This window comes from Homo sapiens, chromosome 3 (assembly GCF_000001405.40).
Source record: "Homo sapiens chromosome 3, GRCh38.p14 Primary Assembly".
NCBI lineage: Eukaryota > Metazoa > Chordata > Mammalia > Primates > Hominidae > Homo > Homo sapiens.
In genome coordinates, this window is record NC_000003.12 from 117,704,854 (window position 1) to 117,839,434 (window position 134,581).

Here is a 134,581-nt window from a genome sequence, read left to right on the forward strand (position 1 = left end):
TCAGTTTACAGTTATCAAAATGCCAATAAGATCAAGACTATACAAAACGAACAATAGCATTCACATGAGAAATTGATAATGTCACAATTCTGGAAGCAAGCCTAAGTCCCTGCGCTTCAGATAATAATGGGAAAAGCCACACATGTGATGTGCATTCATGCAATTGAGTCCCAGAGGAGTCACAGCTAAACTAATCTTAAGGTCTGTAGTCCCTTTCCAGGTACTCTCCAAAATGATCTCAAATATTTTCCCTCTTTCCTGCTGACAAAATCTAAACGATCTAAAAGCATCTCCAATGAGTACAAGAGGAAAGAACAGAACTGTTAGCAAATGTGCATTTGAGCTTCACACTCCCAGGGTTTTCGAAGTAATAAAAACCAATTAGATAACACTCAGCAGCTATAGCGAGAGAAAGCAGTGCAATCTTACCACTACTAATAGGGTTTTTAATAATAGATAGGTTTCTCTCAGCAGAGCTGGAGTTGGAAGTAGCAGAAGTATCAATTGCACAGCATTCTGCTGACCAATACTCAATGCAAAAATTAATGCAGTGGCTTTGTCAGTTTAAACTGGTCAGTTAGAGGCAGGGACCATTGGAACCCTGCAGAGGTAAGAAATGCAAGAAACAGGAAATCAAGTGTTCTGTTTAGATGTTATAGGTTAGGTTACAATCTACTTCAGGAGGAACTCAAGGAGGTCCGGATCTAAAGAATTTAAAGGTACAACTTTAGGTTAAATTCTTCAAGTCAAGGAATGCTGGAAACTTTGATGCTATGAAGTTTTTGACTTTCTAAGTAGAGCAACTTCTATCTGCAGGTGGAGTGCTAATGTACACATCTTCTTTCATATTAGATGGTAACCAAATAACTATAAGCTGTCTTTGTTTTTGTTTTTTTTTTACCATATTCACTATTCAGAAAAATTATTTGCCTAATGCTTCTTTGCTTAAAACACAAAGTATGCACAAAGTATTTGTTCTGTTGTCATAGAAACCATCATTAAAATAATTCACCAATGCTACTTAATTCATCATTCCATCGTCCCTTCAAAACTGTCAAAAGAGGACTCTATAAAAAGAGGGAAATGGTATCTTAGAGGAGGTAAGGAATTAGGGAGGGGCTCAGAATAGGTTCTTTTGAGAGGTTCCTGCACACCAACGGGCAATAGCTCCATCGCTTCTAGCTCATATGCTTTTCTTTCTTTTCATCCACACCATTCTTTTAAGTATAATCATTTAGGTTTTTAGGCATTTCCTCAGGGTGTGTGGTTATAGTGCAAATTTTGTATGATCAGATCAGGCTTGTGAATAATACATTTGTCTGTGAATAAACTCCCCAGGGCATGTCCTCCTGGCTGAGTCTCTGTAATGAAGCATTTGACTGTAATTCACTTAAGAATGTGAGAGATGTAAACATATGTGGGTGGAGAGAGTGTAGAAAAGACTTGAAAGCACTGTGCAACTATTTTCTCCTCGGGATTCAGTGTTGCATTCAAATGCTGCTTAGAGAAAGCAGCTGTTGGTTGTTATGAGGTTACTCATAATAGCCTTTCAGAGCAAAGGGGAAAGTGAATTGACACTGACCAAAAATACTGGGTTGGGTAAAATAACCACATGGAAAAGTGATGGGTTGCAGTCCAGAGAGCTCACTTCTAGTTCTGCCCCTGACAAATTCATGACCCAAGATAGCACATTTCACGCCTCTGAACAGTCCCATCTGCAACGTGAAGCATCAGAATTATTCTCAAAGGTCCTTCATAACTTTAACATTTTTTGACTACACATCTTTTATGCCATTTATACTAAAGGTTTCTGCAACTTCTTGAGATATGTTAGACTGTTCACAAGGTTTCAGGGTTTTTCCCAGTTCGGTCAAAAACATGGAGGAGTCTGAACATTTCTGACGTTGGTTTTGCATTAAAACTGGCAGAGGGTGGGGGAAGTTAAGGGGAGTTAAGAGTCTCACTAGCCTAGTGTTTCCTAAAGGTGCTAGATTATACACAGTAATAGAAGCATTTACTTAAAATATAAATCCTGAAGACTTTCCACTGGAAGCATATTACTCAGTAGGACCCTGGGGATTGGTATGTCAACAAGAACTCCACATGAATTTTGTGCTCATGTCAAAATTCTCATGTGGGATTCTGGCCTTGACTTGAATTCAGAGAAAGTGCTGATTATTTGATGTCTGTCACTTTCATTAAATAGAAATGAGGTGGTTCTTAAACGTGATGTAAGGTCAGATGTATGTGGTGGATATAGCTTTTTTGTTTTTTTTCCTTCTGGGTCCCCACCCTGACCCAAGCTATGAAACTTATGTTTTTCAAGTTCTTATGGAGAAGTCTGACCCCTGCAGACCTCATAGAGGGTAAAGCCAGATCCACTTGTGAAGCCAATAAACTTACTTCTTAGGAAGCCCAAACAAAACGTGGAAATTCAAGACCAAAAGAGAAGCTGCAGCTCTGAAAGGAAGTTGAGTTCCAAGAAAACTTTAGGGAGCTGGATAACTGCCTTCGGAGGGATGTATTTAACATCCTTTCCTCACATCTGCTACTTTTTATGTTTGTCCCAGTGAGTACTCTCTTCTACTAGTCAAGATATTAATAATTTTTTGTCACTGAATTCATGCAGGTATCATTTTGTGCCCAACCACTATCATGATACAGTACCCCAAGATTCATGTGTAAAGATGATTTAAATATTTTATCCTTTATTACTTGTTGCTCCAAATTTTTTTTTTCAATCTAAAGGAGTAATTGATACAAATCCAGTTAATTGGGTGGATGGTGAACTAGATGCATTGACAATACTCCAACCATTTTTATTTTAACTTGTAATCCTTTTAAGTGACTTTCTGATTTAAGTTAATTTCCTAATGGGAATTATTCACACAAACACTTCCCCAAATTACTGAGTTTACTGTCCCTTCTTGAGACAGTAAAAGAAATTCAGTAACCTAAATGTTCATGCCTTCTTACTAGGAAGACTTTGGGAAGAGCAGTTGCTGCTGTCACACTCATTATCCTTTAAGAAATAAATATGGAAAGTGTGTTTACTCTGCTAGGTGTTCAGAACCCTCCCTCAAATGAATAGTTGCCACTTTTGTAATGTACAAGTACTTTTAAAGATGATCTAACAAGCCATGAATATAACTAGGCTTTTCGCCCATCGTTTTCTTTCAGAAATCCGCTGTGTGGGCCATTGCAAACCAAAAGGTTGTTTGTGATTGGTAGACTACAGATGAAAATATAAAGTTATAAAAAATCAACTTGAACTTAATTTTAATATAGTTACAGATGAGAATTTGGTATGAAAGCTTATATATATAAATTAATGAAAATTTTACAGAGCATGTTATTTTCTGTTGTGCTATCTGAATACTATTTGAAAAACTATTAAAAATAAAACAATAATTTCCAAGTTTCATATTAAATTTAAAGTGTTAAAAATATCTAAGTTGAAATATCAGCTGTGAGGTATCACAGATTGGTGCAATGTTACAGTTTGGGAAAGACCAGTAAAGGACTAAGCTGTTATTGTTTGCAGGTGTTCCTCCTACCCTTATTCCCTACTTTATGATGATGAGAAATATAAACCAGTGGAAGGTTGAACATTTCCTTATTTTAATGGGAATTAAACTTTACTTCCCGCTGAGGACTACAAACAATGTTAAAAGAATTGAGGCAAAGTTTTGTTTGTTTTAAGTAGGAAATCATTGTGCCTGTTTTCACTGTGAACAAGTTTACCAGCCATGTTATTTTCAAGTTGTATCTATGCACCATTGCAGGACGTACCTCTTTCCAAACAACAGCAGCCCGAAATCGGGAGAGTTAGACAGACTCTCCCAAATTTGTAAAACTCTGGACAAGGAATGATTATGTTTCACCCAGCTAGTAGGTAAGACATTTGATGACACACATTCTCTAAATATCAGTTGAGTCACCCCTTTCCTGTTTGTGTGCTATTAAGACTTTGAGGTAAGCCCTGTAGAGTCTAGGGGTTGGGGAGGGAAGAGAGAGGAAATGGATTTTGGTATCAGACATATCTGATGTAAATCTTTGGCTTGCTAATTAAAAGACTGAATGAACTAAGGCAAGTTATTTGAATTTTTTGATTCTCAATTTCCTTGTTGTTATAATTTCAAAAAGTAATATTAGAATAATACCTACCCTGAGTCCTTGGATCCAGTAAACCCTCAAAAAAATATAGTAGTAGCTACCACCATGACAACTACTGTACTCCTACCACAATTTTATTTCAATATGAATTATTATTATCACTATATGCAACCTTACCTTTCTTCATAATATTTTTCCCATATGATTTATAACCCAGGCAGAAACTATCTTCCCACACATGCATAATCACATTGTCACTTGTCCCTGCACGTACCAGCAAATGCTTAGCAATTGTGAAAGGGCAATTTCTCTATCACTCAATAATTCTTTGCCTGTTAGAATGGACATAGTTGAAGAGCAATCTGTACTATGGTATTGTATACAGCAGCTGGTTTTTTTTTCAGGCATTTACCGAAAAGCTTTAGAAGTAATTCCTTAAGCTAACAAGATCCTGAACATGGAGCTGTTATGAAAAGCTCAGTGGCTCTCACCTCACCAAGGCTGGAGGAGAGAGGTGTGTGTCAGGACTTGGAATGAGGCAAGACATAATGGAGGAAATCCTTTGGGGTCAGTCACTTTTCCCCAGCACCTCATTAAGTCTGTATCAGAGGAAAAAAAGGTTCAAAGACACTTTTAGAATACTAGCCTTTTTATCTGAAAATAGGCCTCATGTAGGGAAGGAAAAAACAGCTTAAGCTAAGCAAGATAAGTAAGTCTTAGAGATCTATAGTGTCTATAGGTAACAATACTGCATTGTAAACTAAAAAATTTGCTGAAAGGGTGGGTCTTATGATAAGTGCTCTTATAATCTTATTGATTACATTAATAATCAATAAAGTGAGGTGGGAGAAAACTTTTGGAGAGAATGGATATATTTATAGCATGGATTGTGGTGATGGTTTCATAGTGTGTACCTATCACCACATTCATTAAGTTGTATACATGAAATATGTTCAGATTATCATGTGTCAATCGTAACTCAATAAAGTAGTTTAAAAAGAGATGAGTTTAAACTTAAGTTCCTTGTGTGAAATCAGGTAAATTAAAACACAAATATAAAGAAAACATAAAAAAAGTATTAGTTCAACAAGCTTGATGCTTCTCACACTCCGCTTTTCCTGTCTACTTTCATTTCCTTAATCTTCTTCCTTTAAGAATTAACCAAACTGTATGTTCCAGTGTGGAAACTCTGGAACTTGTGTGTGGTAGGAACAGATTTGAAACACAGTCCCCGTCCGCAAGCTCCGTCCTCCCTTTCTCCACTCCTAGACTGTTTTCTGGGTCCCTTTCCCTTTCCTACTCTTGGTTTGCTTCTCAGGCCTCTCTTTTCTCTTTCACAGCCTGGTTTACGACATTTTATGCTGCTATAACAGAATACCACAGACTGGGTAGTTTATAATGAATGACATCTATTTGGTTCACATTTCTAGAAGCTGAGAAGTCCAGGATCAAGGGGCCACTTCTAGTGATGGCCTTCTTGCTGCATCATCCCATAGTGGAAAAGCAAAAAGAGGGTGAGAAAGAGCAAGCAGTAGAACTCACAGCCTCAAGCCCTTTTATAATAGGCATTAATCCATTCATGGGGGTGGAGTACTCATAATCTAAAAACCTCTCATTAGGTCCCACCCCCAACACTGTTGCATTGGAGATTAAGTTACCAATAAACACTTTTGGGGAGACATATTCAAACCATAGCACAGCCCATGCTGACAGCCTCATAAAAATAAATTCAACAGCAGATGTGCCATAGGCTCTTACAAAATGCTGGTCACAATAAACTGGCTGTGGCACAAAAAAAAAAGAGAGAGAGAAAGAGAGAGAGTGAGAGAAAGAGAGAGAGAGAAGAGCAGTTTAGATTATATTGATGAACCTTGGTTATAGTGATATAGATGGCAAACCCTACCTACCTACAGATCTAGGGATAAACGAGTGTGCAGTGCAAAATTGTAGTAACCACAGAGGCCATTTCTTGCAAATTATTTGAGCACACGATGGGAAATGTTCAGGAAGGCTAGGGATGCAATGAGATGGTGCAATGAGAAACTTTAAATTTCAGAATGAACAATGGTATCTACTTTTTTGTTTTTATTATTTTATCTTATTTTATTTTTAGTCTTGAGACTGAGTCCCGCTCTATTGCCCAGGCTGGAGTGCAGTGGCGCGATCTCAGCTCACTGTAACCTCCGCCTACCAGGTTCAAGCAATTGTCGTGCCTCAGCCTCCCGAGCAGCTGGGATTACAGGCATGCACCACCACACCCGACTAATTTTTGTATTTTTAGTAGAGACAGGGTTTCACTATGTTGGCCAGGCTGGTCTTGAACTCCTGACCTTAAGTAATCCGCCCACCTCAGCCTCCCAAAGTGCTGGGATTACAGGCGTGACCCACAGCGCCTGGCTGGTATCTACTTTTTAACTATGGAAAAGGGCACATTTTTCCCCCCTTCAGAATTGTCTGAGTCATTCCTGAGAAAGGTTGAGAGAAATCTGAGTAGGATGGCAGCCTAAATGTCACAAGCCTGGCCCTTTATACCCAAAGATCTTATTTAATTCCTCAAGAGCTGAGTCTACTTTAATGCAGAGAAACAGGAAGTGTATGGGTTAAGAACAGATACTGTGAGATCGAATGCTGAGTCCAATTCAAGTTCCATCTTGGGCAAGTTATACTTAATCACTCTATGCCTCAGTATCTCATCAGTAAGAATAGTACCTACTTCATAAGTTTGTTCTAATACATAAGTCAGTTAATATACAGAATTCTCCCCTCAGCACCTGAGATATAGAAAATGCTTAAATACATATCTGTATTGTATAAGCTATTATTAGATGCACACAATTTATTTGAATTTTTATAAATGGAACAGATAATTTCTTTTACATTCTCTAACTGCTCATTTTCCCAAGGTAGGGGGTGGGATTCCTGTCTTCCTATCGCTAGAAGGTCCTTTTAAAGAAGTGTCTGTTTTTGGGCCCAAGCACCTACCTCTTTCTGACTTTTAAGTAATAAGCAAACTGTTGTGTACACTGAGGAATCTCTAGCAGCCCATAAGTACTTAGAATTTCATAGTTTAAGAAAAGTAGGAGGATGACATCTGTCAGTGATGGAGACATGGGCCAAGGCAGGTAATCATAGAATTTGGATGACTTCATTGTATCAGCAAACCTTAGGGTGGCATTTTTCTCTCAACCAGTAAACATACTACCTGATACATGACCATATGAAAAGATAAAAGTATGTTCATAAATACTGCATCGAATTTTAAAGCTTAATTTAAGAACTCTTTTCTTTTTAACTTTCTGCAATGCTAAACTAGTTCTTCCAATATAAGTAGAGACATTAGCCTGAGCCGAAGCCCAGAGATAGCAATGTCTCTACTTGAAATAGCCTCCTCTTTTTCTGCACCTAGACCTTCAAATGCATGTAGAACGTAACCAGTGATAATTATAGCCACGTGACCGCCAAAGCTCTCACACTGACATGACAGCGTTGTGTTTAATTCTTAGAACAATTTTATGAGGTAAGTACTGCTGTTATCACTGCCATACACACGAAAGAGGGGTGTTGTTATCACCTCTCTACTCATTTATTGTCTTTCTGTTTTTCTTGTGGACAACTTTATTAATAATTTCTTTCCACATGAAATAAATTAACGCATGTTTTATTATGTTCTGTGATTGATCTATCTTCCCATTTTACCTTCTGAGAAACAAAATTAAGTACTTACCATTGCTAGGTAGATATTAAAGGCAGTATAATTTCTTTTTAAAGACTTAAAATTATCATTAATTCAGGATATAAAAACTAAACACTGTTCTCACTTCCAAAAGATGATGGATGTCCATTGGGGAATACAACAAATATTTTTCTATGTAGCATTTGAGAAGGGGTAAGAAAAAAATTTGGAAGGATAGGCCTCAGCCAAATGGAAGATAATTGACATTTTCTTTTAGGAGTTGTTAATTAAAACAACATTAAGTATTCTCCCACAATCTTTTGTCAGTCAATAGGATAGGCCACTAGAACTGCCACTGAGGGGCCCATCAAAACCTATAACATTCTCCCAGAGTAGCTAATTACAGCCATTTTAAAAGGTTTCCAATGCACTCACCAACATTTTTTTTTTAAGAATTCACTTCTATAAAACATTAAAATGTTAACAACCTGCCATAGAGAAGATGCTATGTAGAAGCATTCAATCAACATCCTGGAGCAATGTCCAGTCATCGTTATGTTATATAGGTCAAATCCTGTTTTTAAAAGGCATATAATGAGATCCAATTATATGTAAGAATATAATATATGACAAAGAAAGCATCATAAAACAGTAAGTACAGAAAATGTAATTAGATAAATGATGCTGAGGAAATTGTTTAGTATTTTGCTTAAAAAAGAAGATACCTACTTCATACCATTTGTCCGAATAAATTCTTTTTTAGGTAAAGAGGGATCAGAATATGCAATTTTTATCACATCTTTGGAAGAACTTTACAGTTGCTAAAATGTCCAAAGAAAGAAAGAAGTCAGGTTATTTTTCTACATAAAATTAAACTCCTAAGAAAAATTAAAGTATAACATGGAAAAAATATAACAGACACAATTAAATGATTAAGATCTATATTATATAAAGGTCTCACCAATTTAAATAAGAAAATAAAATCAAGATATCAATAGCTAAAGGAAAAAAGGTTAATAAGAAAGAATAAATTATATAAGAAGAATTACAATTAAGTTACTGAAAATGGTAAACCAGATACCTCAAACAGAAGTCTATATTAAACTGACGTATAAGCTTATACTAATGAAAGAATGAAGAAGAAATAATTCAATAATTGAAAGGCAATGTTAAATCTGGCATACTTGTGAACTGCTACTGACAATCTGGTGCCATCCCTTGGGAAAATATTTTTCTCTATAATTCAGGTAGCATAATAGTCTTCAAACCCTTTGGCCATACCCAGAAATTCGTTCTACAGGAAGTATATTAAAATACATATATACATAAATAGAAGTATATTTACAAAAATTTATGTAATGTTATTTATAAAATGAAGAACAGGAAGAAATGTACATATCTAACATGTACACTGTTAACATGGGGGATTGATTTAGCAAATTATAAGCACATACATAATTGAAAGAGCATTCAAGGAGAATAAGCCATTATATGAAGAAGTGCTTATGGTTTAATGGTAATAATAAATATGGAGTGGAAAAATAACGATGATCAGTCCTGGAAAAGATACAGAAAACGAGAACTCTATTTTTTTAGAAGATATAATTCTGGTTTTCTCCATTTTAAAGTCTACGTTGTTGCAACAGTTTTATAGCAACCCCTGGGACACAGATCCAATACGGGACCATTGCCTGTTAGGAACCAAGATGCACAGCAGGAGGTGAGTGGAGCAGCAGGTGAGCAAGCATTACTGCCTGAACTCCACCTCCTCTAAGATCAGCCATGGCATTAGATTCTCATAGGAGTGCAAACCCTACTGTGAACTGCATATGAGAGGGATCTAGGCTGCATGCTCCTTATGAAAATCTATGTAATGCTTAACAATCTGATGTGGAACAGTTTTATCCCGAAACCATTCCCCCTCCCATCCATGGAAAAATTGTCTTCTACAAAACTGGTCCCTGGTGCTAAAAAGGTTGGGGACTGTTGGTATAGATGGAGTTTTCCTTGGAGGAGATTTTACTATAAATAAAATCTTGCTAAATGCATTGTTCCCAGTGTGTTGGTATCCCTGATGACAAAAGAGGGTGGAATTCTAGGCTCTTTCCATCCAAAATTGGTAGTATGGTAGGTGAGATGTTTGATGTGGGATATTGTTTACGAAACAATACATTATTCTCTACTGGACCAATCATAGCTCCATATCTTCTGACTACATTTTACTTTGTAAGGAATGAAATACATAAAAAATTCTCTGCAAAAAGCACACAATCAAGTAATTTCATCAGTCAAAGAAAGGAAAGGCAATTGTATTGATCAAACCAAATTTATCATTGAAAGTTTGTTACAACGCTAAGCTATCCACACATAGTTATGAACAGGGACTGAGAGATGAACACAATACATAGTATTTTTTTTTTTTTTTTTTTTTGAGACGGAGTCTCGCTCTGTCGCCAGGCTGGAGTGCAGTGGTGCCATCTCACTGCAACCTCCACCTCCCAGGTTCAAGTGATTGTCCTGTCTCACCCTCCTGAGTAGCTGGGGCTACACGCGCACGCCACCACGCCCAGCTAATTTTTGTATTTTTAGTACAGACAAGGTTTCACCATGTTGGCCAGGATGGTCTCGATCTCTTGACCTTGTGATCTGCCCACCTCGGCCTCCCAAAGTGTTGGGATTACAGACGTGACCCACTGCGCCCAGCTCATGTTATCTTTAAATAGGAAACACACCATTTATTGTTTGAGTTAGATTTTTATCCATAGAACTTGGAAGACATTTGTCATATCTTATTTCTGGAATAGAATCAATGAATTATTATAATAGTCAACATTTATTATTTAGTGTGTGCCAGTCACTGTAACACTTTATATTTACTTTGTTATTAGTGACAGCTATCTGATTATACAGATAAGTATACTGAGGCACACAGAAACTAAATACACCTTAGCTACACTGCTTATAAGAGGCAGAACTGAGAATCCATTTAGTCTTTTATCGAGCAGCTAATAATCTATAAAGTACCATGCTCTTCTTCCTCTCCAACAGTGTTTTATTTAAAATCATATAGTGCAGCTTATCTAGTATCCATAACATCTAGGATTTTATTATGCTGACTTTTAAAATAGTTAATTTCGCCTTTATGGACACTTCTGTGGTACTTTACTGAACAATATCTTACCTCGCCTACTTACTACACAATATTAACATAGTGAGACCATCCAACCCAAGCCTTCATTGTGCATGAATCCCAACCACATCAACTTTCAACTGCTTCTTGACCTGATAGTGTAAATAGCATGGTGGAAGGTATATAACCTCTGGAGCCACAGAGCCTGAGGCTAAAAACTCTCTCCATTATTGACTGCATGTGTACTCTTGGCAAGAGGATCTTTCTAAAACTCAGTTTCCTTATTTGTAAGATGGGAATAATAACATCACAAAGTTGTAGACTTGTAGTGAAGATTAGATAAGATAATAAATATAAAGTATCTAGCCTACTGTCTGACATGCAATAGCACTCAATATTTGACTAAAATTTCTGAACTTAATCATTTGTTGAACACATATGTATTGCCCCTAACTTGTTATAAGCCACAGTTGTGGGAGGAGATGGAGATATAGCTGTGAAAATGATAAGTGAATCCTCTGCCCTGATGGAGCTTAGATTCTCTTTAGGATAACATGGTAGAAAATAGAAATTATTCTTGGGAATAAATCAGGAAGCACATATTCAATTCGCAAGTTTACTTGTTTCAGTAGACAACTGCTCTGATGTATGAGATAGCACTAATATTCAATAACAACCATTAGATAATGAGGTGAACCATTTATTGAGACTGGAAGTGTGAACACAGGCATAATCTAATGATATGTTAATTGTTGTTGGACATTTGCTGGTTCATAGAAATTCACCTTGTCACCCATACAAATGTCATTTGTTATAGCCTGCAAATTTCCATTTAGGCAGGGATTACTTCTAAACCAGTGTACAACTCCTTGTAAGTAATTAATAAATATTCATGATGCTGATATTGCTGTTAATGATGACAGATCTTGTAGACTAGAATGAGTATTTTAAAGATGAGTATGTTAATCTTATAAGACAGGGACATTCTAATATCTTCTAATATTGATTCCAATATCCCAGGAGGCTTATAATTCTTTAACATATACATATATATTTACTTGTACCTTTGAGAAATAGGGAGTGATGTCCCTGTAAGTATATGCATCAGTTTGTATTTTAAATATTTATCTACCGACCATATATAATTTTAATGCCTAACATAATTTATGTATAAGCACTTGGAATTACTGTTCTTCTGGACATGGGGAGATTCAATTTTTATTTTTGATTCTGCAAAAAGACTTTTTTTAGTTTGAATCTTCATACTTACTCACATGGTTTCACTCACACACACACTTAACACCAATATTTATCGAATGCCTACTATGTTCCAGGCACCATCCTGGGCCCTGAGCACACAGTAGCAAAGAAAACAAATATTCCTTCTTTCATACATTTTCATTCCCCTGGGGAAGACAGACAACGAATTTGTATAAAATGCATAAATAACTGAAAATTTTGAGATTCTGTGAAAAATGATCAAGATATTGTGATAAAATTTGGTCAGGAAAAGCCATTTTGAGGATTTAAAACAATTATTAACAAGATCTGAGAAAGGAGAATAAGGCTCATGTGATAAAATATGGGGAAAGAAACATTTTAAACAGAAGGAAGAGCATTTGCAAACCCCAATGGAAAAAAAGAGGCTGATATGTGCTTGCAGTTTAATGAACAAGGGAGAAAGTGATTTAATGAAAGAATAAGTGAAAGAATGAATTTGACAATGCTTTTTCGATTAGCATTGCCTGAGTTAGTAGCTCTTCACAAGTGTGGAATCCACTAGACAGAGCCCATATCCTCTCGAAGATGAGAAAGTCTAGGAGACTCAAGCCAGGTTGAGAGACTCAAGCCACTGTGAGACTTCTCACATTCCTTAAGCTTTCTTTCACAACTTCTGCATCCCTGCTGCATCCTTTTTCTCTCTGTATATGGATGTTCTTCTTCTATGACAAACTGATTGACCCATTTGATATGGTTTTGCCATGTCCCCATCCAAATCTCACTTGAATTGTAGCTCCCAGAATTCCCATGTGTTGTGGGAGGGACCTGGTGGGAGACAGCTGAATCACGGGGGCGGTTCCCCATACTGTTCTCATGGTAACGAATAAGTTTCATAAGATCTGATGGTTTTATAAATGGGAATTCCCTTGCAAAAGCCCTCTTGCCTGCCGCCATGTAAGACATGCCTTTGCTTCTCCTTTGTCTTCTGCCATGATTGTGAGGCCTCCTCAGCCATGGAACTGTAAGTCAATTAAACCTCTTTCTTTTATAAATTACCCAGTCTTGTGTATGTCTTAATTAGAAGCATGAGAACAGACTAATACACCATTCCTTTCCCATTGGACTCACAACACATTTTCATGGGGATATCTTCTATTATAAATCGAACATCACCTTAGCATTATGGTGTTATTATTTTATTCCTTTCAGCACATATGCACTTTACACAGTGTCTGAATTTAGCTACATATCATTTTGAAAGTGCTCATGAGATTTTTGTGTGCTGAACTTTGTAATGTTTGATAAATTATGAGGTTTTGGAGGCAGGATTTTGACCATCGTTACCCAGTTCAATGGTCAGCACAGAGGGAGAAATGCCAATTCTTGGCGTCCCTAGGATTTACTACATAGATGGACAAATTGATAAAGAGATAAAACTAGAGTTATTAAATATATATACATATATTCACCTTACATGTATAGTGTGTTCATATATAGTATATATTTACTAAATACATATATCTATATGTACAGGTAGTATGAGTATATTTACTCATATGTATCTATTTTTAATCTATCCATCCATCCATTCGTCTGTCCATCCTTTCATCCATTTTTTAGATAGATATAGTAAAATGGTGGAGGGGATACCAACAACAATCAGCACTTAATTTGGGAGGATTCCTTATCAGAAATCTTATGAAAGTGAATGTAAAAATGGGCTTTGGAAATGCTAACTTTTCTGCTGATTATTTGCAAGCTTGAATTCCTATTGATAATGGGAGTGAAAACATAGGGCGACTTGAAGAAAGGGCTTGAGGGCAGTGTGAATAACAAGCAAACATCGGTGAGTGCATGGGAAGAAAACAACTCTGGAAGAGGTGGTCTGCTACGGAGACTTTTCTCACCTTTTGCTGGGGAATGGAGAGAAGAGCGGAAATGCCAACACTATTGAAATGTGAGAGAAGGCAGGTAAAAATGCTGCTGGGACCTCTGCTACCCTCCCTAAAATCAGGACTGCAATGCTTATGGGCATCCAGGAGGCAGTTTTTGTGCCTGGCAGGCCCTGTTGGGACTGAGCTAAAAGGAGAAGAAAACATTTTCTACAAGGCAAGTGCGATCGGCTTCTTCCCAAACAAGTCACTGAATAATTTAGAAAGAGTTAGACTGAAGAGTTGCAGGCTGTTGTTATACCAATTCTATTAGTTTCATGCAATTCCTTGGACTTGTTTAAACACAGGAAATATGTTAAGAACCTCAAGAAACACAAATCAGTCCTATTTTCACACTGTGTGTTCTGATGCTTGTTAAGATATACTTATCAACTTAGTGCTAGGTAAATATTAAATAACAGTTATCAATACACATAAGCAAAACCAAACATGTGTCATTTAGAAACAAGATACAGAGATTTAACAAAATGCATTTAACAAATTTTAGAGTATGTGTGTTCCATTTTGTTAACAACAAAACAACTCACTAATTTTTAATAGACATTTTGATGGGTAAAAGGCTTTTTGAGACCCCTGCTGACAGCAGAGGAGAACTGCATCCAGATGTTCATTACTTACTAGAAACTGAATACCTAATTCTCCTCATTAACTGAGACATCATAAATATGTGTCATTTTTGAGATGTGGAAGATACATTCCTATAAGATAAACATATAAATGTAAATTATTGAAAGAAGGCTATTTACATAGGGGTTTTTTTTGCTTAAGGTTTATAGGTCTCTTAAAATTGCTACATGTGTTACATAATTTCAAATTCATATTTTGGTTTATTTTTTAAAAGCATGAAAACTATAGAACTCTTCAGAAACGTATCTATTGTGAGAAAAAGAATACTTAGAATTTTCAAAGATGCGGTATTCTAATAAAAAATAACAATGCTAATTTTATCTGAAAAATACATGTACCTCAATAATTTTATCAAGGGCATGTTTTGTGCTAGATACTACTCTTTATGTTAGGAATATAAGCAATTGTATAAGATACTTACAGATTGCAGTAAGTGGTAAAAAATATAACATGAAGAGGGAATAGTGATGAGAAGGTAACTATATAGGGGAGTGGTCAGGGAGTGCTTCACTGAAGATGTAAAATATGAACTGAAACCTATATCCTGATTTAAAATAGCTTTGCAGATGTTTTAGGTAAATAGCAGCAAGCGAACAATACCAAAGGTAAGAGCAGAAGGTAATCATGTAAACATAAAGGTTGGATATAATAGAAATCAAGCGTGGCTCAGCTTCCACTAGGTATACAAATTGGGTCTTTGTGTTCTCCTCTCTTAAAGGCAGCTAGATGTGTAAAAAAAACTCAGGGTCTTTGAAATCAGACAAACAAAACTTGAGAACAGTCCTTAGGCTACCCTTAATAAACCTGTGACAAGTTTCTGAACCTCTCTTAGATAGCTGTCTCATCGGTAAATTATTGAAGACTGTACCTACTCAAAAGGTTTTTTTGATAATACAAAAAACATACACTGATATGCTATGTGAAATGCCTAAGTATAGTAGGTGCTCAGTAATTTTTCATTATTCTTTCCTTTGATTCAAGGGTTCCCTGGGACTCACCTCACTAGTAAGTCTCAGCTCGGCTGTGAGAGTCAATGAGATGTAGTGGAGTAATGATGTCCAGAGGGCAGGCAGGCAGTTAGGTGTGAAGTTGAGTTAGCGAATACCCAAGAACAAAGATGCCACTTTAGTCCTCTTTGTAAACCCCAGGTCTAACATAGGGCCTGACATAGAGTAAGGATAAATAAAAATGAGACTCAGAAATAACTAGCTCTGGTTAATCCACAAAAGATATTATATGGCCCTAAATTCAAGTGAAAAAATGACCAAGACTTAATGATTTCAATGGTTCCCAAACACGAATGATCTGTGAGACTATGACTTCATTGCTTTGAGCTGTGGAAACAATGATATGGGTAAGTCATGTACCAGCACAAATCCTTAAGAAATGACTTTTGCTAAGAGGTAGTTTATAATTGATCACAGAAAGCTATGCCTATTTGAGCATACCTACAGGTAATTAGCTAAACGTTTCCCAAATGCTGCCGTGTGATGATAAAGGAAAACAACCTTGAAATATTTTTGTGATGGCAATTGCTTTCTGATGTAAGGGAACTTCCTTTATGTTGAGATGGTGTTGTTCCTATATTTTGAAAATAAAACTGCCCTTTCATTCAAGAAATTTAGTGATAGTAAATGGGATATTTTATTAAATTTATTTGGAAAAATAAGAAACTGGCAACTCATGGGGAGAACATCAATTTTATTTAATGTGATATCCATCCCCAGAGAGGTGTGGAAAATTCTGGTATAGCTAATTAAAGCAAGAGTAGATTCAAAGAGGGAGAGGTTTGATGTGAGCTTCACAAGGGAAGGAGGAAGTAGAAATTACTTTTTGCACTCAAGCATACAGGGAAGGAGAGGCATAAAAGACAGCAGCGGGGGCACTGATGCAGAAGTTACATTATGGATTCAGGTCCAATGCAAAACTGACCAAGTAAAGACTTATATATAGTAAAGCCCCCTCTCTTGTGGGGGAGTTGGGAGACTGCAAGCTTTTTAGTAACCATGGATTAATGTCAGTCAGGAAAACTGAGACTGAGGATGAGGGAGATGGGTAGAAAGAAAGACCTGTTATTTAAAATGTCTGCATTATTGTTGATTCTCTGACTCAATTTCTCAAAATCTAACTGGGATAAGAATAAAGCCTAAACATAAAAGAGTAGAGAAAGGTGCAAGGAGAATCAGGTGAGCACCCTAAAAATGTCTTAGTACAGGACTTATCAGGGTTCCTGGCTCTATAGAGATTCATGTTCAACCTCAATTAGCCATTCTGCTTTCCCCAAATTCCAGAACTATCTCCTTCTTAAGACAACTTGACTAGAAAATGAAAGCTCTTTAAACCTTTGCTTCCTTCCTTCACTTTTTCAATTGTCTGCTCTATATATCTTCAATCTAGACTTTCTGAGACAAAAATTATCGTCCCTCATCAGATAAACTACTCAGTGTCCTGTCTGTGCTTCTGTAATCAGATTGCATTATGATAATTTTTACTCACGGATATGTGGCTAAATATTCACACACCATTTTGGAGTGCAGTATATGCTGAGTGCTTAGGTGCTTACCCTTTTTATCCACAAGACCACCATTATCTTGAAGGTCCTGGTGACAATTTATCTCTCTAGCATAGTGGCAGGGCTGGATATGAATCCCAGTACCACCACTAACTAGATGTGTGAATGTGGGTAAGTGATTTAACATATTGATGCCTCTGTTTCTTTACGTATAGGGAATAATAATATTGACTTGCTCCAGAGTTTTTTGTGAGATTAAATATTTAGAAGAGCAGCTGATAGTTAGTAATGACCAGTAAATGTTCGCTATTGTTGTTGGTGGAGGTGTTATTAAAAGTGTAAACTCTGAAAGAGTATTTCCTGGGCTCAATTCCCAGCCCCATCATTTCTTAGCTGAGTTATTTTAAGCAAATTACTTGACCTCTCTGCATCTCAGTTGCCTCAATTGCAGAGATGGGGATGATCAAACTTACTTCAATGGGTTTAGGAAAGACTAGGAAGATTAATATATTTAAAGCCCTTAGAACAACATTGGCCACGTATAAAGTGCTCAGCTTCCTATTATGAATCAAAACTATTTTTGCTTAAATCTTTTTACTCTCTGAGTTATGAATTTAGGTTAGTTCTACATCCAAGATAAATCTCAATTAATTCTTCTTTTTTCTTTTCCCATTTCCTCCTGTCTCCCTCTCTTCTTTCCTTCTACTCTTTTCTTCACTTTTCTCTCTCTCTTCTTCTCAGTTTTTATTTTTGTAATTTGAAATCAATGTGCAAGCCAGAGCTTCTTTAGGAAAGACCATTCCTGAGAGAACAACAGGTAATCACTTTAAGAAAAAAAAAAAAACTATTTTAAAAGAAGTACAGTCCTGTGATACTTTTCTGAAAAAAGGAACATCTGCAGCTATTTGTCCTGGCATAACTTTGCTCAATCAAAATTGAATCAGAACGTTGCTAGGGGAAGTGAAACAGCATGTCTGCCCTCTCCCCTCCATGAACTGCTAAGATTGTGTCTTTTTGCAGAAGTAGGTATGTTGGGTTATCTAGTCAAGTTCTCAAGTAAACTCCTAGTAGTTACGTAGGCGATATATTGAGAATTAATAACATTAGTTCAATCATTTGATGAATGTGAAAGGCAGAGAGAAATATATTTAGTGTTTAAGAATAGCATTCTATTTTATTTTATTTATTTATTTATTTTGTTTTTGAGACAAAGTCTTGCTCTTGTTGCCCAGGCTGGAGTGCAATTTCATGATCTCGGCTCACTGCAGTCTCCATCTCCCAACTTCAATTGATTCTCCTGCCTCAGCCTCCCAAGTAGCTGGGATTACAGGCATGCACCACCACGCCTGGCTAATTTTGTATTTTTAGTAGATATAGGGTTTTACCATGTTGGTCAGGCTGGTCTCGGATTCCTGACCTCATGTGATCCACCCACCTTAGTCTCCCAAAGTGCTGGGATTCCAGGCGTGAGCAATCGTGCCCAGCCAAGAATAGAATTCCAAAGCTACAACTGAGAGTCTCACAGAGGAGAGAAAAGATCAAGGCTGGCAAATACCAGAAGCGAGAATAGAGGTCTAAAGAGGAAAGTGTTTTCTAATAAATTCATCCAAAGACAGAATGAAGACTATCTTGGATTTGAGGGAAGTGTTCAGACATAGGCTAGCTCATTACTAGAGAAGGATGACACATAAAACTGCATAGCACTGAAGTTTAGGTTCAGATGACCTGAGATCCTCACAAGTCTAAGACTCTTGGTGGTCTAATATGCATTTGAGAAAATAAATCATTCAGAATAAAACTTAAAACTCAAATAGCCACATAATTTGAAGCAATTCTGAATTGTGGATGCTTTATTTCCCTTCAGCAATCTAAGACATTTCTTTAATTTTTTTCTACTTTCCTTTACACATATGGCCCAGCCTGTATATGCAAAAGTAATTTACAATTCTAGCCTTCCTAATTTGAAATTCTACAAGTCCAAGAGAGTAACCAGATTATGAAAACACTTGATGAATCGCGCAAACCAGCAGTTAAATACTATAGTTTAAAAACTTTAGTCAAAAATATTTCTTTTCCTTCAGGAAGAAATATGAATGTTAAACATGTGGTGCCGTGTGGAAGCAAAGCTCCATAATTAATCTATAGAGCCATCACCACTGTCAAAAGCAGAAAGGCCCCAGAGGAAATAATTTTTGTATAGAATGATGGCAGCATTAGTGACAGCAGTAATGATAAGACACTGAAAAGTATGTGAAAATTTCCTTTACAATCCTGTGTGAGGTTTAATTATAAAAACTAGTATCTTGGACACTTAACTATTTTTTTTCAGAGGGAATCAGAGCTATTTCCATGAATTAATGTCTTAATCCCCACAACAATGAGGTCGTGGTCATCTAGTTGGTAAGTTGGAGGAAGAGGTTATGGATGGAGGCTCTCTAATTGCAGTACACGTGTGTATCAACCCAGACTACTACCTCCTAGAGCCTAACTTGAGGTATGATTGAAAGAACATCCTCTTCTGGGGAACAGCCACAATACCTACCATATGTTCCTGGAATAATTACTTTCTTTCTGCATAAATGTGAGTTGCCCTGGTAAGACAATGCTTGAAATGCTAAGTTCAATTCTAAGTCCCATCATGAAGGATATGGACCAACTGGAGTACATTCTATACATTTTATCAGTGAAGATTAAAGAAAACATACAATTTCTCCAAAATGTCTTAGGTACTAACCACATAAATACTAGAGAAAAATGAATTTTGTGTATACGTGTTTGTGTGTAAAGAGTTCTGCAAAAATCAATTAAAATGTTTAGGTTAATGTATTATTTTTATGGAAGAAATTTCCACGTATAGTCACTTTATCATTATTCTGCTTCATAAGAACACAGAACCATTGGAGAATTTCCTTCTCTTCCTCTAATCCTTGACAGTATTACACATCAAACTTCTTCAGATTTGGTCAGTGTATTTCCTCCTGTGATTATACATGGTTTCTATGGACTTCCTTTCAGTCTCTAGTATGAGGGGAAATGATAAAACCCATAAAAATAACCACTACGCAGTTTTAAAAGCACTCTCACATTACATTATTGGTTGGAGGTTTTTGTTTTTTAGTCTTAAAGTTATGAAAACACATACACCCATCTACCTTACTATCTGTTTTATTCTACCCTTGCTCTCATCTTGACCTAAGCCAACAAACTTGAAACAAATAAATCTGGTTTGGAAAAGAGAATGTAATGGGTACCATATATGTTCCTAGCTTATCCTATATTTTCCCGAAAACAATCAACATAGATAGCCCGAGGCAGACCATTTCATCGTACATGCAACTTCTGAAAGTAGACAATTATTACCAGAGAACTTATGCCTTACTCATTAAGAGAGAAAGTGTGACAGAAATCACATTGGCACTAGGAGAAATTGACTACTCGGCAAAAATATCTCCTGCCTTATTATGGTCTTCTCTTCTTGTTCTTCCAGTAGAATGACTCCTGCCTGCTACATTTCCCCAGATACCCAGGACCTTCATGCTGTCACTCTCCATGACCTGACCAACATCTATTTTGAGAAATTATTTTATATACTCATTCAAACAGGTGTGTAAAGAATCAACACAGGTTTTAAGAAGCATCAAAGCTTTGTACTCAAATGAAACAGTTCAGAGGAGCATAAACATTAACTTAATAATGCTACTTGTGGGAAGCATATCTTATAAATCCATAGCTAGTGTCTTTGAGAATATAAGCAAAATAAAGGAGATGGTGAGGATTTAGAAATTCTTTTGGGTGATGATGAAAATGGGAATATTTTTGAAGTAGTGTCTGCCACTCAGATGTTTTGAACTGCTATAGAGGATAGATTATGTGAAGTGAAAACAGGAGATGGACCCAAATTACAGACACGTTTTAGTATAGACCTGCATGACACTGATATGTAGGAAAAAAATAAACAGGGCTATAGACCTGCCCAATGGAGGCTTGCTCAGCATCACTGAGTGGTCAGCAACCATAAGAAATTCAGTATCTTTTATCATCACTGCCCTAGGCACATGGACGTAGGCTCTGTCACAGAGCTATTCTGTAAAGGGACACCACACCGAGCTGGGACACCACATAGAGAACACATTCCTGAAATAGACAAGTCCCCACAACTCATATACCACTGAAATAGTCACACCATGCACTAAGGATATCCTATTTACTGTTGTTTAGTGGTTATCATGGGATGGTAGATAAGGGCGTAGACTTGGAGTCACATACATCTGGCTTCAAATCAGACTCTGCCACTCTCTAGCTGCATCACACAGTCTTGTAGAGTCACTTATCTGAGCGCTATTTCTTCAACTATAAAATAAAAAAGAAAAGATACAGTCCTTGAGGGGTTATTATGGGAGTACAATTAGATAACGTATGTACATCCCCTGGGATGTAATCCTTAGTAAGAGATTAAAAATTACAGTGATAATAATGATATTTATGATTTAAAAAGATACTACCAAAGTAGGTATGCTTAACTCAAAGGTAAAGAAATTTTAGATCTCTCAGTCTAAGGCCAATATTCATAGTGGTTTACAGCAACAAGCTTGAAGATCAAATATTTTGGAAAAATTACTCAAATATTTTACAACAAAGTTTCCTATCTAAAAAGCGATCAATAACCATGCCTGTCTCAAACTTTTATTGTGCAGTTTAAATAAACACATGTAACCATGTAGAATGGTGCCTGGCACAGAGGAAGCAGTACATAAATGTTAGCTATTATTCTTACTGCTCTTCTTGCCCACAGTGGAGGTGAGAGCATGGCAGAAATATGAAGACTCATCCTGGTAAAAAAATGTCACAGTTCTCTAAAAAAATGGTGAGAAGTGAGTGCTGGAAGGGAAGGCTTCATTACTTTCATGCTTGAAATACTCTTTCTTTGGTCACTCACTGGTTCACTTGCCCAGTTAGCAATACAGGAGCCCAGCTGAGATCCCAGCAGTCACACTCCAAAAGTTGCTTCATTAGGACCTAGCCAGTTTGGCAACACTTAATCACAACTGGATCTTTTCTACTGAGAATCTATAACTAATGTCTAATAATAAAACCATCTGTTACTTTTTATAATACGGTTGTAAACAACATCAAGAGTTTGGCAATTAAAATTCTCTGTTAGGTAGTCGTTCACATTTACATGGAAATCATAAAGACACAACAAAATCAATGCCTAAAAGAAGCTATGACATTGATATTTCCAGGCTCAGAACATCATTACCATCACCATTACTACCACCACCACCACCACAACCACCTTAACTTCTTCCTCTTTTTTTCTTCTCCTCCTTCATCAGCTACCATTTATTGATAATCTATGATGTATCAGGAATTTTACAAATAATATTTCATGAAATTTTATTCTCAGCATATTCATTATAACTTCAGAAAATAATTACCATTATATCCAGTTTACCTATTAAAAAATAACTGAGACCCAGCAAGATTAAGTGCCTGACTCCACATCATAAGATGGTAAAAGGTAGAACCTAGGTTTAGGCTCTGACTTTATGACTCTAAAGCTAGTGCTCTTTTTATATCGTGCTATACAAATATTATGATAAAATCCATGATGCTATAGTGGAGCTGACATGAATTCGAAATCTCATGGTTGCTTTCTTTACATCAGTACTATCGTGTGTGTGTGTGTGTGTGTGTGTGTGTGTGTGTTTAAAAGCAGACATACTTGGGCCATTTTCACTTCTGAATTTAGAAACTACATTATACACAGCAATACAGTCATCCTACATTTACCATATAGAGCAAGACCCATTTTGACACACAATAGTAAATTATTGAGTGAGGCACTCAACAATTAAACACAATGAAATGTTTATAATAATGTATCACAGAGGGCCAATTCCAACAGTGATCTTCAGGTAAAACTGTTCAACCTTTTGCTCTAAGACCATTCCATTGTGTGTTGTAATTAATAATTCCACACATGGATATTGATGACAGAATTCAAATAAGAAATCAGCAGCACCTCAGAAACTTCTGTCCCCATCAGGTGAGCAGAGGGGCTGGCTCGATGAGCTCCATCAGCTAGGATAATTATTATGAATAAGGAGGTGTGTCACTTATCTGTGAAGGACAGGGGTACCTGTACCAAAAATTACACACAAGTGGCACACAACTCAGTTCACTGGAACATCTGAAATGCTCAGAGTAAATGCAAATGGCAAAATAAAACATGGCTGATGCATTCTCTGCAGAAAAAAAAAACTGATTTTGGAAAGCAGGATAAGGAATTGAATAATTGCTAAATATGAAAAGTCAAAGAGTGGCCAAACTCAGCCAGAGGCCAAGAGGAGTCACTGCCAATTTTCTAGGAGAAGTCACTGTTCTAATACTTACTTGAGAGTTCTCAAGTATTCTTTTCCCTCTTTTCACTATTTTTTCTCCCATTTTGCCAACTAAATTCTACTAAACACTGCACTGCTAAGAACTCACTTTCTACAACTTTAAAATGCTGACATCAGAGTAGAATTGGATGACGCAACAGGAAAGAAGCCATGTATTTTAATATCCTACACTCTAGAGCACACCAAAAACCATGCCAATTCATACCTTTGAGTCGATCTTTTAAGGGGAAAAGGAACAAAAGAGAAGCGCTATGTGTGTACAGAGAGGTGTGCTTCAAACAATCAGAGATGCGTATCTTAAGATTCCCCTCCAAATGTATTTAATGTAAATTAAATAAGGAAAAACACATTAAAGAAGATTGTTCTTTAATGGAAATTTATCATGGATTTTGCTGTAAAGAGAATAATATTCTTTTAGTTTTTTCTTATTAAAATCAAGACTTAAATAGGCCCACTTACCTTAAAGATATAACTAAACATCACATAGAGATACAAATGTAAACATTTAAATATTTCTTAATCCTAGGTTACTTATTGGTTATTTAGAAATTCTGGATAAAGACTCACAAGTCAAGCGGGGGTGATGGAAGATATTGAAATGTCTCCCCGTGGCATATTCAGTGAAGAAAGTCACTACATGTTGACAGATTCCAGTAACCATTGCTGTGCTGTAAAAATTGGTTTCACTTACCTAGAAAAGGAAAACAAGAATAGGAAAAATTAATAGAATTCTTTGAATTTCAAAAGTTGTGTTTGTTCCTTGCGTCCCTTTTCCTCCCTTTCACACTCTCTTCACTGTTCAGGAAATAGCCTGGTCAGTATCTCAGTATTGGGGACAAAGATCACACATATGTAGTGGAAAAGACGAGTGCCCTACCCTTGGCAATGGAGAATAGCAAGGTCCACCCCTCCTCATACCTTGCTCTGCAGGTGTCTCAGGTGGGAGAAGCAAGACAAAGTCTTAACTTTTCTTCTGAAGGTAAAGGTAGGGGTTAGAGCTGTTTGGGTCAGAGTCATGCCTACTCCTTGGGAAAGTCCTCCCAATCTTGCTTTTCCTACCTCAGCATCTTTGTATATGATCCCGTGATCCCTTTTCCCTCAACAACCCCCACCCCACCCACCCTGCCATTCAGTCCTATTGTTAGCATTCTGTTTGGAAGTAACCTTCTTAAAAAAGAGCTTACACACTTTTGAAGCCCATGTCAGGGGCTTCCTCTGTGTGCCTAGCTCTCTGTATTTATTGCTAAAGCAGTAGTTATGACACTGCCCTCTAGTTAAGTGCTCACTTGCCCTCCATCCCTGCTTAGAATATGAGCTCCCCGGGGGGCAGGCTGTATTTTACTTTATTTTCTTTCCACAGCTTCCAGAGTATAATATGGGACATAGCAAATTTCAACAAAGATTGTTTAATGAACAAATGAACTTATTAGTAAGTAAAGGGAGTCCAGGTCAGAGCAAAAGGAAAGATAGAGGAAGCTGACTGCATAGGATGAATCTAGGATCTAGGCTTTAAGAAAGAAACCTAAAGATGTTATCCTGTTTCCTACTTGTTCATCTTCTCAGTTTAGGAAAACAATTACAAATCAACATAGAGGATCTGGAGTACAACATTAAGTTTTTCAGGGACAAAACATGGTACTCGGTGCTAGGTCCACTTGAAGATCCAGGGGAAGGAAAAAACTTCTGCATGGCTTCACTCAAAAATGTCCAGGTCATGTGTCTGTCAATTACTAATTATGTGATTTGCATAAATTGCTCATTATCTAAGCCCTGTTTATTAGATGCAACTAGAAATTATCATCTTTGGCCTGTCTACATCACTGTGCTTTAACTTTGTATTTAGAAATAACTATAGTCGCACAGGAAATTATAAAATTAGGACATAGAGACCCGTGAATCCTTTCCCCAACTTTCCCCAATGATAGTATACATAATGGTAGTACAGTGTCAAAACCAGAAAACATTAGAATTTGTTGAGAGAACCAAACGAGGTGATGGAAATAAATATGGAATTCATCGTATTTTTATTAGGTTAATTATTCTTTATTTGATAATTCATTATTAAAAGCTTACTATATGCTAGGTATTGTGCCGGACACTTGGGTTATATTTGTGATCAAAATAAGCCTGTCCCTGGCCTTCATGAAGCTTATGCATAGTAGTAAAAAATAGAAAGATGAAACAATTACAATGTTGGTCAGTAAGTTCAATTCGTACATGGGTAAAAACAGAATACCTAACTGAATCTAGAAGGGAGGATGATCTAGTGAGATAGGGCTTCCAAAGATGAATTTTTAAGTCTAGACTCAAATCTGAATGATAAGTTGGAATTGTCCACGTAGAGAACTAAGAAAATATATTCAGGTAGAAGGAAGCACACACTTGAAGTCAAAGAGAAGGAAAAAAATAATCCAGCCTATTTTAGTTTGAACAATAACAACGTATCATATTTGTTTTGCAAAAATGGTTGAGTAGTGGCAGTTTAATATGATTCAATCTAATAATTCTTCATGGCTATGTAAGGGTTGTCATGAAGAAGTAAGCTTAAAAAAAATGAGAAAGACTTGGATAAAATAGAGTCTAGCTGGCCAGGTTAAGGAGTTTATAATTTATTCTAAGGGCAAAGGGGGCCAGGGATGAGTTTTAAACAGGGGGGTATTATAATCAAATTGGCTTTTTGGAAGATTATTCTGGCTGCCTGTAGAGAAATGAATATGATGGGCAAATGTGGAGGTGGAGGAGGGGAGACCAACTGGAAATTGTAGCATTAAGCCAGAAAGATATTACAGCAAGTTAGCTGAGACTGTGGACTAAGGGATAGATGGAAGTAGGCAGATTGCTTCAGGGATAAAACTTACTTAATTTGGAGACAGGCTGTATGTATATATAAAAAGAAACACAATAATAAAGGAGATACCAAGGTTTCTAGCTTAAGCAATACACACATGTACACACATAAATGTACATAGTGGTATAAATCATGAAATGAAACTACAAGCAGAGGAAAAGCTATAGGTGAGTTATGATAGTGAAAACATTTTGTAAACTGTAAAGTGCTATGAAAATGTAAGTTAGAGGTATTTTCCTACATGTGGAGTAGGTGTAATGCATGCATATAAAATTCTCAGAAGGATTAGAAAAATAAGTGGCCTGCTTTTTGAGAGCAATGTTAGTGCATGGCTTCTACACAGTGTATCATAATTGGTTTGTGGTGCCATTTAGTAATGCCAAGACAATTCGTTAAGAGAATCAAGAACAAGCAGGTGTTTCCATTAGAGCTTGCTCTAATAAACACATGCACACACACGTTCACACATAATATCTGACCGAGGGCAGAGTTAAACTTCCTGAGGCACCCAAAGAACCCATTCCAGAAAACCATAATAGACACAGCACTTTTAACTCAAGAATGGAAACTAATCCTAAATGGAAAAGAAAACTCACTGGGGAGGTAGGTAATTAAATAGACCATGATGCTTATTATTTCTCACCACAGTCATTTAAATAAATATCAATCAACAGACCCTATACTCTGCTATTGTTTCATGACATAAATGAAATAACTTAAGTCATTAGTCTCAAGGTGCCAAAGATCAATTAGATTATTGCTTTTCATTAAGATGGTTTGTTATTGTGTACTATTGAAGGGCACTCAGTTGATTACAAGTTACTTGAGACTTGGTGACACGTCTTGCTTATCTTTGAGTTCCCCAGAGAGTATAGCATGAGGCCTTGCACTTAACAGGCACTCAATAATATTGTTGAAGTTTAGAAACTTTATTAAAAATGAAACGCGCTGAGTTGTACTCAATGTGGTTTATTTTCACTCTAACAGTATTGGTGATGATTACTTTTAAAAGTGCTATTGTTGGTAAGGTACTTTGTCAACTTTTCGGGAAATGTCATTTACTTTAAGTTGGCAAAATGTAATTTATCAAAGGGAGGTAAGGGGAGAAAGGAAAAGCTTTGAGTAAATTCCAAGAAATGCATTTCTTGGAAGTAAGAGGCTTATTAGTGTTACTAATTCATAAAACATGCCTAACACAAAATCTTGACAACATTCATACAATTGAGTTGTTTTTGGAAGTTTCTTTTAAGAATCTATTGCCAATTCCCTCTTTTAACTCATAGCAAACTGCTAATAAGACTTTTTTAGGGGGGAATGTGTAGAGGAATTCATAGCCATCAATAACACATTATTATTATTATTATTAATTTTTTTTAGACACGGTCTCAAAAAACTGATGCCTAGGCTGGAGTGCAGTGGTGCAATCACAGCTCACTGCAGTGTCAACTTCCTGGGCTCAGGTGATTTTCCCATCTCAGCCTCCTAAGTAGCAGGGACTACAGGCACTCACCACCATACCAGGCTAATTTTTTGTACTTTTTGTAGAAATGGTGTTTTGCCATGTTACCTGAGCTGGTCTTGAACTCCTGGGCTCAAGCGATCCACCCACCTCAGCCTCCTAATGTGTTGAGATTACAGGCATGAGCCACCGCACCTGGCCTATTATTATTAATTTTAATTAATTTTTATTTGTGGAGAACCACTTTACTCCTCACTTGATGTGACAGGTGGTGCCCATGCTGCCTCCACCTTAGCCCAGGATGATTTTAAAGAACCATGAGATGAAAGCCTTGCCCTCTCTCTGGCTTGTGGCATTTCAAATGATTTCATGTTAGTAGAGATTGAGAAGTTGACATGACTGTTAGTCTTGTTCCAAGCTCCACCTCACAGCTCACTGGTTGGGTGGCATTACCAGCCTGAGGGCTGAAGAAGCAAGGCAGAGCAGCTTCTGCATCATCTCTGCAGCTTATGAAGATGTTTTGCCAACACAGTGGTACTGAAAAGACAACAGCAGCAGACACACCCAGACAGTTGGTGCTTGGTCTGGATTTCATATTGCTTTGTAAAATGTGTTTTATATATTGGTGACATCCTACAATTCCCCTGATCTTTGAGAAAATTAGTCTGTTATCATGAATTGATGTAGTTAGAAATTCAGCACTAAAATTCCTTGTGCTTTTTAGGGGAAAACACCTGTGGTGCTCACCAATATTTATCCCATCAGGAAGTTAGGAGGCCCTGACCCGGAAAAGACCTTTCGAATGTAGATTGGAGACTGCTTCTTAGCTAGGGTTATTAAAAGTCCACACACATATTTATTAAAATCCACATACTCATTAAAATAAATAAATAAAATTTAAAAGTCCACATACTCTCTGGATAAAGTCTTGGAAACACACAATTGGACTAGGGGAGATGGTCTCCGATAATGGTTAATCTCTCCTATATCTCCTGAGCATGGACCTGTTCCCACTACTTAACTTTGTATAAAGGTTGTTATGGTGATAGAAAGGGAAGAACTGTGAGAGATTGCCAAGATGTTGCCATGTGAAAGAAGGCCAAACTTAGAGAAACTTTTGCAAAAATCGCTTGAAGCTGGGATTGATCATTACTGTGCTGCTTACTCCCAAGATGTTGACAGGCATTAAAAGGACAGCACTCCTCCAATTTTATAAGCAAGTCTTGCAATTTTGTGAGACAGTTGTCTCATTTTATTAATCTGGTGGCTTGAGGGAGGCTACAGCTCTTAGGAATGGGGGAAGTGTCCAGTTCTAGGAACAACTGATGCCTACCTGCATTATTCAAAATGGCCCTATATAGGAGCTTCCATGATTCAGTAAACTAAAACGATACACTCTTGTCTTATGCATTTAATGGGGCACCTTTAATATTTTTCACTTGGAGTAACCAAATAAGAGAGTAAGATTTCAAGGTTGAAGGGTGAAGCTATGGGATGGTGGGAAGACAGTCATAGTACAATATTCTACGTTATTTGACAAGGTTCTCCGGTATAAAGAGAAAAGAATCTTTTGCTTAAATTTAGTCTACTGCCTATACTACGTGGTCTCGTAACCTCAAGGGAGAAGCCAGTTTTACTAGGGAAGAGAAGGAAATGGGAAGTATCCTCACTCAGTTTTTAGTATTTTCAACTATGCAGCATCCCACCTGAAATCTCATTGAGTGTTAGCACTAATTGGTTGTAGCATCAGAAAAGTCGGCTGATTCAAGGAAGTGGCATTTGGAGGTCATGTGAATGATTATGTGCTGCTGATTAGTCATCTGAAGAGGTTAAGTGAGAAATATTACCCTTTCTCTTGTTTAGAATAGTACATTACAGATTCTGTCTGAGCAAAGAGGAGCAGCAAGCTGGTAAACCTGAAATACTCATCCAAAGAAACCAACGTCGTCAACAATTCTGTGAAAAATGTGGTTATGGTAGGGCTTCCAACTTATTTCTGGAACTATTAATATATCTATTCATGATGAGAAATCATTTTTGTTAAAACTGAGTACAATCAAGCAACACCACATATATCTCTGGAATGAATGTATACAGCTCAGAAATATTCACTAGGATAATGTTTTACCTAAGTGAAATAAACTTGCCAGCACACACACACACACACACACACACACACACACACACCCCTGGCCCTCACAGTGAGAAGAGGCTTTGGTTTCTTGCTCAAACTTTTGCGAAGAATGGAAGTTCTGTGGAGTAGTACAAACTCAAGCAAAAGAAGTCCTAAAGATGGCTCCCTTCCATCAACTTGCTCCAGCTTTAGGCTTCTAAAAGGGTCCAAAGAACAGCTCCAATAGGAACAATTCATTATTCTAAACTTGTTTCCTTTCAGTAAAAATGGGAATGGAGATTATGCAACATGCTTGTTTATTGACATCTTCAGACCATACTGACATCTGCTTATACCATATTGAGTGCTATCCAGTAAAATTCCCCTATATTTCCTGTTCCACTTCCTAGGTTCATCCAATCTGCCTTCTGGAAATAGCGATCAGCAAAAGTTGTATTTCATAATTGTATTATTGGCTGAATTATTAATTGAAATGAAAACAACATTTTAATGGGCTTAAAAGTCGTTTGGAAATGAGATAAAATGTTCTAAGCAGTGCCTGCCTAGACGCAGACCTAAAGGAAAGCACTCTGACAGTTTGATTATTATGCACATTAGCACAATCGAGTTGGCTCCCAGTTCCTAGAATAACATTCTCCTCTATGCATAAATGTCTCTCCTCATTGTTTGCTTTTCATTGCATTTATGTGTGATGCCTCAAGGATAATTCTTTCCTTCTGAGTAATCTCACATATTATGTTACTGCAATACTATCTCTATCGTTGCTGTCATAAATGACTTGCTTCTTTTGCACCAGTTGAGGAGAGAAACCCAAAATCACAACTCAACCCTCCAAACTGGATCTTTATAGAGACCAACCAGATCTATATGACCTAATGCCTGTTACCTCTCTGACCTCATTTCCTACTACCTCCTCCCCATTTTGCCCATTCTAGTCCAGTCACACTGGCATCCTTCCTCTATGCCAAACTCCTTGACCACACACCAATACAGGACTTTTGCATTAGCTATTACCTCTGATTAGACAAGTCTTCTCTACTCCCTTTCCTCTTTCAAGTCTCTGCTGAAATGTCAACTTCTCAAAGAGGCTTATCCTGACACTATTAAATACTGAAACATGACCCCTGTGACTCATTTGAACTCCTGTTCCCTTAAATGGCTCTACTTTTACTTTTATCCCTAGCACTTTTCAGTTACTAACCTAGCAGATAATTTACCTTTGTATTTTGTTATTTCTGCCTCCTGTCTAGAATTTACACACACACACACACACACACACACACACACACACACACAGTATACATATATAAGTATATAAAGTACATGTATATATAAATGATATATAAAAGGTACATAATACATATGTATGGCATACATATATGGTATATATTTGTATACATATGTGTGTGTATGTACATGTGTGTCCATAAACATTTGCTAAAGGGTTAATGAAACAGTGGGCTCCTTGGTGCATCCGTTGATTCGCTTCTTTTCAAAACTTGTATCTCTTCCAAGGAATAGATCATTACTTGCCCTTTCCCTCTTTTAGAATTTGTTTATCACTGCTGGCACCAAACACTTGTCTTATTTTGCTGATCCTGATTTTTCTCCTTTCTTATGGTGTGGTTAGCCCTGCTTTCTTTCTTTATTATTAATCAAGTCTTCAAATCTCACTGTCAGTAACTATAGCAAGAAGGATATATCACTGGCAGAAAACAAGATTAAGTCTTGAATGGGTAGAATTGAAGGAAATCCAGGTACTATCTTTTCTGATCTCATTACCCATCAACGAATCAATGGAAATCTCTTCGCACAGACCTAGAATTCTAACTCACAAGTCACCCAAGCTGGGAAGATCTTCAGATTTATTCTCTCTTTTGCATGCAGGCCATGTAATTTAGTAATAGCTACTCAACTACCATTGACCTGCTAATTAATCCATGGATTTTTGTTGTTGTTGTTGTGCCTTTAATCATTTCCCCTGATAACAGAGTCAGTTTCGAAATACTCATTTTCTGTTCAGACTCACCAACTAAATGCTACTAGAGTTCCGTAATAATAAAACAACGAAATATATTGACTCCCTGCCAACTTGTTCTCTTTCTCTTCCTTTCCTATGTGTCAGCTGGTGTTACTATGCAGATGGAATACTGAGAGGGGAAAGGAACCACTAGTAAATGAGTAGTTTGCATCACAGGTGAGGGTGAGAAATGATTCATTATTTGGGTCAAGAAACAAGTCAGTCCTGTTCTCTCAGAATTGAAGGTTTAACTGTCCTCCCAATTTTCCATCATTAATTTTGAATTAACCTGACAATAACTGGTTGAGACCTTATGCTTAGAGGCCCCTTTCCTGAGAACATGTGGTTGATTCTCCTTTTCCATTGCCAAGTAACAAGTGATACACATTTTATGATGGGGCCATATAGTACCTACTAAAAATGTTGGTAACATAGTTACCCTACATAGAGTCCATCCTTTGATTTAAAAGATGTCCAATTTCATATATTGCTGAATAGTAACTGAAGTGCTGGCTTCTGTTTCCTGCTGTAAACAGTGTATCTACAGTGTGCCTTTGAAAGTGTCAGTTCACCTTTCTGAACCTCAGTAGGCAGAATGGAAAGAACTGCCCATTTATCTGCCTTCCAGGATGTTGACGAGTTTATGTTTTGTCACGTGCAAGGGGAAATTCACACCAACTGTTATGATTTCCTCTGAAATCACATAGAACTTAATTTATTTCTTATTCAATGACCGAGAGAAAAGAAACTGGGAGGTTAAATGATATAGTTACTCGACCTCTAGTTACTGCAATCAAAATGAGTAGCTCTAACTTTATCAAGCCAGGATTATACATCATTAGCAAACAGACTAGAGAAAATTGTGCTTACTGTTTAGTTTTCCTTCATATGAATTACTTTTGTACCAATTCAGGTTTCCCATCAACATAGTGAGGGCATCAGAAAGCGTAGCCAAGAGTTTGAATCTTGCTTGCATTGAAGCACTACAAGGAAGGAAAGGTCTACTATTTGGCTTTCACCACGAGAACAGAAGGGTCTTTATTAAGATAAAGTTGAGAGGGATTCAATACTATGACCACAACCAGTGTGACTGATTTTCTTACGGGCAAAACATTCAATGAGTCCCCTCCTTTCCAAGTCAGTCACTTTATGAAGTACATATATTTATTTCAAATAATACATTCCATGGTCAAATACATTTTTAGGACACCCTGCTAAGAATTGCCTTTTTGTCCATTTATAGTGTTTTTGACTTTGATACTGATCACTTCCAAATGTTTACTTTATTCTCTAAAACAAAGTTTTACCATCCCTGAACATATTTAAAATAAACATGGCTAGAGAAGATTCTGAAAAGAGAGTTCTAGAAATATTTTGAATATGATAGCACAGTTGGAATACGAGCATATTGACTTAGGTAAGCTAATGTTTTTCATATACATTTTTTTTTTCCACGAGGCAGTGAATTGTAAGGTTGAATAACAATGGATTTGGAGCCAGACTCTTGGTTTAAATCCTTGTGTAGGAATTTACTAGCCATGCTGAAAAGTTATTTAACCCCTCTGGGGTTCAAAATTCTTATGTTAAACTGTAATAAGTATAAAATTCAACTTATAAGGTTATTGGAAAACAGAAAATAATTTTATCTATGTAAAATAATTGCATAGAGTATGGCATGAGGGTAAAACAAAACAACAAGAGTGTGATCTATTTTTGGTACTGTTATTACTAAAGTTATTATTTAAAAGACACAGAAAATGGCTTGCAAAGGGTCAATCCTCAAAAGAGGTGAAGGGATCTATAACAAGGAGCTATTTCTTATGTCTCTAAAAAAATTTTTACTCTTCGCCACAGCCAATCTGCCTGTACTTAAACAGCCAAGAACCTCAAGAAAATCACCCGATGGAGACTCAGATGATAATACTGTGCAAGGGATTTAGTGGGGGAAAAAAACCTGTCTCTTCAGAAATAGCTATGACACTAAACACTGCTTCAGAGATACTTGATCTTTATTCTCCCTAGAAGCTTAAGATAAGTGACAGACAGGGCTCTGAACCTGCAGCTGGGCTTTAACATTGTCAGGATATGGTGATTTTGTGTTAATATGAGTATCTTTCAACAACTCAAGTGGAATAAATTTTTATTTATCCTACCTTCTGACTGCCAGTAGTTGGTGAACACAGAAAGAAGACCCTATGCAAAAATATCCCACTTCATGTTCTAGAGAACAAGCCCAAGGAAAGCAAATATATTATCAGATCATTATTACCAGACCTCACGCTAGTAAAACAGTGGCTATCATTTATTTTTTCAACTAAATATATGCCAGTCATCATCTATGATCTCCCTAATGTCATAATAATGGAAGGATTGTAGTAATTTAGAAAGGTGTGCAGGACAGAGCATGTCTTACACTGCTTTATATAAATGCACTATCCTTATATTTCTCATTTTGACATTGACTTGTGAAAAAGATTATCACCATTGTATTTGGGAACAACTCACTTACATGCTTCTTGTATATAATCCTAGGAGTGAGGCTGGATTAGCTTTGCCTGGGTACGTCAGCTTCCTTACTTATAAAAAGGACACGATTAGCTTCTTATCACATCCAGCGGCTCCCTCATCCTCCTTAAATGTTCTGCCACATATTTTGACCATCTTCCTCCTTCGGTTTATGCATTACTGCATTAACTTTGTTCTCTCGGTTCATGAATTACTATTTCTATCTTAATCTCAGTAATTACAGTTTTTCTTGCTTCAACGTGACCTTCCTCTGGGGTAAAACCACTGACTGCTCTGCACCCATTTATTGTTCTCTATGACAGGGCTCATATTTTTTTTCTTTGATCATATTTTCTTCTTAAGCAAATTACCTCCAAATCTTTCTCTCCAGCACTGGCTTTCCACAAGTCCTCCAAAACCTACTGGATAGCTCTTCCTTGATATCTTCACCTCAATTGTATTTATATCCATAACCACTTCAACTTGTTTCCCAAGATCAGCCCATTCCAGCAAATGAAGAAGCTTTTCCAAGTCCACTGGACTTGAAATTTAAGAAAAAAAACCTGTGATGCTTTTATCCACCTCAACCCAATATTTAAGTTATCTATTTTTTATTGATATATAATAGTTGTATATATTTTGGGGGTACATATTTTATTTTGATACATGTATATGACATACAATGATCAAATTAGGGTAATTGGATATCATTTCTTTCTCTTTCTTTTTAATGTCCTATGCCTTTTGCCACTTTCTTTATTTAATTATCTTTACTTGCGTTAATTTTATAGCTGCCTCTTCTATGTATCACTTCCACATTACCTACCTTAAATAGCACTGACATACTTCAAACATTTTTATTTTATTAAGTCACTCTCCTGAACAAGCATTTATAGCATTTTATTCTCGTCTTTCAGACTCAAGTCCAAAACTCTCATTCTTGCACTTTAGGGCCTTATTGAAATCCTGCAGTCACATTTCCCAAGGGTCCCTGAGAAGACCAACTTATCTCTGGTTAGTCTGCTCATTTTCCAAGCACATTCCTGCCCAAGCACCTTCACTCTGCCCTTTCTCCAACCTGGAATGCCTCATTCTTTTTCTATAGCAAACTAATATTCATCATGAATTTTCTATACCTCTATCAATTAAGGCTGCCTTCTCTTTTTCAAGAATTTCACAATTTTTTTACTAGTATTTAGGACCTAATAACTTCACATTAGCTATTAATTTTGTAGATATTATTCCTACAGCAATTCTTCATTCAAGAATGGAGCTAAGCCTTCATCTTATTATCATCTAAAGTGTCTAACTTTGAGCTGGATTTCTAGATGACACATCCGCCAGTTTACTTACAGATTAACATGCACTAAAATATTTTTATTTAAATATTTTTATTTTTAGTGATCCTTTCCATTTAAATGCATCTCTTACAGAGGGATGAGAGATAGTAGAGCAGGCCAGATAGTAAGTGAAAACATGACTGATGTGTGTCTCTGCTCAGGTCTCAATTGTTAATGGGTTGTTCTTTATTAATATGGAAGGACATAAGGAAACTATTTCAAATCATTAGGTATCAACTTACATGCTATTAAGTTGTGAAGTAATTGTGTACAGAAACATTTTAGAACATGTATATTTAGTACCTAACATAGAGACTGTTCAGATTGGGTTCAATATATTCAAGTCTTCATTGTTAGACAAATTACATCCCAGGTTCTAAAGAGACTTGTTCACATAATCTAATATTTGTGTCAGTATATTTGGAAAGGTAATGGAGAACAGAACAGTTGGTTAACAAAATATGAGAGCCAGGAAAACATCCCAGATGTCAAAAAGATAAAGTGGTAAATTTCCTAAATTTCAGGCCAAGAAGATAGGTAATTTATAGAAAAAAATCTAGAAAAAATATTAAATAGAAGATTTTTAGACATTTGCTTATTAATCTAGTTGACAAATATTCATTAATGTGTCCCTATGTTGCTGGATACGTGGTGGTGACTATGATACAAGATGTCCACTCCAATGGACCTCACACTACAGTGGGGTAACAGACAATTTAGAGAGGAATAAACTCTATTCAGGAAAAAAGACAATAAACACCAGGTGTCAATAGGTAAGTCAATAAAAGAATATCAAACCTCAGAAATCAGGCTCTCAAGTAGTAAAAGAGAACACTGCTACTACCAGTCCCCTGTGCCAGTGATTTTGCAGATAATTTAACTTTGCATCTTATGATGTCTTGAAAATTAAGATGGTAAAATGCAAACTTGGTTCTAATTACACTTGAAAAAAGGTTCTTCTCCATTCAACATCCAATGACTTGTAAATTTGCAGGTGATACAAAGCTGAAAACAATATCTAATATAGCGTAAGATAGGAATTTGACTCAAAATAATTTATACAGGTTGGAATACTGGGCTGAAACCAACAAGATGAAATGTAAAATGAGGCTAATATAAAATTGTATAATTGAAGGAAGACAAAGTTTTTAAAAAACTGGATGGAGAAAGCAATAATTACAAAGAAAAATAACATGATACATTAGACTTCATCAAAATTAGAAAGTATATTTACCAACACATCATTAAGAAAATGAATAAGCAAGCCATAGACTGGGAGAAAATACTCACATAGCATATAACTGACAAAGGACTGGTAACAAGGATACATAAAGCACATCTATTACTCAGTAAAAACATTGAGACTTATCTGAAAATATGTAGGAAAATGTATCAGAAATTGATGCGTGAATAAAAATATGGCTAGATAAAGAGACGATAAAGTAATTTAACATTTTGCAAAATGCTAATTATAGAATTAAGGTGATGAGCATATGGTGTTCACTGTACAGTTTTTTAAAGCTTTTTAGTATGTTGGAAATTTTCATAAAAATGTTGAGAAAAAGAATCATAACTGTATGAGTTGTTCTAGGAATTCTATTTAGCTTATCTAATACAAACTTTAAGTGTAGAAAAAAGCAGTTTACAAAACTGTATAATTCTGTGTGTGTGTGTGTGTGTGTGTGTGCATGTGTGTGTGTGTGTGTGTCCTGCAGATATAATGGAATGATGTGCACAAAACTTTTGGAGTGGGCAGAGAGAGAGGGAGAGAGGAAGTAATTTTTTTTCATATTTGTACTTTCTGGTTGTGCTACAATGAACGTGCATTGTTTGTGTATTTTCAAAATAGTATTCATTTTTGTAATAAAAATGTCCTATATTTGATCTTTTTAAAAAGAGACTAAATATACAGAATCTATCTGTTTATTCATTAGAGTAATGCTAGGAACAATACACAAGTACAAAAAGAAGGAAGAATTGCTTGGCCTTGGTGACTGGCTATAGGAGACTAAATAGATGAACAAATCATAAATAAAAAAGAGAATTGCAATGTCAAGGTTGGGAAAGCAAAATATCTAGGGGACACTGCCTATGTTACCACTTACGCCTCTCTCATCACAATCCAGAATACTTTTTATTTTTTTAAATACGACAACCTCTTCCACGTTTTAAGTATTCACACATACTTTCCTCCTGCCTAATATATGTTTTCTCCTCTCTCTCACCAAATTTTAGTCATCTTTTGTGTCCAGAGTTGGTTCCTTCTGGTGGGTTCGTGGTCTCGCTAACTTCAAGAATGGAGCCACGGACCTTCGCGGTAAGTGTTACAGTTAAAGATGGCACGGACCCAAAGAGTGAGCAGCAGCAAGATTTATTGTGAAGAGTGAAAGAACAAAGCTTCCATAGCGTGGAAGGGGACCCGAGTGGGTTGCTGCTGCTGGCTAGGGTGGCCAACTTTTATTCCCTTATTTGTCACCTCCCATGTTCCGTTTTTGTCCTATCAGAGTGTCCTTTTTTCAATCCTCCCTGCAACTGGCTACTTTTAGGATCCTGCTGATTGGTCCATTTTACAGAGTGCTGGGTGCATTTTACAATCCCCTTGCTAGCCACAGAGTGCTAATTGGAGCGTTTTACAATCCTACCTACAGAGTGCTAGTTGGTGTGTTTTACAATCCTCTTGTAAGACAGAAAAGTTCTCCAAGTCTCCACTCCACCCAGGAGGTCCAGCTGGCTTCACCTCTCACTTTCAGATCTCATTTCCCCACAGAAGAATTCCATAACTTCCCAAACTAAATTACAGATCCCTGTCACACCTTCTCATAGCACATTACGTTTTAGTAGCATTTATGGTAACTAGTAACTGCACATTTATTTTATGATAATTTGTTTATCATCAATACTCTCTGCTAGAATGGGTACTTGCTGGTCATTGTACCATGAGTGAACAGAATAGTGTCTGGCACATTACAGGGATTCAATAAATACTATTGAATAAGTAAAGTTACTGCACTAGTTTCAGATCTGTTACATTTACAGCAACAGAAGAATGCCAAGATGGTAATGTTTAGCAAGACTCTGCACACCTGTACCTGCAGACAGTAAGAACAAACGGAATTAGAAGTACAGTTTTGAAATGAAATAGTAAGAAGGTATTTGGTGACATAAGAATGAATGAGTCCTGCAAAGGAAGATACAAAGAAAGAAAAGGGCAGATAACTGAGTATCAAGCCTATCAAGTTAATTTTTAAATCATTTCCCTTTACCTTCTTTTATCTTATTTTGTTTGAGTCTTTCTATCCTGTTCTTGTACTGGAAACAAGATGTCAGCTTAACTAGCTCTAAATTAACTGCAGCCTTAAGCATGTGAAGTGATGATAGTCTCCAGGACAAGCTTGCTGTTTCAAATCTTGGCAGTCTAGACTTGGCTTCTAGCTTCTCTACTTTTCTGCATGGCTGGGAAAGATAGACTGCAAATTTAGGAGCAGATTCTTCTATAGCACTGTTCCAATATCAAAGAAATGCCAGGAACTCACAGGGTTTCCTTCTTTCACAGCCAATAGATTAATTATTCTGTTTACGATTTATTCAGTAAGTATTTATTAAATGCCTACTATGGACCTAATACTAGGCTATATAATAAATGTTTCTGCTCTAATGGAGCTCATGATCGGGTAAGGCAAGAGACAACACATATATAACAAACAAACATTCAATGACCAATTTGAAGATGCCGTAAAGGGAAGCAGACGGGGATTGGACAGTGCAACAAAGAAAACAAGATATGGGGTAGTCATGTTGGCTCCTATGAGAAGATAACACTTAAGCCAAAACCTTAAAAGATAGCAGAGTCAGCCTGTGAAGAGAGATGAAAAGAATTTCAGGTAGAGGCAGCAGCAAAGATCTTTGAGGACCTATAGGCCTCCCAGTAAACCTGGAGCAGAATGAATAAGAGGAAGAGCTAGATTTGCCAGGGAGGAAGGGTCCCATCATGCAGAGCTTCATGGCTGTGGGGAGGACTTTGGATGTTAGAAGGTTTATTAAAAAAACCACTGATATTTAAGCACAGGTGTAGCATGATTCCAGGGAGCAACCTCAAATAACGCTAATACTAGACTTCCAAATTGACAGTCCCTACATTTTTTTTGCTGGTTGGTTCATTTTCATTTTGTTTTGTTTTGTTTTTATTAATTAGGCACTCTGAGTCTGCTGCAGGCTTGTGCCTCACATGTACACAAAGCCACGGTCTTAATTACAAGTTAGATAACAAATCAAACAAATCTTTAAAGGGAAAAAAAGGTTAACAAAATTTGAACCATGTAGTCATGATAAAATAAAAAATAACATGTCAGCACTTAGCAGTTGTTTTGAAGAGACATTTTAAAGAAAATATAAACTGTGACTTATGGCCACTGATGGCAGAAAGGCTACAGACTTTGTATGTGCAGGGTGGGAGAGACATAAGATATTACCTTGGTTTTGACATATTACCAACAGAAAATGCTATTAAATACCAGAATGGGTTTCCTAGAGCTTCTTCCTGAGGGTTTTAGAAATTCAATACTCATTTGTCTGAAATAATTGTGGCGTTTCCATGTCTAAAGTAAAAGAGATGGACTGGATTTTTTTCAAGATTTTCCTGAGATGAAAAAGCCGTGAGTCCCCAAGAGTCTCTCATAAATAACAAACTGTACAGTAAAGAGAGATCAGAATTTGGCAATTAGTAGGTGTTCAATAGATGTTAACTGGTTTCTTAGTCATGAGTAAAATGATGAATATAGTATTTCTGGGGAGAGAAATATTGTCTGCTAATATCTGATAATGGTGAGAATCAGATATTTAACAATTACCATCATACATAAGAAACATTCCAGGTAATACTGTGAAACATTCTCAGCAGCCGTGAGTCAGTCAAATGGAAGTTAATGTGTTTTGAAGAACACATCACAGGTGAGAGATGTGGGCATCAGAGTCAGACGAAGCAGCAGTTAGCAGGAGGCGGCCAGTATGAGAGAAGGCCAGCCACAATATGGAAGCAATTGATTGCTAAGGGTAAGTCCCGCCAAGTCAATGGTGAAAGCCATGAAAAAGCCAGTGGAAGTCGAAGATGGAGGCCACGGTGGCAGAAGCCCCCTTGGAAGGAATGTGCCACTAACACAGACAATAAATTGCCAGTCAAATGGGGGATGGCTCAATGGAAAACATCTAAATCAGGGCAGGCCAGCCCACTGGCAGCAAGGCAAGCCAGTCAATGGGGTAGTCACAGTGGATCCAAAGGCAGAATCAGTACATCCAGGGGAACATGAGATGGGCAATATCTGCGGCATGGGTTTAACTGAAGCTCACCAACTGGCAAGGGCAATGCATTTGGGTAGAACAGGAGAGCAGAGGACAGAAGCCAAGAGATGTGATTTGAGCTGTGCCAAGTGAGCAGAATGGTCTCTGAGGAAATATCAGCTTCCTACCAACTAGGAGGCTTCTGGCAGTGTGAGAGCTGCACGCAAACTGCCAAGTGTGGCAGGGCAAGGATCATGGCAGCAGGCATGTAGGATGCACAGAGGGAACAGCTAAGCTACTACATTGAGTGCCAACGTACTCCACTGGCATCCTGCAGCCCAATATCCAAGCACAGCCTGAAAAACTGGAAGAGCACTGAATGAGGAGGCAGAAGTTGAGGTTTAAACTCTAGTTCTGCACTAACTATACCACCTTATATTAAAACTCTGCCTTGCTGTTGATAGTTCGTTCTTTCTCATCACCCAGAAACTGCAAGTCTCCCTCTCCAAACCAAATTCCTGAGACTGGAGCCCTGACCTGAGACTGGAGGTGATCCAAATGCTGATAGTCATCCTTATTGCCACTATCCCACTCTGCATTTCCTGGTTGGATAAACATCTAAGAAAATGCTGGTTTTGTCTTCATCCATGCATACTTCTCCATCTGCTTTCCAGTCTATGCTCTCACATACTGTGTCTGAAAGCCTGAACTAGGCCAGGCGCATTGGCTCATGCCTGTAGTCCTAGCATTTTGGGAAGCTGAGGCAGGTGGATCACCTGAGGTCAGGAGTTCCAGATCAGCCTGGCCAACATGGTGAAACCCCATCTCTACTAAAAATACAAAAAAATTAGCCATGTGTGGTGGTTCACACCAGTAATCCCAGCTACAAGGGAAGCTGAGGCAGGAGAATTACTTGAACCCAGGAGGTGGAGGTTGCAGTGAGCCAAGATCGCACCACTGTACTCCAGCCTGGGTGACAGAAGAGACTCCGCCTCAAAAAAGTAAAATAAAATGAAATGAAAGCCTGGACTACTCTCCATCACCTGCAGCCAGAATATCCTTTGCCAGAACTTGTATGACTTCCATGAGCACAAGCAGCTCTGGGTTGTGGTTATTCCAATTTGGTCCATTTATTGAATGAAAGCTATCTGTGCCATAGGCACAAGATACAGTTCCTTTCAAATTCTCCACTCAAACTTCTTTACCAGGAAACCTAAAACTAAAACTAAGCATAAGCAAAACAGTAGTTGCAAAAGTAAAATTGTTTCCCATTATCTGGGCATATTATAGTTTCAAATGTCCATTTGCCCTTTTGAGGCCAAATGCTATCAGGACAGAGGTCACCTTTTCCTTTAAATTCGTGATAATGTAAGAAATACTCATGATAAGATGATTATCCTTAGAATACTCACAGCAAAGCTGAAACTACTCTTGATGAATACAGTTATACGTGATAACCTAAGGAAGAACTCTCTAGAGTAACAACAATCTCACTCCTACAGCCACTAGAGGAAGTATCTCCTATAATTCTCCCAAGGCAACCTCTTCTCGTCTCCCCTCTGCCTTTCTTTCCTCTTTTCCTCTTTTTTTCTCATCCTCTTTTTCTCTCTCTTTCCTGTACAAAATACTCTGTTCATATGATGCATAAATTGTGTTTCATTCAAGATTGTAGCTGGAGAAGAAATTATTTTTGTATTCAGTGCCTGTCTATGTCCCCTCTGCTTCATCTGTCAATATTGCCAGAACATTAGAGCTAGAGGCTGTATAGGTCTTTGGCAGAGCAATTCTCTGAGGAACCTAGGGAAACTCTAGAATAAAAATGCAATACAATGTGGCCAAATTTACAAATGGATACCCATGTGGGAACATTGTTTATGAAATCTTAACATTCAATTGATCCAAACCAGTGAAGGCTGTCCTAACGCCGTGCAAAATTAGTGGATCAGTGTATTATAATCTCGTTTATGTCCCTTGATTAGATAGATAAGCTACCATGAATCAGACCAACCACTATTTAAACATTATCTGGTAGGGCAACAGTCATATGGACAAATTTCAGATATCAAGAACAGAAAGGGAAGTGCCACAGTGAAAACAGAAATGGACTGTGAGGAGTTGAGAAGCTTGCAATCTAGAACACCAAAGACATTTGATCACACTTTTCATCTTTTATCCTCCACACTACTTAGCTCTTATGAGCTATCAAAACCATTATTTAAGAGACAGAGCTTCAGGATAGCATTCTTAGCATTCTTAAGTTCTGTGCTGACATCTCTGAGGACTTAGGTAACACGAATTACTGTTGGGTTTGCTTCATGATGGTACTAACAACAAACTACAAACCATGAGGCAGGATACTGAGTTTCTAAAAGATTTATTTAAAGATTCATTTGAATACTTTCCATTACTAATATTATTGTATTAGTCTGTTCTCATGCTGCCAATAAAGACATACCTGAGACTGAGTAATTTATAAAGGAAAGATGTTTAATGGATTCACAGTTCCACATGGCTAGGGAAGCCTCACAATCATGGAAGAAAGCAAAGGAGAAGCAAAGGCAAGTTTTACATGGCAGCAGGTAAGAGAGCTTGTGAAGGGGGAACTCCCATTTATAAAACCATCAGATCTCATGAGACTTATTCACTACCACGAGAACAGTATGGGGGAACTTCCCCCATGATTCAGTTATCTCCACCTGGCCCTGCCCTTGACATGTGGGGATTATTACAGTTCAAGGTGAGATTTGGGTGGGGACACAGCCAAATCATAGCAATCATGCATACTAAAATACTATTATTCTCTATCCCATCCTTGTGATTTCCCAAAACTGTGTCACAACTAATCTCTTATTCTAGGACCAGGCAGGGCCCTGCTTTTGTTCCGACTTTATTTCTAATACCAACTCATCCCAGCTCTATCTTAGAAAGTGTCTGACTGTTTACCCAGCACCCGAGCAAATAATAATGACAATAATTGCTTGACTATTGGGCTGTCCAGCACAAAATTTGAGGTGACAGTATCAGGAAGCCCCAGGACTTGTCTTTTCTTTTGTACTGACTTGCAAGAGTCAAAATTGCACAGTGTAGCTTTGGCTACTGAGAATATTGGGGAGTGGACGGATGTTGATGTGGTTGAATGAACATGAGTGAAGAAGTAAAAGGACTCTGAAAGTAATTAATTGAAGGAAATAATATGGGCACCTGCTATGAAAAAGTGAAATATATATGATGTATTTACATACACGCATTTTATTTTAAGACAGTATCCTGCTTAAACTCTTTCATGACTTTCATCTCTAAAACATTAAGTCAATATTCTTTAAAAAATTTTTTTCTGATTAGGCTTTCCATGATCTGGATCCAGCTATCTACCCAGAGTTAAGAGTGTTCTCATACCTCCCTCATGCTTGAGCCCTACACATGTCTGCTCTGGCCATATTCATCTTCATATTGTTCCTCAAATATGCCATGATTTCTTCTCTCTGGGCATTTCTCTCTGGAATATCTGCCCAAAGCTTCTCCTTCTATTGACTACCTCCTGCTCATACTTTTAAGTTCTACTTAAAGGCCATTTCCCTGATCTCCCTGTATACTGCAATATTTTCTATCTGCTCACTACCCCCTTAGTGCTTCTCCATCATAGCACTAATAGCAGTTGCCAGATCAATGCCTATCCCCTTCTGGGGAATAAAGGAAAGATGATGTCTGTTCTATCGACCTCTGTGCCAGCCTGCTATTTTGAAATATTCTTATTAGAGAATACAGGCAGTCCTCCCATCCATGCTTTGAATGACTCAAAGAAAATTCCCATTGTCTGTGGTCAGTAAAAACAATCTAGTTTAGAAAAGTAGGATTTGGGCCACCATGACTGTTGGAGCAGCCAGCAAGTTTGTGTCTACAGAGCTTGATATAGACAGACCTGTTTCTGTCCATTCCTCTTGGGATTTGAGTAAAGGTTCTATATTGCTTGGACTTTTGAAACTAAAGAAACTCTATAGTCAGAAAGTTGAGAAACCAGTGCAGAAATAATCAGATTATTATTTAATCTTATCTTGAATAGAGAATAAAGGGCACTTTGTTAAAAATACACTTGTGATTGAATTCTGCCTCTCATTTCTGAATGTTTGTTCACTGTGATTAAAAATAACTAATTAATGAATTAGAGTGAGGAAAGAGAAAAGGGTATTCCCCATTCTAACTAATTTCTTAAAACAGCCTAGTATCTAACATAGTGTTTGGCACATAACAGGCTCAGTAAATATTGATTGATTGAATGAATGTTGAAATGTCATTGGAGAGTATGTCATACAGAATCAAAATTATCAAAAAAGTTAATATACATTTTTTTCTTCTATTATCCTTTTTACCCAGTTGGTACTGTCACATTATCAGAAAGGATAGAGATTATTCTGGTAATGCTTTTCTTCTTTAAATTTTTTTTAAGGCTGTATTATTTTCCACCACAAAGTCAACTGTGGCCATTCATGGTATACAAAACATATGTCTTTTGATTCATTTTTATTGCAAAATTCCAAAGATCATTTGATATAATAGGAGCTGATATGTGAGACTGATATGATTCCAAATGCTCTTATTGGCTCTGGAAAGTAGAAAAGAGAAACTAAAACGGAAGTGGCAATCATAGAATAGGCCTTAGCCCTAAAATATCTGAAAGTCCCTGCAGCAAAGGACATCTAAACAATACAGCATAATATAATGGAACACACACACACAGGATTAGGAAGGATTAGGGGAGACTCTGACACTGATTCTCAGAGTGCTTCTTTGGCTTAACTTAATCACCTGCAGAATTAAATCTATACAAATGCAGGTTGGTCTATTTGCAGGGAATGTTTCTTGTCTGTGGAACCTATTGCTATGGGGTCATAACCCTACTCAGAAACGCTTCTGAAACATTTCACCTCAGGACACACTAATCCCTGACATGTCCCACCCTCAGGGATATAGCAATCCTCACCCTGACACTATCCACAAAGAATCACTTTGCATTCTAATATCTATCTCATAACTCATTTGAAGACACCAAAGAGCTACAGGCCCTAAGTCTTCAGTTTGAGAGTGGAATACATTAGAGTGAAGTCTCTCTCCCACCGCCATAACCAGTCTCTTTGTTTTACATTCAGTCCATACAACGTTACCTTCAGTACAGCAGATTTACAGACATAGAAACCTAGGTTTAGCATATCACCATGCTTGGGATCCTTTCTTGTGAGTGTTGCTGCTCTGTGACATGGGATGTTCCACTCTTCAAGATCCTCTTCTTACCTGTGACAACTAGCATTATTTATAAAAGACCATTATGGTATGAAAGAATGAGCATATATTCAATAAGTTGATAGGCATTGCCACCTTCTGCTTCTAGGATCCAGAGAAGATTGCAAACAAATCAGTATCTTTGCCCCCACAACCCAAAACAGATTTCCTACAGCTTCTTGAGGGAGTGAAAGCTGCTTAGAGCAGCGTGTAAATTCATGGCAAGAAGCAATAAAGGTGAGTTTTATACATTCCCATTATTGCTTCTACGTCTTTGCAATAATGTTTATTGACATGTTTGAACGGAGCACAAGCTGCAGTTCGGTTCAACTGCCTGTGAAAATGGGACATTTGTCAAGAAACAAACCTCGCAGTTTTTAGTGGCTCTGACAGTGGGTATTAGAAAGGATATTGATGGGGAAAAAAGAGAGAATAGGCAGGCCTATGGGGAGAGTGTTAAGGAATATACTCAGCACAGATGCCTGCAGTGGAGGAAAAGGGGATAGCTGAGGACGTAAAATTGAACACTGACCACATTGAGTGACTGCCAGTTGCCTTGAAGCATGTGTGTTTCTGTGGGAAACATCAACAAAAGCTCCATTTGTCTCATGAGGAAGGCCTCTACAGTGATGCTTTCATGTGGGATTTGATTCCCACTTTGCTTCTTTCCCCCGCAACAGTCTATCTCCAATGATAACCCAGTTCTTAGAGTGTGTGTATCACTCTGTTCTTTAGGGTTCTCACAAACTAAAAACTGAGCACAACACCTACTTAGCATATAACCTGCTTTTAGTTATTAAATAAGTCACGCAGTCTTTCCTTGGGAACATACTTATTGGGAGTGTGAGGTATTGTGTTAGATGCTAGGGTTGTGCATAGACCTTTCCCATAAGGAATCTGCACTTTAGTACCAGCATATGCTGCATTCATTAATAAAACAGAGTAGCACACATGTACTGAGGAACAAGAATTTCTACAGTGCTGGAGTTATTTTTTTTCCCCTCACTGGTAACCTAAATGACCAGTAAAATGTTGGGGCCTAAGTAGGCCTTTAATAGGTACACACTGATAGCCCAAATGCAAATGTATTTCAAGTGCTCAAGGAGATAAAACGAAAGTTACTAACAGCCCTTTTCTTCTCCTTGTTCAGATCAGCACTTCCAAATCTCAGCCATTCGAGGAATAGCATCAGGGCCCTCTCTGCAGCCAAACTGCCAAAATTCTAAGACAGCTCTCTAAGCACATTGAGCCTGACCCTGGTGAATCAAATCAGCACCCTCTTTCTCCCAAAGCTCAGCAACACGTAAGACTGTTTTAACCAACAAGTTTAATTCAGGGGAGAGTTTTACTTTCTTAATATACAATATAAAAAAGAAAGGAGATAACAAGACGAATGGTAATTAGTTATCGACAATGGAAGACATTATGCCTATGATGGCATACTACAGGGACAAGATTGTTTTGTCCTAGAAATGTCATTCCTATCTATCAAAAAAGTCCAAGAGACGAGTTGTATCACAACAAATTGAAGCTGAGAGGAAACTCAACTCCAAGTTGGCATTAGTTTCTGCCATCCATGAGTTAACAAAATTCCAAAGTTATAATTTCACTTAAATTCTATAACATACTATTCCAGCTAAATTTTTATCTCTTCTCTTTCTCCAGCCTTTCTAAATGTGTAGCTTAGCATTTCATTTCAGACTTGAAAAAGCCTTGAGATTCTTTCCTATCTTTTCCTTCCCAGAGCAGACAAACTCTCAGTGTACAAGGGGGTGTAGGCTTAACAGAGTTGTTCATCATTATGTGGGCAGAAAGGCACTTATAAAGCATACTGTTTGATGATGACATCCAAGATCAAGTTTCACCAGTTTGTCATGGTCTGCAAAATGCTGCAGTGCTAATGAAATTCTAACCTGGTTTAGATTACTGCAACAGCACTACCTCTTGTTTCTCTTTACTTAGTACCCATCCCCTCCTTATAATGTACATTATAACTTCTATCTTGAGGCCATTTACATTTTGACTGTGGCTCAGAAAATAGAAATGAAATTTTTATTAATATATAGATGTCTCAACTAATGCTTACTTTGGAAGGCAGGTATATTGAGGTGTTGTGCATGTGTGTACGTATATGTGTGTCGGTGAGAATGAGAGAGTGAAAGCAAAAGGCAGCAAGTGAGTATGCATGTGTGTGAGTCTGTGAGGAAGAGAAAGAGAAAAACGAAAGAAAAAACAAAAGAGGAGTGGGTGGGGGAAAGAGGAATGGAGGGAATGGAGAGAGAGAAGGAGAATGAACATGTTGATCAGAAATTACCTGGCTCAGAAAAAGTAATTTACTGATAAATGATTATCCATTTAGAGGTAACCAGTGTCAGCAAAAGCGGCCTTAAATTAATCTATTTGCCAATCCTTTCAGATCTCTTCCACAGGATAGTAGAAGGCAAGTCGGCTCAGCCATGTCACAGAGTCTCTCATAAACGGTAATAAATTGCCGTAGATTTCATTTCACATTTCAGCAATTCTGGCCCTAATGTGATGAGCAGAAAAGGGTGGGGGTTGAGTGCCAACGTTGAAAAGGAACATTGAGATAGAAAACTACCTGTCCTCACCCTGCAGGGATGCCTTTCAGTCAGAACTCAAAAATTCAGGCAGCAAAGATTCATACAGGCAAAATTCATCAGTGATGACTACACTAGACTAGGAATCAGAAGTTATGGTTTTACCAGTTACTGGAAGAGATCCCTTGGGCAAGTCACCTAACTGAGGAAATAGTTACCTAGAAAGTTGTTGAAAACAATGGAATGAGATTTTATGTACGAATGCACACTGCAAAAAGTAAAGAATGTTATATAAATACAGATCTGTAAGTCAATAACTTGCCCATCATGTGCCAGTGGCTAAACAAATGCAACCGCTCTCAAAGTCCTTATGATGTAATGGGCATGTGAGAGAACTATAAACATTCTTTTAGGAAACATTTTGGTCACAGCTAGACTTGAAGCAAGTGTAAAGTGCTTCAGAAATGCAGAGAATATAGTTTTTGAGGCAAGGCAACATTATTATTGTGGCTCACTGACACATCATTAACATGTCAATCTCCTTCAGGAATTTGTTAAATCATTTGCACCTCAACATTGAAAACTTGTTTGCCTCTTGGCTTCCTTAATGAAAATAATGCAGTACCTGCAATTAATAATAAAAATAAATACTATAGTAAATTTAATGTCTGAGGCTATATATATTTCAAAATGTTATTACTCTAATAACTTGGTGTATGCATGTAATTGTAATTATTCTTTGGCACTTCCATGAACTCTCCTTTAGGGAACTGCTTTTAAAATATAGACTAATATTGCTCATTGGTTAAGTAGATCAAAGAGAGATGAAAAAGCATTAACTAACTCCCTTGATTTTTATATATATATATATATATATATATATATATATATATATATATACAATAAATATCCACATTATAATATTGCATATATTTATATTACTATTCTTTATTAGTAAATTTGCTTAAGCTTGAAAATACCTTAATATTTTTCATTCTTCTTGTATTGCATGATCTTACTGATTTGATTCCTCAAGAAGCAACACATGTTATTATTTCCATTTTATAAGATCAGGAAACCAAAGTTTGGGAGTACTCAACCTGGACACAGTTCCAAAGTCCAAGCCCTAGGACTCACGTTGCTTAATCCATTGATATCAATGTCTGTGGCTGGTATTTGCCCTTAGTATCATGGCTGAAGTAAAGCTATAATTTTAAAGCTCCTAGAACGGTATCTAAAATGCCTTTGATAGTTACTATGAGTGACTGAAGTTAAAAGATTTGGGTCTTGCAATAACTTTATTTAATGAAGGAATTACTGCTTTATACAATTATTATCACTAGAAAAGTCTGAAAAATTTTCAATAGACTGGAAAAAATATCTAAAGAATACCAAATTAATATATAATTAAAATTTAATTGTATATAAATTGATAAAATTAATTATATCTAAAATATAATTAAACTTTAAACACAACTATAAAATAATCTGGATTTAGGATATATATGTATTGTTTTGCTGGGGGTGGTACAAAATATAAAATAAAAATAAAATATTATAAAGAGGTTACTTATGAAGTGCCAAAATACAATGATATTTTCAATCATTCACCTGGTTTAAAATACATTTGAAATTTCATCTGGATATTTTGAATTTTGTATACATAGATAGAAAGATAGATAGACAGATAGATAGATATCCAATGTCTACCACATACAGCCTTTAGCACCTACATACACAGAAAACACAGGAAACAACTCTCATCCATATGCTTTACTATTTAACATATAATCAGACAAAAACTACACTTATATTGGGGCAAGCTGAGCAAAAAGACCACCTGGTGAAAAGTTAAGAGGGGGAATGTCCTCTGGGAGTCTAAAGAGCACAATACATTCTGCGCATCCACAGCCCTTTGTCATCTGCCTATTCTACATCTTAAGCAGTCTGGAGGCTTGACTGTAAGTATCTAATTTTGGTTATCATTCGCCACTTACATGGGATCTTCCATTACAGAACAACAAAGGACTTTTGACGTATTGACTGAAACTTAAACTTCTTATATGGTATATATCGTACTAAGAACAAATGTGACTTTGCTATACCATGGTTGACTCTTGGTAGTCTTCAAAATACATTTTAAATATATAGCATTTACATCACTTAAGGTCTGGTCCCATCCTTCCTCTTCAGCTCAAATTCTGCCACTCACCAATAAACTTGATGATTCCTGGAGCATGTACTCATACCTGCAATGCCTGACCACTCATGGCACTAGATAAAGCCTTAAATTGTAGAAAAAGCCTAAACAGAAAAAGCTTGGTACATTTTCAGACTGTTCACTTTTATCTAGTTACTAAGTTGACCAAAAAAAAAGTGATCTAAAAGTAATTGTCTTTTTCTTCTGTCTTTGCATACATATAGTTGGGACTCAAAAAAATGGAACTGAATGTGTTGCTTAAAATGATTTTGGGGATGATCAATTATACGCCCCCCACAACACACACACACCAAAAGAACCCAGATATTTTTGCAAGGCTGTATAAATGTATCTTTAAGTTAAGCCTCAAGCTATCCTGGAGGAAGTATGAGAAATGCTGGAAAGGGCTGAAAGAAGTGAGATCTCCTACACTTACTTTTCTAAGATAACCACGACACATCAGTATCTAACAGTCACTGACAAAGATGCATTGCTCCTTCTGGAAATATCACCTGGCGGTTAAAGAAAAAGCCAGGCACTTCATTCTACTCCATCATTTGGTTTACAGTATTTGGATTTGTAGCCACAGCTTTATCCTTTGCCAAAGATTCCATACTGCATGCTGTCATTCACACTGCCAGACTGCAACGTCTGCCAGGATTTATGGCTACCACGCTGCTCCCTCACTGCTAAGAGCAGATGGCTAGGCTGAGGGACAGCAGACTGCCTAAGGGCAGAGACAAGGGTGTGGGGAAGAAAGAATGTGGTAGCCACAGGGACACTCTTCATTCTCTAATAAGCCTGGGAAAGTTGACTTCCATGAGTGTCTCTCTTTTCCTTAAAGGATTGTATCTGGTAAACTAAGATCAATAGTAAGCATCAGGAAGTTTGGGAAACTCTTAACATCGACTGCAAAATGTTTGGTAGTATTTATAGATTTGTCTTCTCTGAGGAGAGCCAGCTTCATAGATATTATAAGTTAGTCTTGACCTTCTTCCCCCTACCTTAAAGTATGGCATGCCTCCCTATATTGCTATACGATATGGACAAGTCTGTTGAAACATTCTAAATTGTTAGGATAGATTCTGCTTAGGATAGACTTAAAAAAAAAACAACGGTTTTTGATTCATGAACAAGTGACAGTAAAATATGAATCAAAGACCTCATAACAAGACATTCTAAAACAGATTTAATATAAATTGTATTAATAAAACTTATTGGCGATATCCGGAGACTGGATGCTTCAGGTGGTGTCATCTTTGTACAACAAAAGGTGGTGAGGGATCTTCATAGCAGTGGGGAAAAAAAGAAGAAAAGCAACTAACATCTATTCCACCACTTCATCATCCATCACTGAGTGGAAAGCATACTGAGGGAAGAGGGACGAAATAAATAGGAGATTTCAAAGAGAAGGTGTGAGTCAGGTTCAACCAAATTAAAGGCCTAGTGTATTCTTACTCACATGCTACCTCTTCTGGCTAGCTTTTCCTGACTTCAACATCCATAGATAAGTGGCACATCTCACTTGCTACTGCCATGACACTCAAATCCCACTCTAGCACTGCACTTATCAGGCACTGTGTGTCTCTTTACATGCCTATCCCTCTCTCTAGATTGTGTGCTCCCCAAAGATATGTATTTTGTCTTAATCATTTTTTAGTCCATGGTGCTTAATGTATAACGGATTTAATATATGCCATTAAACTAATGTGCAAAATAGGACATTTCTGACAGTTTCACTGATATTTAATGATGGGGCAGAACTAGCAGTATGACCTTGAATGGTATACAATACACAACCACAATTGTATACACATCCACATAAAACTTACTTTTAGATTCAGTCCACACAGTCTATTATAACTATACTGCCATTTTGGTTAAGTAAGGAAAAAGTAAAAAGATGGTCAATTTATGTTAGTGGCTTAGAGTTCCCTCCCCCCCTCCCTCCCTCCCTCTCTTCCTTCCTTCCTTCCTTCCTTGCCTTCCTTCCTTCTTTCCTTCCTTCCTTCTTTCCTTCCTTCCTTTTCCTTCCTTCCTTCCTTTCCTTCCTTCCTTCTTTCCTTCCTTCCTTCTTTCCTTCCTTCCTTTTCCTTCCTTCCTCTTTCTCTCTTTCTCTTTTATTTTCTCTAATCCATCAAAATTCTATATATTTTAAACTTCAAAATTCAAAGAATGACTTGAATTCCTAAAAGTCCAGCCCCATAGTTTTTTCATATGAGGAAATTAAAGTTCAGAGAAAGGAAGTGAGTTGGCCAATGAATGTCACCCAACCAATTTGTAGCAGGACCCGAAGGCAGAGACTCAGGTCTTCTGATCTTAATCTTTCCACAGTATTAAGCTGCTACAATGTTTAATGTACATCCCAACATGCAATAAAGTAAACATCAATGGCATGATGACACGAATATTGTCAAGCCTTTTAAAATATTCTAAACTGTGTCAGTTAATTGTACAAATCTCTCTGGTTCTGCATCTTCCCATAGGAGTTTAGAGGTTTTAACATTTCCAGGAATAGAATAAATCCAGGATAATAAAGACGTGGCAGAAAAACAAACTCTGTACATAGGAGGTTAGGAAATCAGATTGAACACAGTAAAGAGTAAGCTGAAGACAATGTATAATTGATAAATCAGTATGACAAGGCTGGCGTTCCTCCCCATCTGTGTCCGTTGGCGGGGCTCCCCACACTTGCCTCTCTGAATTGTCTGAGAAGGTTTACAGTGTGCTTGAAATGCCCCATTACTCTTTGTACCTGTAAATGCAAAGCTACTATATGGTGCATCCTATGGGTGGGAATTCTACCACCCATATTAGCAACTGGAAAGAATAGAGGCATTGTTCAGTCATTTCAGTCTCAGTCACTCCAACAATTCTATACTAGTGTTTTAAACAAGGGGTGGTACCACTTGCTGGGAGTGTTTGGAAATGTGTGGGGACTTTTTAATTATCACAGTAACTGAGGGCTTCTACTGGCACTTAATGACTAGAAATGCCAGATGCCCTGCAATGCAGGGGGCTGTCCTGAAAAACAAAGAATTGGCCTACCATAAATGCCACAAGCAGCCCCCACCTTGAGAATCACTGAGAGTATTCTGGGCTTCTGTGCCCTCTAGTCGCTCAATCAAGGAAAATCAAGAAGCTGGTGTCAAGCTTCAAGTATGGGAAAGCTCCCGAGCTTGCCTTTTGCTTGAATGGAGATGAAAGGTCTCTTGAATGAGAGATTCAAAATAAAAAAAAAAATAGGTAAAGATTCCTTTCTGGTTTGCCTGAGGGTACTATGAGTGTTTGGGTAAAGATGGTCTTGACAACTTCACTCCTGAAGAGTCAAAAGACTATTTAAGCATAAAAGTTTTCCAATGATTAACCTGGAAATTCTAATGAGTCAATATCTTTGAAGGTAGGGAAATCAGGCTGCCATCTCTGAAGCACAGTGGGACAGTGTAAACCTGGACCTTCCTAGATATACAATGTAAGACAGCTCCCAGTTACCATGGACCACCCATGTGAAAATGAAAACACCAGCATATCTGAACATAGAACACAGCCCCTCACCAACTTCACCCAGGATATACTCCTGAAACATAAGCCACCTTTGTGACCTTCACAGCTTTGCCAGGGAGGTGTGCAGGGCCACTCTAACCTCAACCTTTTGCTAGTTTCTCTTGAATTTGTGAGGATCATCTTCGGTTCTCAGACTCAGCCCACCAGACTCACTCTTTCAGTCACCAGATTCATGGTTCAAGGAAGAAATCATGATTTTTTTTTTCAATCCGACTTAGAAAACATGTATTAAACAATCACTCTTTCTTGGACTGCTTTGTGGGATACACAATAACACATCATTCATCCACGAAGTATTTATTGAATGTCTGTCCCTTGCTAGGTCCTATGCAATAGTCAGTAGGCAATATAAAAAATGAGTAAAATTAGGAGATAACCGATCCTCAGAAAATTCACACTCTCATAGAGAAACAATGGGTGAGATTCTTAGAGAGGGCTTATAAAGTCTTGGGCCAAGTTTTAAAAATTCCAATAAAGTAGATTTAGAACGGTGGAGAAATGGAAGAAAATATTTCATGAAGAAACAGTGAGTTAAGTGCATACCTTGCATATGCTTTCTTCTTCATTACTCATCATCTACAGTTCCATTCATAATTCTCCTATGTCTGAAAACCTCTACATTTAAAGACCCTACTAGTCTTCTAAGCATCTACTTCATTCTAGACTGTACCATACATTTTAGAATTTAATTAAATGCTGTCTTGAACCACTCTGTAGTTTCGTTATGTAACTATCTCTGTCTCCTGAGACACATGATAGTCACTCTGAGTGTAGAAGCCAGACTGTCTCTATTTTCTGTAGCTCACACAGGAACGTGCAGAGAACTGTGCATGCAGCTGATCAGACACATACTGCCTGATGGCTTGTTGGCTTGAATAGAAAAAAGATGAGAAATTGGAGATGAAGAGGAGGATTTGGGAGTTGTCAACAAAGACTGAGAGTGCAGTTGTATTTGAAAGTCACTGCAGCCGCCATAATGTTTGAGCATCAAGCATAGGACCTTGTACAAAGTAGGCACTAAAGAAATAGTTTTTGAGTTTAATTGATAAGAGACTTAGTATTTCTATGGTGATTTCCGGGAAGCTAGACTGCTTCTGGGAAACGTGTCATTTGCAGGAGGAGAGATCTGTAATTTTCTGTTCAAAGTTTGGCTCCTAATAATGGAGGTCACAGAACCTCCATTATCTTGCCCTAAATTGACCCCTTTTAATGCCATGACAAAGGATTAATCAGGTTTGTCCTTCCTAGAACCACTGTGAATTGCTAAGAGAATGTGCATATTTGTTTCTTTTCTTAGAGTTTTAAAGTAGTCGACATTGTCTGCCTGGTTTGTCCGCCCAGTTCTCTCTGGTTTTATTTCCAGTTGAGGCCAGGATACGGCTCTCTTCATCTATGATTCACAATTTTTGGCTACTGCTCCTTATGATTGCTGCATCCTCATCTCATATCTCATTACCCCCTCTCCCATTAAAACTTGTTTAACCAGGTGTAGTATTTTTTATCTTTCCAATGTAACCACAGTGCCTAGCACAGTCATAGAAACATAGTAGGCACTCAAGAAACATTTAAGTAAATGACATGCTTTTTAATGAAACTGCCTTTTTAAGATTCTCCTGCTTATTCACTCCCAATTTGGCTTATGTGCTTTAGAAATGTGGATTCTTAATCTTCTCTTAGGCTCTTCTACACAGAAGCACCAACCTTAGAATAATTGGTCTTGGACATTTTAACATCCTGCATTTCAAATTCTGTTCACTGTCTGCATAGCTAAACCTACACATGCTCTCGTTGATCCACTATCAGTAAAGTGGGAGTCTCATTACAAATGAGGTTGACTGTTTTTTATATCTGTCATATCTTTAACCAGAATTTAGGAAAGTGGCGAGAGGACCGTATTTACTTGCTTCTATTTAGTGAAGTGTGTGTGTGTGTGTGTGTGTGTGTGTGTGTGTGTGTGTGTGTGTGTGTGTGTGTGTCTTATGGGGGGAGAGGGACACAGAGGATATTTACATTCATGAAGCTCAAGTCTTGCTTCCTGTCTGTCATTTCCAGCCTGGTCAGGGCATCCCAGAGATGAGAGGTAAAGAAGCCAGTACACTCAGGTTAGGATCTTTGAAGGAATGAGAGGAAAACTGCTATTCATGGAGATCAGAGTTCATACTCTTTCTAACCTACCCTTTCTTCTGACCAAGTTCCTGTTGGCAGCCAGTTTAGGAGCAAGGCCTAGAGCATAAGAGAGATAAAGCAGTGATTGTGCCATCTGCAATTCATCCTGAGGAACTGTTATGTGAGCACACATACATTTAAATATTTGAAAAGCATCTTTTAAAATGAGTATCAAAATGACAAATAATGTAAGTCAGAGAAAAATGCCCCAGCGTTTCCCTATCTCCCTTTCCTCATTATGGAGATAAATCCCAGATGAATTTTTAGACAGCAGAGGGAGTGGAAAAAAATACTAGTAATCACAACCACAATGGCAGGAGTAATGTCTGCAGAAAGCTGCCGGCCTGGAAAAGCAGGATCTACAGTCTTGCTTGCCATTTGCAAGTATAAAAGCAGAACCCAGGAGACTTTTCCAGCCCTGGGGAGGAGACTGGTGCTGAGTCAGGGGGTGGCAGGGGTGTGTAGGGGCAGTGAGAGGCTTGTTTATTTCAGGTCTTCTCTACTGATAGCTTGAACTTCAAGGGATTTGGAAGTTTGATTCAGATTAGTGTTCCAAAGCAAGGCTGTTTCTCACAGCCTCATCCAGTCCACTTATGTATGTAAAACTACAAGGAGAATTTCAAGAAAATAGGCTCTCTAGGGAGACTCCCAGCCTCACTGCCAGAAAACGGTGCAGAAGCCGGCCAGCCAGCCAGAAAAAATGCCAGCCCTAATGAATCTTTCCCTGGTTATGACCAGAATCTCAAAGCATCAAGGGCTGTAAAAAAGAGGGGCAAGGGCCAATCAGACACTGGGGAGTTTCTGAGACCAGGCTTACAAGGAGAAAGAGTGGATGGACTTGAGTTCACAGATAATTTGTAAACCTGCCTCTTCCTCAGACATCCAGGGTGCAGAAGTTGTGGATCTGGATATTCCAGAATCTGACTCAGCTGTGTGAGCTGCCTGTTTGCCCTTCTGTTGGGTTTTCTGGTGGCTAGTACCAGGGTAGCCCAGCTCCGGGCAGTGTCCAGACAGTCACCCAGCTGCAACGTTATTTTAAATGCAAGTTTGTGTGCTGCCTGTAAGAAGGGCTGTGAGAAGTGCAGATGAAATGAACACCATCACTTCGAGTACAGCATCTGCATAAATCACTGTCCAGTGCATTCATTCCTAGTGACAGATTAATTCCTTTCTCAGGTTTTGCTTAAGAGTGTACCATGGAATACTAATACTGTTCCCCAGAGACGGGGAGAGAGAGAGACGGAGAGGGAGGGAGGGAGAAGGACTGAGGGAGAGGGAGGGGGAAAGATAGGTAAAGAGAGAGAAGGAGGAGAAAGAGGGGGAGAGAGAGAGAAGCAGAGAAGAGAAAGAGGGGGAGAGAGAGAGAAGCAGAGAGGGGAAGGGGGAGAGAGAGAGAAGAGAGGAGAGAGGGACAGAGACAGAGAGAGAGACTCAGATGTCTCTCTTAGCACAGTGAACACTAGGATGACAGTGTGTTAAACGAGGAGGGGTTTCCAAGTTTCCCAGCAGAAGAAGTTCATTTGAAAATTGTGTTGTAGGGTGTAGATTGTGGGGAAAATCTGAGCCACTCAGGATGTGTTTCTGCACTCTGAAAAGCTATGGGATGTGGTCTGACACTGATAGCTATTCTGGGATCTCACCATTCGTCCATTCTCAGCCTCTCTCTTTAGGCAGGGGAGGACTATCATCCATGGAAAGAAAACAGAGCATATGATTTAATGTCACTCAATTTTAAAGATGTGAAAGAAAATATTCCCCAGAAGTACTCCATTGAAAACAGCTCTGAGAAACATGCCAAGTTCATAGAAATGTAAGACAGGAGAAGGGAGGCAGGAAGGGAGGGGAAGCATTTTACCTCCCAGGACTGGTTCCTCCCTGGGCATGTTTCTGAGCCGGCACCTGAAAAATGACTGTGATGGTATTTGCAGTTTATCAAGTCTTCTGGCAGAAGTGTCAGGCACAGAGAACTCACTTGTCACTCCAACATTTCCTGGCATTTGCTAACCACATCGAGGAACGGAGGGCAAAAGGATTACAGAATTAAGCGGCACTGGTACAGCAGCTGGTGAGGGGCTTAGATTTAGCTGTCACTTTGAAGAAAACTCCATTTCATTTTGTGATTTGGAAGAAGTAAAAGTTAAAATAGAGGGGCTGGGCTGGACCAGTCTTTCTCAGGGTCTACAGGGAAACATCAGAGGTACTCTCAGCGCTTCAAGGGGTTTCGGCTGCCAGTTTGCTATATCAGCTCATTTTTCCTCTGGATACCAAGAGAAACCCACCACATTCCAGTGAGGTCCCATTTCCCAGCTGCCATGAAATTGTGAAATGAGGCATTTGACTCAATCAGAAAGGTTCTCCAGGCCCTTTGCCAAGCCCATGCCTGTGCCTGTGTCTTTCTTTACCTGGAACGCTGCTCCTTGCTCGGTGTGCCTGACCCATCTGTTTCTGCATCTCTGTTAAAATCCAGCTTAAGCATCCCCTTATAACACCCACCTGCTGCCCCGAAGTAGTCTTGAACTCTCCATCAGCTGCGTTCCCAAGGTAGCTACCCAATTGCCATTTTGTCTGAAGTTGCCAGCTGTTTGCTTTTCTGCAGAACTCCAAGTTCCTCAAGAATTGTGTTAAGTATTCAACAAACTTTTCTGAGAATCGCCTGTGTGCTCTGCACTGAGCATAGGTACAAGAATGGATAGACCATAGCCCCAGTGCACAGAAGGGAGCCTACACGTTGCAAATGCGGAATGCATATTTTTAACACAAAAATAAAAGTTTTTTAAGTCCTCTCTCCTCATAACTTGGTTGAAATATTTCCTAGGATGTGTGATTGTTGAAATCTATTTGAATATCAGTAGGGAAGAGAACTTTACCTCTGGGAGTATGTGTATATTAATCTGGCTCTTTGATTGTGGCAAAATAGGCTATGTACGACAAAACTAGATAAAATTTGGATTGTGCATTCTTCCATTCAATGAAGCTTTTAATGGGTGTTAAAAAAAAGACTGTGAGAGAAAAATGAGTAAATTTTTTTTAATTTTAATTTTTAAGTTCCAGAGTACATGTGCAGGATGTGCAGGTTTGTTACATAGGTAAATGTGTGCCATTGTGGTTTGCTGCACCTATCAACCCATCACCTAGGTATTAAGCCCAGAATGCATTAGCTATTTTTCCTAATGCTCTCCCTTCCCACACCCCATACCCCGACAGGCCCCAGTGTGTATTTTTCCCCTCCCTGTGTCCACGTGTTCAAAAATGAGTAAATTTTTAAGGAACACACACAGGGGTCTGAGGGAAGATTGGTGATGATAAATAGCAGACTCCTCCTTATTTTAAAAGGAGGAGTTTCTTTAGCTAATGATGAGTGCAAGATTAACCTTTCATTATCTTCTCTATAGAATTTCTGGAAAGAAAAGTGAATGACCTTATGCAACTGGTTGATAGTGCTTTCAACACAGGACTAATAAGCCTGGTATTAGAAAGTGACTGCATTCAGTGGATCCATTATCCTTCTCTTGCCTACGGACTTGTTATTCATTGCGCTGTCATTCCTGCAACAGCAACATTTTGATTTTGAATTTTTCATTAAAATTTTTTTTCTCATATTCAGCTTTTAGGAAAAAGCAGATAAATCATAATAAAAGAAGCTCATGTCAGGGATTCATTCAGAAGATTAACTTTTTAGTATGGGTTATATTGGTAAATATTCAACTCAATCCTTTGGAATTTTCTTCATGAAAACCCAGAGTAAGAGAATTGCTCAAAATAAAACAAATCAACATCTTCGAGGCTTAAAAAAAATGAATCATTGTACTGTGTACCATGTAGTTAGGCAGGAAAATCAATAAATGCTTCATTGAAAACATTTTTATGCCAATGGTTAGAATTAAAACAAAACTTTATTTAGGCCGGGCATGGTGGCTCACGCCTGTAATCCCAGCACTTTGGGAGGCCGAGGCAGGCGGATCACGAGGTCAGGAGATCGAGACCATCCTGGCTAACATGGTGAAACCCCGTCTCTACTAAAAATACAAAAAATTAGCCAGTTTTTTGTCCTTGCGATAGTTACACCACATGTTCTCACTCATAGGTGGGAATTGAACAATGAGAACACATGGACACAGGAAGGGGAACATCACACACCAGGGACTGTTGTGGGGTGGGGGGAGGGGGGAGGGATAGCATTAGGAGATATACCTAATGCTAAGTGATGAGTTAATGGGTGTAGCACACCAACATGGCACATGTATACATATGTAACAAACCTGCACGTTGTGCACATGTACCTTAAAACTTAAAGTATAATAATAATTAAAAAAAAAAAATTAGCCGGGTGAAGTGGCAGGCGCCTGTAGTCCCAGCTACTGGGGAGGCTGAGGCAGGAGAATGGCGTGAACCCCAGGGGGCAGAGCCTGCAGTGAGCCAAGATTGCACCTCTGCCCTCCAGCCTGGGCGACAGCGAGACTCCATCTCAAAAAACAACAACAACAACAACAAAAAAAAAAACCTTTATTTAGTGTTCAGTTAATTAGCAATCCTGATTCACCATTCACCAGCCCATTTGAAATTTCTTTTTTTTTTTTCTTTTTTTTAACATCCATACACTGATTCAGTCACTCTTTCAACCAACATTCTTTGGCATTCTATGCCAAGAATGGAAAGAACAACCAGTTAGGTCTTGTTACCAGGTCACTCATCAACTAATAAGAAGGCAATAAAACAAATAATATTAACATGATCTGGCTCTATGTCCCACCCAAATCTCATCTAAAATTGTAATCCCCAAGCACTAAGGGAGGGACCTGGTGGGAGGTAATTAGATCATGGGGGTGGCTTCCCCCATGTTGTTCTTATGGTAGTGAATGAGTTCTCAGGGGATCCAATGGTTTATAAGTGTGGCACTTCCCCCACCACACCTCCTGCTTTGCCATGGTAAGATGTGCCTGCTTTCCCTTTGCCTTCCACCATGATTGTAAGTTTCCAGAGGCCTCCGCAGCCATGCAGAACTGTGAGTCAATTAAACCGTTTTTCTTCATAAATTATCCAGTCTCAGATAGTCCTTTATAGCAGTGTGAGAATGGACTAACACAAATATCAAGACAACATCTGTGAGACAAGACAATTTTGTGCAAAGTTGAGTCCTAAGAACTAAATGTTTCTGTCCCCTCCAAATTCATATGTTGAAGGCTAAATCCCCAATGTGATGATATTTGGAGATGGGACTTTGGGAGGTAATTAGGTCGTAAGGTCATGTAATCCCAGATGAATAGCATTAGTGCCCTTATAAGAAGAAGCATGAGAGAGATGCTCATTATTTACTCTCTGCCATGCAAGGATCCAAGGAGAAGATGGCCATCTACAAACCATGAAGCAGCCCTTTATCAGATACTGGATCTGCAAGTACCTTGATCTTGGACTTCCCATCCTCCAGAATTGTGATAAATAAGTGATTCTTGTTAATGCTACTCAGCATATGAAATTCTGATATAGTAGCCCAAAATGACTAAGATGTTCACTGGTAACATAAGACACAGAAAATATGCAGGACAAGAAAACTTCAGAGAACTTTACCAAAGAAGTAGTATTTCCACTTTAAGATGAGAAAGGACTTCTCAATTGAATTAGATAAACAAGGAGTAGGCTTTCTAGTTAAAGGAGTCAGAATATACCAAGGATAGAATCATGTGACTGAGGGTAACTTCTGGGATTGAAAATCATTTTACATATGTGGAGTACAGGGGGCAAAGCAGGTGGAGGTGGGTGTTGAGGTTGCAAAGGTGGTAAAGAACAGATCGTAAAGAGCTTTGTAGATTATGAAAAGGTTTTATAATTGTTATTCTAGGTCCTAACAATGACATTAATCAAGGATTTAATCAGTAGGTAACATTTTCCTATTTCTACCATCAGCTCTTTCTTTTACCTTTTCTTGATTATTCCATTTTTTTAATCCTCCTTCACTGAGTGTCTGTAGAACTGAGCATATAATATACAATGTATCCTTTAATCATAGATTGTTTTTATTGCTTTCTAATTGAGTCAAGTATTCTGATCTTTTTCCTATAATGAGGATAAATACTGCCAGGACAGAAGCTAGGTCTTAAACTTTCTCTGTATCCTCATAGTATTTTACACAGAATAGCCACTTTGAAAATACTTACTGAATAATACTTTAATAATAATAATAATAATCCTTTTTTCTTTCAATATCCTCCGATTGCTGGGATAGATGTTCAGAAGAAAAATAGAACACTTCATACTGCTTCAAGTTTTGAAGTATGTAATTAACTCAAAACATTCACACATTTTCCAAATTATTTATGGTGATACGTTAACCTTCTCTATCTGTCTTCCCAGAGTAAACACTCAAAGTCCTCATCTTTAAATTCTCTTTCTCCTACTGGCCACTTTAGAAGGCTATCTAAGTTGCCTTTTACAAAGAGTAATCTGGATGATGCATTGGCTAAACTGCATTTAAAATTGAAATATAAAAGTCAACAGTAGTTGGTATAATTTAAATATTGAAACATGCATTTTTATTAGCTATAAAAATGTGTCCTAAAATATCTGGGTTAGTTTCTCTGTGCTGTGCTGTGGCACTGAATGCCCCCTGTTCAGTCCACAAGAATACATGGTGGTCTTGAACAGAACAGGCTGAATGTCACCCTGAGCAGACCTGTAAGAAGGGGTTAGTTACAGATGTGTGTCTCTAAAGAAGATTGCCACAAGTCACTGCTTCAGATTATGTTGCAGTGACCCCATCCCCTTCAAAGCCCATTAACTCCCCGGTCAAATGAAGAAACATAGAAAGTTGTATTCTCAGTTCCTTCCTTCAGATACAATTGGGCTTAAAGTGGGTGTTAGATAGATGTTGGAAATGGTGCCTTCATGAAATGAAAATGGGTAAGCTAATTATGCAGTCAGTAATGCTGGGCCAAGTCTCCCAAACGCAAACTTAGGAGCCAAAACATATCTCCATAAACACACGAATTTCAATTAGTGGTTAGAGCCTCCAGTACACCATAATGCCAACGTTGATACACTCTGGAATACAAGGAAGTACCAGGGTGGAAGCTTTTTTGCCTTACAGTCCTCCTTAAGACAATTTATTTTTGTTTACTAGGCTTTATGCTAATTGGTCATTTTTGACAGATCTAAGTTCTGACCATGTGCTGTATCTGCTTCCTCTGCTAGTCCTTGTCAATGCCAAACCACATATCCTTTCTCTCCCTCGAATCTCTATTCTTTCCTTCTAACCATACTTCTCTTCTTCAAACACTCTTTGAAGCTTGCATTACCTGTGCAAATGACCAACCTTACTTCAGTAGTTCCATAGCATGTGAGTACATGGATTTTTCCATTGAGATCCTAAGCTTTTGTGAAACCCTATTTAGCACAGAGCAATAAAGAGTGAAAACACTTTAAATCTGATAAAATTCATGATATGAAACAGAATGACTCAGAGACCTTTGCTTGTTCAGAATTAAACACTAAATCTCTGAAGGAAATCTGCTCCTTTAATATCTAAATCAAGAAGTAAAAAAGGTAGACATATTTTTTGACAGCCTCTGGGGTGGCAGAAATTGGCTACAGTTCTGTGACTAATGAAGACCCCAGGAGAGCAACATAAATTACACAAAATAAAATTACAAATGAAACTTTTCTCATAAAAGTCTTGGTCATTTTTTGAGGTAGATGTATTTTGATTTATACCAATGACTTACTACTCTTGTGTATGTTAAGAGGGACTGGTTTCCTCAATAAGATGAAAAAAGAACTAGGTCCAGAGAGACAGAAATTTTAGCAAATATTTTTTATTCTCCCTCTGGGTCCCAGGCCCTCCCACCCACTCCAACCCACAGAGATGTCTTGTGTAGATACACCCATCATCCCTTAAAAGAGATACAGTAAAGTGGCATCATTAAATTGCCATCAATACCTCTGATATAAGCCTAAAAGCCCCAAGTATTTCCTTTTTATTCAGTTAACAAATATACATCAAGAATTTTCTATTTTCTAGGGAATGGAAATACAGAAATAAGAGAGACAGAATGGCTTTCACTTTAATGACACTTAAAATCTACTAATACTTTTCATTCCCCAACTTATATGAACAAGTCTTCTTACTCCTGACTTAATCTACAAGCAACTGAGAGGAAAAATATGCACTAACCTGGCAAAAGGCTAAAAGACTAAATGCATGGTTTTGAATGCCCATCTCAAGGAAAACACTGCTATCATGCCAACTGTAGCATTTCCCTAACATTTCAAAACATCTTCAAGCATGACTACTGTGGTTGGGATCATCAAAGTATCAAAATTGACAAATAGTCCATTAACAAGGCCTTGAGAAAATTTTTTTTTTCCTTTTCTACACAAAGTCAATGCATATACTATTTTGGGGCTAAGTTAGTTCTCTAAAGTTATATTAACAGCTAGCTTCTGTGCAATCAATGGAAATACATTGGCAGGTATATATTAACTGAGTACAAACTGAAGTGCAAAAACAAAGGTCAAGATGAAGACTGAGGTGAAGGCACTTGAGGAAAGATGGTGTAGCCATGTATTCCAGGAAGTAAAGGGAGGCCTAGTAGGTCCCAGGCACAGCCAAGCCATTTGTCCTTGGCTTGTCTGCATTCTGATGCAAACTGTTGGATGTTCTGTGTGCCAGCTCTTTGGTCATCATACAGCTTTAATTTACAGGATGTAAAACCACAATATTAATTCTCAAATTACAGAATTAACATTAAGAGTCTTCCTGTTTCATAAAATGGGTGATAATGCAATGTGGAAGCTGTTTAGTGGTTCCTACAGATCAGCTTCCCACAAATGCCAGAACTGGTTGCTTTTCGGTCAGAAACAAGTATGCCAAGTCATTTCTATTCAAGGTCATATTGCGGCTTCACTCAGAGGATTACTCTGAACCCAAAAGGTCACAATTTCCCCATTAAGGTGGCAAAAAGTAATTGGATCTACCCACTGCATAGTATTTATATTCTCCTTTCAACTTGCCTCTAAATCACACGAAGGAAGAGGATGTGCATTCCGTTATTCTGAAGTCTCCTTGGTGTCTAGAAAAACTATTGTCCCAACAGCATTTATTCATCTGTATATTTATTCATGTCAAGTATTTATTGAGATCTTTAAAAATACATAGGGCTTAGTAGGTGATGGTATACGCTTTTTGAGAGGCGGGACAATATCTTGCCTAACTTTATATCCTAAGCAGCATCAAGTGCAGAGCTTTTCATGCAATAGGAACTCTTTAAGTACTTCTTAATTTGTATCTAAAATTATGTTCATATACCTACTGAATCCTCAGTGTGGTTCAGGAGCCTGGTTGTTAAGCAAAACAGCCAATATTCCAGTTTTGGGCAAGAAAAATCTATATTCAGAACAAAGAGAGAGAGAGCATGTGGATTGAAGGCTCTCATGAAGGTTGTACCTAAGATGGGTCTTGAGATTCAGAAAGGCAAAGAGAGGAGAAAGAACATTTTCCCTTCCCACACTGTTCCGGGGAAGGCTCGAAGGCTTTACATAATGCATGTTTGGTATCAACATTGAGCCAAAATATGAAGTCCTGAAGAAAATTTTCCTAAGCCTCCGTTTTCTCATTTGTAAAGTGGGAATACTAGTAACTGTTGTGACAGCTGACCATTGCCATGTAAGCAAAAGAAAGTTTTTGGAAATATTTGATCGGGTAATGGCACTGGTTTATATTTCAGTGCATTTATGGCCATTTCCTGGCTATGTATCCTAGGGAAGTTTTTTGTTTTTTTTTTTTTAATGTCTCAGATCCTTAGTTTCCTTTTTGGTTTTTAAGATTAAACTAGGCAATATGCGTAAAGCATTTAGCATCAGAAATACTTATATATAAACACATAGAAAATGATGACGAGTAATTAATTTTATTAACATTATTATATATTTGGGGGAAACTGCAAGTAAAAATAGAACATAGATAAAACTAAAAGATGCAATAGGAACCTCCTAATCATTTTGATAGCTGTGGCATAGCTGTTTTCTCCAAGACAGCATAAGCACTTGTTGAAAATCTACTTATTTTCTAAGGACTTGTCAGAGCTGATTGATTGAATCCTTATAACAAGCTTGCATGCTGGATACTTATTTTTATTCCTATTTTTGGATAAGAAAACTGAGGCTTAAAAAAATTCAGTAACTTACATATCCACACACCAATTACAAGTGTGAGACAAGATTCAAGGCTGATGTGTTTAGCTGTAATATCTATGCTTTTCCTTAAGCAGCTCACAACCCTCCATGTGCTCAAGTTGGTAGAAATCAATCTGCAGTAGATGAGTTATGTTTCAACTAAATAGTCATGGACATTTAGTCTGTGAGAGACTTTGAGGATCCTTTGACTCAGGATTTGATTTTCTTTCTTTTCCCTGTTATTATTATTCTTTCATTATTCTTTCTACATTTTTTCTCTTATTTTCCACTTCTATCCAATGTTTCTTTCCTCATGACTTTTAATAAATAAAAATGAAAACGTATAGATAATGTGGCTTATGAATAAAAAGAAAGGCCCATATTGGAATATTTTTAACATCAAAGGAAGGTATTATAAAACATCAATTTAGAATAACTAGCCTCAACATGATTACAAATGATCATCACTTTCTACTCTTCTATGAAATTAGACCATGACTGCCTCTGTAGGAAAATCATGGCCCAAATCAGTCCATCAACCAGCTATTTAACGCACATGACAACAAACAAATGCTTTGACTATTATAAATAAAATTACCTGAGCTCTCTTGATAATGTAACATTTTAGACAGACTCTCTAATTCTCAGAGATTCTAAAGCACCAAGGAAAGTATAAATCCTGGAATTGAACAATCCTAGGCTGAAGCCCTGGTTCTGTCACTTGCTGTGTGTGTGATTTCCAGCAAGTTATTGAACCTAAGCCTTTATGCCCTCATCTTCACGTGCAGGCTTGTGCCCATAACTGCCATTCATTGTTATATTCAGCAACCCAGTGACTACCTCAAGCCACGTAAATACGGAGACAAAACAACTATACCTGTCCTCAGTGTGGGAAGAAGATAGTGAACAATTTCAAAAATACACATATGCATATAAACAATAAAAGGCAATAAATGACCTAAGTTTGGGGTGGCATAGAATTCGAGAACTTGAACCTTCCAGGTTTAGTATTCACTCAGTAAACTGAGGAACACAGAGATAATTTCACTTAAGATACAATTATATAACCTATGTATGTGTGTTCGTGTGTACATATATGTATGTACACATACAGGTGTATGTGTGTGTGTGTAAAATGAGGAAAGTAATTTGGATTTCAGTAACTCATTTGGCATCCTTAAAACACGAATTTCCTTACCTATAAAATTATGAAATAAAAATATATATGGGTAGTACTTAATGCTGGGTCTGGCATAGTATGCAACCCAATAAATATCAGCTATTATGAATTAGGTGTGACAAAATTATAAGTGTAATCTCCAAGATCACAGGAAGGAGCTCTTATACTCTCGCAGATGCTTAAAAAATCCAGTGTGTCCTCACTTCCAAGCTGTGGAAAAAATGACAAGGTGTTAGCAAGGGTATCAAAATAAGTGTTTGTGAAATCAAGCTGCTCTATGTGATTTATTTGGCTAATACCATACTTCTTGTTTCATATTCTTTGGCTAACTTGAAGATCTTTAGGCAGAATATACAAACTCTAGTTAGACACTGTGTCCATTATCGCCTATAACCTTACACTCTTGTTGCTTAAAACAATTATATTTCCTTTCTTCCTCATGAAGGTTGCATGATTACACATATTATGCCCTCGATATAGGTTGCTAGGTTATCTCCACGGGTCTGAATATGCAGAATTCCTTTCTCAGACCAGAAACTTAGGGTTGTATGAATCCCATTTTATCATATCTGGAAAAGACTACTTCAAATTTGCTTTGATTATTCAGTAGGCTTGCAAACAAACCTGAATTGTTCAACTACGATCCCAGTTCAAAGTGAAATAAATCCTTTAGCATGCCCTCCAAATACATCAGCTCTCTGAAACTCTCTGGACAAAAACGCACCTGTTCCTCTTCAGTAACACTCCCATATAAATTTCAAGAGGATCTTGATTTTGGAAATCAAGCCAGCCTATATGCACCAGGCCATTTTTCCCTCCCTCCTGTCCATTGCCATAAAACTAGGTAGAAGACCTATTCAATGGCATGTCCTCCATGATACTTTGCTTGGATCCATTTAGATTGCTAGTTAAATTAAGCTCCCTACAGATAAGAAAGATATTCCCTTTTTATAAATTTGTCAAGAAAACACTGCCTTATGGGATTTTAATGGGAATGCTGGAAATAACTCTGAGTGAGAAAATGTCATATTAGGAATGATGATATGAGGATATTTTACAGTTTCCTTGGATGACACACTAAAGACAGATCTGCATATGGTTTCCCTGCTGTCAAGAGTGCATGGCTGGGAATGCCCAGGGAAGCAGTCATCAGGTGCCTGTTAGCAGGCTCTGTGCTCCCTCTGGGTTCTGGTCTCAGCTGATAGGAGTCCCTAAGGAACACCATGCTGCACATAGGTTGCAATTCAGCTTTGAAAATTACTTGCTCCTGGAGTATATGAGATATGTGTGTTGATAAAGGCACCAGTAAGTACAGCTGCAAACATAAATAAATGGATTTGATGTTGAATTTCATGTTTGAATAATGTTTAAAATGCCCACAGTGTCGTTTTCTGATGTCTGGATTTCTGATGTCACCAAAACAGACATTAATCTAGGAATGAACATACAGGATCAAAAGATTATAGGTCTGATGACTGAACTAGCTAAAAAACAGAGTATCTTGAACGTACATTCCATTAGATCAGTGGTGAAGAAATGGATTGTTAAGAAAGCCAAAAAGATATAGGTTCAAAAACAAACAGTTCAGTGGTCACATGAAAACAAAACCCATAACATAAAAGTCAGAAAGGAACAAGATTAAATTTGAGTTTGAAATTAGGCTGGAAATATGTAACCAGAAGAACAGCTCTGTGGTATGAAAAAAAAAGTCCTTGGCTATAATCTTATTTATTCTGAAGTTATAAATACATTATTTTCTCTACCTCAGTTTTATCATCTGTGAAATTGGAATAATGGCACCTGGGGGAAAATGCTGAGGATTAGCTACTTAAGTTTTACTGCATTGTTTATTATAATAAGTTCTTCAGAGACTGGAATAAGTGTGTGGTGAATACAGAATAAGGTGAATATATAAATATAAATAAAACTTTTGCATATATAGCATATGTATGCATGGAAAATAAATTACATGAAACAGAGCTATAAAAGATTTTTTTAAGTACAGGAAAAAAAGAATGCTGGCAAGTTTAAAACGGGTCATTCTTAATGGGTAAAAATATTCCACATATCATATTGCCCATCACCAAACATCTGATTTATACCAGCCAGATGCATTTTGAGTAAGACTTTAATGTGTTTTTATATTTTTAAACATCAAGAAGATGATAGTCTGAAAAAGGAAGCATTTGCAGTTGCCTGAGCTTTAGAATTCTTTCCCAAAGAAGCATCTGGGTTTGCCTAGAGTTTGAAAAATATGTTGTCTTCCTTTCAACGGTTATTTTCTAATATGTCTCATGACCGTGTAATGTTATGTTGCCTGGAGTAGATGTCCCTGAGAATCCAAAGAGTCAAACTGCCTATCTTAATTTCTTCCGTGCCAATTCCCATGTATACTTAGTGATATTATACACTGTTAGCTGGGAAATTCGACCCCGTCTGGGAGGAAAATTTGGAGGAAAAGAAATATCAGCCATCTTATAAACCAGAGGGTATGCTCAAATTTTATTAGTGTCCATAAGGCTTATGTAGTGTACTAGTACCTGTCCTGAACACTTTATTTTACACCTGGTACAATACCTGATGGGTCATTAAGCAGTGGGCCAACTTGGTACTCTCAACCATTGGGTCCTTGGGTGTCTAAGATATTGGTTGAAAAGTTTTTATTCAAGGGCCACCAAGAGAATACAAGAATAATGTGTTCCAAATAGCTCCAATCAATTTTATTTTTAAAAGTTCATAGTTGCTTTCTGGATGTTGTAAGTCAAAATAAAAACTGTTGAAATGGGGTATTTTAGGCACATTTGTTTGGAATCATGCTCTGAAAATTTGCAGATGCATGCCTATGAGCAAAACTGTGGGAACCTAGAAGGTTTACTGGGGTAGGAGGGGAAAAAAAACAAGTTCATTCAACTCTGGCAACAGGTTTCTAGAATTATAGAGTTTTAGATCAATGCTTTATCAAATGAACATTTTTATAAATTGACTGGATTAATTTTGTGACTATTATAAAGCCATAGTAAGCCAAATTGCAGAATTAACAATTGATACACATGACTGAAAATATGTTAAAATAATTATTTGGTGAACTTCTATGCACAAGTTGTTACTGTTTTTTTTTTCTTCTAAAATTCCTGAATAGTTTTTTTCTTGTTTTGTCAGAACCAATTGCTATCTATTGAGTCTTGACACTTCTTGAGTCTTTCATTTCAATTTGGACAGTTTAATCCATTCTTTGGAGCTTCTTTTTTCTTCTTTGGAGAAGACAAAATACTTCTGTTTTCTATTCTGGAGCCATTCCCTAAATGATCCAGGATTTTCACTTCGATGGACTTAAGTTAGCTTCTCAAAACATTGGATTACTGCTGTTAAGTGTGAAATTAACTAGTTAATAAAACTAAGTTCAGAAGTTTCAATGGACTGAATCAAGGTTATCCCTATAATGGTGCTACATTAACTCATTTGGTTCTAATACACTTTCTTTAGGGGGAAAGACAGAGAAAAAGCATATTTCATCTACTTATAATGAAGACCATCCATAAGCCTGGTTACTTTTACAGGAGGATGTTTTGTAAGCCTGTGGGGTAACAAAGCAAAACAAAACAAACAAAACATGGATTTCCAGCCCCTGTCAAATGTCAACTCTCATTCACAGAATACTGTGTTAGGTATGGGCTTCGCTCTGCTGTTTACCTGAGCAGCAGGCATTAGTGTGAGTTGTCCCCAGAAGGCATGACACCAAATTGGTTCAGAGAGAGATTTGTAAGGGTTAGTTAAAAAAAAATGGGTTTATAATTATAAAGCCAGGTGCTACTCTTGTTTCTTATTCTTCTTCAACTATTTCTGAAACAATTAATAAGGAAAAAGAGCAACACTGGAAAAACTCATCCAAAATTACCACTAAGGCATACAACCAATAGGTTAATAAATAAGTGTGCAGTAACTATAAATGGGGTGTCTGCTTATGACTCCATGATAAAGAGAAGAAAAAATGACAATGCATACAAATACACTTTATAACATGCATCATGGTTGCAAACATTACAATATGCATTGCCTCTGGTGCTACCATTGGCGAAGAAGAACTAATGACCTTGTCAGTAGAACCACTCAGGCTATAATATAAGACTCACCTTATGCCATCTTGAAAATCTTACAAGGTCCTCGAAAGTCAGGGCCCATGTTCTACCTTGATATTCCCCACAGCACCCAGAAAAAAATATTTTGACTGGAACAAAATCCCCGATAAAATATTTTGGATTAACAACAAAATTATGTGTGGCAATGAATACATACACTAGCCTACTGATTCAAACAAGGGCAAGGTAAGGAAGAAAGGCTAAGATAAAGCCCATACAATGACATTATAGCAAAAAATGTTAAGATCTCTGTTAGGAGAAATAGGACAAGGAAAAGAGATTTCTAGTATGGAGCAGAGAGATTAAAATGCTGAAATTTGACAGAAAGAAAACAGAACAATTTAAATTTGATTTTTCATAGCTTCTCTGTTAAAGGGCATAAATGTTCTTGAGAATGAAAAGAGTAGAATAAACATCTGTCAGAAAGATATGCAGCTCAATATAGGTGAAAAAATTGGGGAAAAACTCGCTTTAAATGCTGTTCAGTCTTCCTGCTGAGACAAATTACAACTTTGGGGTACTGATAAAATTTACTATTAAAGAAAATGAATTACTGAGAATGTTTTTAAAGAAATAATGGAGAAGTATAAGTGGGATGAAGATCAAAGATAAGCAAATACCTGATTTTCAGAAGAGAACATGTTAATTATATGCACTAAATAATTTTGAGGGGGGTGGAGCCAAAATGGCCAAATAGGAACAGCTCCAGTCTACAGCTCCCAGTGTGAGCAACACAGAAGATGGGTGATTTCTGCATTTCCAACTGAGGTACCAGGTGCATCTCACTGGGGAGTGTCGGAGAGTGGGTGCAGGACAGTGGGTGCAGTGCACCAAGCATGAGCCAAAGCACGGCAAGGCATCACCTCACCCGGGAAGCACAAGGGGTCAGGGAATTCCCTTTCCTAGTCAAAGAAAGGGGTGACACATGGCACCTGGAAAATCGGGTCACTCCCACCCTAATACTGTGCTTTTCCAACAGTCTTAGCAAACGGCACACCAGGAGATTATATCCTGCACCTGGCTTGGAGGGTCCTATGCCCACGGAGCCTCAATTATTGCTAGCACAGCAGTCTGAGATCAAACTGCAAGGTGGCAGCAAGGCTGGGGGAGGGCAGCCCACCATTGCCGAGGCTTGAGTAGGTAAACAAAGTGGCCTGGAAGCTCAAACTGGGTGGAGCCCACCACAGCTCAAGGAGGTCTGCCTGCCTCTGTAGACCCCACCTCTGGGGGGCAGGGCATAGCCAAACAAAAGGCAGCAGAAAACTCTGCAGACTTAAATGTCCCAGTCTGACAGCTTTGAAGAGAGTAGTGGTTCTCCCAGCATGCAGCTGGAGATCTGAGAATGGACAGACTGCCTCCTCAAGTGGGTCCCTGACCCCGAGTAGCCTAACTGGGAGGCACCCCCCAGTAGGGGCAGACTCACACCTCACACGGCCGGGTACTCCTCTGAGACAAAACTTCCAGAGGAATGATCAGACAGCAACATTTGCTGTTCACCAATATCTGCTGTTCTGCAGCCTCCACTGTTGATACCCAGGCAAACAGGGTCTGGAGTGGACCTCCAGCAAACTCCAACAGACCTGCAGCCAAGGGTCCTGACTGTTAGAAGGAAAACTAACAAACAGAAAGGACATCCACACCAAAACCCCATCTGTATATCACCATCATCAAAGACCAAAGGTAGATAAAACCACAAAGATGGTGAAAAAACAGAGCAGAAAAACTGGAAATTCTGAAAATCAGAGTGCCTCTCCTCCTGCAAAGGAACACAGCTCCTCACCAGCAACAAAACAAAGCTGGACAGAGAATGACTTTGATGAGTGGAGAGAAGAAGGCTTCAGATGATCAAACTACTCTGAGCTAAAGGAGGAAGTTCGAACCCATGGCAAAGAAGTTAAAAACCTTGAAAAAAAATTAGACAAATGGCTAACTAGAATAACCAATGCAGAGAAGTGCTTAAAGGACCTGATGGAGCTGAAAACCATGGCACGAGAACTACATGACGAATCCACAAGCCTCAGCAGCCGATTCAATCAACTGGAATAAAGGGTATCCGTGATGGAAGATCAAATGAATGAAATGAAGTGAGAAGAGAATTTTAGAGAAAAAAGAATAAAAAGAAATGAACAAAGCCTCCAAGAAATATGGGACTATGTGAAAAGACCAAATCTATGTCTGACTGGTGTACCTGGCAGTGATGGGGAAAATGGAACCAAGTTGGAAAACACTCTGCAGGATATTATACAGGAGAACTTCCCCAATCTAGCAAGGCAGGCCAACATTCACATTCAGGAAATACAGAGAATGCCACAAAGATACTCCTCAAGAAGAGCAACTCCAAGACACATAATTGTCAGATTCACCAAAGTAGAAATGAAGGAAAAAATGTTAAGGGCAGCCAGAGAGAAAGGTCGGGTTACCCTCAAAGAGAAGCCCATCAGATTAACAGCTGATCTCTCAGCAGAAACTCTACAAGCCGGAAAAGAGTGGGGTCCAATATTCAACATTCTTAAAGAAAAGAATTTTCAACCCAGAATTTCATATCCAGCCAAACTAAGCTTCATAAGTGAAGAAGAAATAAAATACTTTACAGACAAGCAAATGCTGAGAGATTTTGTCACCACCAGACCTGCCCTAAAAGAGCTCCTGAAGGAAGCACTAAACATGGAAAGGAAAAACTGGTACCAGCCACTGTAAAAACATGCCAAATTGTAAAGACCATCGAGGCTAGGAAGAAACTGCATCAACTAACGAGCAAAATCACCAGCTAACATCATAATGACAGGATCAAATTCACACATAACAATAGTAACCTTAAATGTAAATGGGCTAAATGCTCCAGTTAAAAGACACAGACTGGCAAATTGGATAAAGAGTCAGGACCCATCAGTGTGCTGTATTCAGGAAACCCATCTCACGTGCAGAGACACACATACGCTCAAAATAAAGGGATGGAGGAAGATCTACCAAGCAAATGGAAAACAAAAAAAGGCAGGGGTTGCAATCCTAGTCTCTGATAAAACAGACTTTAAACCAACAAAGATCAAACGAGACAAAGAAGGCCATTACGTAATGGTAAAGGGATCAATTCAACAAGAAGAGCTAACGATCTTAAATATATATGCACCCAATACAGGAGCACCAAGATTCATAGATTCATAAAGGAAGTCCTTAGTGACCTACAAAGAGACTTAGACTCCCATACAATGATAATGAGAGACTTTAACACCCTACTGTCAACATTAGACAGATCAATGAGACAGAAAGTTAACAAGGATATCCAGGAATTGAATTCAGCTCTGCACAAAGAAGACCTAATAGACATCTACAGAACTCTCCACCTCAAATCAACAGAATATACATTCTTTTCAGCACCACACCACACCTATTCCAAAGTTGACCACATAGTTGGACGTAAAGCACTCCTTAGCAAATGTAAAAGAACAGAAACTATAACAAACTGTCTCTCAGACCACAGTGCAATCAAACTAGAACTCAGGATTAAGAAACTCACTCAAAACTGCTCAACTACATGGAAACTGAACAACCTGCTCCTGAATGACTACTGGGTACATAAGGAAATGAAGGCAGAAATAAAGATGTTCTTTGAAACCAAAGAGAACAAAGACACAACATACCAGAATCTCTGGGACACATTCAAAGCAGTGTGTAGAGGGAAATTTATAGCACTAAATGTCCACAAGAGAAGGTAGGAAAGATCTAAAATTGACACCCTACCATCACAATTAAAAGAACTAGAAAAGCAAGAGCAAACACATTCAAAAGCTAGCAGAAGGCAAGAAATAACTAAGAGTGGAGCAGAACTGATGGAAATAGAGACACAAAAAACCCTTCAAAAAATCAATGAATCCAGGAGCTGGTTTTTTTTAAAAGATCAACAAAATTGATAGACTGTTAGCGAAACTAATAAAGAAGAAAAGAGAGAAGAATCAAACAGATGCAATAAAAAATGATAAAGGGGATATCACCACTGATCCCACAGAAATACAAACTACCATCAGAGAATACTACAAACACCTCTACGCAAATAAACTAGAAAATCTAGAAGAAATGGATAAATTCCTTGACACATACACCCTCCCAGGACTAAACCATGAAGAAGTTGAATCTCTGACTAGACCAATAACAGGCTCTGACATTGAGGCAATAATCAATAGCTTACCAACCAAAAAGAGTCCAGGACCGGATGTATTCACAGCCGAATTCTACCAGAGGTACAAGGAGGAACTGGTACCATTTCTTCTGAAGCTATTCCAATCAATAGAAAAAGAGGGAATCCTCCCTAACTCATATTATGAGGCCAGCATCATCCTGATACCAAAGCCTGGCAGAGACACAACAAAAAAAGAGAATTTTAGACCAATATCCCTGATGAATATTGATGCAAAAATCCTCAATAAAATACTGGCCCACTGAATCCAGCAGCACATCAAAAAGCTTATCCACCATGATCAAGTGGGCTTCATCCTTGGGATGCAAGGCTGGTTCAACATACGCAAATCAATAAATGTAATCCAGCATATAAAGAGAACCAACGACAAAAACCACATGATTATCTCAATAGATGCAGAAAAGGCCTGTGACAAAATTCAACAATGCTTCATGCTAAAAACTCTCAATAAATTAGGTATTAATGAGATGGATCTCAAAATAATAAGAGCTATCTATGACAAACCCACAGCCAATATCATACTGAATGGGCAAAAACTGGAAGCATTCCCTTTGAAAACTGGCACAAGACAGGGATGCCCTCTCTCACCACTCCTATTCAACATAGTGTTGGAAGTCCTGGCCAGGGCAATCAGGCAGGAGAAGGAAATAAAGGGTATTCAATTAGGAAAAGAGGAAGTCATATTGTCCCTGTTTGCAGATGACATGATTGTATATTCTAGAAAACCCCATTGTCTCAGCCCAAAATCTCCTTAAGCTGATAGGCAACTTCAGCAAAGTCTCAGGATACAAAATCAATGTGCAAAAATCACAAGCATTCTTATACACCAATAACAGACAAACAGAGAGCCAAATCATGAGTGAACTCCCATTCACAATTGCTTCAAAGAGAATAAAATACCTAGGAATCCAACTTACAAGGGATGTGAAGGACCTCTTCAAGGAGAACTACAAAACACTGCTCAATGAAATAAAAGAGGATACAAACAAATGGAAGAACATTCCATGCTCATGGATAGGAAGAATCAATATCGTGAAAATGGCCATACTGCCCAAGGTAATTTATAGATTCAATGCCATCCCCATCAAGCTACCAATGACTTTCTTCACAGAATTGGAGAAAACTACTTTAAAGTTCATATGGAACCAAAAAAGAGCCCGCATTGCCAAGTCAATCCTAAGCCAAAAGAACAAAGCTGGAGGCATCATGCTACCTGACTTCAAACTATACTACAAGGCTACAGTAACCAAAACAGCATGGTACTTGTACCAAAACAGAGACATAGACCAATGGAACAGAACAGAGCCCTCAGAAAAAATGCAGCATACCTACAACTATCTGATCTTTGACAAACCTGGCAAAAACAAGAAATGGGGAAAGGATTCCCTATTTAATAAATGGTGCTGGGAAAACTGGCTAGCCATATGTAGAAAGCTGAAACTGGATCCCTTCCTTACATCTTATACAAAAATTAATTCAAGATGCATTAAAGACTTACATGTTAGACCTAAAATTATAAAAACCCTAGAAGAAAACCTAGGCAATAGCATTCAGGACATAGGCATGGGCAAGGACTTCATGTCTAAAACATCAAAAGCAATGGCAACAAAAACAAAAATTGACAAATGGGATCTAATTAAACTAAAGAGCTTCTGCACAGCAAAAGAAACTACCATCAGAGTGAACAGGCAACCTACAGAATGGGAGAAAATTTTTGCAATCTACTCATCTGACAAAGGGCTAATATCCAGAATCTACAATGAACTCAAACAAATTTACAAGAAAAAAACAAACAACCCCATCAAAAAGTGGGCAAAGGATATGAACAGACACTTCTCAAAAGAAGACATTTATGCAGGCAAAAGACACATGAAAAAATGCTCATCATCACTGGCCATCAGAGAAATGCAAATCAAAACCACAATGAGATACCATCTCACATCATTTAGAATGGCGATCATTAAAAAGTCAGGAAACAACAGGCGCTGGAGAGGATGTGGAGAAATAGGAACACTTTTACACTGTTGGTGGGACTGTAAACTAGTTCAACCATTGTGGAAGTCAGTGTGGCAATTCCTCAGGGATCTAGAACTAGAAATACCATTTGACCCAGCCATCCCATTACTGGGTATATACCCAAAGGATTATAAATCATGCTGCTATAAAGACACATGCACACGTATGTTTATTGCGGCACTATTCACAATAGCAAAGACTTGGAACCAAGCCAAATGTCCAACTGATAGACTGGATTAAGAAAATATGGCACATAGACACCATGGAATACTATGCAGCCCTAAAAAATGATGAGTTCATGTCCTTTGTAGGGACATGGATGAAGCTGGAAACTATCATTCTCAGCAAACTATCGCAAGGACAAAAAACCAAACACCACATGTTCTCACTCATAGGTGGGAATTGAACAATGAGAACACTTGGACACAGGAAGGGGAACATCACACACTGGGGCCTGTTGTGGGGTGGGGGGAGCAGGGAGGGATAGCATTAGGAGATATACCTAATGTTAAATGACGAGTTAATGGGTGCAGCACACCAACATGGCACATGTATACATATGTAACAAACCTGCACATTGTGCACATGTACTCTAAAACTTAAAGTATAATAAAAAAAATAAATAACATAAAAGAATAAAAAAATAATTTTGATATTGATTCTTAGAAAATAATGCAATGGCCATTAAGAGATACAACGAATCACTGCAAATAATTCAGAATTTTCGCAGCTCCTTTTTCTCCATATAATTATTAATATTTTAAATTCATGAGAAATATAGCAGGTATTTATTTATCTAGATTTTAGTAAGATACTTCCTACCATCCTCACCACCACCTTCTTGTTAAAAATCAACATATATGGACTGGATTGTAATAGTAGCTAGATTTGTAACTGACTGATCAATGGCAACCACAGCATGCAAATGACGGGCAAATCAGTATTAACTAAGCATGATTTAGAAGCTCCGAATTGAGTTCTGTTCTTCAACTTAACCTGTTCAACATTTTACAAAACAATTCAGGCCAGGTGCAGTGGCTCTTTCCTATAATCCAAGTGCTATGGGAGGCTGAGTTGGGAGGATTGCTTGAGCCCAGGAATTCAAGGCTGCAGTGAGCTATGATTGTGTCACTGCACTCTAGCCCAGGCAATGGTATAAGAGCCTTTCTCTAAAAAAAAAAAAAAAAAAAGTAAAACACAATTCAACTAAGTGAATGTCACATTTGTACATAACATGAATTTGGGGGCAGGAATAATGAATCGGCTGAGTAATAGAATAGGGTTTTAAAATAACCCAAAATGTTAGAAGAATGATACAAATCTAAACCAATGAAATATATTTAGATAGATGTTAGGATTTATTGGCAAATAAAAACAAAACTACACATACAACTATGAGGTGAGAGAGTATAGCAATACTAGCTGTGCCTATGGGGGAAACCTATGGAGTAGATTTCTAATTTGATGATGTGAGTTGCCAAAAAAATCTGATGCAAACTTAAGCAGCAATAAACATCTAGGAATTATCCAGAAAGTGGCAGAACATAATTCTACTTTATTCCACATCATTTACAGAATTTCTAGAGAATTATGCATACTACTGAGTTGTTGCAGAGATATAAATAAAGTGAATTACATTCTGAAGAGAAAACTTCAAACCCATCACTTGAGACACTGTGGAAGAATTGAGGCAATATGGCCTGTAGAGCAGGTGAATATTGGTATTAGCACACATTGCAAAGCAGAATAAATTTAGAAAACAATCCTTTTGGTACTGAGAAATAGTTTTCTCCTTTTAAGTTTTATTTTGTGCTTTAAAAGTAATTTTATTCCAATTATTTAAGTGAAATAGGTCCACTGTAGACAACTGAGAAAATATGTCACAATATGCAAAAAAATTTTGTTATTATTGTTAGTATTTGGTCTATTTCATTGCAGTTTCTGCACATATATTTCTAATCATACTGTATATAATTTTGTACACTATCACTTAGCATTATATCATTAATGCTTCATTTTAAAAACCAATATTTACTTTCTCACTCAAGTCTGAAGATTTTGTGAACATGTGCAGAAAGACTTTGAGTTTTTAAGTTCACTTTCAAAACTAAGTACAATGTAGAAGACTCTCAGGTACTGTCCTAGACGTTGGGGACACAGCAAAGAACAAAAGACACAAAGAATTTTTGTTGGGTTTATATTTCAGGGTGTGATTGTTGAGAAGAGGTATAAAATGGACATGTAAGCAAATAAATGAAAACAATAATTTCTTATATGGTATACATAAGGAAATTTGATTTGACAAATGTACCCCTAAAAATGTATGACATTTGAACTGAGACTCGAATGACAAGGAGGAGGAAGCAATGTAAAAATCTCACAGTGGACAGTTTCAGGCAGAAGAAACAGCAAATATGAGAATCTATACAGGTGAGAATAAAAGAGTCACATGGCTTGAGTTTGTAAGATTGGAGGAGGGCGGTACAAGATGAGGTCACGTGGATAGTCATGGTGAGGTCACGACAAGGATTTTTATTGTATTCTGCATGCAACGGGAATCTTTTAGATGACTTTGTAGCAGGGGAATGACTTTACCTGGTTTACTTTTTAAAAATATCATTCTGGCTACCACAGGTAGGATGAATTATGGTGGGAACAAAGATAGCATTATGAGAAAAAATACTTTGGTATTATAGTCAATAGAGACACCAGATAGATGTTATAGTTAAGTTCTAGTTCCATTTGCTAAACATGAAAGAGTGAGTTAACCTCTCTGAGCTTTGATTTCCTCCTGTGTGAAATACGAAGTATAATATCTACCTTTTGTAAAATCCACCTTTGCAGATGTCTTATTTGCTACTTTGTTATATGAGTTGAAAATCTCAAATGACTAAATAAACATATGTTATCTTTTTTGGCATATAAAATAAGAAGCTAAAAAAGAAGATTTAAATGTGACTCTAAAATCCTTCTGGGTAATCACGGGGTAATTTAAACTCAGTCACATGATCTGTGGTTGAGCTATTTTGCATTCCATTCTCATACCTTTTAAGATCCTCAGTGAAAATAAATAAAGTGATGGTAATTTTTAAGAATGATGACTAAATATGGAACATAGTTGGGGAGAAGAGGACAAGTCTATTTTAGGGGATTAGACTTCCGAATAATTTAAAAAATTCCTTCAGTAAGCACAAATCACATAAATAAATTATATAGGTTAAATTCCTAAAAGTGAGCTCTAAGTAACTATCTTAACTATTTAATTAACACTAAATAGTGCTGTTTAAAGTTGGCCACTTAACGTTTTGTTGTATTATGATTGGTAATTGTTGCCACTGGAATTCTACCCCAGTCTCAGTTCTAAAGCCTTTCTTGGGTAAGCCTGAGGAAAGACACCTGGAAATACATATTTGACCATTAGGTAGTGATCTAATTCCCAGGTGGCCTGGCTTGTTCTTTGGAACTTTTCTTTTAGGGTCCATGCAACATCACTTTACCCATACTTTAGTGATTTTGTTGGTTGGGCACATCTTGCCAGGTGAACAGTGTGACTTCTTTCTCCTGACTACTTCAAATACTTTTTTGGACAAGCAGGGAACAAATAAACAAACAAATCAATTTTCTACTCTCAGAAAGCCTGTTCCAAGGGTAGATTTAAGAGGCTCAACTGAAAACACCTTGCCTATTAGCCAGCGATCTTAGAGATGACCAAAAGTTTCTAAATAGCTTTGGAGGTCATTAAGAACATTATAGTAATAGGATTGAAGCTTTTAGGTCAGACTATCTATAAAAATGAGGGAAGGATCATCTGTCTTTTAGTCTTTACTACTGTAATCCTGAGAAGTTTCATTCCAACACAAGGGTACTGCAATTTTCCACCAAAAGGCCTGATTATATGTGCTCTAGACTTCTTTCATATTTGTCTCCACATTCATATTGCAGAGTCAAAAATGCCAGTGTACCTGTGTATGTCTCTGTGTATAAACATGGGCATATTTAACTTATCATACCTCAATTTAGGGATACTTGACTCTATTTTTAAAAGTAGGAAATTGTAATTATTTAAACATGACAACACCCAGAAATTGTACTTCTTTTGTGCTCTTGGCTTAAGAACTAATAATGAAGCCAGAAATCTGTTAGGACAATTAGAAACTAGCCTGCTGTAATCTAAGCTGTAAACTGGCTAGAACGTGGCTGTGTTACATTCTCATCTCTGAAAATTGATAAAAAGATGTGTACAATAAACCTGTCCTCAGACATTTAAAAGAACTTGCTAGCACACACATTTTAAAGGAGATATATATATGTGTGTGTGTGTGTGTGTGTGTGTGTATACGTATATATATACACACACATATATATATACACACACATGTATATATATATATACACACACACATGTATATATATATATATATATATACACACACATGTGTATATATATATATATATTCTTTAGGTAAAAAGGAAAAATTAAAATCTGTTCACTGAGAAACAGATTAGAGGCCATAAAAGAATTTGGCACACGATTATGAGATTTAAGTGAAAATGACATGCAGTGATATTCCAATGTATCATGGCACCAGAGAATACCCACAGCCTTCTCCACACAAAAAGAAGCTTTGCATGCTGTCTTCTAAATGCTGAAGCCAAGAGTGACATGGCCTTTCTGGGAGCTGAGGTTCAGCCTTGGAGTTTGCCTTGGCTCAGATCCCAGGAATTGGGCTACTGAGAGCTAAGGGCAAGATTCTGGGCCTAAGAAGCCACAGGAATGGACCAAGCCTCTCTCAGAGGCAGCAAGGCTACACAACCTGAAGGACTTAGGGGGAGGTTTTATTGTCCCCAGTGGAATTAGCATCACAGAAGGAAATGCATTAAGTACATGCTGTTAAAGAGCAGCTGTGTGATGTGCTTGACAGAGCATAAGATCCAGAGGCAGAAATGTAGGTTTAAGCCTCGACTCTGTTACAAAGAATCCTAGCCAAATCACACATTGCCATTGGATATACAGCTTCCTTATCTGTGTAATGGGAATAATAATAGTTAACTCATTTCAAGTGCTTAATACATTCCAGGCACCTGTACTGTGAGGGTCATGGACATGCCCCACTCCACAACGGTCTCCCTTCAAGAGCATCTGCTGCCAAGAGGCCATGTGGGATGAGAGCCTCCAGCGGCTACCCTTTGGGATCCACGGGGAGCTTGCACTAGGGCCATGCTTCCTCCAGGCTGTTCTCAGACAATGACTCAGTAGGGTATTAGAACTGACCTATTTCTTCCCATTGCAGACACCTAGCAGGCAACTTTTTATTTGGATTGAGTCTTTTTCAGAATCCCACTCTGAAGCTCTTCCAAACCAATCCTTTATCTGTGTGGTCCTTTGCTCACATATGTCAGACCTACATTGCAATCTGAAGCCTCCTTTCACCTTCTCTGCTGTCTTCTCCTCAATTCTTCACATGTATTTTTTTCCCAGTAAATCTCTACAACGATTTATTCCATTTAGGTCTCTGCTTCTTGAACAACCCAAACTGAAACACATAGTAAGGGATTGATATAATCTCATTTCCTTTTCAAAACAAGCCCCTGAAATTCATATTATGATCTCTACTTTACAAACATGGAAAGGAAGAGAGAGAAATTAAAAAATAAAACAGTTCTTACTTCACAAAGTTGTTGCGAAAATCTAATGAGATAGTATATGTGGAAGGGCTTTACAACTATTTTTTTTTCAGGGGTAGGGAAAAACACAGAGTACCCGTAGCATAGTTTTTTTCCCTTAGTTTTCTATCAGTTTTAGGCACTTACGGTAGAAAACTTTGCTTAGCTTCCAAAGGTGCCATGAGAAAGCAATACTATACTATACTCCCACCCTTTGTCTCACATCTTTGTCTATCATTTGGGGACAAAGTAGAGTGACATTTGCACATGTAAGTCAGGGGAATATGACATGCTTGACATGACATTCTGATCTGCAAAACCAGAGTTCTATTCGCCTAACCTCTCTAATCAATTTAATAATCAGCAATTTACTAGCCACTAAGGGAGACAAAGCTGCAGGAAATAAGAGATTTTTGCTTTTATTAATGTCCTTCCTAAGCATGCAAGCATATTAACAAAAGTCCTGGTATTCAAGTATGTAGTTCTCAGTGTGGAAGGTCAACATACTCCTTTATTTTCCCCCTGATAATTAAGCCTGACCTGAAACAAGGCTAATTTTCTGTTCTTTGGTGAAACAGAGGCTATCAGTTTTTTCATACACCAGTTTTCATACAGCGGAATAATTTCTTCCTTTTTGCAACTTCGGAACATCACTTTGATGCACCATTTTGCACTCTGGATACAACCTATGCTTCCTTGATCTCCATCTTGTTCTCGAGTACAGTTACAAATTTATTGAAACAACAGTTTCGACAATAAAACTAACCCCACTTCTAGAGACCAGCAAGCAGTGTCCACAGAGTATACAGGAAGTTGCGAGCCAGGCATCATTCTCAACCCCCTAGATGTTAAGAAAAAAATCATTCAGACAGTCTCTAGTATTGCTTTTACTGAGAGGTTGGAAGGAAGGGCCAGAAAAAACTATGAGAAAAGAGGACAACCATGGTGGGCCTGAGCAGAGAGTAGCACTGAGAACTACAGGGTAGAAGAAAGTGCCAGTAAACAGTGCCTGAAGGGAACCAGCAGTTGAATGCATTGTCTGCAGATTCTTCTTGAATGTGAATAGTCAGAGAAAGCAACAAGGATGGAACTGTTGCATTTGTGGAGTTCCCAATGGTGTTTCCAAGGAGATACACTGATTAGACCAATTGATGAGTTTAGAATCTTGGGGGAGTCAAAAAGCCCATCTCCTTAAGCTGACTGAATATTGGCCTCTAACAGATTCAGCAATGTCAGAGAATTCCAGGGAGCTTAGCAAGCTATCAGGGGAAAGTACCTCCTCCTCCCTGCTAATTCTGACAGCTCCTGCCTCTGACTGAGATGCATTCTTCTGAATAAAAGTGCCAGCTTGCCTCTCCCACAGGGGCTGCAGGCAGCAGGAAACTGAGACCCCTGTGTGGGTCTCACTGGCTTCTCCATTTGTTTTCATTTTGCCAACAGACACTTCTATTTAAACTTCTTGGAAGGATATCTCAATAACATTCCTTTGCTGAGGACCATAAGATAGAAGATGAGAATCCATCTGCCCTCTTCTCTGCACCCAGGCTTCAATCCTGTTTGATCATGCAGGGGCTACAAGGCCTTCGACACAAAGAACTTGTCTTAGATTCTAATCAGTTTAACAAATAGGACAGACAGCTGCTGAGCACTGTCTGAGTGACACTGGTAAGTATGCATTTAGCGATTAGCTTACATCCATTTATCAAAGTAAGGCTTGATAACAGACCAAAAATTATATGCACACTCCAAAAACTAAATCTCTGGCCCATCTTCCTTTTGATTCAAACCAGTCTTCTGCAAATCCAAATACGGCATACCCCCGTGAAACAGATCTTGTTTAATATTTACCAAATTTGTTTTAAATGAGGCGTTGCCATATTTCCTTGGCCCAATTCTTACAAGTTATTTTGTGATTATATGATCAGTTAGGTAAATATATTATTAGAAAGGAATGCCTTTTCTCTGCTCCCCATTTCCATATGGGAATATTTTCCCTAAGCACGCTCCTGGTTTCTATCCATCCCTTTACATATTTCCTCTGGGGAGTTGGTATAGCACACCTGATGGTTAAATTTGGGAAGAATAATGCTGTTGGCTCAGATTCACTCTTCCTTCTTATGGGAAGGGGCCTTCCCACTGAGACCACAGCCTCCTCAGCTTCTCCTTGCTACGAGTCCTGCAGGAACCTACCTTTGCAGGCTCTGGGGCAGCCTTCCCAGGGACAGAGCTGCCTTTCCCAGGAGTGGTAAGACTTCTAAGTCAAGGGTTCAGTATTAGCAAAGCCACATCCTAACAGACCTCAAAATGCAACAAATAAATTAGTCATTATCAGTACTAAGATGACATTTTGGCCTCCATTTTTCCTTCACTTTATTCTCAACTTGTTCAGAACCAGGCTCAGAAAAAGAGATCCTATTGACTGGGAGATTCTTGAAGACATAGATAATTATAGTATCAATAGTCTTACTATCATGTGACTAAAATGTCTTTTATATCCTTTAATAATAAATTCCCTTATGAGGAAAATTGTAACTCACAAACATGGAGACAGTGGGGTAGGTACAATAGGATAATGATCCCTGGGTCAATGCGTTTCAAAAACTGAAAATCAGGTGATACATAGGCATGTTTTTCAAAGAAGCAAATAGAAGAATAAGATACTTAAACCACACAACATTATTTTTTAGGAACTTTAGATGAACTTGTTGTTAGGCCCAGTAAATAAAGTCTCATCTTTCACATATAGTCACACACACATACACACACACACACACACACACACACACACAAACTTACTCATTAGCCAGATAAGATTGCTGAAAAATAGATAATGTATGTGAAAAAAAACTCTTTGTAAATTAAGGTGCTATAGAATATCAATGTATAAAGTATTATTACTATTGCTTTTATGGATACTCATATTCAGGAGAAACCAAGAAAAATTGGTGGAAGAAAGCTAAGAGAACGTAGCAAAATGTTGAATCAAGATTGCAAAGGACGTTTTTAGTATGTCTAAGATATTTATTCTTCGGTGACTAAACGTTTCACTTAAGTTTTCTGATAATAAAGGTATATAATATTATAATTTGGTATTTTGTATTTATGGTAACTTGTAGGGTTTTTAAATCACACTGCCATACATATGTTTGTTGTGCTATGCATATTTTGTTATGAGGAAACATGTTGATTTTTGGCGCATTTCACCACAGATGTGCCTATTAGCAGTGTTCCGATCTGTCTGTCAGTTTGTGAGAGTGCCATATGCAGATAGTGCCAATGACCCTCCCACATATGATACTCCTATGTTTATGAGACATAGATAAAATAAGCCTGGACCTTAACTCTCTATGCGAAAAGAGCTGGACAGACACACAACACCCTGTTCAGAGGAGAGAACCCTGCCCCCGCATGTGACACCCATAACCCATGTGGGTACTCAGATGCCATGACACTCACAAAAGGGGCACTTCTTTGTGTCATCCAGTTACTTCAGATAGACAAGACACAAACTGCAGTTGAAAATTATCTCAACCAAAGAGTCCCATAGCCTACACAAGGCTGAGTTCTCAGCAAGTACCTGCAGAAAGTATATACACCCTTAAAGCCAATTCTTCCAAGCTCTGGAAGCAGTCAGACTCCTGAGTGCTTACGGAATGGAAGCCACCTAAGTCTCTAATCAATAAAAAGTAGTTCTAGGGGTTTATTACTCCCCATAGAATACTCACTTCTTTAAATATGTCTACATTTCTCTATAATTTATACTGCCCTACTTTCAAAAAGGATTCTAGAGACCAATATGTCTATAGAACTGACTTATGCCCAGTTCCTGGTTCATTTTGTCCCCTATAAAATTTTCTCTAATTAAAAGCTTTTACTGAAATTGATAATATTGATCATTTGCTTTTGCATAAACAGACATTTCATATAATACTAATTTTATGTATTTTTGTCAGACTCTTGACTGTAATTCCATAATTGTTTATCTGGTTACATTTCTTGATGCATATGAAGGAGAATGATAATCCATTAATTAAGCACTGTATATAAAATAATTGTGTCTGGTAACCTCTCTACTTTAGAAATATAAACACATGTGTATGCATTTGTATGTGTGTGTGTGTGTGTATACATATACAGTTTTGTATTCTGAAAAGCTTAAATGTTCTAAAAAATCAAGATTTATAGAAATAGAAAATTCTGTCCCCCAAGTGAATTTAATGGCTGAATTTTTATTTATTTTTACTTTAGATTTACATACAAATGAACCACCAATGTCCCCTTCTATCAACTCAGAATAAAATCTGGTTTTAGCATATGCAGTCCTACGAGACATGGTTAAAGGATATGAATGATAGATAGAGATAAAAGAAATCAAGGACCATTCCTCCACAAGTCTCCAAAGAGGAAAACAACAATCGAAGAAAAAAGAGTGAGAGAACAGATGGGCTGGCAGAGTTTTGCTTTCTATGTGACATTGTGTACTTATTATTCGCATGAGGACTAATTTATAAACCCGGATAGTGTTTATAAACTATACTGTCCTAATGGAAATGAAAGCATTAATACAACTAGAAGATTCTTTACTTTCCAAGCTTTAATTAAAATCACAGGCGTTAAGAAGCAAAAGTGCCTTCATGGAATACAAGCCTAATGAAGGATTTCCTTGCCTAGCACAGAGCTCTGTGTGCAGTCCCAGCTTGCTGGCACCAGCCACTGGAAAAGCCGACCCCCGTGTAACCAAAAGAGCTCTCTCTGAAAATTAGAAAAGCAAATCATACCACACATTTTTTTTTTCAAATAAATATAGTTGCCAAGTCAGATCCAGGAAAAACAATAGCACGTCATAAGTAAAACACACACACACACACACAGACACAGACACAGACACACACACACACACACAGCCTTAGAACATGCTATGTTAATTAGCTACCTGGAAGACCAGAGGCAAATGTGTTTGTTCTATGCGCTGAACACTTAAAAGGGAGAGGGAAAGGTGTCAGCTTGGGAAAGAGGAATGTGGAAATATGGCAAAGACAATCTAAGAGGAGAGAGAGAAAGGAAACAAGAGGAAAGGATTCGACAGAGGAATTTCACAACAGCATAGAAGAATAGATCAGGAGTTTTGCTACCAAATAATGGAGAAAAAATACACAGAAGCCTAGGAAGTGACCTTGATTAAAACGCCCACCATGTGAATGCTACTCAGCCGACACACTCATTTTGCCTCTTAAAGGTATCACCTCATTTATGTGTAGGCAAATTAAGGTTGTAGTGGAATTAAACTGTCTTCCCTGTAAATCAGACAGCAAAAAGGAACAGGGAGCTACATATATATATTATATATATGTAGTTACCACCTGCTTTGTTTAGTGATGATGATAATGGTGATAATGATGATGCTTGTTAACGATAATGACATAAATGATGACAGTATATGCAATATATTAAGTACCAATGTTAGGTTAGGTAATATGCTAGGTGTTTTACAAGGATCATTTCTAATTCATAGAACAACTCTGGGAGATAGGTGTTATTTACCACTTAATAGTATATACATATACATTACCCCAAATTATACAACTATTGAGTGACAGCCTGTATTTGAAGGAGCGCTTTAAACGAACAGGATTTTTATTTTATTATTTATTTATTTATTTATTTTGAGACAGGGTCTCACTCTGTTGCCCAGGCTGAAGTGCAGTGGCACGACCTCAACTCACCGCAACCTCTGCCTCCCAGGCTCAGCGATTCTCCCACCTCAGCCTCCAGAGTAGCTAGGACTACAAGTGTGCACCACAACGCCCAGCTAATTTTTGTATCATTTGATAGAGATGGGATTTTACCATGTTGGCCAGGCTGGTCTTGAACTCTGACCTCAAGTGATCCACCCGCCTTTGCCTCCCAAAGTGCTGGGATCGCAGGCGTGAGCTACCACACCCCACCAAGAACAGGATTTTTAAAAACAGCATTCTGGTTGTCCCCAAAGACTAAGATACACACACGTATAATATATCTATTCTTATCCATATTCATAAAAGTATGTATGAAGGGAATGGATGTGAGAAGGAGCTAACATTCACTGAATGTTGTCTTTCTTTCCAGGCACCTGCTGGGTTCATATTTTATTTTATCTCAATTCTCAAAATGTCTTATATGAATTTATCCTTCTTTTTTGTCATATAGTGGAAACTGATGCCCTTATTTTTAAGTTTTGCCTAAATTCACTAGTAAATGGCAGAAGCTGTATTTGAATCTAAGTTGGTCTGACTCTGAATAGTACTGACCAAAAATAAGTGTAATTCAGACCACACATGAGTCACATATATGATTTTAAAGTTTCCAGTGGTCCCGGTATACAGACATGCACAGCTCAACTGCAGTCAACTGTCACCTTCTCTTGGTTCCTGGGTTAATCCAGAATCAAGGATTTTATTTTCCTGTGCCTCTTGGTATGATACCTCTTGACAACCCCATGATGGCTCCAAGTAAGTAGGTAAAGTTGAGTAAGGAATGAGTTCTTGGCGCCCATCAATACTGCACTTTCTAAAGATGCACACGACAGCTCCCAATTCTAGCACAGTTTCAGGCAGGGTAACCAAACCCATAGGGACAGATGTCCTCTTTACTGGCCTCAATCTGTGAAAGGCATTTTTCTGCTAGCTTATTTTGCCCCTCCAATCGGAGAAATAAAATTCCTATGAGAAACCAAGTATACACCTATATATGCCAATTACACTGATTTTAAAATATATCATTTCAGAGTAGAAGGGTGAAAAAAATTATGGTGTGTAGATTAGGAGTTAGTGCCACAGAGATGTGTAACAATGGCTGGTATGATGATGCAGCTTAAAAACACAAGCATTTCTCACTTCAACACTGTTACTGTATTCCTAGAAGTATTCATTCTAAACACCATATGGACATCCTTTTAGAAAATAAACATTGGCCCTTGATTTGCTTGCAAATGTAAGGGGTTTTATATTGGGCTTCCTTAAAGCAGGTGCATTCACTAAGAAATATGTGGGCAGAGGTTAGAATTACCCCCTATTTCCTAATGACGGTAGGCAAGAAGAGTGTGCATTAATTTAATTACTTGTCCATTAATCTAGCATGGTTGTTGAAAGGATTAACATAGCCAGACATCTTTAAAGATAACCACAGAAAGACATTGATTCAGATGAGTGGCCAGAATAGAAGTTTTACTCAAATACAGCCACAGTGTGCTCCATGCAAGCCACTATGCATACAAATAAATGTTACTTCCCTTCAAGGGTTTTCCATTTAAAAATGGATACACTGATTATAAAACTGTGAAAATGCACAAAGCAATAGTAAATAATAATTATATACACTTTTCATTCTCATGTTCTTTGCTTATATGTTCTCAAATTTTCTAGTCAATCTTACTCTAAATGTATTGACAGACCATAACTTTAGTGAACCATTCTTCTTTAATCCCCACCCAGCATATGCTTTGTGAGTCTAATTGGCTATAAATAACAGAACTGAATTTTTAACAAAGCACATATCTGCCTAACCAAATCATACTCCTTTATAATATGCTCATGTTATATCATTATACAAGTAATTAGACAATTTTACATTTCTCTTTTGATATTGACTTAAATAATTTAGTAGACATTCTTTGGAAATTTTAGTGATTTTTAAAAATCATATTTTTAAAGTAAATAAAGTATCATGTCTTTATTTAACCCCTATGATATATTAGTTATTATGCTAAGTGCTAAATAGGTATTGATCATAATTTAACATTTTAGTATTTATAAAAACCTGGATATCACTATTCCCATTTTGCCGCTGAGAAAACTGGGAATCCGAGATATTAACCAAGGGACACAAGAATAAACAACTGGTAAATGGTTGACCAGGCTATAAACCCCAGAACTCTCCAACTTTCATATACAGAATGTTCTTACAATGAGAAAAATGTGATTTTGAATCAAGTCTTGAATAAACTGAGAGTGATCAAGTTGGGTAACACTATTTGGATAGAAAAATAAAGGATGCTTTTAAAATAATAAGTTTTCTTTGTGATTCTTAAAATAATTCTATTCCCCCAAAAAAGAATTTTCATAATATGAGTAATAATAATATTATTAGAATAATAACATAAGAATCTATACTAATCAGTTCTATGTATATATTCTAGTTTATTCATTTAAGCTGTATTCTTACTATTTTATCATCTTATCTTCTAATTACTTGAGCTGAGAGGAGGTTGAGGGTTAAATCTGAAGTTCCTGAAGAAGCACCCAAAAGACATGAGTTGTTGAATGTCTTCCAAAGGGATAGCTGAGCATTACTATGGGCACATCATGCTTGAGGACCCCAAGGGAATAGTAGACAATCAAGGCATCATTGTATAGCAGAAAAGTCAGTAGGTAAAACAGGAAAAGAAGAGACCATTTGCAGTCTCTTTAGTTCATGTCCAGGATTCACTTTCTATATGTACAAGATAGATTAGTGATGCCCAATTCACATCGATCCTGCAAGGATCAAAAGAAAATAAATGGAAATCCTATTAGTCATTGTCTGACTAATAGAAACACAGAGTGTTAGTACCTCTCCTTCCTCCTCACTGAAGCTCATCCATGTCTTGTTCAGTAGGAAAAATTCTCTGTGAGGACAAATGCAAAAGACACAAACAGCTAATCAACACTCAAGAGTCAGCCTGTCCAGATTGAGAATTCGTATCAATCTGTGAGATTAAGGTGTCTGTTGTCTATAATTTAGAGAAAAATGGAAACTGAACCAAGGATCAGAGTGAAGAAAACTAATAGTGTCTTTACAGAGTGGTATGAAGTGCTGTGACTTTCCTTCATAGCAAACATAGCCAGGATAGAACAGAAGCATACATGTTCTCTCTCATACACATTTCAAAAGATAAACCATGCGATTTGGTAACCACTCACATGTTCATGCTCAAATGAGTGACAAGCCAGTACATTCCTTGGAGAGTGTACAATGTCAACAGAACACTTTGCTACAAAAGTTTCTGTTATATACAAAGATGCCACTCTCTTTACAACTGTGCCTCTCCAGATATCGTTTTCCCAGAGGAAGATAAAGCCTAAGCAGCAAAGGTGGGAGGAAGGGACTGAACAGGAGACACATTAGAAGTGAGACCCAGAACAGATGACAGATACAAATGGCTTTGGGGAAAACACTTTCTTCATCTTTCCATTTCACACTTGGATGGCTTCAACAGCTTTATGGACCCTCCCAACCCCTACCCCACCTCCTGTAAATGTTTTATGTAATGTCGGCCTCTCATTGTGCTTGCACAATAAACATGACAAGCATGCTGCCAACATTCACCGCAAGGTGGGACTGGCAAGGCCACAGCCTGAGCAAATGGATGGGAATCATATTAACACACTCTCCTAAGGTAACTCAGAATAGAAACATCAGACAATAAGACACTGAATCTCAGACATTTTGTGCAGGGGCTGAATCTTCTATTGCTACTGAAAGGACTGTGGACAGAGGAATGCCTGTCACAGTTACAGATTTTCTGGTGGGTGGGATGGTGGTAGGAGTGACAGAGCCACCTATCAGCCACACCGGAGATGATTGATGAGCCACAAAAAACAGGCAGCGAAGCCCAGCCTCTCTCCAGAATCCATTTGTTTTTTCCGATCTCTCTCTGTCTCTGTCTCTGCCTCTCTCACACTGCAGCTAATCAGTGGTGATGGATGAGGGTAGATAGTCACTCCTTCCTTCAGGCACCCAATTGCATTTTCTCTTGCTTGTCACCAGGCCTATCATCCATTTCCCAATGAGTCCTTTATACAAATAAGAAAAGCGCCATTCTCTCCCTAGAACTGTTAATGCAAGAGTCCCAAAGTGTTGAGAAAAAGGCAGAAGAAAAAGAAAAGATCAAAGGATTTTATTGTTTTACTCATAAAGGGACAGAGAAAAAGCATTTCCAGGAGAAATGCACTGAGTAATCAGTGTTGAGTGTTGAAGAGGAAGTTCAAATAAAAATGCAACAAAATTGGAGAGCTGGGAGTAACATGATTTGGCAAGAGTCTAGCCCTCATCCCTGTGTCCCCATTTGAATTGGATGTAGTTTTTCCAATTGGCTCATTAAGGCAGCCCAGCCACCAGTGGGGCTGGTGTTTAAGGGACCTTGTCATTTGCACGGCTCTATCGATGACCCACTCAAATAAAAATGGACAAATTTTGGCCATATCTCACTTTTATATCTTCAAGAAGTATGAGCCAGTGAGTAAAGTTGTAAAATCAAGACTATAAGCTATGTGTGTGTTAATATGATGGAGCCAGAACATTCAGTACTTCACATTGGCTGAGATTCATCTTTAGAACCAAGCCACATGGTGGATGCTCAAAATATTGGAGCCAGCATCTGCATGTGAGGCCAAACAGCTTCACGAGGAACAGCCAAACTGAATATTTTGGTCCTAATAGATTTGGCTATGTACATGGGGAACATTTTTAATCAGGAGATCTAAGATCTGAAGATAGTGATGTTGCCGAACATGATAATGGTGATGACAACAAAAATAACCAGGATGACAATGATAGCCACAATGAATATAGACTTGGGAAATGTGATCCATAAGGGTAATCTCTTCCTCAGTGAACTCCTCTAAATTGATTTTAAAAATTTAGTGCCCACCTTTCTCAAAAAGAACTCTATTTTATACCTCAGAGCCTTATGAAAGGGAACTCCTATTAACTAAATTAAAATCTGTGTCACCTTTGCAAAACTATCTTGTCAATAGACACATCAGGACCAGGCACTGCTCTTTGAAGAAAGCTGTTATACATTAAAAGAAGGTATTCTTACATTCACATATAAGTTTCTTGGTCAGAAATGCATTGTTGAATTAAACAGGGAAAAAAGATTTGGCTATCCTAATTGGCACTACCTGATGAAGATAACCTCACAAAAGGAGGGGAATATATTGGTGTTACTTACACATATGGAGGAATTGATATTTTTATCAGATTATCAAAAACAAACTTCTAAATGTTTACATTTTAAAAATATGTAAATTTAAAAAGCTTCCTACATATGTTACTGCCTTAAACCAAAGTGTACATTTCCATTTTCTAGAATTTATATATATCGACATATATTTTATATTTCTGTAATCATAGTATATATCTATTATTATAAATACGAAACCTAAAGGGTAAATAGACAAGGATGCTAGGAATAGACGAGAAGTGTCCTCTCATGCCCAGCACTATTTTTAAACCATAGTTGTGTGACTATCTATCATGTATACAATGCTCAAACTATTTCACCTGACAGCTATACATCTATCAATTGTTAGCATTAATATTGCATTAAAAACAACACTTTAAAAATACACTTATTTTATTAGGACAATAATAGTGAAAAAAATCAGTTCCACACCATAAATTAGAAAAATTAATAAAGCCCTTTGGGGATTAAAAACACCAGCACCTGACTTTTTTTCGGCCTAAAGTCAACATCATCATTATCCCGTTACAAAATAGGTGCTTCAAATACTACCCCGACAATAGGTACCAACGTGCAGTTGAAGTAACTAGAAGATGTTCCCTTTGGTACAGTTATTTAAGTTGCCTCAGCAGCCACGTTTTCAGCCTAAATTATTTTGTGGCAATCAATCTTTATAAAAGAAAAAAAATGAACCAACTAGGGAGAAAACAATTTGATTACCACCTTATATTCTAATCATATTCATGAGTGACTTGGAAGTCTCATATGAATGGACTCTCTAGATTAAGAAGCCTATTTGGTATTATTCAAACTGTAAATATATAAACAAATAATTTAACATTCAGACCCTTGATTATCAAATGATTTTCCAATCCCTAATTCAATGTATTATTATTCAACCCTAAACTTGCTTTAATTATATAAAATACATTCTGAGAATTATTTATGTGAATGAGGGGTTAAGGATTTGCTGCCACCCAGTGATGTTCTTTCCTTGTTCTATCTGAGTGGCCCCCTTTTTTGAGAAGAGCATATAACCTACCCAAGGAGCATGAGTCTATGAAGGCATCATCCTTTAGTTGTTGCACCCTGAAGGCACAACTGTTTGGATAAATATCGACATTTCACCCTTCATCAATGCTAAAATTTAGCACTGAGTTCCTACAATAAAGGCTTATGTCTTCGGCCTTTTTCTTATTAATCCTATTACGTTTGTCTTTATGAGCTCTCCTAGTTCCTTTCACTCCCTCCGGGGCTTAGCTGCAAATGAGATTTCACATCTCAGTGTAAAATAACCCGAACATTTTTCTATAAAATTAAATAAAAGTCTTCCATCCTGGCACTGCTTGCCTAGAATCCAATTTCGGGAACCAATGTCTTTCCCAACGCCTCATTGTCTTCTTACCATCTCACTTTTCTTAGCACTGAGGAGCATTTTTTTTTTTTTTTTTTTTTTTTTGCTTTTGCATTCAAATGATTTATTGGTGTGGGAAGTAAGAGAGAACAGTATCTGTTGGTCAGAATGAATAGCGGACAGCATAATCCTACGCCCACTTTTCTGAAGACATTGTACGACTAGGATTGAAAACTCATCTCTCCTGTGGCTCAGGCTGTCTCTGTTTTTCTCTGCTAGTCTGTTCCCCGTGCTTCCAGTGTGAACTAGCCACAATCTCACACACACACACACACACACACACACACACACACACATTCCTTCAAAGCTTCCCCTTGAAAAGGAATTAGAATTTCTCAAAAATAAGGCAGCTCAGAGGAAAAACAACTCCTAGGCACACTCTAAAAGGCATAGTCCTTTTAAGGAGTTGCAAGTATCAGAAGCTTCCCGTTCTAATGGTCCTAGGTCCAAACACACAAGCCAAACAAACGCCAGGCATCTCAGGAATCCCTCAGAGCATTCCATCCAGTACCTCCAGGTGTGATGACAGGTGAGTAGAATTTTTCACTTAAAGAAACTCCAGGTAGTACTGAGGTTTTATACATAGTAACATATTTTTTAAAATAACAAAAAGAAATGATTCATTCAAACATTTTGCATCCTCCTCAAGATCTTTTTTAAATTTAGATCACAGGTGCAATGTTAATAAAATTCAACTTTCTGAAGTTTTCTCTTTATATAAATTGGCAATGGATGGCAATGAATTATGCACATAGAAAATACCAAGTAAATTATAGTTTAGTGAAAAGTATGTTAAATTGTCATCCTAGATATTTTCTGAGCCAAGAAGAGACTCCATATTTTTAGATTTCAGAAATTACTTTGGAGATCTTTCACCCACTCTTAGCCTAATATTTTTTTAATCACTTAAACAAAGAGGAGAATCTATACAGAGATACAGACACAAATGCCTTCAGAAGGTGACATCAAGGTGTGAAACAGCTAGGTAAATGTAGCAGGAAGTGTTCAGGACAGAGGTAAACTGGTCACATCATTATATCTATCCTAAAGACATTTGCATATGTCAACAGAATTAAATAAAATGCACATCAGACATTTTGTGGTGCTTCTCACCTGTCAGGGAACCCTGGAAAAAATGAAGCCTAACGCTGCTTCTAACTCTCTATGGTTCTACTATTAATTTAAGCAAATCTTTTAAAATTGAGCAATAACAGCAGAATAGCCACTAAATGATATAAATATTTTACATCACTAAAAAGTTTCCATGGGATTAAAATAACACTACTAACATTAGCTAGGCTTACTCAATTATTTTTCCTTGGGAATTTAATCCAAAATTATATAGGTTTCTGGCTGAATAAAAAATAATTCTTCCTGAAAGGAATTCTTCTATAGAAAACAAAATCTCATTGGGAAAGCTACTATCATATATGAGGTGGAGTATTCTAGCCATGAAAATATCACATGAAGAACACTGAATGTGAATTTATACAAGTCATAAAGAAGGAATGACTGACTGCATATATCAAAGGCTTAGAAATACTACTTGAAAATGTGAATATATATGCTGTGGATATTATTTTCTATATCATCATTACAAGCAAAGTGAAGTACATTGAGAATATATCATAAAGAAGATAATCCAGTTGCTTTCTGACATAAAATCTACCATATTAAATAGCAAATGTATTTTGCTGACATAACTTCCGGAGAGTCATTTCACTTTTGCTTATGGTAATTCACAAAGAATGTATCAGGTCTAAAACTGAGGCAAGCCCAATCAGTAGTGATCATGTACAAAACATTGTGGCCAAGGTATTTCTAGGCTTTATTGACAAGAGGGCATAATATATGACCTTTTCGAGTTTTAGAGATAAATTTTGAAAAGATTCAGGTAAAAAAAATATTGTTTTCCTATTTTTATATTTATCCTGAAATGAACAAGAAACCTCTAAGACTCCTGATAGATTTGCAAATACTCAGTAATTATTGCTTGTACTAACCTATCATGATTCAACATCTTTTTCACAGAATATAAGAAGTTCTTAACCATGTTAATGGCCCATATATATCAGAGAGGTACTTTAAAAAGGGACACCTCATGCTGTTAAGCCTAGAACCCATGTGTCAAGTGGGCACAAACATGAGTTTATGTCTCAAAATTGACTCCTTATATACTGCTGCTGGGTGAATACCTACTTGCAACATGCCGACTTTCTGGAGGCAAAGAGAATTTTCGGGAGTTCCTAATCAATTGGCACATAAAATCTAACTTTGTCTAAACTTTTCAAAAGTCTTCTGACATCTCACCTAATCCTATCCACCTGAGGCCACTTTCTTCTAAACAAATCAAGTTAATATTCTCATGTTCTGCAACATATATCATATTTATAGCCAAAAGCCTTTCATCACGTTCTTCTTACTTAGTATTCTCTTTCTTGACCCTTCATCCATCTAAATCCCAGTCATCTTCCTGTCCATGCTCAAATTCAAACTCTTTCATAAGGGCTTAGCTGACATTCTTAGCCCTTAGCCGACATTCTCAGCCTTCGCCCATCACCTCCAAATTTCTAAAGAACATAGTATGAACATGTCCCAAACTATAAGTTTATACTATCTGGATATTTTAACCTTTTCAAGTATATTGTGATTTCTCTACAGACTTGGCTCACACTTGATAATTCTTAATATCTCACTGTACCTAGTAGGACTCTAATTGTATAATGAGTTTTCAACACGAATCGAAGGGAAAAAATGGTCAGCGAACATATACTGAACTGTACCTAGCAGGACTCTAATTGTATAATGAGTTTTCAATACGAATCGAAGGGAAAAAAATGGTCAGCGAACATATACTGATGAATATCTTAGGAACTGATTTTGCAAGATAATTATATGGGAATACAACTGTTCATGATAATATATGTAATAATTCAGTTTTCAAGAGATATGAACAGTATAAAACTGGTCTGTTTAAAATGGGCTGGAGTTTGAAGTTAATATTCTAAGTGATTATTGGAACTACTGACCACTAGGACCCTTCCTAGCTAGAGATGGGCATCTCTTTAGAATGGACTGATGTAAGCAGTTGGAATAGAAGTCATATTTGACTTACAAATATGAGGCAGCAACGACTGCCCTAAATTAAGTTTGTATTATCTTGAGATAAGCTCCTCTCTCTTTTGTTAGAATAAACACCTGAGAAATCAACCAAGTAGGTGTTAATGATAAACATACAAGACTGAAGCCCTTTCTTGACTGAGTAGAAACAGAAAAGATCTGATCTCCACATACTCCTCAAAGTAAACTGTTGCTCTTTTGTAGACACTAACATGCAGACAATAACATGTAGAAATGAACATGACTCCTATTTGTTTTGTAATTATATCTAGTTCTGAAGCAGCTATCAAAGTTTGTTCTCTATGTTTAAAGATATAACTGTATGTTTACTGAATTTAGAAAAAGAGTGCAAGTGCCAAAATAAATACATTTTAGCATTTGCAAATAAAATACACTAAAAATAAATACATCTCGAACTTCCATCTTGCTTTAGGAAAAAAAGAACTGCACTTTTCTAGATTATATGACCTGTTAGGTCGCCATGTTAATGAAGTCTGAAACATTCGCCTCTCAATGGGATGGCTGTTTGCCCTCCTGCTGAATAAAGATTTCCTCAATTTAATTATCATATGAGGATATCCTGATACTGAAAAGGAAAGGATAAGGTAAGATTGGTTAAACCATCCCTTTGAGCGTTCTTTCAAACTTGCTACCTCTAACACACAACTATCTTGAACAGAAGCCAGACCCAGTTTAAATAATTTTATATTTAAGTATTAATAATGCATGATAAGCCATGTCTGATGTGACAAATTGCAATAACTATTAAACCATTTGCCCATTCAATATATCTGATTAATCATGACAGACATACCATGTGACAAAGATAAACCTTTTATTAAAAAAAAATAAGCTAAGTGAATTGAAAAATAGACTAAACCCAATATTTCTCATTGGTATTGATGAATCTGATTCTAGCTGCATGTACTGCCTTGGTAGGGAGAGCTGAGGAAAGCTCGTTACATCCTCCTTTTAACTTTCCCATGTGCCCAGCTAACTCCTGATTGAAAGGCAATGCTACTTACAATCAGATTTGTGTTGGAGACACATTCATCCACAAGTGCAGAGAGCCAGAAAGATTGAGCCTAAAAAATCCCAGAGGAAAGGCAAGTGTAGATTACCAATGGTTCCACACTTAATAACATCTCCTGTACCATGACACACTAGCAAAGTTCTGCAAGAGCAAATGGAGACCAAATCCTCAGGCAGGCAAAAGAGTTGTCTAACATGGTGCCCAGAGCTGTTAAAAGCAAATTGTCCAAATGTTCATGGTGCACCAGAGATAAATAGCTCCAACAGACAATATCATGAGTTTTCACCATCTCTCCCTACATTCTGTTGCAACTATACTAAAATTTGTCATAGAAACACTTACACAGAGCAGCACATGAGCTCTCAAGCCCCCTCCCACCTTCCCAATGAGAGCATGCCCCTCATATCTATATGTATAAATGATACTTTGATGATTTAAAAAGATGTATGCTACTTTCTCATCTATCTAATGTTTCTAGTAGAGCTTAGCTATTAAGACAATGAAAGGAAAGTCAAACTTGACTGCGTAAGTGTTGGCTTCCTTAACTGTATATGAAATGGCTAGGAGAATATATGCAATTTCCATGAAAGTTTTGAAAACTCAAACAGAAATATAAAAAAGAATTCTTATTCTGGGTTACTTTGGGAGAGTTACTGATCCTCTTTGAGACGATTTTTGCATAGATAAAGATATTAATAGTATCACATATATGTTTGTCAAGATTAAATTAGCAACGATTGTAAAGACTTAGTAATCGCTATAACAAAGTGAAGGTTCAGACATTGTACCTATTATTAATACTATTGTGGTGGATAGAAGCAAAGGTGACCCCAGTGATTTCTGCCCGTTGTTGTTCATACCTTTATGGAATTCTCTTCCCTTGAGTGTGGGCAGGAGTTTTGATTTGCTTCCTCCCAATATCATATAGCAAATGTGATGAGATGTCACTCCTCCAATTATGGTACATTATGTGGCAAAGGTCATGACAGATGTCACCGCCAATATTATGTTATGCTTTAGAAGATTTCCTTTTAGGAGACTGGCACTAGATACTCTCTTCGTGGGCTTGAAGTAAGTGGTTGTCTTGTTCCATTTTCTGTGCTTATAACAGAATACCTTAAACTGGGTAATTTATACAAAATAGGAATTTATTTTACAGCTATGAAGACTGAGAAGACCAAGATCAAGGGGATACACCTGGCGAGAGCCTTCTTGCTGGGTTGGACTCTCTGTAGAGTCCTGAAGCAGCACAGGACATTTCATGGCAAGGGGGCTGAGCATGCTAGCTCAGGTCTCTATCTTATTCTTATAAAGCCACCAGTTCAATTCCCATAATAACCAATTAATCCATTAATCCATTCATGAGGGTAAAGTCCTCAAGTCACAATCATCTCTTTAAAGACTCCACCTCTCAATACTGCCATGTTGAAGATTATTTCAACTTAAGTTTTAGAGGCGAAAAACATTCAAGCCATAGCAGTGGTCGTGTTGGAAAAGCCTACATGACAGAAACTGCAGTTCCTCTAAGACCTGAGGGCAGCCTCTAGCCAAGAGTCAGAAAAAAGCTGAGACCTTCAGTCACACTCTGTAATAAAATAAATTTTGCCAAAAACCTGAATAAACTTCAGTGTGGATTCTTTCCCAGTTGACCCTCCAGAGGAAAGCACAGCCCATATGGTACCACAATTGCAACCTTGTGAAACCCAGAACAAGAACCCAGCTAAGACAGGCCCAGGCTTCTGACCTACAGAAACTGTGAGATAATAAATATGTGTTGATGTGTTGTTTGAAGCTGCTACATCTGTGATGATTTATTACACAAAAATAGACAACTATTGTAATTATGTATAGTAATATGGTAGGCAACATGATGAACATGCTTCTTCTATGAAGGAAGTACTTTTGAATTTTGGACTTTGTGATTGATAAAGAGAGCTAAGAAATGTTGAATTCTCATGGAACTTCAAGGTAGGAGAGATGGTAGAAGCCGTCTGGTCCAACTCTTCCTGTCCATCGTTTTTCAGATGAAACAACCAAGTTTTCAAAAAAAAAAAAAAATTACCTGGATAAAGGGCATGTGACCAGCTCATTGTAAAGCTACAACTTAAACCCATTTTGACTTCGGGCCTAATGTTTCGTATCACTACACTGAACGCAAAGCTGTTATTCTGAGTTAATAGCATTTAAATCAAACATAGAGTAAAGACCAATGATGACTAGATCTTAAATGATCACCTAGCTTAATTATTATTAACCAAATTCATCAGAAAGCCACTTAGTGACATTCTGATATGATTTATTTTCAAGGTAACACTGAGTTGATGTGTTATTTGTCAACACCCAATTGTATAAGTACAAAATAAAAACCTAGTAAATACAGAGCAACCAAGGCTGTGTCTGAGAGTATAAAAGCATTGAGATAAAGGGTAAAAGGTTCAGTTAATCCATGAAAATGTCACCATCCACTAGGGATCTCTATCTGAAGGTTAAGTGTCACAGACTAAGTGTCAGATGGTGCGAGCAGCCAGAATGGCTAAATCAACTCGGGTGATGAATGTGGTAACAGATGCTACAATCACATTGCTTGCATAGCCAAGACAGAAGATGGGACCACATTAAAATCAAAATGTACTTCCAAATCTATGTATCTATCCATATCTATTAGTCGTCCCCACTTCTCTTAAAAACAACATATTTTCCTTCAATTTGTACAGTGGTTGATTAACCAGCTTTTCCCTATTACAACTAAAAAGGATCAAGAGATGTGATTGCCAGGCTACAAATGCAATTCTCACATAGAAGATATTTTTAAAATGCTTGAATATATATTCTCACAATGGGACAGAATTTTTGAAACCAGAATTATACTGGCCAACAGTGCTATGTCTCTGCTTTTCATTTTCTCCTATCTATTCCTTCCACTATCTTGAATCCAGCTCTGATACTATATGGGTAATTTTGAAGAGTTATTTAAACGCCACAACTTTAAGTCTCTTAGTGTATATCTTGCTTGATAGAAGATTGTCTTGAAATATAAATGGGATCGGCCGGGTGCAGTGGCTCACGCCTGTAATCACAGCACTTTGGGAGGCTGAGGCGGGCAGATTACGAGGTCAAGAGATTGAGACCAACCTGGCTAACATGGTGAAACTCCATCTCTATTAAAAATACAAAAAATTAGCTGGGCGTGGTGGCGGGCGCCTGTAGTCCCAGCTGCTTGGGAGGCTGAGGCAGGAGAATGGTGTGAACCCGGGAGGCGGAGCTTGCAGTGAGCCGAGATTGCGCCACAGCACTCCAGCCTGGGCAACAGCACGAGACTCCGTCTCAAAAAAAAAAAAAAAAAAAAAAAAAAGGAAATATAAATGGGATCATATGTAGATAAAATATTTAGCACAAATACTTACTGCATAAAATCGTTACTTTTGCCTTTTCTTCTCATTTTCCTCATGGGAAGCAACTATTTCCCAAAGGTCTTTGGGACCTTTGATTGAGAAGACAGTGATTCCAAACTTATCAGACATCTTCCCATCTTTTAGATTGCCAGAACATAGAGAAGCATTTGTTACTGGTGTGAAGTTTTAAGTGCAGTCCAGCCATGTCTTAAGGTTTACACAGTGTCTGTATGGAGAGTCCTGAGTCAAGTCCGTTCTGTCCAAGAATGGCAAAGGGCAAAGATCCATTCCATGCTTTAAGACAGCAAACCTTTCAGCAAATGAAGGGGAAAATTGAACTTAAATCAGAAAGGGAAAACAAATCCTCTTGTCCAGTAAATTTCTTTAATCAACAGAGTAGTTTTCCAAGACTTTCATTCAATGTCAAAAAGCTTACTAGGATTTTTGCCCAAGTACACAAGGTCAGAGCAAGTTGTTATTTCAGAAAAATCCAGAACAGAATCTCTTAGAAAAAAAACATAGAAAATTACACTGGCAAAAGAAATTGCTGAGCTGGCACAAAAGGTGTTTGGAAATATTTAATGTACTCTCATTTATCTTTAGATCAGGTGTAGAATGGAAACAGAACCAATAGGAAAAAATGTTGTTAGTAGACCTGTCAACTATTAAGAACTGCATATGCTGTAATTCTCTAGCTTTTTCCCATAGTCCAAATATATGAATGTATGAAAAAAAATAGGGTAAAAGCACATGTAATTTTCCCAGTGATGTATCACAGCTTGCTCTGCCAGGAAAGGTAAGTAAATGAGCAATCTGTCAGTAAGCCCAGCATGAAATGAGGGTGGAGCTGGGATCACAAAGTAGATATGTCACATTTCAAATTCTTTAGGGAAAATGCTGGTGATATCCAAATTTAAATCTAAAAAATAAAAAAGCTCCTATTCACACATATTTTTTCTTGTACTTTCCTTTATACTTTATACCTTTCCTAGTATTCTTCTTAGGTTTTCTACTGCACTTTGTGCAGAACCCAGACATTTAAATGAACATTAAACAAAATGTGAATATCTGAATATATTACCTATACATTCTAATTCTTAGAATTCTAAGCATGTAGGTATTCTGAATTATTTTTTCAGTTTGAATTTCTGATTCACTTCTATTTTTTAATGTTTATTTTAAGTTCAGGGGTACATGTGCAGGTTTGTTATATAGGTAAACTTGGGTCATGGGGGTTTGGTGTACAGACCATTCTGACATCCAGGTATTAAGTATTAAGCCTAGTACCCATTAGTTATATTACCTGATCCTCTCCCTCTTCCCACCCTCCACCCTCCAAAAAGCCCCAGTGTCTGTTGTTCCCTTCTATATGTCCATGTGTTCTCATCATTTATCTCTCACTTATAAGTGAGAATATATGGTATTTAGTTTTCTGTTTTTATGTTAGTTTGCTAAGGATAATGACCTTTGGATCCATCCATGTTACTGCAAAGTACATGACACACTCTTTTTAATGGCTGCATAGTATTCCACGGTGTATATGTATGACATTTTCTTTATCCAGACTATCATTGATGGGCATTGAGGTTGATTCCATGTCTTTGCTATTGTGAATAGTGCTGCAATGAACATACTGGTGCAAGTGTCTTTATGATATAATGATTTGTATTCTTTTGGATACATACCCAGTAATGGGATTGCTGGGTTGAAGGGTAGTTCTGATTTTAGGTGTTTGAGGAATCACCACACTGTTTTCCACAATGGTTGAACTAATTTACAGTCCCAGCAACAGTATACAAGCATTCCTTTTTTTAAACCTTGCCAGCACCTGTTATTTTTTGACTTTTTACTAACAACAATTCTGACTGATGTGAGATATTTCTTTGTGGTTTTGATTTGCATTTGAAATATTCTAATATCTGAAGAGCAGATATTTCATGTTATTTGGAAAGAATGGTCATATACTGAACTAAATTTTTACACATCAGTATCATAACCTTCAATAAATGTTTCTACTTACACATTTATTTTTGAGTTTTTCTTTTATCATTGAGCTACTGGTTGATTTCCTACTTAGAATTTAGTTTTTTTAACATAATTTTTCTGGATTAAAAACTGTCTTCTCTACCATTATATTTATCATCTTTATAACTACTTTGACACATTTTCTTTCTCTTCTTTCCCTATCTCCTTTTATATTCCATTTCTAGATCTTATTTTCTATGTTTGTCCACTGAATGTATTATTTAGTCTCTTTCTCTTCTGGAAAAATTCCCAGAAAGCATGTTTTTTCTTTCTATAACTGCTATTGTGAGACTGAGAAGGAGAAAGTGGCAAGAGGGCACACCTTGCTGCTCTCAGAATCGCTGAGATAGTTGCGGGACTTACTCCCATTACTTTAGATGAAAGTGAGGGTGGGGTGAGTGTGGCCAATGGAGCCAACGTTTTTGTTCATCCATAGAACTCTACATTTGTTGTTTTGTTTAAGCGTGGGTGTAAGGATTGCTATAGATGGCAGAGGAAATTACCTAGTCCATATAGGGGAGTAATGAGATTGCATAACCTATGTGGCATTTAAATAAATTGGAATTTGTTGATAGACTATATAAACAGACATAAATCTATATTTTCTAATCTATTAAGTAATTAAACACAATCCATGTGTAAATGACTATTTCATATGCAGTGTGACTTCTGCAAACTTAATTTTTCAGAGTGTATGACTTTCTCACATTAAACTCTCTCAAATAGATTTTCACGATCTCCAGACTCTGAAGCATAAATCAGAAATCTGTTCTTCTAGCCCAGTGCTTCACGAACACTCTGTGACTGTCAGATTTCTCTGCTAGCAGCTTTAGTTACCATAGCTTCTCAAGCCATTCATTTTTTTCATGTTCCTCTGCAGAGCAATGCACAATAGGCCTTCTGTTCTCCTTTCTGTTCTATCACTTATTTAAGGTTGACCTACAAAATGTTAAAAGTTTAATTCTGAGTCAGGTGCTCAGTGAATGTCTAAGGACACCATAAATACATGTTGGTTGAGTCTACACATGCAAAATGAAATGGAAGAATAAGACTACATCTAGACATATTGAGGCAAAACATATGTCTGAAATATCTTGAGAAATGAGGCCAGGCTTTTTGAAATGTTACTTTTTGGTAGTACTAAAATGCAACCATAGAAATTAAGCAGAGGAAACCTGTAATAATGATTTGGTGTTCATCTAGCACTTTCTTTATTCACAGATCCCAAAGGATTTAACATACTGTTTAATCTTCTCAGGTCTGCTCTTTTTCTTTTCAGTTTTACTTTTCTCTCTCCAGTCATGAAAACTTTAAAAAAATGAATTTTTCATTAAATTGATTGTGACACTAGAATTAAGTAGTAAAATTCCATAATAGTAACAAAATAGAAGTCATTAGTAGAAGTTCTTTGCTATAATCAAGGCCAGTCCTATGGGTACACTGGTGACCTAAATGTAAGAAGGCCTATGTCTCCTTTTTGACTTTTTACTTGATGACTTCTCTTAATCCCCAACTCCTAACACACACACTTACATACACCTCTTTCTGGTGCCTATGATTTAGGATCTCTGAATTTATGAATCTCAATCAAAATAAAGTTAAGAAAATGCTTAGATAAATCTAATTACATTAAAGCTGAATGGCTGATAAAGCTTAACTCGCTTTACTAGGGGAGACTCCCAGGCATAGCTACATTTTATTTTGAAGATGTTATTTTAGGGTGTGGAGTAGGTAAAGCATTTTCTCAGGTCCTTAAATAATACCATTTATCTTTTCCATCATAGATCCACCATAGTTGGTCAGGGTTTAATTTGTTTTAAACAAGGTAAATGTCCTTATGTGGTACCTATATAAAAGACATTAAGATGATATATGAGGCCCTTGCTCAAAAAAAAAAAGACAGTAAGATGATATAATCTCTCAGTAAGTAATCACACATGCTGGTTTAAATCTGTCATTTTAAATTCTTAATTATTAATAACACCTTGTTTCACTCTAAAAAGTATCCTATATTGGACAATAAATTAAATGTCAACCTATGAACAAACTAAAAGTTTGATTGCTGTGTGCGTGGCCATCAGTTGCCTACCCTTTAACCCTCTTGCTCTCCCCTGCATAAAAATGGAAGTTTCTTAAAGGAAGTGTCTCACAGCTCTCATACCACTGCTTATAAGCATAGAATCCCCTTCCCATTTTTTTCCCTAGTTACTACATTTTCTCATCTCACCCTAGACATCCATACCTCTCAGTTCCTCTTCAATTCTCAAGAAACCAAGGGAAATAAAAGACAAAGAAAGAGGTTCACAGAGAAGACTTGGTATTAGATGAAATTAAAGTAACTGAAAATTTAACACCCATTTTATTCCTCTGTTACCCTGTTTGGTACCTAATTCTCTATCCCCCAACAAATCTGCTTTCAAAAACTATCCATAAGTTGATCAATATCTCAATTGCCCTGATTTGATTATATGAATGTATCAAATTATCATATGCACCCCAATCATGTACACATCTAATTAATATGTATCAATAAAAAGTTTAAAAGATCTATTAAGAATAGTACCTAATACAATTTTTCATATTGCTATTCAGTTCTCTCTATATATATGTATATATACATGTATATAAATATATAACACATATAAAATTTATATGTAAAATTTAAAAATGCTGGTTGGTGATAAGATAAAAAAAAAATGCCAGGTGGTGATAAGTTACCTGAAAATAACAAATCAGGATAGGAAGATAAAATATGCCAATATCCTTCTGATTTGTTGGTTAGAAATGGCCTCTGTGGAAAAGTGGTATTGAGTTGCACCCAAATGATGAGAAAGCATCCGTCATGAAAAGATCCAAGTAGAGATTTAGGGCAGAAAAAAATTACAGAAAAGAAAGAGAATACAGAGAACATAGAGAGCCAAGTACAGGACTCCTTTGTAGAATTGACCATCCTTGGCATCTAGATGCAACCAGCTAGGCCAAGGACCCTCCATAGGTTCTGTAGACTAAGATGGACAAAACTCAGTTCCATGAACTCTGCATTATCACAACTCTGTATCATCAATTTCAGGAGAATCAATACCAAAAACAAGCAAAAAGGTATTTTGGTGGGGAAGAGTTCTGATTTACCTTGAAAAGACTGATTTGAAGACAATTCATTCAAAGAGACCTGGACAAGAGAAGCACGTGGACCAGCTCTGATGTCACAGCTAACATGAACAAACATCAAATCCTTGAGTACAGCAGGAGGCAGTCTTTAGAGTGTTTTGCAGAGAGGACTCATCCTCCGGATGACCCTTGGGGTTGCCACCTGTGTCCTAACTGAACACATCTCCTCTGGCACTTTTATGCTCCAGCGCTTCTCTTCTCTCCGGTAGTTCTCCTGCCCCTCCCAAACTTGTTTCTTATAAAGATTTGGTATTTCCATGTTGATGAACTTTTGAAGACATTTGTTTTATAGTATTGTTTTCTTTTCAAAAGATTGTTTTTATCCATATCAGCAAACTAGAATATTTAAGAGTTGTCAGGATTTGGAAAAAGTCTTGTCATACAGAACCAGATGTTAAAATGACATTTGTGAAAACTGAATTCTACCTGTGTAGAATTTATTATGCTTTTTCTATTCATGTAATATTATTTCATTTTCTCATTTTTTGTGTGTTCTCTTACTGTCTGGATACATTCAAATGCAGCTAAATCCAGGCTACCAAAATATTTGTTAAATCTATCTGTTCCTTTAAAGTTATATTGCTCCATAAGAAGCAATGCACTTCTAATTGTGTGACACTTATACACCGTCATTTACTAGCCAAAACAGATTTTTATAACCCACTTTTTGGTCTTGACCTATGTGACTACTTATATTTGGAGATAGCCTTCTTAACTCATTTGAAGAGCCAGGGATGAAATAAATACTCTAGCTTTTCATGATTGCCCAAGATGTATTACTTCTAAATGACATAAATATCAATACTTCCTGTAAATGAAATAGCCAAGTAGAGAACGAAAGTGGTCTGACTCATTAAATGGAAAACAGACTCTCTTAAAGGCATATGGAAAGTAACAGGTCATTTGTACTCTAGGAGCTCCTCAACCTAGCAAGTTCGTCAGAGATATAATCTTATGTCTGGTGGTTAATTAGAGTCAAAAAGTTGAAATAGGAAGATATTATTGTTGATACTATGCTGCAGATTCATATTTGTATAAGAATCATTTTGTGAACAGGCCTGGGAACTTAATGTGAAATATTATTCCTATGGGAAAATGTATTCCAAGTTCTAAACTGCCTTCCAAGTTAATTTGTGCTGTGAACGAGATTTGCAAATTAGAGGCTTATAAGGACAGAATGTGTCTTAGCTCTTCCTCCTCTCATTGCAAATGACTAGTTTTCTTATCCTCTGTTTGTGAAATAACCATTCACTTACTGCAATTAGTTCATAATTTCTTCCGTGTACATTTGGATGAGTGCTTTTGTATAGTCTACTTTTTCTATATCTAGTCATTTTACTGTGATATGTTCCTCAATGTCTACGGTTTTGAAAGGTCTTCTGATGAATGACATATGCTCCAGTGTTTTATTTACACATTTTACATAATAGTGGAGCTACATGATTATATAATTGAACTTTACTTTGGCATTCTCTCTCATTCACTCTCTTCCCACGTCCCCTCTCATCTTGCTCTCTCTCCTATGTAGCACCACCTATAAATATGAAATAATAAGATCATGTTTTTGTGGGTGTACTTATCTTTCCTTAATGATCACATATGGACTTTTGGACTTATTTTGAGGACTTCTGCTTTTCATGCCCTAGAACAGTAGCGAGAAATTCAAGTGTTTTCCTCTGCCTTCTTCTTTTCTGCCTGGCATTCTTTTTTGGTTTATTTCCTTGTCCAATAAATACCCTCACTTTCCTAATATCCCATCATTTGTGTTCCTTCTCTCTTTACCATCATTAATGTTCAATGAACTGTTCACTTATATGTGGAGGAAAATATGTCTACCTGGCTACAAACTTTCCTTTAGAAGACACAATTTATTTTACCGAATACAATACGAGATGTGTGTGTGTGTGTGTGTGTGTGTGTGTATATATATATAATACTAGGTGTATATATATATATATATATATAAAATACTAGGTGTATATATATATATATAATACTAGGTGTATATATATATATAATACTAGGTGTATATATATATATATATAATACTAGGTGTATATATATATATATAATACTAGGTGTATATATATATATAATACTAGGTGTATATATATATATAAAATACTAGGTATATATATATATATATATATTTTGTAGGTGTACTTACCTTTCCTTAATGATCACATATGGACTTTTGGACTTACTTTGAGTACTTCTGCTCATATATATGTGTGTGTGTGTGTGTGTGTGTGTGTGTGTGTATATATATATATATACACACACACCTAGTATTATATATATATATATGTACATACCTAGTATTTTATATATATATATATATCTCCAAAATACTAGGTAATATATCTTTCCACAATACTATATATATATATCCAAATATATATATATATCCAAAATATATTTTTTATATATATCCAAAAATACATTTTTCCCACAGTTTAGTCTATGAAAACGAACTTTGTTACTACTTTTCCCCAGATCACTTTGCTATAACCAGATATTCGATAGCCTAATGTTCTTGGATTTTTCTGTTTCTCGGGTTACCATACAGGGGCATGACTGATCCTTCACATCTCTGATACTGTTACACTCTCTCTATTAACTTCTCTAGCTGAAATTTTCTCTAGTTGAATCTCTCCTTCTCCCTAGAAACTGCAGTCTTTAAATGTCTTATTACTTTTCCCTCTACTCATTACATATCACAAACTCTTTTTCTATGTTTGAAATACCTACAAATATCATGTTAATACTTTGCTTTTCCAACATATTCAGTTAACCATTCTAACCTTTTTCTCTTCCTGCCATTCTGTCAAATTGAGAAACAGTAGAACCAAATTTTACTCACACCCACCTACACACACCCCTCAAGAGTTCTGTGTGTGCTTACTCTGTGCTCTGTTCTGAACAAGATTCTATGGGGGTAAATAACAAAAGCTACCATAGCCCCTGTCCTTAAAAAAATGCCAATTCGGGAAAACAGTGCATACAGATTTAAAACAATTGAAGGACAATGAAATGCTGTACGTAATTAAATGCTAAGAAAATTATTCTCCATTCTTAATAGAACTACTTAAAAATCTGCCTTTATCTGATGTTACCAAGTGGGTAAACATGCCAGTCTCAAACTATCATTCACAGTCAACTCATGTGATTACAAGTTTGGCCAATTTCAGTTTGTCTGATTCTCTATAGTTGCCCATATAGTTACACTGCAGAGATTTGAAAATGCCTCAAGTGGCTGAAGGTAACATTTTGTGCATTCTTGGGTATGATTCCTCCACATTGCTAGATAGATCCACCTAAATTTAACCAGTTAGGGTGGGATGCCTTGAGAATTATTTAAAGCAAAGCTGAGGAACCTAAAAAAAAGAAGCCTCAAGGCATCAAAGAGACAGAAAAGCAAAGTTGGTCACTAGCACTGCTTAGGGAGTAGGTGCAAACCTATTAGGTCCAATTGTCACATCTTCTCTTCTACCCTTCTTGGCAGAGCATGAAGAAAGTTCTATGCTGTCTTCCTTTCTATAGCCTGGGCGGTTCCTGCTGAATGGTGCTCCCCCTGGAGCCGTGCAATAGGGCAGCCTAGCTAGCAGGTGCTCTTCACTCGAGAAGGAGAAGCAGATCAAGATCAGGCTCTGTATTAAATTCTGAGGATTGTTTTTCTCTTTGCACCAAACACTGACCTGCTTTCAGTGACATGTGCCCTGTGGATCATTTTGGCATCAGTGATAAGGTGTGATAGTGAGTCTATGGCACCACTGCAAGGACACCAGAACTTTGTTGTTATGCACATTAAGAAGCATTTGGTGGGAATTCAAGATGCAATCTGGACCTGTAGAAGAGAGTCTCTTTGTTAGATAACTAAATCTTATTTTCAAGAATAACCTCTGTCTTCTTGGACAATACTCGGAACAACTAAGACACTCAGAATAGTACCTAAGGAAAACAAATCAATGGCACAGAGAAAAGCAACCTCAGCTATTAATACTATCTTTACTCATAACTCAGTAATGGGTCAGTCTTTTCATATACATATTTAGGGGCATGGCTTTCTCTGTAAGTTTATCAAGTGCAACATTAACTCACCATACATTCTTTTCAAGTCTATCTTACTCTTTAAAATTTCTAAGTTTACTAAAGCAAAACAGATAAGTGAAACTTTGATAGGATCCATATCTCTTTCTCAGAGATCCACTTCTACCTCTCAGACATCCATGTCTGTTTCTCTGGTATGTCAGGATTTCCAAACTGCATACAGGCTTTCTAATCTTCAGAGCAACTTAAATATTTAAAAACTACATCCAACTCCCTCTGCTACTCACCCCTCTCCAAGTTTGACCAACTTCCACAAAACTACAATTACAAACTACAGGCCTAATATGCTTCACTAGGAACCCAGAGTTGAAGTGCAACCAGTCATCTTAGCTGGAGTCCGTCAAACTAGGACTTGCCAACTAGGTTGGCAAACAGGTTTGATTTAGCATGCTGTTAGGTGATGACTGCCTAAACAGCTGAGTTGAGAAAAAGTCAGAGACCAAGTCCAAGTACAGAGGAAATAAGTGCCAGTGTTAGTTCCCAGGAATAAGTTTTAAGGTTTTTCTTTTTAGGAAGAACTGGAGTTCATACCCATATGTTGAGGGAAAAACAATATTACAGATGAATGTGAAGGAAATGAAATTGTTAATGATTGTTATTAAAGACACTAAAAACTCAGGGAGACACATTGCCTCAGCCTCTATTTGCCTAATGGCAGGAATTAAATTCTTTCCTTTTGGTGACAGCACTTGCTTATCTGCTGAGAAAAGGCACCATCAGCAACCAGAGAAATCTGGGAAGAGATTTTATTAGCTTTCCACATATTCCCACCTTTTAAAAGACTGGAGCTTTTCTCTTCTTTATCTTGTAGTTACAGGATTTATTGCTTTTTGTTAAAATACTATTTAAGCAAGGACCCTAAACCCCTGCCTTGAGAAAGGGATAGTTTGGAGCTGAGTTTTTCCCTGCGTGATGGATACAATGCACCTCAGTAAACTGCTAGTTGTTCTCTTGTTAATCTAAGTTTTATTTTCAGGAGAGCGTATCAACTAAGAATTTATGAGGGTTAAAAAATAATTTATAATTTTTTCCCTTCAAATGTGAAAAAAATAAATGTAGAAAGATTGAGAACAACGGGAAAATCTCCATTCAGTAACCATGAATAAACAAGTGATTCAGAAAGTCAGGATCATCAATGGGTATTTAAACCACTAGATCAAAGTTTGTTGGGGATCAGCACATGGAAACAGTGATAAAATATCACCCTAAAGTTTGCTTTACCAATATTGATGGTGGAAGATATTTGTATAATGAAGAGATCTAGAAGTCATGACTTTAACCAAATGAGCAAATTAAGCATCACAAAGAATGGGATAACCTGCAGTAATGTACCTCTTACTTGGATTTAATATAAAGGATTCAGCACCATCCTGGAAGTATTATAGCCAAAAAAAGTTTAACATGATTTAATTAAGCTTTGAGACAAGACATTCCATTTACAGGAAATACCAGAAGATAGAGGAACAAGGTAAAAGACACCACCAGAAAACAGATCAATGAAGAAAGTGATATGTCACAAGATAATTCATCTAGTCTCTTAAAATAAAAGCCAATAATTTTTTTAAAAAATAAGGATTGAGGACTTGCCTAGATTAAAAAAGAAAAAAACAAATAGAAAAGTTACCAGTTGGAGAAAAATAGTTATAAAGATATTAATGAGACAATTGCAGGAGTCGAATACACAGTATAGATGCTTTAAGGAATTATTATTTTTTTTAGACTTGATAATAGTGAATTTGAGATTATTTAGAGATGCTTGGTAAGCATGTAGTGCTATCTATCAGAAAAGCAAAATTGGTGGTAATTATGTCAAAATATTAATTACTGAATTTTGGTGGTGAGTATAGAGGTGATCATGATTTGATTCTTTCAACTTTATGTGTTTTTGCAAAAATTTAAAATAAAAAGTAAAAAATGAAACAAAGTAATGTAACATTCACTTCTTAAGCTGAATACAAAAGCCTTGAGCAAAAAGAAAAATGTTTAGATTCATGGAGGCCTGTTATCTTCTCAGGAGAACACATTGCTCCATATATGGCGCTAGACTTCTTTGGCCATTCTCTGTCCCTGATGACTGCTTCCATCTTCCTGCCAGTGATAAAATACTAGGGGCTATGATCCTTGCCTCATTAAATAGACAATATTCTCACTCCACTCTGACCTGTGCTGGGGCCAGTTTAAGGAGTAATCTGTCATAAGATCATTAATACAGCAACTGGCTAAGAAGGTGAAGATACTCATCCAAAATTAATTTCTTGACCTTTTCCACAAGGACCTAGGAAGACATATTTTAGCGTTCATAACTGGGGAAACAGCTCCTCTTATACACTGTGTTTCCCAAATGTGGTAATTACAGAAACAGAGCCAAGAAGAAGGGATACAAGGGGCAATCAATGTTTCAGGACTCCTCTCACTAAGGGAATGCCTCAGGTTACATGTGAAGGATAGGTTTGGAGAGCAGCAAAGGAGTCTACTCCTCAACAGCTCATGTATGGCCTCAGACAACTTAAAGCCTCAAAAATCTTGTAGAAACAGGTTCTGGCTGCAAAGCATTTCAGACGAATTACTGGGTAATTAAAGCCACTGTGGGGGACAATGTCAAAAGATTCAACCTTAATTAGCACAGCAAGTGCTATGTAATAAATGAGACAATGCGTTACTTTAATCATGGTCAAAGGCAAAGATGAATACAAAGCCAAACATTTAGCAAATGCCAGTAAACTCTGAGTCAGAAAGGCAAATCCTCTGATTCATGAGTAACCTTTACTGGGAACTCAGTGATGCCATTTTGAAGGTGAAATAGATATAATAAGAAATCCTCTGATCCTCAGAAAAATGCATTTAAAAAAGAAAACCAATACTTTCCTGCCCTCCCCTCTCATCTCTTTGCAATATCCAAGGTGTAGAAAGCTCTGGGACCACATTTAGGGGCCAGTAAAGGTTCACATTAATTTCTTTTTTAATTTATCTCATTGTTTTTAAACCCTAACCTTTCCAATGATTGCTAATATGGAATGAAATTATGACTTCACAACATCTTTGCCACATAGCCAGTGCGGCACATTTTGAGAGGGGAAAAGAAGTCACAAAAATAATTGTTTGAATTATCTAAAATGTTTTTTGAATGATGCCATGGCCTCATCATCACTCTTTTTGTAGATCAAATTTAATACATTTATTTCCAGGTACTGATTAATCACTAGGCAAAATATAATCTATAAAAAGTGAACATATGTGAATATAACCTAGTATATAAGAAATGTTCTGTAAATGTTAAAGTTCATTTAAATTAAACTTGAATTGGATAAGAGAGTGGGTAAATAGTTCTTTGCTAATTCACGTGCTAGGGCTGGGTTGCAATGATGCAATGTTCTCTACCTTATCAATTTGTTTTGAGGAATAAGAGATACTGTCCAAATAGTTCATTTCATTCATATGAACTGTACCTACTAATCCTTCACAGTAAACTGATGAAATATGTATTAAATTTCCCGTTGCAATTATGAGAAAATTGAGGCTTAGAAAAAAAAAAGGTTAAGCAACTTCCCCAGTGTTATACAGGTATGAATCGACAGAAGTAGAAATCAGATCCCAATCTTTGTGAATTCACATTAAGGTTAAAATTCTCCATTTATCAAAAAGTATTTCCCCAGAGATCTTTTATAGTGTCTTAATCTCACCATGATAAAAGGGCACTACAATATCATCCAGTAATATTAGCTTATCACACAAGCTGCAAATGCCCTAGTGAAAGCAGCTGTCGGAAAGCTAAGTGTTGCTCCTGAGTAGAGATTTCAGAAGAATCTAGATATACATAGGGTGGAAAGATTAGGAAGGTTTTTTTCAGAAGAAGGTCTTGGAGGTTTTCAAGTTGATGACTGGGGGAAAGGGAGGGAGGAAGGTGGTGGTAATGAGGATGAAAAGGCAGGAATTCATGGGAAGAATACAATGCATCCTAAAGACAGAGCTGAAATTTGTGTTCGTTTTCATATTTTTTAGCCTGAACTCTGATTAGACTCATGGATCGCCAACCATATAATTGCTACTGTCACCAAATTGTGTCTTTTTATATTATAAAAGTTGGCCAAACTCATTTAAAATTTTAGAAAATGCAGCATTTAGAAAAATATGAAGAAAAAATATATATTCTCTGCCAAAATATGACAACTGTTAACATTTTGGTTTATTTCCTTCCAGCTTTCTTCCCCCTATGCTTATAATTTGGAAATTTTGAAAAACAGTTGAAATGATAAAACATGCACACATTTGAATCTTGTTTTATGTTACATTATAAGCATTCCCCATGTTATTTCTCTATAGGATTTAACAGTGTAAGATCACTGCCAAGTTATATATATATACATATACATATACATATACATATACATATACATATACATATACATATACATATACATATAACTTGCTTCTTTCTTTTTTACTCATTCTCTTTTGGTTTTAGTTTTGGTTTTGTTTCCTCCAAAACCAGCAGTTGGGACATTATAAAGTACTGAGAAAACAGTCTATATCACAAGGGCCCTGGGAACGGGGTCACAATCTCACAACCCATGATTCTTTTGTGAAAGAGATCAATTTCATGACCACCCAGTTTTCTTTACCTTACTCTTCTAAAGGCTAACAAAAAAAAAAAAAAAAAAAAGGAAAAATAACATAAAATTAAAATGTCTGAGACCATACCTCTGGCATATTGCATTTACCTTCCTCTAGGGGAAGAATACATTATCCATTCTACTAAAACCACCTGGGATGTCTGAGCCATAATCCTCTGGAATATGAACAGCAGGTCAAAATATTATAACTCAATCATTATTCAGTCTTTGAAGTAAGAGAGGATTATAAATCGATGCTGATATTAGTACTGTATTGCAAAAGTCACCTTCAATGATCTATTTACCAATTCAATTGTGTTTCTCATTATAGGTGAATACTGAATAAACAAATAGGCATAATACAACAGTAAGACTTGTGTTGCTTCAGACACAGTGGAAAAGGTGATTTCAATATTGAGAAAGAGCTAACATACATTGATTGAAATAAAACATTTATCTGAAATGTAGCCTAGGTCTTGCAACAGAAATCAACATTATTGACATGTTTTATTTCCATTATTGTTTACTTTTAGTTTATTTTTGTTTTTGCTTTTTGGTAATGACACAAAGTTAATATAAAATAATCAGATTTTACTCTTGCCTCTTTAGAATATATGAGAGACATCTTTAAATCTTTGAATTACACAACAAAACTGACAGATGAAAAATTATTAGGGTTTTCTACAAATTAATATTGGAAGGTTCATCTCCATAAACATAAATGTGGAAAAAGAGACTATCATTACATGTATCCAAATGCATTATATGAACATATAGATTTACAAAATAGATAGTTTAGAAATGCTCGCTCGTTTTATGAAGGTCTATATTTTTTAAAAAGAGAATATTTCTTTAGATATTCATTTCCATTATAAAATGTAAAATACAATACAATACAAAAAACAGTTCAGTATGAATTTCAAAAATACGCCTATGGAAAACAAGCAGGCTACATATGCAGTGTATGTAACATGTTGCAGCCTAAATAAACTTCTAGAACTCTGTTCATATAACCCCGTGACTACACTAAAAATGCTAATTTTACCTGTTAATTATGCCCATAAATTCCAATGTATGATATTAATGGCCAAAATATAGTCCATATAATGCAGCCCTATGCAAGAAATGCCAGGTGCCCACTCAGAATATACTAAGGGCATGCTCTAGTCCAGAAAGGTTTTTTGTTCACACCTACTTGTTGCATACTTCTATGATCCATTAATATCCACAATGAATTAGCAACCTCAGAACACTAACCATAAACCCAGTGGTTGTCAACATTCAAGTGTGTGTGAGTGGTAGTGTTTAATGATGAAAGAGGGAAGGAGGGACGTATCAAAATCAGGTATGGACATTAAAAAGAGTCTTGTAGCCCTTGTTCCCTTGCTTTCATATGTCTGGTAAGGTGGAAGGAGTCATGAATACCCACTGCATTTATATTGTTAAAAGCCTCATAGATAATTATGATTAATTTCCTTCAACAAGTACAACTGCCTTAAACATCTAATAAAATGCATGTGAACAACTCTTCAGGACTTGAGTTAAAATAATGTGCTTGTATTACAAGCTCTAAGTCTTACTAGTTGTGAAACCTTGACCGTATTTCTTAGTATCTTTATGCCTTGGCTTCTTTTCTGTAAAATAAAAGTGCTTTTTACTTTTGAGTTCTTTCCAGAATTAAATACATGTAAGTTTAGAAATATAGGACAATGATTAGCACACAGTTAGTATACCATTTATACTGTTATTACTTTTAATTTTACAAAATGTTCATTAGGTAGTGAGGAGCGAAAAAGGCTCAGGTTCCTTTCAAAATTGGCCACCTATTAAATGTAAATCTTTAGTTGAAACCACTTTAATGGGTGTGAGATGCAAAATCCTCCCAAGCACCTGGTCCTAGATGTCACATTTGCACCGCAGGCTGAACTCTGCGTCCACCTAATGACAGTCTTTACCTAGTTACCCAAGCCATTGACCTGTAAATCTCCCGCACTCTTCCTTCTCCTGCAATTACAATATTTAATGTTATCAGACTCTCTTGATTCTGGATTCTAAATATCTCCTGAATTTATACCCTTTCCACTTTTTCTGCTACCACGGTGTTAGGTCATCATTTTTCTCGTTTGAATTCCAGTCTTATCTTTTCACCTAGTCTTTTTTCTATGACTGCAAGACCCCTTTGTTTAATCAGTGTTTGTCAGGGGCCATGGAAAGGGGGAAGAGTTGATCACAAAGGGGTAACAGGAGGAAATGCTAGGAAGGTGTAGGGACTGATCAATATCTTAATTGTGGGTTTAGTTACCATGACTACATGCATTCATCAAACAGTATACCAAATACAGCAAATTTTACTGTAGGCAAAATTTAGAAAGCAGAAGAAAAAAACCCCACAAAACTACCTTCCCTTAATTTCCAATGCTTATACAACAAAAAACATCTGAGTGTGGTCTAGTAGGCCTTTCATCATCAGGCTTCTGCTGGTACATCTTGTACCAGTCTCCCTCCCTCTCTCTGCACAGAACTTTCTCTGCACAGTACTTGCACTGGTCTTTGTTCCACACCTTCAATGCAATTCTTTTCATCCGAGAGTATTCATGTCTGTCCAGAATGTTCTTCTCTGCTTCCCTCCACCTTTTACCTAGTTAACTACAACACATCCATTAGACTACATTTCAAGTGTCACATCCTTGAAGACATCATGCAAATAAATCTCAAGCAATATCACATGAAGAATAATTTTGTGCCCAAATGAGGAAAAGCAATAAACAAAAGCAAACTGTGGCAGGTCAATAGGTGTTACAGAAAGAATGGACTATCTAAAATATTTCATATAAGATATATATCAACATGCAACGGGTTAGAACTTTTTTATCCTAAAAAAACGTACTGGCTTTCTCTGGACTTTTATCAGTCCTAATGGCACCTTGTGTTACTCTTCATAGGATTTATCACAGTGCGTAATCATATAATTTGTGTGTGTGTGAGTGTGTGTGTGTGTCTTTAATGGCCCATTTCTACCATGATCTCACAAGCTCTATAAAAGCAGGGACAGTAAATAGATATTGTCCCACCATTATGTTCTTCCAGTTTCTAGTACAGAGCTTAATCAAATACATAATAAATAATGGAATTAATGAATTGTGAGTGATGTTTCCAAAAAATTAGTACAAAGCCGGTATTACTCAATGACTGCCCTTGGCCTTCTTCAGCTTCTCAGTCGGTACCCACCCAGTGCTTGCTACTCTAACAGCCTCCAAACATCTGTTTTGTTTTTCCCTCTGCATGATATTTTTCTTTAACCCTTAATGTAAGCTCAAAATGACCCTCCCCCAATGATAACCACACCCTAATCTCTAGTGTCTGTAAATGTTACTTAATACAGGAAATAAAGAGAGAGAGAGATGAAAAAGGAAGGGAGAGAGGGGGTAGGAGAGAGGGAGGGACGGAGGGAGGAAGGGAGAAAGGAAGGAAGAAAGGGAAGAAGGAACGAAGGGTGGAAGAAAGGAAGGGAGGAAGGGAGGGACATAGGGAGGAAGGGAGGAAGTTTTTGCAGCCTTGAGTAAGTTAAAGGTTTTGAGATGAGACTATTCTGGTTTATCTGGGTGGGCCCTAAGTTCAGCTGCATGCACCCTTACAAAAGGGAGGAAGAGGGAAATTTCACACCTACAGAGAAGGCCATGTAAAGAGAGAGGTAGGGATTGAAGCAATGTGGCTACAAGTCAGGGAACTCCTGCAGCTACATGAGGCCAGAAGAGGCAAGAAAACAGATTTTCCCAGAACGGCCCCAGAGGCTGTGCAGCCCTGCCAACACCTTGATTTTAGCACAGTCATACTGATTTTAAAATTCTAGTTTCCAGAACTGTGAGAGAATAAATTTCTGTTGTTTTAAGCTACCTAGTGGTTGTTATAGCAGCCATCAGAAACCAATAGAACTCCCAGTCCCTTACTTCCCCGAACTTTGTATTTCTGGCTGTTTCAAGACCCAGATAATTGTTACGTCTATTAGTTATACACTCCCCTCCTTTCCTCTTTCCTACTTTTAAGACTGTAATTCCCATCTCTCCTCACAGTATCCCATGTTAGCATCTATCATAGTACCTTGAAATTGTTCCTTTGTCTGTCTTTCCCCCTTCCCCAGTATGAAAGTGCCTTGAGTTTAGCAACTCCATGTTATCTCTGTCTCCAGTGTCCAGCAATTTCTAAGGCACAGGAGGAAATTTCACTGGTGATGAGAGATAGAATTCTAATATAGCTTCTATAAAGAGACTAGGAACAATTGTCTAGAAAATTTCATTCTCTGCAAAACTACTTTTGAGAGAAAAAAAACAGCAATAAAGAATGAATTTATTTGATCTATGAGACACCTCACTATAATGGAAAGAAGATGGTTTCTGAATTTAGGCAGATCTGAGTTCTGATCCTGACTCAATTAGAAATTGCCTGATCATGGAAAAAGTAGTCAGCCTTTCTATATATCGTATTCCCCAGCTTATATAAGTACACTAATTCTTATCTTGCTGTGTTATAGTAAATATTGCTTGAAATAGCTCATAAGAATAATTTTATGAAATGCTTGGTGTCTAATAAGTTGTTCTTAATAAGTCCAGAAACATATTTATGTTCTCTTATTTCCTGTTAGCTTTCTAAATGAATCTTGCTTAAAAGTGATTTATTCAGAGAGACAACTTTGACTAAACTATCTAAATTAGCATTCCTGTGGCTCCCTACTATCCTGGTACTTTCTCATCATTCAGCCCATTTTGTAGCTCTTACCTAATTTGAATTGCAGTATGTGTGTGTGTTCATGTGTGTGCATATTGTCTGCCCTCCCCCCTCAGATATAAGTTCCCATGAGGACAGAGACTTTTCTGCCTGTTTTCATTTGTGCATCATTAGATCCTAGGAGTACCAAATAAATGGGCTTGGATCAATACATCATTTGGAATGGGTAGATGAATTTTTCTTAGTTAGTTGTTCATAGCTCTACTTCATTTTACTGTGGAGAACCAACTTAATAATTTGAAATGTTCTAACTGAAGTCTATCATTGTGTTATTATAGAACTAAGCCCAGAAATGAACAAAGGAAACAAAAAGTTTATTTTATAAAATAAAAAAATGAAACCAATGGGTATTATAAAGGTAATTTAAAAGTTATGACTGTATCCCCATCATACACGATCTTAACTATGAACCTTACAAACAGGCATCTATGAGCATATCTATGCAAAAACCAGATTATAATAATCTTTGATAAATACCAGATGTCAGATGATACTTCAAACACATGATCATCAGTATAATAAAATATACTACTTCATTTTGCCCTTCTAACAAATGGGCTCCCTGTTTTATGAAATCTTCTCATTTTGTCCTCTAGCCAGCTCCACTCTTCCCTAAAATTAAAAATACATATAATACTATTTCTAAAAACTCAGCTAAAATTCTGTTTTATTCCTAAATCATTTAAATTTTTTTAATCCTCCTAGAGATTTTTTTTTAAAAACTATTATCCCCATAACCCCTAAATATGCATGGGACATTTTGTAGGCAGTAGCTGAATCTTTAGGAACCAGGGTATTCTAAGTTAACGGAAATGTAATTTTCCTTGGCTAAATTCTAGAAATTTAAGCTATAATGCATTTATTTTTCCAAACAAATGTTGATAACATTTTACCTTTATTATTGTGATTTGCTCTCAGATGGTTTCTTCTCCTTTATGCACAGAAAATACTAGCTAAATAACCTGCTGATTCTGAAAAGTAGTTTACCTATACTCATTTTAGCTTTCTTAACTATTCCCTTCAAACTAAGGAAAAGGAGAAAAAAAAATGGCTTCGAGTGGCTTTTTAAAAACTTTTAGACTATCTCATGTTTAGGACAATAAGAGTATGTTCAAAAGAGAAAGAAAGAAAATGAGGGAGAGTAGAAGATGTGGCACCCAGAGGGCAAAAGTGGGGAGAGGCACCATCTTGTAGAATAATTGTGTGACTTGAAGCCACACAGAACCATGTTTTAATCACGCCTATGCTGATTATTCATTATGTAACTCTGGGCATTTGGCCCTCTGAGAATCAGACTTCTCCTCTGAAAAACTGAATAATAATCACAGAAAAGTTCTCATCAAATGTTGGATCCCCTCTTCCAGTCCTATATTTGGAGTAGCTTTGACTACTTCAACATCGGGAGCTCGGTTTTCTTCTCCATCAGCCCTCTGCAATAATTCTCAGTGACTTAAAATGTACATCTTAATTTCTTTTCTGGACTCTGTCTCACACCTCCTGGATTTCCTGAAATTCAATGACCTGCTACTTAAGGGCAACCTGAGCTTAGCCCTCATGATCTTTCCTTTAGCTCTTGTCAAAGATCCAGATCTCTGATCCTCAACTCTTTAATTCTGAAGGTACATCTGCCTCTACCTACCTTATACCCTTCCTGTTAGTTCCTTTAAAACAAAAACAAAAACTCGCCCGTAGTCAGAATTCAGCTCTTCCGAGTCTTACAGGAAGGTATACTAGGATTATTTACTTCTCGGCTTAGAATAAATACTTTCACTCACCAAATATTTAATGGGTCCTATCACCCACCAATCATTGATCCAAGCACAAGAAATACAGAGATGAATAAAATTAATCAAGGCCCTGCCCTCAGGAAGCCTTGCTTACATTTCATGGTGAAAGATAAAAATAGAACTATAAATATATTGTTGCATAGTGATTAAAAATGTAAGTTGCATAGGGGAATAGAGAATGTAATGGTGGTGCTGTTTTAGACTGGGTTACCTGCAAAAGCCCCTCCAGGAGGAGACATGATGGGAGGAAACACCATGCAAATGCTCTGGAGGAAGAGCATCCAGGATGAGGAAAGTCCACTTCCATCATTCACACTTACCATTGTGGAGTGCATTGTTTTCTCATTCTCCCCCACATCCTATCTTGTCAATCTTGGGTAATGCTGCAGTTGCCTTTTTCTATAAATGAGCTTCTGAGTTCTGCTTGAGAAAAATCACAAAGCTGGATTCACTGGCTCTAGTTCAAATTATCACAGAGTATGTCTGGAAAATCTGGCAAGCCTGGGACAGAGTAGGTATGCAACACATTTTTGCTGAATGAATGAATTTTATGGAATCCTATGCCTGAACATACTTTTTCCAAAACAACTTTTATAATAAACCTTTTTGTAAACTCAAACTAAGAGCATTCACTGAGGATTTAGATCCATGAGTTTCCATTTTGCCTCTACATTTTTTTAATATTATAGAAGTATCTCTATACACAATAAAGAAGAAGAAGAAAGAGGAAACTTTGAGAGGCAGTTTTCCAAAACCAGAGACTATTATTGAAAATTTTTCAAGTTAAGTTTGAATAAAATCCCCCAAGGTTCTTGTAAAATCTCTGCTGAATAAGTTCACAATTCTGAGAGTCCCATTTTTAGTATAATCTTCTCTTGGCTTACTTGATAATTCAGCACTCTGAAATAGGAGGGTGTGAAGATTAAGCAAAAATGTCCTACTTGAGCAAAGTCCCTAACTGTGGATTTTAAGAATAAAAAGTCTGAAAAAAAAGTTACTCTTTGTTACAAGTGAAGTTTGGGAAAAAATACTTCCCTGTCCCTGTGTTTATGGCAGTGAAGTCTGGGACTGCCGAACAGTTCAGGATCGTCAACCACATGATTAAACCAAATTGCCTCCAAACTAACGCAGCCACTAACACTTCCCTCAGCAAAGTGCTTTCTAATTATTTAGAAAACTGATGTGATCACTGTAAACGAAAGTGATTCCAGAGCAAAAGAAATTCTTAAGAAGTAAGAGCCTTCAGTCTCTCTTCCTCCTTAAGGTCCTCAGTGGCAAAATCTGATGTTAGGAAAAATAATTTAAGAGCCCTTTGTTTTCTCCCTGGTCATTTTTACTGATATTTATCAATGGAATATTCACATTCATAGCACATCATGGGTCAACTTCATATGGAAAAACGAACCTTTCATGAATAGGACATATGCTCAAAACTATTTCCCTAGCCCTGTACTAGAAGGAATCAGAGGCACTACAGTCTATGGCACTGTGACATCTGTTGGGATAAAAATTTTCGTCCAAATGTTTCAGAAAGAAGCTAAGGCAAATGGAGAAGGTATCCTTGATGTCTTCCTCCTCCTTACCCGAGCACCTATCACAGACTTCGAATCATCCCTACAGTGATCCATGGTTAATATTGTGACAAAGGCATGCATTTTCAGGATAAACAATATTCAGAGGTATATCTTTTAGCCCTGGAATGAAGCTCTGTTAATTCATCCACTCATTCATTTACTCCACAAGCATTTTTTGTGTACCTATGCTAGGCACCGTACTAAGCACTGAAGAATTCGAGCCGAAAGCAATTTTATGGATTCTTTTAAGAACCCATAATCTAAAGGGAAGACAGAATTATGAATAATGGAAATACTATGATATTAAATTCTATTTTAGAAATTGTAACATGGTGTTGAGTGAACACAGAGGAAAAACTAACTTCCTTAGAAGCCACTTAATAGTTTTGCTGGGAGCTAACATTTGATTCATACCCAGAAGCTCTGGCCTAGATATGCACATGAGGCAGTGTGCTTACTTGGTCAAAATATTAGTCCATTCCTCTCATGTTGGCCTAAACGCATACAATGAGACTTCTGCTTTGGCTTTCTGGGGAACTGAAAATATAGCTGGAGCCCAGTTGAAATACATGGCTTCCCAGTACTCTCTAACCTCCTTAGATTCACCCTACTCTCCTATCAGTTTATAGCTAGGTTCCTCCTTAGAAATCACAAACCTCTTAAAAGTCAACACATTGAGCTGGGCATGGTGGCTCACGCCTGTAATTCCAGCACTTTGGGAGGCTGAGGTGGGTGGATCGCGAGGTCAGGAGATTGAGACCATCCTGGCCAACATGGTGAAACCCCATCTCTACTAAAAATACAAAAATTAGCTGGGTGTGGCAGCACGTACCTGCAATCCCAGTGAATTGGGAGGCTGAGGCAGCAGAATTGCTTGAACCTGGGAGGCGGAGGTTGCAGTGAGCCGATATCACACCACTGCACTCCAGCCTGGCGACAGAGCGAGACTCTGTCTCAAACAAACAAACAAAAAAAGAAAAAAAAAATCAACATTGTAAAGCTGTTATCAATATGACCACAATGCATGTAGTGTTTCTCCCAAGCCTCACTAACCAGATTAGCCTTTCCTAGATATACATATAGGTGCTGGCTCAAAGGCACACCCACTAGCTGAAACCTGGCTTGAGTTCATTATTCCCTTTTGTATGCTCTATACATTGTATTGTCAAATAGTCAAATATTCACTCTTATCCTCTCTTTGGGAACCATCCCTATATTCCATTTAGGTCCTTAATCTGCTCCCTATGCACTCAGCCCCATCCTTCCTCTCCACCAGCTGCACTTGGAAATCCAACATCTCTGACAGTAGATTTCCACATGATGCAATATACATCTAGAATGTCATAAAAAGTCACCATGTAATTTTCAATAAATGGTATTAATAAAGGGACCCCACACGTAAGATATTGAGGTGGGTCATAGGCTTAAAGAACATAGAGGGTCAGAAATATTATGCTTTGTCCAAGGTTGCGCATGTATTAGGAATGAAAACTGACCCTCCAACTTATATCTTCTACTCAAAATTCAGTTGACTTTCACCCCAGCATAGTTGCCACGCAATGTGGGAGAGGAGAAGTCTGGACCATCTTTCCCAGGATGTGTAGCAGAGTTCAGCTTGTTCAGGTTATAGCCTTAGAGTTAAAAAAATAAAAATTGAACAATGAAAAACTATTTATAATTAAGAGCTAAATTAAAAGCAAAGGTGAAAAGTAAAGATTGGGGCCAGATGATAAAGATAGGCTGGGCTAAAACTTAGAAGTAAAGAACATAGAGTGTGAAGAGGAACACAGTACCAAGGATTGAATGTTTGAGGAGGCACTGAAGGGTCACATAACAGTGCCACCTGAAGGTATGAAATACTAAGTCATGCTTAGTCATCCCTCCAAAAGCAACAGTTTTAAAATCAGATATAGCTGAAATGAAATAATATATTTCTACTTGCTATCCAGAATAAAGGTGGTCAAGAAAGCAAGGCAAGAAATACATACTTATTAGAACTTTCAGCCATAACATGAGATGATAGAACCTATGATTGCTATGAATTATTATTTTAATTTGAATAAGCAAGGAGAATAGCATTTCATGTGTAAAGAATCACAAGGCAAAGACTGTTTTAGAATACTTAAATAAAACAGAATATAAATTTATATATAGGTGCCTGTTTTAATTTGGGTTACTATCCCCTATCTTGGAAATAATTATCTTCAGCATACTTGGTGAATTATGCCTCCATTGTCAATTTAAAACATCTGTTTATTTAAAATGAGGTCGTTTTTGTTTATTAGTCTTTACTGACTATCAAAAAAGAGATAGTGCACTTGAATATTCTCAAGTATGTATAAATTGTACATGTATTACCTAGCAGGGGTCCATCCTCAATCAATATTTTCTCAGAATGATATTTCTCAGGAAGGAAGAAGATTTTAGTTAGGCTAACAAATTATTATCTTTCACAGGAGAACTTCAGGCAGGACTCTCATTAATGAATTGGCTGATAGCAGTTCCTTGTTTACAAGTCATAGCATATACTCACTTATAACAGTAGGAAGCAGGCATGCAAAGAGCAGCTTAAGAAAGGGGGTGTAAAGAGAAGAGAGTGCAGTGTAAAAGATGAAACCAGACAAAGGAGAATAGTTATGTCAAAGTTACAGCTAGAAACAACCTAAGGGGCTCTATGTCATACAATAGGACTCTGCCTGCACCGCATAAAAAGAGAACAATTCAAAGAGAAGGAAATCTTTTTTCTTGTAATCATGAAAGCCATTTACAGCTACTTTGATTCATTTCATGGTCTTAGGGACAATTATTTGGCTTTCATTGCTAAAGGTTCTCTTTAAAACAAAAGACTTAAGAGTAAAGAATTCATTTATTTCCTAGTAGCACTATACATTCATTTGGAGTGTGCTTTCTTCTATTAGGTGTAATTTTAAATTACTTCCAATCCACTGTAATGCCACTTTTGCAATTGATAATGTAAGTTTCATTCATTTTTTGCTACTCTGTCAAATAAATACAGAAAAGTTATTTCTTGGTCATATATAATGATAGTGCTGTTTAGGAAAAATAATTAAATGATACCATAGCTGCTATTTAATTATACTGGCTCTGCTGGGCTTAATAAGATTAAGTTACTTTCCTGTTTCACAATTCATTTTGTATTTCTCTCATTAATTCTATCAATTCATTTCAGGTTCCTTCCTAGGTGTTTCTCAATATTTTGTCTTCTCTGTTCATATCCCATAAAGAAAGCATGTGACCACAGTTGAAATCCAGTTTTCAAGTGTTCTAGATTAGAAAAATAATGAGAAATATGTGCTGAGTTGGGTCATTTGCATTTAACATTGGATTCTAATATCAATATTGATAGATTCTGGAATGATAATACTTATTTACCAAATTAGGACAGAGAAAAAAATAGTCTCTGCATGGACTTGGCCAGTTCTCTCATACATAATCTTTCGCTTGCCAACATTTAAATCATTTTGAGGTACCCACTGAGTTTAATAGGAAGGTCCCCCCCTCCAACCTCCAGGAAGGTCAGGTCACAGAACCACAACTTTAAATGTAAATGTCAAATTTCACTCTCCACACAGCCCTATTCAATTATTTTCATAAGAGGATTTAGAGTTTTTCTCTAAGATTTGAAGTTGAGAGAGGTCTACATATTACCCCAAATCTTCGAGAAATTGCATTATGCATTAGGCAATTGTATTATTCACCACACTGGGCTTGTAATCCAGATCATCCATAAGTATTTTGGAGAAGATACTTTTTTTCTGTATTGCTTTTTTGTAATTTACTTTAATCAAAGAATGGTTCAACATTGTTAAGTTTAGGTTGGGTCACTTTAATTACCGATTTAAGTTTACATTAAAAAACAGACTTCAGTTGAATGTCTGGAATACACTTGGCACCAGCACTGTAGCAGCAAAAACTGTAAAATATACATAATATAATAACATCATGAAGTCACTAAATGTATATGTATATATGACTTATCGGAAGGCTCTATAGATTCAGCTTTTTGTTCCACTAGCCCTACAGAAAATATTCTTTCAGGATAACCTCGTACTAGATATAACTAAATTGTAGTCAAGAAATTCCTTATATTGAAAGAAATTCTGAAAAGTTAAGTTGTGTGTATGTATGCCTGTTGAGGAATGGGAAGGAAGTAGAAAGAAGTTACTTTGTTCTGCCTCATAATACTCATAAACAATTTGTGTTCCTTTCTGGTACCAACATCATTTTACAGCCCTATGATAAAAATATTGGTAATTGAGGATGCTGAATTTATAGCAATTGCTTAGTTGAAGTAGTTCTTTCGTGTTTTGTGGTGTTTCTCTGAGACCAGTCAAAAGAGTATAGTACCCTCAGATACACAGAGGGTTGCCTGAAAATGATTCATCTCCCTAATATCTACTTAAATAAAATTCATTATCAAATTTTGAAAATGATTCTAATGCAAGAGTATTAGTTTCAGCAAGGCTGCTTCAACCCTATTTCAAGCTTCTGTGGACTTAAAACTATAAGAGATTCCTTATCAGAGTTCTTTCTAATTCAGATGAGCTCTCTGGCAGGTTATTGCCAAATATTACTCCAGTTCACTCACTGTACCTCTTCTTTTATCTTCATATAACTTTGAAGTTCCTTTTGGAAATAAAAGTTTATCTTCCCATGAAACTCAGAAAATTTTTTATAGATGTGAAACAAAGAGCTGGAGATTTTAGCCATTTATGTTAGAATCTCTAAACTTTCTATTCATAAAGCTACCCTTAAATTTTTAAAAGGAATAAGGATGTACCTTGAATACAGTAAATGATAAATGGTTATTGAATAAATGAAGGAACAAATGATTCAATAAAAAAATACAAAACTTAAACAGTAGATTGTCAGCATTTTTCTCTTTTGGTCTGCTAAGCTCCTTGTCTGAGGAGGCCATTCATACCATTTATTTCAAATGTACTGACGTTTGATATATGTTACAGAGCAGTGTTTCCCAACTAAGATTTTCCAAAGGTGGTAATAGGTATGTGAAACAGGTATGTAAGATGATAATAAGTATGTGAAAAAAGTTGTCTAGCTAAATAATATTTGGGAAATTGTGCAGAATATATTCCTCCACCCCTCTTTAACATCAAAGAGCATGATAATTTCTATGATAGAGAAGCCTGCTTAATTTCCTTTAACACACCATTTCTCAAAAATATTTTACCATAGAACCCTGTGAATATCTCCTAGTATACAGTCATTCATGCAATATTGTTTTGAAAAGATTGCTACGTGGGATTTCTTCCAATTTTCACCACTGAGTTTCCTAAATACCACATCTTAAGCCAATTATTTGAAGAATGTTTTAAGAAAAGTCTTTTTAAAAAATTCTGACAGCATAAGCACCTTCTTGTATCTGGAACATCAATAGGAACTGTCAAATGATCTCATTAAAACAGCAAAAAATGACATGCATGAGAAGTAGTAAAATATTAAGTGATGAGGTTGGGGATAATAATTATACTCACTAGGCTATAGTCATTCCTTGATTTCTTGACTGATTGATTGACTGACTTAATGCATTTATCCACAATTACCTATGTGGCAGACACTGTGGTGGGTGATTTTTTATATTTAAATTACGAACATTGCCAACACACCAGCCATTGCTTGAGATCATGGGATGGCTAACTATGGCCTACAGAGCAAATGTGGGCAATTATTTATTGTAAATAAAGTTTTATTGGAACACAGCCATAGTGGTTTATTTACATGTTGCTCATGATTGCTTTTGCACCAAAATGGCAGGTGTTGAGTAGTAACAACAGAAACCATCTGATCTGCAAAGCCCAAAATATTTACTATCCAGACTTTCAGAGAAAAAGTTCACCGACACTTGTCTTAGATAATCTGCATGTTAAGTCAACCGATCCTTGCAATAAGACTTTAAAGAATGTACTGCTCTCCTTGTTTCAGACATTAAGAAGTTAAATTTCAGCACATGGTGAGTGATTTGTCTTGTTTTACTTAGGCAGCAGATAATATATCTGGGATTTAAATCCACCTGATTGAGCCAGGCATGGTGGTGAACTCCTGTAGTCTTAGACACTCAGCAGGAGAAGATTTCCAACCTGGGCAACATAGCAAAACTGGCTAAAAAAAATAAAATAAAACAAAATCCACCTGGTCAACAATGAATTCCATTAGCTTTCTTCTATACTTTAGGTATCATAATGGTACTCAGCACATTAATTTTGGGGGAGGGGAGGAATTAACATATTTCTGAAATATCTTTTATTTATCTGAGTAACCAAAGTAAATTCTATTTTATAAATTAGTGTTCTATTTGCATGGATCTCATTAGCATATTTCAAAACAGTGCACTTGTGTTCACTTTTGAGTATCTGCCTCTCCATCACAGGCATTACTGTGGCTAAATAGCTCCTCTGTTTCAATGCCTAATAGTTCTCCCTCCCTGGACTATTCCTCATGCAGACCACATTTTGTGAAACATTGCTCTGTTATACGAAGAGAAAACATTCCTATTTTTGACATATGATTCAGTTTTTTTATTCTCATTAAAAATCTGAAAAACTACTTCTCTTTGATGGCCTTTAATTTAACTTAGCATTTGATTTATTTGTTTGATTAAATATCTTGATCTTTAGAGTACTGTTTTGGTTGATTAATCTAAAAAGGGGTATTTTACTATTTAATCTTTATAGACAAGGTTCATTTTCTTTTGATTTTGTTTTTATTTTTCATATTGAAGGTAGAAAAAGAAAAGCTTTTGTTTCGATCCATTGGGCGTATGTTTTGGTCTCTGGAGAACACAACAGATTTAGCCATTTCTAAAATGAAACAAAGAGGAAAGTCAGTACCAAGAGGTTCAGAGAAACTTCTCAATTCTAATCAAATCACTTTAACAAAATCTACGAAACATCTAAGAGCTGTGGTGCTGTGTATGGAACACAAGACAGTGCCTGTCTAAAGGAAGCAATACTTTCTCATGGGGCAGACCTGATATACACACTGGAGAAGAAAATAGAGGTGGTAGAAGATGCTTCTTCATAAACGTTATGGGATATCACCTATTTATCCTTCAGTCTGAAGTTTTCTCATTGTTTTTTATTTAAATGCAGTAGTAACAGCAAAGAGAAACTAACACAAAGATCAATCACCACATTGGTGCCAAACAGAAATGTCCCTGACTCTGACCTCAATACAATCTAATGGCCTGCCCACTTCGGTCAGTAGTTTCTGTTTATTCCTTTTAAGTCAATATTTATTTAACTAGCTATATTATGTCACAATTATTAATAATTAGTAGACCTTGATTAGTTTAGAACAAACTATTTGAAGAAATAGAAAAATATGAACTTACACCTTGAGGAAACACTCAGTATCAATCATTCACTCATTCAACACATAATTATTCCATGCCTATTACGTGTCAGGCACTGTGCTTGACTCCGTGGAACACATCAATATGACCCTATCTCTACTTGCTGGAAAATGTGCCGCCTACTGAGAGAGATAAAAGTATTACAAAGACGTAACAAGGTGAAAAATAAACTGTTAACGGCTGACATATAATAGCTCCTTTTGGGAAGAGAACTATTTTTAAAAACGTGCCTTGATAGGCCACTTTGTATAGAGCATGAGCCCTAAATCATAGGTGTTTTAGAGACCTGAGTAACTAAGCTTAATGTTAAATTGCATTTAGAAGTGAAAGAACCAAAGAAGTGGCTCATTCAGAAGACAGTAGAAATGTGGTTGCTACATATAGAGGAAATTCATCAGGAACTTTTAGCTGTGGGACAGCCAAAACAATAAGCATAGGAATGCCTAATATAGAATCTTAAGTTGAGTCTGTGTCTTGGGGAAATTAGAACCCTCCTTATGACCTGCCACATCTTCAGTGGGTTCTTGTTGTTACTGTTCAGTTCACCTTTTGTTATTGTTTTGATTGATTGATCAATTGGTTGATTTCTGTGGAAAATGAGACAGGGCCAAGTTTCTCATTTATATTAAATGTTGTTTAGAAAAAAGACAGCTTTCATGACTCCAGAGGCAGAAATGACCAAAAAATGTAAGCTTCCTGGAAATACATAAAAATGTGGGGGAATTTGGGAAGGACTTTAGTTTTGTACAGGGCTATAGGACATGGAAAGTTCAAGTAAAAAGAGCTTATTTAGTTGTGTTCTGAGTAATGCGAAACCGAAAATGCAACTTGGAAAGTAGTGTCCCCCCATATATATACACACA

At 37.1% G+C, this 134,581-nt stretch overlaps 1 long non-coding RNA gene across 1 annotated transcript, besides 3 other annotated features; it reads left to right on the forward strand.

The window, feature by feature from the left end:
* Positions 3,168 to 4,367: an enhancer, noted in NCBI's record as "MED14-independent group 3 enhancer chr3:117426868-117428067 (GRCh37/hg19 assembly coordinates)". NCBI's record gives its function as "activates an origin of replication core promoter dependent on BRD2, BRD4, P300/CBP and CDK7 cofactors, and independent of MED14, by STARR-seq in HCT116 cells {active_cell/tissue: HCT116}" and the evidence as "EXISTENCE:reporter gene assay evidence [ECO:0000049][PMID:35650434]".
* On the forward strand, positions 15,080 to 89,531 carry LOC101926953 (uncharacterized). Its single transcript, NR_188507.1, has 5 exons — positions 15,080 to 15,324; positions 20,719 to 20,834; positions 38,177 to 38,258; positions 85,770 to 85,994; positions 88,578 to 89,531. It is a non-coding gene; the product is annotated as an uncharacterized LOC101926953 (long non-coding RNA).
* Positions 18,139 to 18,308: a silencer, noted in NCBI's record as "silent region_14623". NCBI's record gives its function as "represses an Ori minimal core promoter by ATAC-STARR-seq in GM12878 lymphoblastoid cells {active_cell/tissue: GM12878}" and the evidence as "EXISTENCE:reporter gene assay evidence [ECO:0000049][PMID:35858748]".
* Positions 83,293 to 83,818: an enhancer, noted in NCBI's record as "NANOG hESC enhancer chr3:117506993-117507518 (GRCh37/hg19 assembly coordinates)". NCBI's record gives its function as "activates a minimal SCP1, AML or CMV promoter by ChIP-STARR-seq in naive H9 embryonic stem cells {active_cell/tissue: H9 hESC(naive)}" and the evidence as "EXISTENCE:reporter gene assay evidence [ECO:0000049][PMID:30033119]".
* Positions 89,532 to 134,581: the final 45,050 nt, after the last annotated feature.